At 32.6% G+C, this 144,179-nt stretch overlaps 11 protein-coding genes and 1 long non-coding RNA gene across 59 annotated transcripts; 6 read left to right on the top strand and 6 right to left on the bottom strand.

The window, feature by feature from the left end:
* Positions 1 to 1,608: 1,608 nt before the first annotated feature.
* Positions 1,609 to 2,396, bottom strand: LOC140175035 (uncharacterized). Its single transcript, XM_072201933.1, has 2 exons — positions 2,185 to 2,396; positions 1,609 to 1,987 (listed from the first exon to the last, which is right to left on the bottom strand). The coding sequence occupies exons 1-2, from the start codon at positions 2,394 to 2,396 to the stop codon at positions 1,609 to 1,611; spliced, it is 591 nt and encodes a 196-aa protein (XP_072058034.1).
* Positions 2,397 to 14,423: 12,027 nt separating this feature from the next.
* On the top strand, positions 14,424 to 15,640 carry LOC112710147 (uncharacterized). The gene has a single exon (XM_025762262.3). It carries the CDS (start codon positions 14,497 to 14,499, stop codon positions 15,289 to 15,291), a length of 795 nt encoding a protein of 264 aa, XP_025618047.1. The 5' UTR covers positions 14,424 to 14,496; the 3' UTR covers positions 15,292 to 15,640.
* A 684-nt stretch (positions 15,641 to 16,324) lies between these two features.
* Positions 16,325 to 17,768, bottom strand: LOC112710146 (probable serine/threonine protein phosphatase 2A regulatory subunit B''delta). Its single transcript, XM_025762261.3, has one exon. It carries the CDS (start codon positions 17,753 to 17,755, stop codon positions 16,325 to 16,327), a length of 1,431 nt encoding a protein of 476 aa, XP_025618046.1. The 5' UTR covers positions 17,756 to 17,768.
* A 6,168-nt stretch (positions 17,769 to 23,936) lies between these two features.
* On the top strand, positions 23,937 to 30,293 carry LOC112710145 (putative hydrolase C777.06c). 2 transcript variants are annotated; one of them, XM_025762260.3, is made up of 12 exons: positions 23,937 to 24,225; positions 24,421 to 24,548; positions 24,659 to 24,771; positions 26,744 to 26,785; positions 27,456 to 27,511; positions 27,637 to 27,713; positions 28,679 to 28,798; positions 29,008 to 29,084; positions 29,180 to 29,243; positions 29,364 to 29,414; positions 29,846 to 29,894; positions 30,027 to 30,293. In XM_025762260.3, the coding sequence occupies exons 1-12, from the start codon at positions 24,084 to 24,086 to the stop codon at positions 30,143 to 30,145; spliced, it is 1,038 nt and encodes a 345-aa protein (XP_025618045.1). In that variant the 5' UTR covers positions 23,937 to 24,083; the 3' UTR covers positions 30,146 to 30,293. The 2 variants fall into 2 exon arrangements, with proteins under 2 accessions (XP_025618045.1, XP_072058528.1); XM_072202427.1 differs by lacking the exon at positions 29,364 to 29,414 and having other exon boundaries at positions 23,964 to 24,225; positions 29,180 to 29,270; positions 29,823 to 29,894.
* Positions 30,294 to 41,582: 11,289 nt separating this feature from the next.
* On the top strand, positions 41,583 to 45,276 carry LOC112710143 (protein indeterminate-domain 7). The gene is made up of 3 exons (XM_025762258.3): positions 41,583 to 42,424; positions 42,509 to 42,905; positions 44,114 to 45,276. Exons 1-3 carry the CDS (start codon positions 42,190 to 42,192, stop codon positions 45,075 to 45,077), a joined length of 1,596 nt encoding a protein of 531 aa, XP_025618043.1. The 5' UTR covers positions 41,583 to 42,189; the 3' UTR covers positions 45,078 to 45,276.
* An 8,108-nt stretch (positions 45,277 to 53,384) lies between these two features.
* LOC112710144 (uncharacterized) lies at positions 53,385 to 56,810 on the bottom strand. Its single transcript, XR_003156719.3, has 2 exons — positions 56,561 to 56,810; positions 53,385 to 53,937 (listed from the first exon to the last, which is right to left on the bottom strand). It is a non-coding gene; the product is annotated as an uncharacterized lncRNA (long non-coding RNA).
* Positions 56,811 to 57,171: 361 nt separating this feature from the next.
* Positions 57,172 to 63,066, top strand: LOC112710142 (uncharacterized). 3 transcript variants are annotated; one of them, XM_025762257.3, is made up of 7 exons: positions 57,253 to 57,760; positions 60,650 to 60,797; positions 61,203 to 61,680; positions 61,771 to 61,833; positions 62,015 to 62,095; positions 62,547 to 62,605; positions 62,687 to 63,066. In XM_025762257.3, exons 3-7 carry the CDS (start codon positions 61,273 to 61,275, stop codon positions 62,742 to 62,744), a joined length of 669 nt encoding a protein of 222 aa, XP_025618042.1. In that variant the 5' UTR covers positions 57,253 to 57,760; positions 60,650 to 60,797; positions 61,203 to 61,272; the 3' UTR covers positions 62,745 to 63,066. The 3 variants fall into 3 exon arrangements, with proteins under 3 accessions (XP_025618041.1, XP_025618042.1, XP_072058527.1); XM_072202426.1 differs by having other exon boundaries at positions 57,359 to 57,760; positions 61,282 to 61,680; XM_025762256.3 differs by lacking the exon at positions 60,650 to 60,797 and having other exon boundaries at positions 57,172 to 57,760.
* Positions 63,067 to 66,341: 3,275 nt separating this feature from the next.
* On the top strand, positions 66,342 to 68,926 carry LOC112712872 (uncharacterized). Its single transcript, XM_025765752.3, has 2 exons — positions 66,342 to 67,317; positions 68,619 to 68,926. Exons 1-2 carry the CDS (start codon positions 66,521 to 66,523, stop codon positions 68,746 to 68,748), a joined length of 927 nt encoding a protein of 308 aa, XP_025621537.1. The 5' UTR covers positions 66,342 to 66,520; the 3' UTR covers positions 68,749 to 68,926.
* Positions 68,927 to 87,227: 18,301 nt separating this feature from the next.
* LOC112708792 (uncharacterized) lies at positions 87,228 to 88,424 on the bottom strand. The gene has a single exon (XM_025760721.1). It carries the CDS (start codon positions 88,422 to 88,424, stop codon positions 87,228 to 87,230), a length of 1,197 nt encoding a protein of 398 aa, XP_025616506.1.
* Positions 88,425 to 96,566: 8,142 nt separating this feature from the next.
* Positions 96,567 to 101,801, bottom strand: LOC112710141 (chaperonin CPN60-like 2, mitochondrial). The gene is made up of 17 exons (XM_025762254.3): positions 101,641 to 101,801; positions 101,418 to 101,549; positions 101,144 to 101,303; positions 100,708 to 100,883; positions 100,381 to 100,476; positions 100,197 to 100,301; positions 99,661 to 99,747; positions 99,484 to 99,573; positions 99,132 to 99,212; positions 98,941 to 99,009; positions 98,789 to 98,866; positions 98,191 to 98,286; positions 98,007 to 98,106; positions 97,783 to 97,886; positions 97,553 to 97,658; positions 97,277 to 97,355; positions 96,567 to 96,952 (listed from the first exon to the last, which is right to left on the bottom strand). The coding sequence occupies exons 1-17, from the start codon at positions 101,698 to 101,700 to the stop codon at positions 96,847 to 96,849; spliced, it is 1,725 nt and encodes a 574-aa protein (XP_025618039.1). The 5' UTR covers positions 101,701 to 101,801; the 3' UTR covers positions 96,567 to 96,846.
* Positions 101,802 to 103,776: 1,975 nt separating this feature from the next.
* On the bottom strand, positions 103,777 to 114,919 carry LOC112708791 (disease resistance protein RPV1-like). The gene is made up of 6 exons (XM_072201932.1): positions 114,423 to 114,919; positions 108,326 to 109,424; positions 107,671 to 107,985; positions 105,329 to 106,178; positions 104,549 to 105,184; positions 103,777 to 103,919 (listed from the first exon to the last, which is right to left on the bottom strand). Exons 1-6 carry the CDS (start codon positions 114,917 to 114,919, stop codon positions 103,777 to 103,779), a joined length of 3,540 nt encoding a protein of 1,179 aa, XP_072058033.1.
* Positions 114,920 to 125,900: 10,981 nt separating this feature from the next.
* On the top strand, positions 125,901 to 130,109 carry LOC112710139 (uncharacterized). Of its 45 annotated transcripts, none has more exons than XM_072202393.1 (14): positions 125,906 to 126,222; positions 126,339 to 126,400; positions 126,467 to 126,626; positions 126,712 to 126,819; positions 126,933 to 127,280; positions 127,955 to 128,092; positions 128,323 to 128,403; positions 128,514 to 128,592; positions 128,772 to 128,891; positions 128,986 to 129,104; positions 129,192 to 129,264; positions 129,362 to 129,481; positions 129,629 to 129,697; positions 129,794 to 130,109. In XM_072202393.1, the coding sequence occupies exons 5-7, from the start codon at positions 127,216 to 127,218 to the stop codon at positions 128,351 to 128,353; spliced, it is 234 nt and encodes a 77-aa protein (XP_072058494.1). In that variant the 5' UTR covers positions 125,906 to 126,222; positions 126,339 to 126,400; positions 126,467 to 126,626; positions 126,712 to 126,819; positions 126,933 to 127,215; the 3' UTR covers positions 128,354 to 128,403; positions 128,514 to 128,592; positions 128,772 to 128,891; positions 128,986 to 129,104; positions 129,192 to 129,264; positions 129,362 to 129,481; positions 129,629 to 129,697; positions 129,794 to 130,109. The 45 variants fall into 45 exon arrangements, 44 of the variants coding, with proteins under 44 accessions (XP_072058498.1, XP_072058494.1, XP_072058496.1 ...); XM_072202402.1 differs by lacking the exon at positions 126,339 to 126,400 and having other exon boundaries at positions 125,928 to 126,222; positions 126,933 to 126,979; positions 127,060 to 127,280; XM_072202401.1 differs by lacking the exon at positions 126,339 to 126,400 and having other exon boundaries at positions 125,928 to 126,222; positions 126,708 to 126,819; positions 126,933 to 126,979; positions 127,060 to 127,280.
* Positions 130,110 to 144,179: the final 14,070 nt, after the last annotated feature.

The raw sequence follows: 144,179 nt of genomic DNA, 5'->3' as shown, positions 1-144,179 counted from the left end.
GAAGAACAAGTGATATCTTAGAACAAGAACAAGCGGAATTGAATAGAAGAACAATAGTAATTGCATTAATACTCGAGGTACAGCAGAGCTCCACACCTTAATCTATGGTGTGTAGAAACTCCACCGTTGAAAATACATAAGAACAAGGTCTAGGCATGGCCGTGAGGCCAGCCTCCCAATGATCTAAGAACTAGATGTCCGAAGATCCCAAGATGATCAAAGGATCTAAAAATAATCCAAAGATGATCATACAATAGTAAAAGGTCCTATATATAGAAAACTAGTAATCTAAGGTGTACAGAAATGAGTAAATGACATAAAAATCCACTTCCGGGCCCACTTGGTGTGTGCTTGGGCTGAGCATTGAAGCATTTTCGTGTAGAGACTCTTCTTGGAGTTAAACGCCAGCTTTGGTGCCAGTTTGGGCGTTTAACTCCCATTTTGGTGCCAATTCCGGCGTTTAACGCTGGGAATTCTGAGGGTGACTTTGAGCGCCGGTTTGGGCCATCAAATCTTGGGCAAAGTATGGACTATCATATATTGCTGAAAAGCCCAGGATGTCTACTTTCCAACGTCATTGAGAGCGCGCCAATTGGGCTTCTGTAGCTCCAGAAAATCCACTTCGAGTGCAGGGAGGTCAGAATCCAACAGCATCTGCAGTCCTTTTTAGTCTCTGAATCAGATTTTTGCTCAGGTCCCTCAATTTCAGCCAGAAAATACCTGAAATCACAGAAAAACACACAAACTCATAGTAAAGTCCAGAAAAGTAAATTTTAACTAAAAACTAATAAAAATATACTAAAAACTAACTAGATCATACTAAAAACATACTAAAAACAATGCCAAAAAGCGTACAAATTATCCGCTCATCAGAGAGGCTGGCCCTTCAAGAGGTAAGGCTTGTTGTGAGGTGGCTGTGGTTGGAGCCACTGCACCGGTGGATGTGGTTTGAGCCTGAGAAGCTGAAGTTGCAAGTATGGGAGGTGGTTGAGTGGAGGCAGCAACAGCAGGTGTGGTGGGTAGCTGTTGGAAAGATGCAGGTGTGGTGGGGAGTGGTTGTGAAGATGCAGCTATATCCCTTCCTCTACTCCTTCCTCTGCCCCTTCCTCTGCCCCTTCCTCTTCCCCTACCTACTCCTGTTTGCCTTATTCGCTCAGATCTGTGGATATTCACACCGGATCTGTCGTCGGTAGCAGGATCAGTGTCAACAGCAGCTGCAGGATCAGCAGCAACAGCTGCAGGATCAGCAGCAGCAGGCACAGTGTCAGCAGCATTCGGATCTTCTCCGTTGGCGACAGTAGCAAGACCAGGTTCAGAAATCAGGTAAACAGCAGATTGCAACATGAATATTAAGCTCTTTTTTCAATGAATTTATAATCCATTTACAAGAGAGATTTATAACACAGTATAATCAACTGATAATCATCTTATAGTCTATTTATAAGGCAACATAATCTGTTTGCAATCCAAATCAATTCACAACAATTTACAACACAACATAATAAATTTTCATACACCATATGTTATACTAATCACAACCTAATCCACTAGACACCTCAAATACCCTATAATTTCGAATTTAAAACAGTAAAACAACAGTTTGTAGGTTCAGATTTGCATGATACCTGACACTATTGGATTGGAACAATGCCTTCTATTATGTCCATATTGGCCGCAGTTGCTACATGTAACAGATGAACCCATCTTCCTAAGGTTTGTCTGAGAGCGGTTCTCATCAGGTTCTCTGATCCTCACCATCCGTGGTCTTCCTGGCTTCACCCTAAAGATGGGAGGTATGATGGTGTCACATTCAACCTTCGACCACATATTTTCTCCATTGATTGGAGAAACTAAGTTACCATAAGTTGCAACATAGGCTGCTGGGCTATAGAAGTTGCTACAATAATCTTCTGGATTGTCCCCTTTCTCGAATATAGCACAACAAGCATGCGGGCAGGGCATTCCACATAACCCCCAAAATCTGCAGCTACACGTTCCAGCCAACAAGTCAACCACAAACCTCTCAACAATCATCCGGTTCTTATGAGAAACTTCGTATTTCAGTCCTCCAGCCCATCTTGCTTGTCACTCCATAGCTCGCGTAGCAATGACATCAAGCCTCTTTTTAGGTTTAGACATGATTGTACCCTCATATTTTTTGGCCTTCTTTTTTTTTTAGCAAACCGAGACATCCAATAACACCGAATCCACTCGAACATAGTAATTATGGGCTTGTCTCTTGCCTCCAAGATCCTACCATTGAAAGCTTCAGATATGTTATTCATCAACATGTCGCTCTTAGCAAGAAACGTGAAGTGGCTCTTGCACCAGAGCTTTGGATCCAATGATGCTAACTTTTCATAGCATTGACGGTTGATGTTCATTAGCTGAGTCATCCTCCTCTCCCATTTCTCCACATATGTAGCTTTAGCTATTGATAGAATTAGGTCCCGCAAAACAGTCTCACCTCCATATGCTTTCTTGCAATTGGCATACAGATGTCTCAAGCATAGTCAATGCTCTAACGCCGGTATCATGTCTTGAAAAACTTGCATCAAACCTTGCAGCATAGCATATATAATTCACATTCATATAGCTGCATCATATCATATATAATTCACTTATAAAAGGCAGCAACATATGATAAATATTTCAGTTTTCAGCAGCTGCAACATATCATATATAATTCATACTTAAAACAGAACAACATATCTAACAAAGTTGTAAATTGAAGTTGAGTTATAGCTCACTTCTGCAATTCATTTGTGGTTCAATATACTTCCTAGTTACAGAGGGCAGAGGCAAGTGATTCAATTTTGTTAGCATTCATTCTATAACAAATAATGTGCATGGGAACACACACCTAATGCCTACAAGAATAAGACTAGTAATTCCTTAAACTTGTGGAAAGTATATGTGGACAAAAGGTCTTATATATCACGTAATTAAAAATAATAATATGAAAAGAAATCAATTCTCTAGCAATATACTATAGCATTATGCATAGTTTAGTTTTTATGACAGTAAATTATTTGATTCAATTAAAACACTAATTCTCATTTGATTGAACATAACAAAGAAGTAATGAGACATCTTTCTTAGTTCATCACAATCAGTTAGTGGAACAACAATGCTAAAATATAAACATGGGGAGGGGGCAAATAAGATAAAAGATTCAAGATATGATCAACATCAACAGATTTTAAGAACATAAAACCATTATGAGAAATGCAAAAGTGTGTAATGAGAAAAAGAATTAAGAGCAAACTAGATAAGACAACTACTAAATCATACACATGCTACATTGCAGCTTTTATAAGACTATTAAAAACTGTAGCTACATTTTCACTAAGATGATAAAACAAGAGACAATTTTATAAGAGAGATTGCCATAGTAAAAGTTCAATTTTACAAGATAAGTGCTACATATTCACTAAATTACTTGGTTTATGAGCTTCTGAAGTTCTAATGGATTGCTTAACCATTTACACAGCAGGTTCATACAGATTTAAATAGCAAATGCTAATCTTTTGTTGGTCGGACATGAATACCCACTTTCTTCTACTGACATCTCCAATATCATCCAATAACAGGTTTATAAACCAACCTCAACTGTCTCTAGTCTCAGCCTCTACAGCAGCAACAACAATTGGAAAATAGTTATCGTTTGGATCTTTTCCAACAGCCACCAACAGTTGTTGACCATGATCACCCTTCAAGTGGCAGCCATCTACTCCTATGATAGGCCTGCAACTATTCAAAAAGCCTTGCTTGACAGAATTTAGACACATGTACATCCTCATAAACCTTGGCTGGTGTGTAATTGAAGGCCTGTCAACTAAAATCTGAGTAGGAGACCCGATATTTGTCCTCATAATCTCTGCACAGTAATCTCTGAGCTTGCCATATTGTAGAATAGCCCTGCCATGTACTTCTTCCCTCGCCTTTCTCCTCGCCTAATAAGCCTTTGTGACTGAAATATTAGCTATGTATTTATCCTGAATGGTCTGAATTACTGTTGCAATCTTCATCTCCTCCCCCTACTAATATTGGTAACAATCTTCTGAGACACCCAACTACTTGATGCAAGCCTGCCGCTGTAATCTTGTCCACAAGTGTGCTTTCCGTTAAGTGTCTTCAGCCGAAAGCAATCAGAACCACCAACTTTGGATGCAAACGCCATCCACCTACACTTCCCTTTCTTTTCTCTACAGCCCACTCTACATCTAACCTTATCATTCTTGATATACCTAATATCCCTTCCATTCTACAGAGCATGCTCCCTAATAGCATCCTTAAACTGACCAAGTGACTTGAACTCCAATTCCACCTTAAACACATATTCCCTACTCATCTCAGCCTCATTGTATTTAGGATATCTTCTCTTCTTAATCATATCATCCGAATCTCCCTCATAGCTATCAATATCTTCAATTTTATAACCCTCAGAAATCTCTCCAACCTCAACATCATCCCTAACGGTGGCGTCATTCACAGCAGCATCAACACCACCAGTTTGAGCATTGTCATGTTCATTTAAAGGGCCATCAAATCCCTCAAAAGCATTTCTAACTCCACCATCATTTTCATCTTCAACGTCAAATCCAAAATGATCCTCGTGGTCTCCATCGTCTGCACTGTCATCAAATCTATCATCCTCACTAGACGCTTCTAATTCACATTCAACCTCTACTTCTACGAAACCACTCTCATTGTACTCAGCTTCAGTTGGCACATAGTCCTTATCATTCGAACATATCTCAACACCGTTACCTTTCCTACAGCCATCAACAACATACACCGAGCAATGCTTAACAGTTTGCGACACTAATAACCTACCCATTCTCATGGCATCTCCATCATTCATCAACTCTCTGAGACCCGAGCTCAATTGACAGCCTGGTTCAAAGTACCAGATCTTGACATTCCCTTTGTACCCTAACTTTTGTAACTCACTAACTATTTCTTGCAAACTCCATTCATCGAGTTCAAAATGCATATCTTCCAACACCTTTCCCCCCAAATATTCTAGCCCGTTCCCTAAATCATGAAACTTGCCACATGGTGTATGTCTATGGTAAAATCCGAGTCCCACATCCTTACAGGTATTAAAAATAGAAATATAATCCATTTAAAGCAACATCAGCACAGCCACAACAATCAACATTCAAGAATAAATAAAATTCATCATTTAATGCCATATTATCTCCATTCAATCACATAATTTAAAAAAAAGGTTCAGACTTTCATAAGTTGAAACCATCAGCATACATTACACTTTCACAAATCTCCCATTAAAAGCAAAATCTATTTGATAAAAATAGAAGTAGAATCCATTTAAAGTACCACCATCACAACAACAACAGTCAAACAATGCCATATTTTTTTTTGAAAAAAATAACATAAATATCAACTTTTAATACTGAAAACATTAGGTTTTTTCTTTGTCACTTACTTGCAGAAACTTTGAATGCAGGGAGATGGAGCAGAGGCGTGGTCGGAGGCTCAGCAACGTGCGGCACGGTGACTCCAGGCGAGGGCCTTCACCGCGACGGAACGAAGACGCCTTGGCCGGACAAACCGTGGAGAAGACCTCTGACAACAACAACGCACAAGGGCCCAGCGCAGAGAGAAGGCGACGGAGGGGACACCGGCAACCGTCTGTTGCAGTCGATGGCAGACACACACGCCGTCGACGGAGGCAGGAAACGGAGAAGACAAGAGAAACTTAGGGTTTCTTTTTTCTTAGGAATGAAATGCGAGGGGTTATTTGGGTATTAGGGAAAAATTCAGATTACTTCACCAAGCCTCTACAGCTAATTGCCAAGAATATTCCTTTTTTATGAAGAATATTCTGTTATCTCAAACGGTACACTGACAGCAGGGACTTAATTAAAAAAATAAGGTACAGGGACCTAATTGAAAAGAAAAAAAGTATAGGGACCTAATTGAAAATTCGGTAAAACTATAGAGACCTGCAGAGTAATTAAACCTTTGATGTCTCTGTGAGTATATCATTTTAAAAATGTACAAGACATAGAGAGGTGAAAAACATTAGAGACTTAAATTTATAAATAATAATTAAAATAATAAAAAAATTTAGACAAATTTAAGTGAAGAACTCATCCTAATTTTTATTTATAATTTATTTATTATAAAAAATACCGATACATCAATTTTTGTATCATAAATAATAAATATAAACTCATAAAAATTTTCTCTTCACATATATAAAAACTTCTGTGTATTGGAGTGGAGGGTTAAGAGAGTCCCTTCCTTTTTATCAAAGAAGAGAATTCTTCTAAAGAAAAACTTTTAACATTTAATAAAATTTTGTCACGTGACAAATTAATAAAAAAAATTAAAATACTTAAATACATATTACATATGTATTAGTATATTATATATATATATATATATATATATATATATATATAACATATATTATATATATAGTATATTAATTTTTTATAATAAAAAAGTATTTTTTTTAATTTATAAATTTTAATAATATTATTATAAAAATTTAATAATTATATTAATTTTAATTATTTTAATTAATTAAATAAAATCATAATAGAGATTAAATTTAGTTTCTCTTAATAAAAAAATTAGTTCTTATTTATGACATAAAAATTAATATAAAATTATTTTTTATGACAAATAATGAATCAAATAAAAATTAGAATGAGTTTTTACTGAAAATAATCTTATTTTAAAACACTCACATTAGTCATCATAAAATGTTTTTTTATGTTCAAATTACTACAATAATGTACTACTTGGTGTTATTTTTCAACACGAAATGCCTTCCAAGATCTTTTAATTGAAGTTTTAATTTTGATTTGTGTGCTACTTTTAAGTTTCTTGATCAGTCTGCGAAACCTCTACATAATTAAAAAATAAAATAAACTTGGATATCAAATTGTAGTAATTTAAAGCCACTAAGAGGGATATAGTGAACTCATATGTTCAAATCTTATTATCATCGATATATCGAAAATGGGCTATCGTAGAGAAATTTCAATTATCGGAGAGACATCAAGTAAAAGATCGAATACAAGATGAAAAAAATATCATATTCAACTCAAAATTTTAAAATATTAAGATAACGAATTTTTTATCTGATAAAATTTTTACTCTTTTTTATTTCATACACTCTTTCACGCTTGCAATATTAACTCTTACATCTACATGTATCAAAAACCTCAAAGATTACTTCTGCATGTTCATCAGAGTCTAAATTAAAGTTGAAGGGGAATTAGCTCAACAAAAAAATAATCACAGTAGTCGGCTCAAGTTTGGTACTTTAGTTACACCTAGCAAAGAAATAATTGCAACATGTAACTTATATGAGAGAAACAAAATCAAGTTAACGTAACTTTATAGTCAGCGTGTCAAAATTTTGCAAATACATAATGAAGTGATGACGAGATGCATGCCACCTTGATTTTTATCAATATAAAGTAAACTTTTTTGTCATGTGTATTTTACCCTTTAACATTAAAAAATATGAGAAATTGGCCACCATTATAAACTTTTTCGAAATGTGATAATATATGGATATTTTTTATTAAATGTAGGGGGGGAACACATCTATCAAAGTATGTATAGCTACTAATATCGTCTTCTAGTTAGATAAGTGGTAAAAAATTAAAATTGTCACCTTATTAATGGGCACGCATTCGAATTTTGTAGGAAAAAAATGCGCTAAAACAAAAAATCCATAATCATGGGTCTCCGAACCAAATTTGTAAGAATAGTTAGCGAGTTAAACCTCAAAGTGATCTTTGAGATTTACGGTTTGTACCAATTTAATTTTTGATTTACCAATTATATTATTTATGTCTTCGATTTTTTTAAAATTGCACCAAGATCGTCCCTAGCCACATCTCCGGGCAAATTAACTGTTGCCGGCAGTGATCTGACACTGAGAAGCTATGCTGAGTACCACGCTGGAGTGTCAATGTTGGTGCTAAAACTATTGATGGATGGAACGGCGTCGTTTCATGTAAGTTTAGAAACAAAACCCAAATAACCCAAGTTCCATGATCACTTCATCTTCCTCTTCGTCTTCTGAAAACCAAAACAATACACCATGAAAACCTGAGTTCTAGCCACTGTATAGGGTTTGAAGGTTGAAAACGTTTGGCTCTGTGGAGTTCGCTGCCACTGTGAGAGTGTTGTGCGATCGTTGTTGGTGAAGGAAGGAGAAGTAGTTAATCACGAGCACACGAAGGTACGTCTGAACAGTAAAAAAATAATGCTTTTCAACAAAAAGAATAGCACCAATGTCTGTGTTTGGTGAAATTTTGATTTTTGTTGATGAAAGTTGAAAGTTTTTTATTATCTGTTAGGATTTTGTGGGTAGTGGAGAAATTTTCTCCATGCTCTATTTTGAATGCAATCTTAGTTGGGTTGATTGATGGGTATTTCTGGTGTTTTATAAGTGATTGAATGCCAATGTTTGTTTTTGCATGTGTGAATCTGATTGTTTGGTTCCTCAATTTGGTTTTTTGCATAATGCAGATGGAGACTTTGATGGATATCATGTTCCATCATGGGGGAACATTTAAAAAAAATGATGATGGAATACTAGTGTACTCACCAGATAACAGAACTTGCTTAGAAGATTTAGATGTGTTCTTTGTAAGAAACTATTACAAGGAGCTTGGGTATAACAACATACATCAGTGTTGGTGGCTGCCTCCTGGGAGGAGCTTAGATGGTGGACTGAGGGCTGTTACATCTGATGGTGAATTAAGAGAGATGTGTTTTGCTGCACAGAATAATGATGGAGTTGTTGATGTGTACTTTGAGCATGTGGTGTCTACAGCAGAGGTGATTACAGGGAATGAGGTTGTAGTATGGCTTGATGATACTTGTGAGGGAGACTTGGTGAGCAAGAAGAACACAAGTGAGGGTCCCAAAGCTGATGGTAACACCTCGAACCCAACTACAGAACCGAATTCTATCCCAAATGCAAACCCAAGCCCCATAAATAATCCTATTCCAATTCCCCCTGAAACCAACCCTGCCACTATTCTAAAACCCATTGATGATAACATAACCCCAAATCCAATGCCTGCTAGGGCTCATGAGAAACCCAATCTGAAGCCCAATTCTAATGCAAAGCCTAATCAAAAACCCAACCCAAGCCTGAAAACCAAGCTGAGAGAGACTACCAAGGCATGCTCCACAACCAAAGATAAAGGCAACTCAAAAATGAAGTCCAAACCTCAATTTTTACCAAGGAGAATTACAAGATCTCAGGCTGCTGGATCATATAGAAGGTCTGCTAATAAGGGCAAGGGAGCTCTTCATGTTGACTTAACTATAAATGATGATTCCAGTGATGATGATAGTTCAGAGGATAGTTCCTTTAAGCCAATACAAGAAGATAGCTCTAGCAGTGAAGATAATTCAAGTATGTCCAAACCAATAAATAAGAAAGTAAAGGACACCAAGAGAGCTAAATATGCTACTGCTAAGACAAAAGAGAACATAATGCAACCAGATGATGCATTAGTTGAAGATGTGTCAGATGGAGAGGTGGACTTGGAATTTGTGGGAACTCCAGAGATTGTTGATGTGTATGAAGCACTTGACCTAGGTGCAGAGTCTGATGGTGCTAATTCTTGGCACTCAGAGGAGATGAAGACTCCTCCTAATTTTGAGGATGAGCTTCAATCTGATGAGGAGTCAGATGAGTTTCCAATATTTAGAAATGATACAAGATTCAGTGAGCTACATCTACAAGTAGGTATGAAATTCAACACCAAATATGAGTTTAGAGAAGCTGTAAGAGAGTATACTATCCAAGAGGGGAGGAGAATTAAGTTAAAAAAATGACAAAATTCGATGCAGGGCTGTGTGCAAAGTGAAAGAGTGTGCCTGGATTGTGTATGCCTCAAGGGACTGTGATGACTCATGTTGGCAAATCAAGACTTTCAACGACGACCATACTTGTGCAAGGGAGAACACCAACAGGACTGCTAATAGGGCTTGGGTTGCTAGTAAATTAGTGAAAAAGGTAAGGAAATACCCCAATTTCAAGCAATGCGAGGCTGTTGTGTACTTCAGAACAAAGTGTGACCTTATTCTGATAGAAATTCTATTGCAAGGGCACTGGCAGATGCAAGGAATGTAGTATACGGGGATGAGAAGGCACAATATGTGAAACTAAGGGACTATGCTGAAACTTTACTCAAGACAAATTTTGGATCTACGGTGCAGTTATGTGTCGAACCTCAACCAAATGGAGACGTCATATTTGATAAGATGTACGTCTGTTTGTATGGTTGCAAGATGGGATTCAAGGCAGGTTGTCGCCCCTTGATTGGGCTTGATGGGGCATTTCTGAAGACACAATTTGGAGGTCAGATCTTAGCTGCTGTTGCACAAGATGCCAATCATCACATTTACGTGATTGCCTGGGCTATAGTTGAAATAGAGAATACAGAGACTTGGAGATGGTTCCTGGAGCTGCTTCATGCTGATCTTGGAGACTAAAAAACTAATGGATGGTGATTTATTTCTGATATGCAGAAGGTAATGTTAACTTTCATGTACTTTTAACAATCTTTGATTCTCTGGATGTAAGTGAATTTGATGGAATAATGTACTTTTAAATTTCATGTACTTTTAAATTTGATGAGGTGAGAATGTTTGTGATGAGAACTATTGCGAAGAATAAGGTAAAACCGGTAAATCATGTTGGCATACTCCCCCTGTAATTCAAAGTCGCTTAGATAAAATCAGAAAAGAATCAAAGAACTGGATGCCTATTTGGACCGGTGATGAAGACTATGAAAAATTTAAGGTTCATGGCCATCCAACAAACATGGTGGTGGATCTTGGAAAAAGGCTATGCACTTGCCAATTCTGGATGCTGACCGGTGACACACCTCAAACTCTTTAATTTCATCATTAACATTTTGTGTATACTAAAAACTGTGATTGTCTAACACTGAATGTTTGTGTTACTAACTGTAGGCATTCCATGTGTTCATGCCTGTGCTGCCCTTGCAAGGGTAAACAAGAGGCCGGAAGACTTTTGTCACTAACTGTGTACTATAGAGGCATACAACAAGACTTATGTCCATCACATTAACCCTCTTCTTGGCCAATCATTGTGGGAGAAATCCTTATACACTCAACCACAGGCCCCTAACATTAGGAGGAGGCCTGGAGCTTTGACAAAAAAAAGGAGAAAAGATGCTGATGAGGGCAACAGTGGTAATAAGAAAGCTAAACCTAGTGGAAGTTTGAAAAGGCATTTGAAGCCATTCATATGTAGGTATTGTGGGGTAAAATGGCATACTAGGAGAGGGTACTCAAAGAAGAGACTGGATGAAGTAGCTGCTGCTGTTGCAGCTACAAAGGCTGCTGCAGATAAAGCCAAAACAAATGCTGCTCCTTCTGCTTCTGAGGCTGGCCTTCAACCTCAAACTGCTGCTGCACCAGCTGATGAACCTCCTGCTGTGGAGATTGACATATCACAACCAAACTACGAAGGATCACAGTTAACATACTTCTCCACGTTACAACATAACAAAAGTATAATTTTGTTGTTATCTTGACTCATGTGTTGAACTGTTTATCTGTTGTAGGACATAGCAGGACCTGCTGCACCTCCACCATCAAGGCCACAGAAGTTGCCCACCAAAAGGAGGAGCTCACCACCACCTCAATCCATTGGTGTGGATCCAATGCAAGGAGCTAGTGTGGCTACATCTTTCAGATTGCACAATTTTATGAAGTTTGTTCCAACTCCCGGTTTCAAAGCACCAAGGAAAAAGAACAATTCATGACTTTGACATTAGGATGTTTAGGACAGTACTTTGTTATTTTGTTAAAGGCAGTTACTAGATAGTTGTTTTGTTTAGGATAATTGTCATAACTTTTGTATTGTCAGTCTTGATAACTATGCTGTGGCACTTCTTCTATTCCTTTAATGTTTTGCAACTCAAACAGGTTTATCTTTGCTACTTTTGTAATTATGCATTATGCTATTATGATGTCAGATGATATGTAATTATTTCTCTTTATAATAACCACTCAATCAAAAACAGGGCATATATCTGAAGATAAAAAACCACTTCTTACTTTCATTCATCCATGAACACATTACATACAACATTGTTAGAACTTCAGAATTTCAAAGTCATAATTAATACAGCAACTACAGTGAAAAATACCACTATGCCTAAGAATTGTATCATAGATTTTTGGGTCCTCACTTCAGCTTCTAATTTTTCAATCCTCCAGGCTAAATTAACTCTGAATTGCTCATTGTCAACTGCAGTTGCATCCACTCTTCCTTCATGTTCCTCTTCTTCTTCTACATCATCAGCCCAGAGAAAAAATCCACACCATGTTTTGCCCCTAGTCTGAATATGAGATATCATAAGAAGGAAAGAACAGAAAATCAGTAATCAATTTTTCACCCCAAAAACTCACATTGTAATTTGGACAACCAAAGAAGGGCTTATCTGGGTTGGTAGTTGTTCCGGACCAACGAAGCACCGGCCGGCAGCCGCACCCACACCGCTCTGGTACCCGTGACGGTCTGGTCCGACTCCGCATTCTCGTCGTCGATCGTGTAGAGCTACTTCCTTGACCCTAGCTCGCACACCCAATCATGGTTTTTGTTTCAGTTCAACGAGTAACAACAACTGAGACAATGAAGAATGTTGCTGGGCAGACAAAAGAAGATGAAGAGGGGTAACGATGCCATGGTAGAAATTGGGATTAAAACTAGGTATAGGGACCACATTGGGTCAAACAGTTTCAATTGCCACCTCAGCTTCCCGTTATCTATGCCAGTGTGGCTTCTCAGTGCCATGTCACTGCCGACGGCAGTTAATTTGTCTGGAGATGTGGTTAGGAACGATTTTGGTGCAATTTTAAGAAAGTCGAGGACATAAATGGTACAATTGGTAAGTCAGGGACTAAATTGATGCAAACCGTAAATTTCAGGAACTACTTTGGAGTTTAACTCATAGTTAGCATATAATTACTAAGATTTTTGTGAAGCACTAACATACTAATCCAGGGGTGTTGTAAGTATTGGCATATAAATGGCAACTTAAGGATTCCTAATCCCGTTGAAAAGTATGTTTACATGATATAGACTATACAAAGTGAAAAATATTAAGGAGATCCATAAAAATATTATTGTACATTAATTATTAATTAGGAGAATAGATAGGATGACTACTCACAAAAAAATATTTAGAATAATTTTTAATCATTTAAAAATATTAATTAATGATAATTTAATAATTTAATATGTTTGACTTTATATAATAAATATTGATATTTCAATTATTATCAACATATAGAAACGGCTCTAAAGTCCAATTTGAATAAACAACTTAATTAAGTTACTTTTGAAAAAATAGCTTAAACAATAAATAGTTATATTAAAAATAATTTATAAATAAATTATTTTGTATTTAAATTTTTAGTTCTAAAAATACTTATTTTATAGAAATGTGATAAAAAGTAGTAATATTATGAAAAAAAGTCATTTTTTTAACTTCTCCATAAGTTCATAAATAACTTTTTAAAAAATTGTAATTTAATTTTAAAAATTACATCAAACATTAATATTTAATACTACTATTTTTTATAAGTCAAAAATTTAAAAAAATTACTTTTAAAACTTCTAACAAACGGTCCTTATCTTAACGAAAGAATCACTGATAGGTCATATTGATTGATAGGTCATAATGCATCAATCAATAATCCAATACCATCTCACCGGAATTTCTTTGTTTCTAACAAGAACCAAATTGGCCCAAAATAAAATAGAACTACTGCAATGAATTTTCTCTTTTAATAATGTATGATGATATATATGTGAATATATATACTAAATAATATCTTTTTAAAATAATAATTAGTAAATAGTACTATTAAATAAATAAAAGTGATGCGGCGGCTAAAATTTGGTGATGTTGGTTACACCTTGCAGAGAAACTTTGAAACAAATAGCAATAAGATATTCAAAATCTAAGTCACCTAATTTTTCTAAGGTGGGTACTCCCATGAAGATATTATAATTGTCTTCATGTGATGATTTTTCTTTTTGACCCTTAGATAATGGAATGTAGGGTTAGATTTTGATATGTTATAAAAGTGTTGTTTTTATTTGAAGTGTGGCCAAATCAATAAATCACACTTTTATACAAAGCATCTTCATAAAAAGATGTTTTTTGCATCTTCATTTGAGTAGCTCCCTTTTTCTAATTATCAAAGTTGCATTGGAAGTGCATGCACGAATCGTACTCTTTTCAATAATATTATTAATTAAGACTTTAAGAGGCAGGAAGTTGAACTACCCTGTACTCTAGTCATCACTAGTGTCACAGAACCCATATCTATAAAAGGCCAAAATCACACGCACATATATCATCATAACCATAACTACCAAAAGGCTTTGAAATCCTTTAGATCTTGAAGCTATATCATCATCTGCTAGATCGAACCATGGCTTCTTTCAAATTTTCATTGGCAATTTTACCACTTTTGCTCTTAACTTTTTCTTCAATTACATGCCATATAATGATTGCAGAGGCACGCAATCTCATGGACTCTATGCCGCAGCCAGAAGTGCCAAAAATTCCGAAGCCAGAGTTGCCACCATTTCCTAAGATTCCAGACATACCAAAGCCTGAGCTCCCCAAGCCTGAACCTCTACCAAAACCAGAATTGCCTTCACTGCCTAAGGTTGAGTTACCACCACCAATGTCCAAGCCTGAGATACCCAAAGTTCCTGAAATTCCTAAGTCAGTGTTGCCTAAAGTTCCCAAGATTTTCAAGCCTGAAATTCCTAAACCAGAATTGTCAAAAGTATCTAATATTCCAGAGCCAGCATTGTCTAAAATTCCTAAGCCAGAACTACCTCAGACTTCTGAAACTCCAAAGCCAGAATTGCCTAATGAAGTCCCTGAAATTTCAAAATCAGAATTTCCTAAATTTCCTGAAATTCCGAAACCGGAATTGCCTAAAGTCCCTGAAATTCCAAAACCAGAATTGCCTAAAGTCCCTGAAATTCCAAAACCAGAATTACCAGAAGTCCCTGAAATTCCAAAACCAGAATTGCCTAAAGTCCCTGAAATTCCAAAACCAGAATTACCAGAAGTCCCTGAAATTCCGAAACCAGAATTGCCTAAAGTCCCTGAAATTCCTAAACCAGAACTACCAAAAGTTCCTGAAATTCCTAAGCCAGAATTGCCTAAAATTCCCGAAATTCCAAAATCAGAATCACCTAAATTTCCTTAATTTTCAAGTCAGAATTGCCAAAATTCTCAAAGTTCCAAAACCAGAGTTTGCCATTTATGCTAGAGCAAATGGAACTCAAAGTCCCTGGAATTTTAATCCATAGATTTATACTATAGTCACTTCTATCATATTATATGTCATGAAGTACCACTATATAGTTCCTATCATATTACCATTTGATGTGTGCTTCACTTCATAGTGCCTAGGTTATACCATGGTGTGTTTATTTCTTTTGATTGTGTATTTTTTTTTACAGTATTTGTTGCCAATTGAGATATAGTGGATCCAATAAAACTTGTTTGTAATTTTTACTTTGTCTGTATGATTAATACATATTGTTATTCGTTCATTTGAGTATTATTCGTTCATTTGAGTATATTAACTGTAGAACAATTTACCTACCAAATCGATTGGAATCCATGTGAATCAATCTTCGCTAAGTGCCATTACAGATATAGATGAACTTGAGAAATAAGAAATACAACGTTCAGAGATAGTAGCCCAAGAAAACATGAATACATCAGTTTCGAAACTCTGCCTTTTTAATTGATGAAAATGGTTCAATCACAATGCAAGCAAGATGTGTTTAAAAAAAAATATTTTAGCCCCGTAAAATATCTATTTATTTTAAAATTTTGGTCTGGTAAAATTTAAAAATTCTTTTTTTTAGCCCATAAAACTTTGTTCTTGTTAGAAGATCAAAAGATGTTACAATTTGCTTTTAATTTCAGTGATAATAGCGCAAGGATAACATTAGAAAAAATCATTATATATGTTTTTTTTTAGTATTCTCAAATATTATGTTATTGAGTTTCAAATATCGAACAAAACATTAACACGATATAAAAAAAAAAATTGTGCAATTGGATTGTAGGTGTTTTATTTTTGTACACCTAATTTATCATCATTAATTTAAATGTGGTTCTTATACACTTTAACATCTTCTATCTTCTCCGTCCTTAAATTTAATAGCTATAGAAATCAAACAACAATGAACTAAAATAATAATAAAAACTACATATATATGGTGACCCTAAAACACCTTAACCTTGAGAAATTTAGTTAGATTGAACAGGGTATTGAAAAAATGTCCAGAGCTTTTACTACCTTTGAGGTCACGCAGAGTGATATAACCCTCATTCTTAGGGTTAATCATGTCAAACATCATGCACAATATATCCTCAAAATATATAGGCTCAAGTCCCAAACACTCCATTCGATGCAATTGCTCTTCATAGAAAAATTGCAGTTCATGCCTTGTTAGAACTTCATCTCCATCTAGATCGATGCACTTTAACCAATACTCAAGGCTTGGTTCAGCTAATTTATCCTCTTCAGCAGTCACGAAGTAAACAAAATCTTCATAACTCATCCTTCCTTCAACCTTACTGGTAAATTTTCTTGGAATCTCGGTGAATATTCTGTCCACGATTCGATAGGTAAGAGCATGGTTACCGTATCTGATAAGGCTTTCTTTTTCTATCAAGAAATTGTTGTCCGAATCCAGCTCCCAAAACTGGCAGTATGTAGAGTAGAATTGTTCATAAGAGAAGAATCTCAAAACCCTATTAATGTCATCTTCTTCGTCAACTTGATCCATTGCATCAATCAAGGTTTTGCCATAACGCTTCAGCTCTCGCAGTGTAATTCGACCGTTACCCGATCTATTCACGTAGTAAAATATTTTGTATATTACGGTTTCTGCGTATCTTTCTTGGAAATCAGGTGTGTTCTTCAAGAACTCTAGCCCCGGATGAGTTTCTAGAAGCTCGTATAGCACCGGATTAAAATCGTCATGAGTAAGGTAATCGAGCTCTGGCTTCTTTAAAATTCTGTATATTTTAGTTGCTTTGTCACACGTCAGCAAGTTTTTATTGATCCAATAATCATAGAAAGCATCCTTCGTGAGGTAGTCGTGATTTTCATTATTGTTGATTTTTCTGAACAGAACCTTCGAGAAGAAGGACGGCAGGTCGCAAACTTCCTTCGTAACGAACTTGAATTCTTTCATATGCATAAGGTGTCCCGCTTCTTCCCCGTAATCATTGAATAATTCGTAGATCTTAAACCTGCATTCTTCAATCATCTCTTGTGGTGCTGGACGCCCATGTTCAAAGTAGAACTGCCGTATATTGTCATCGCTAGCAGCCTTCATATTATTACAGAGGTCGATTCTCGGCGTCGCGGGGCGATTCAAGGAAGTAGGGGATGGCGTGCATTTTGGCGAGAGAGGTGGAAGACCTTTTGATGATAAATTAGACAAATTATTGAGTGTTTCATTCTTCAATTTTGCTTCGTTTAATAAAGTCGTTATGAGTCGATTGCTCTCCGGAAGAGAGAGCCATTGGTCGAAGAGAGACTCCAGAAGAGCGGCGTTACTCTTGAGAGCCGAAGCAGGCACCTCCGGCAGCTCCAACAAGTCCAGGTCTAACACCGCCTCATTGCCATCGACCTCCATCTTCATCTGAATGTCAAAAGCGTCGCGGTGATTAGCAAGAAGCTCAAATTCAGTGCCTTTGGGATCGGAAATCTAGAAAAATGAAGTGAGATTTTTGACGGAAGAAAGAGGATGCAAGCTGTTAAAATTCTGCATGTCCCCGTTATTTTTTATATTGGTAAGGTACAGTTGTTGTTACATGCAGTTTTGAAGTTTTTTTTGGCTGGCGTTGTTATCTGAATTCTGAAGGATGCGTTGTGTAGCGTTTTTTTGTTGCAGCAAACAATTAGCAAGGTCATCTTGTCGTGTGTTAATGCTGGCTTAATACTGATTTTCATTCTAAGCGGAAATAATAACTAGCTAGTTCATTTTTAGAGAATAAAGATAAATAAGGTTATTTAGGATAATTACGTTTTTAACTATTTTTCTCTGAATGTACACAAGGTTTTAAGTAAATTAATTATTTATAGATTTTTTTATTATTGAAAATGAGTAATAGGTCACTCGGATGAAACACTTAAATTGATCTCTTTGTTATCTATGGATCGATGTTTTTACATTTTTAATGGCTAATAAGTAATAATGCAACTATGTTAATGAATTTTGACACTAGATTCGGTTTTGGAAACTAATTCATTTATCAACCATAAGTCAAGCAAATCTATTAAATATTATTAAAATCAGGTTTTTTTCAATTAATAATATAGCTGATGTAGCATATTTTTAAAGGTATTTTTATTTATTTTATTTTATTTATTTAAACACATTAATAAATTAATTTTTTATTTACTTTAATTGATATAAATATTAAATTATTTAATATTTTATTTGCTCACATTAATTATAATTACTCAACTATATTAATTATTTGATTTGAATGAAATAAATAAATTATTTTATTTGCATTAATTTTTTATTTTATGTATTTTAATTATTGATTTTTAAGTGTTATAATTAATTATTTATTTGATTTAATAAAGATAAATATCAAATTATATAATATTTTATTTGACTATATTAATTATAACTAATTAATTATATTAATTATTTGATTTGACTATAATAAATAGGTTTATATTATTTTAATTTGTATCTTTTTGTATTATGTATTTTGATTAATAATTTTTAAAAATGGTATAATTTTTGCATAATATATTTATAAGATATTTTTATTTATTTAAAATATTTTATTCAGCGCAGTCCAAACAATTATAATTAATTCACTACATTAATTATTTAATTTAATTAATTTAAATATATATTACTTGATTTAATTTATTGTCACGTTATTGTTTGAGTCATTATTTATCAAATTATATTTTTTTATTTTTTTATCTTAAATATTTTTATTTTAAATTTTAGAATCTTATTCATTATTTTATTTTTTAATATCAAATCTAATATTTATATTAATATTTTTTTACAATTTATTGTTTAATAATTATATGGTCACCATCAATTATATGATCATAAATATTTTTTTAATTTATTAAAAAAATACAATCGCATTCCTTCTTTTTTTTTTACCTATTTCTTTATTTTATAACTTATTCATGTAAAAAATTTATATATACTAGAAGAGAATCTCGTTTTTTTATTAATTGTTCTTCCATTCGATAATACTTTTTTTCTCCTATGATGCATTATTTTTACTCTTTGTTTTTTTATAAATTATAAAATACTTAGTATTTTTTACCGTGCTCCATCTCTTAAATTTCTTTTATTTTGTTCCTATTTATTTAAATTTTTATAATTTTTTATTTATAAATTTTATCATTTTTATCTCATACAAGTTAATTTATCACAACTCTTCTACATATTGAATCTTCTCAATATTTAAATTATATTCTTTACATATTTAATTTCATTTTTAATTTAGAAAAATGCATGAGTGATGTTGTGCGTCTTCTTCTTTATCATTTTGTCTTACCACCCTTTTTTTAGGGATGATGAGTAATTTATATACAATGGTGCATATGCATAAAGGATAGGTATAAATTGTATCATATATTTTGTTAGTAAATTTTAAATACTTTGATGTAATGAAAGCAGAGGTTGGAGTATTACCTTTTTGGGGATGGAGAAGTGTCATCGAAGACAGAAAAGTGGTGGAAAAAGGGCTGCAATAGAGATCTTCGATCGATCATTTTCTGCTTCTTAGAGGAAGGGGTTCCCAGCTAACAAGAAAGCAGGATTTAGAATAAAGGTCAATTCTAAACTAGACCAAGATGGCATATACACCAATTTACCGACACCATGACCCCCTGTACCTTAAGGGGGATTGGGATCCTGTTGTGATAGACCTACATTCTCCCTGCTCTGGCAACGTTTGCCAAATCCACTCGCTACCTTACCGAGGAAGGCCCTATGTCTTCCCTGGGATCAGTGTCTCTAAAGTGCTTTTCGTAAGCCAGTCAACAGTTGGCTAAGATCCTTTTGATGACTTCGAAAGAAAGCTTTCACTCTAGTTCCGAGCAACTTCCTTTGTAAGATCTCTTTAGACCCTCCGTCCACCATCGATGGTACTCTGTAAAGTCAAGTGTTTCGCTTATCTCCATCTCTCGAGCGACTTCCAAAGCTTTTGCCTTTTGTGCAATTTGCTATCAGTGTCACTACTCTTTTCCTTTCTCTAGAATTTAGATTCAATATCAATTCTAATGAGCAAGAAAGAAAAGATAGGTCAGCCTTGCCATTGCTTATTTGGTGTTCTACAAGCTCCCTACTGCATATCGAGAGAATCGGCCTATCTTAGAGTTTTACACAATAATGAGGGATTATTTGCACCAGCCCTCCTCCATGGAGAAGGAGTTATGCTCTACATATTCCACTAGTGGCTGTGCCAAAAAGCTGCAGAAGGCCCGAGATCCGCAACCTCTTAGTTCCTCATGCACCTTTGCCTTGAATTTGAGTCCATCAGAGGCCAGCTCCCATACCTATTGGTACAGTAAAGGAGAAGAGTAAGCTTTTGAAGTTGCCTTGTTTTTTTGGCTTTCGAGCTAATGAATGCGGAGTTACAATGAGTAGCAAGCAAGCGAATGGAGCGTAGCATAGTTCACGATAAGCTAGTCAGCAGGAATAGCGGCCTTTCTGCTGCTAGGTCTAGTCAGCAATTCAGCAACTACATTCAGATTGTACATTACCTCCGGCAGTGTACCTACAAAACACAACATTACCAGTTTTCAGAGTGAAGGATTTAATAAACCAAGAACAGAGAAGCTAGAATCAACAACTCATCCAAGAGATTTTTCCTGTGGACATTAGTAATCGAATATTAACAATTCAATTGGTGGAAGATGAAGACAAATTACATTGGACTCTGAGTAATACGCACCAATATTCTGTTGTATCAGGGTATAAAGTTGCCAATAATTTCTTCCACACCCAATCGAAAGCTACTCAGACTACTTCAGACAAAGTTCCTTGTGGAAGGGAATGTGGAAACTCTTAATCCATCATAAGATAAAGATTTTCTTCTGGAAATCGCTGCATGACCGCCTTCCAGTTTTACAAAATATTCACCGCAAGTTTTCAGAAATATTGGGGGAGTGCCCCGTCTGCCACAGGGAAGAGGAATCAATCTCCCATTGCCTAATCTATTGTACCGAGGCTCAAGAAGTGTGAAAGAGAACATCTATTAACTACTCATTACATCCGCAAAGAATGACAACCTTTTGGGAGTGGTGGACACAAATGAAAGAAAAGATAGCACAATAGCACTATGGCAATTTTGAGCTTAATATTTTTGCTATCACAAAATTTGAGAGTCTTCAAACAAACCAACAGAAGAGTAAAGCTATGCAACGAACTTCAACGCCACCCACAGAGAAGTTTGAACCCTAATCTTTGAAAGATCTTCTTTAATTTCTTATTACCCTTTCAATTATTCCGAAGCTACGCTATTGTTGCTTTTCACTATTGCATCGTAAGTCTAAATTTGGGCAATTTCAATTATTTTAGTAATATAATAATACATGTCACTGCCTTTGGGAAAAAAAACTTTTTATTATCTATAAGAAACTTATAAATTACTTTAGACCAATAAATCTGTAATCGTTGTGGCCTTGTGGGCAACTGTAGGAATTCATATGGATTTTTTTGAATTACATTTAAACACAGAGACTACACTCAAATGTTTAAAATGCTGACGTTTTAGGCAATAAGAATCTATTTGTCAACTTTTTTTTTTACAATGAACATACAAAGCTTCCTCAACGACATTGTATTGACACATAGGCACATAACACGCCAAATAAGTGCCATATAAGTGGTCTCTGCTAAATTTGAGGGAGCACTTTACACAAATTAAAAACTTAGAGACTAATTTGTCCACTACCCATTTATATTTTACTTAAGAATAAAAGATAAATAGGTCCCTGACCTTTTTTTCTGCAGACATTTTCGTCCCAAACCATTGAAAAATACTTTTAACTCCCTGACGTCTTTAAAAGCTAGACGGATCAGTCCCTCCGTCCAAATGCTTTCGTCAGACCCAACGAAAATGTCTGACATGGCTCCCGTAATACTTGTCACGCATACGTGTCACCTGGCAGACTTCCTCTCACGCGTACGCGTCACCATGAATTCAGCAAATCCTCATTTCTTCATGAATTCTTTACTTTGCATTTTTTTCCCATTTCTTTCAAGCCATTCTTACCTTTAAAACTTTAAATCACTCAAACAAACATATCAAGATATTGAATGGGAGAAAAGTAAATTAAATTTAACAATTTAATAGCCTAGAAAGCATGTTTTCAATCATTAAGCACATTTAGGAGAAATTCAATCTCCAAGAACATATATGAACAAGTAGGGCTAAGATAGTATGATGATTTATGAATTTTACTAATTCAAATCTCAAAATGAAGTATAAATATACTTGCAAGAAGAAAGCTCGTAAAAGCAAGGAACAAGAGATTGAGCATCGAACCTCACCGGAAATGTTTGCACTCTAATCTCTCTAGTATTTGAGGGTCGATTCTCTCAATTCTCTACTAATCTTGCATTTTAAGGCTTGCTCTTCTTCTACCAATCAACATTGATACCAATCAACATATATCAATGTATGGATACAAATATCAAAAGGTATTTTCAAGGGTAATGGGTTAGGGCTAAATTTAATTTACTTTTTTTTTTCCATTCGATACCTTGATATGTTTGTTTGAGTGATTTAAAGTTTTGAAGGCAAGAATGGCTTGAAAGAAATGAAAAAAAAGCATACAAAGTGGATAATTTACGAAGAAATGTGGATATGCTGAATTCACGCGTACGCGTGACAAGCATTACGGGAGCCACGTCAGACTTTTCCGTTTGATGTGATGGAGACATTTGAACGGAGGGACTGATCTGTCCAACTTTTAGGTAACGTTTGAAAGAGAGACAGAGACTAAAAGAGACTGAGATTGAGAGACAGAGATAGAAATAAGTTTCAGTATTGTGTTTGGTGTAAAATGGGAGACAAAGACTAAAATAAGGATGAAATTCTAATTTAATTTGTACAAAGTTGAAATTAATTACTTGAAGTGAGGATATTTTAGGTATAAAATATTTTTAAAAGTTTCAGTTTCCGTTTCCAAAAATTTCAGTCTCCTATGTTCCCACTTTTTTGAGGTATCGATATATTGAAATTTTAGAGGCAGAGATTGAAATTTTAGTACAAGTCTCTAGACCAACAAACATGATACTGAGCTCCAATCTCTCAATTTTTGTCCTAATACTTCAAAACAAACGCTACCTTAAAGATAAAGTATTTTTCAATGATTAAAAACGAAAGGAAAAGTATAGGGAGCCAATAGTCTAAGCGTACAATGTGTACAATGAAGGTTTAGGAAGTATTAGAGATATGACCATTAGTGTTACATTGTCATGTCAGGTTACGCTTTTGGGATGAGTGGATTCATGACATGGTATTAGAGTTCTAGATCCGAAAGGTCAAGAGTTCGATCTTTGGTGAACTCCAAAATTAACTTAAGTGTTTAGGATGAGTGATTTTATGACATGAGATGTTTATTATTCTTGGTATTCGGATGGTTATTTTGGATAGTGTGGGTGATGTTTTTATTCATGAACCAAAGGTTTAACCCATTGTACACATTGTACACTTAGGCCATTGGCTCCCTAGCGGGTTTAGCCCATTGTATACATTGTACACTTGGGCCATTGGGTCCACCCAAAAAAAAACTCAAAGGACTTGTTTGTCATTTATTCTTTAGTTAATTATTTTGGAAAAAAAAGATTCGGAAGAATCAGGTTGGAGAAAAGGAATACTTTTGCAGTGTCTCTGACACACACAACAGAAAGAAAGTAAGATCCAGTATTCAGTGTGCGCGTCCGACGAAGCCGATTGGTCTGCTTAGCAATGGTGGTTGCTCCCTCCATTCGGCTTTTCCCACCTTCCTTCGCCTCCATTCCCTTTCCTCATCGCTTTCCCTTTTCTTCCCGTTGGCGCTCTCCTTCTTCCGTCTCTCTTCTCCTTCCCATTCACTCTCGCCTCCAATCCAGTAACTATCTAACTAACTACTCTCCAATTTTGTTCCACTTATTTATTTATTATCATAATTTGATTGCATGATTGTACTCTGATATTATTTAATTGAAGCTAGAACTATGCTTTTGGATTGTTCGGATTCTTAATTTGATATGGAATTAGGTGAAATTTGTGTTGATTTTTGCCTTTATTCTATTTGCTGCTGCAGCTTCTGCAAATGGAGATATTGGGGTTGAATTACCTGGTGATCAGGCAGAGATTATATTCATGGGGACTGGAACCAGTGAAGGGATACCTAGAGTTAGCTGCTTGACTAATCCTCTGAAAAAATGTCCGGTACAATGAAGAAAAAAAAAACTTTTTGGTAAAAATAATTAAGATTTTGCTGCAATGGAAGTGAATGTTTAGGGTTTTGTTAAGATTTCTATTTTTCATGATTGTTGTAGGTATGTTCAAAGGCTGCTCAGCCGGGCAATAAGAATAGGAGACTTAACACGAGCATCCTCGTTCGTCACCCGGGCTCCTCAGGAACTCACAACATTCTTATAGATGCTGGAAAGTAAGTTTTTAGTCTGTGCGTGATCTGCAATTATGTTAGATTAGGGATTAGGATGAGCTTTATACTTATTTTGTTTTGATGTTAGTCCAAGTATACGATTTCATGATGGCGTTACATTTGTCCCATCACCAAAATTTAGAATGTTTTTGAACATATAAAGACTTGCTGGAACACGTACTGGATTACAGTAAGCAGACAATAGATGATTTAGTTAAATTTTTTGGGATATTTTGATGCAGCAATGAATCATAATAAAACTTTAGACCTATGCAGGTATTTATTAGAACAAGTGAGGTAACTGTTGAGAACTTAGGCTGCGAATATAAGGTGCTCCCAATGGCCTTCAGGGATGTGTAATTACAACTTTGATGGACACTTGAGAATTGAGATATTGTGGCATGCCGCTTGCAGTTGCTGGAAATAAGTGCGTGATTTTAGGCAGCGTTTGGTTTGAGAGACATAGACACTGAGACATAGACACAGTGGTACACGGTGACACATGTCTGCTGTTTGGTTTGGTGAGACATAGATTTTCGAAGGACATGGGAGGACACGGATGGACACGGAGACATTAAATTTGTGTACCTCCAATTTGGTGAGACACTAAGACACAACTTGTGAGACACTAATTTTTTACTCTTTTATCTTTATTGAAATTTAAAAATTTATCCTCTTATCTCCCCAAATCTTTCTTTTTTCTCTTCCTCTTTTAGATTCTATAACTAAATTTATCTTTCTATTTTCTTCAAAAAAAAATTGTACATTTAATTTTTTATTTATTTAAATTTTGATTAACCTTTGATAAATTCTGAGCTTTTGTTTTTTATTTTTTTCAAAAAAATATATATATTTAATATTTGAATGATAATTTAAGATGATATTAGAAGAAATAAAAAATATTAAAAGAAATAAAAATTCAATGGTGATGACATGTAGTGTTTGGGATAATGGATGTACAGTAATAATAGTAAAACTTGTGGTAGAATGAAGGGTAATTCAGTTTTTTTAAAATATGTGTGTCTTGTTCTTTATTTTTACCAAACACAATACATAGACACAAATATTTTATGTCAATGTCTTTAATGTCTATGTCTTTGTGTCTATGTCTCATCATATACATCAACCAAACGGAGCCTTAGGTCCATAATGGAGAGAATTGTTGGGGTAATGATGAAGAAGTATAGATTTTCATGAGAGGGGAAGTGGAAAGAAGCAGGGACGAACTAGAAAGTTGGAAAGCGGGGAAGGAGCCAAGAGTGTACATAATATAGAAATAAAGATCAATACCCGGGAAGGCGGGAAAGAGGATTGGATGAACCTGATGCACTTCTGTCCTTAATGTTCGTGGCTGGAGTGATGGCTGATATTTGGTTTGGTCTTCTTGGTAAAGCAAACAAACAAATGATTGGAGAACAAGAGATATTGTTCCATGGTGTAGGGTTTTCTTCATGTATATTGTGTTAGACTAGATGAAAAAAAGTGTATTTGTAAAGGGTGGCTTTACTACTCCTGCATGGTCAAATTTGTAGCTTTCCTTCAAACTGCTTCCAGTATATATTTTATTATATGCCAAAGAAGCTGAAAATTGATCTATGAATAATTGAAGAAAGTTTAATGTTTCTGGCTTTCTGCGATAGAAAAGCCTTCAATGAATTGAAACATTGAATTGCTAGATCTACTTTGATATCTACAATATGCATGTTCCTTATAGAATTGTGAGTTAATGAATTTTCCTTGTGTTATAGTCTTTGATATATGGATATTAGTTAGGTTTGAGCTGTCTAGTCATTATATATACATTCTGTGTGTTAGGAAATAGTGTGATGTCTGAACAGGTACATTTAAGTTTCTGAAACTGTAATTCTGATTTTAGGGCATTTATAAAATCTGTTTCAAGGAAAAGCCCGACAACATTGTATCATGTGCGGTTCATTTGGGTGTTGATTACAATTTATTATTATTGTTATTGCAGATTTTTCTATCACAGTGCTCTGCAATGGTTTCCTGCATTTGGGTTAGTTCACTTGTTAAATTCTTAAGCTGTTTCTATGTAGTTATTTGAGATGGATTCTCTTTTTGTCTGCTTTATTTCTTTTTCTTTGAAGAAAGGGTGTTTGAGAGCAACGGTTGAGTTGTCTCCATGTGACTTCAAAGTCACTGGTTCAAGCTTTAGAATTAGCCACTCGTGCTTGTATCAAATTAGGCTGCCTACATTACCATTTAGATGTGACTCTTCTCCATACCCTATGTAAGACGGGATGCTTTTCAATAGACTGCCCTTTTTTTTTATTTTTCTTAGTAAAATTAAGGGAAATTTGAAAATATTATATAATATTAATAACAAGGGTAAATAAACTGGTTGGTCGGTAAAGTATTTGAATAAGACATACGAATAGTGGCATTTGGTAAGGTTATTATTCATTGTCAAGCATGGGAGCATGAGTAGTGGTTTGTGTTATTACCAAATACCCATGCAAAATAAAGAGGGATAATCAAATAGCTAGATTGTATTTTGATACTAAGCAGTTTAAGAGAGAATACATTAAAATACGAGTACAAATTTTCTGTCATAGCAGCAGCGGCATTTCTTCTTGTATTAATGCAGTTTTTCTTTCTGTTCTTCTTGTTGTTCAATTGTTTTACTTCACTTTTTATCTCTCTTTAACTAGTGTTTTTTCTTTCAGGATAAGAACACTTGATGCAGTAATTATCACTCATTCACATGCAGATGCAATTGGAGGTCTCTGACAGTACTTTCTAGTTCTCTCTGGATAAGTAATATCAGCATGAAAAGTCTAATGTTTGCTTCAAATAATAAGTCTGCTTGGTCATTTAGATCTGACCCTGCTTCTATCTTCTTCGAAGGTCTTGATGATCTTAGAGATTGGACAAACAATGTTCAGCCACACATTCCAATATATGTGGCCAAGCGTGATTTTGAGGTCCACTTTCCTATGCTTCCCTTCTAAAATTAAAATTTCTATTTTACTTTCTGCGTGTTATTTTTTGTGTGTGTGACTTTTGGAATAAAGAAGATGGAATAGCCTCTTACATCTTTGCAATATATTAAAGAAATCATCATTTCATTTCATGAGAATTTTGTGATGTATTGACACTTGAAATTGCTGCATTTGAATCAGCTTGCTTTCAACCTTAGCTTGTTGACTATTCAAGTATATATATCTAGTCTTAATGCTTTCTCTGGATATTCTTGTGGAAGTTATGCAACTAATTATATTGAAGGTAAAAAAGATTTATACAGCAACTGAGTGAGTCTTTTTCAAAGTTTAGGAGGATTCAAATTTTGTACTATACTGTATCTAGCTTTCTTATCCTACCTGAAAGGGATTTGTTCTGAAACCTCAAATACAGCAGTCTTCTGACAAAATGAAATTTTCCTTTTCTATAGTCTGAAGGTCAGAGTTGTGTCAGAAAATTCTGTCAAATCTCTTACAAATGTTATCTTTTTAAATCCAAGTGTTCAAATATTATTTCACTGTGAGCATTTGAAATCAGACATGGTTGGGATTTGGGAAGTTTCACATCACATGTGATGACTTCAAAAATACCCTGCACTTTTAAGATTATTGCATTACTTTAATTAGTGTAGCAGCACAAGAAATGCTTTAGGGTAGAGTTTTAAACCTTTTTCCTTCTCAAATATTTTAATTTCAGGACGGAGCATAATAAGCTTGACTTGTCCTTTTTGCATATTTACTTTCCCTTATGCTGTGGATTTGGAGTTCCTCTTCTGTTATCCTTGAGAGGAAAAAGAATGAAAGCTTATGGCTCATTTTTAATGAGTAATGACCACCTGACTCATTCACCATGTGTTACTTGAATGAACAACTATTGAGATATGTCTTGAGGATTTTCTTTTAAGAATTCATTACACTGAAATATGCAGGTGATGAAGAGTACCCATTATTATTTAGTAGATACTAGTGTCATCACGACTGGTGCTGCTGTCTCAGACTTGCAATTCAATATTATATCTGAAGAACCATTTTCTGTACATGGACTGAAGGTCAATCTTACTAAAAATTGTAATAGTTCTAAGTTTGTTTCTTAGTCCTTTATAAAGAAATCAAGTTGTAAAATCACTTTTTTGAAAATCTGGCACAAACAGATCCTTTATCTTCTCACTTATCGCTCAATTAATTAATTGATTTCTGGCCATGTTTGTGTCTTGTGCATGGTGTGTGGTCTGATTTTCTTTGATTGTTGTAATTACAGATTACTCCATTACCAGTGTGGCATGGCAAAGGTTACCGGTCCCTTGGATTTCGTTTCGGTAATATTTGTTACATAAGGTAATGCTTGTGTATTGACTATAAGCAGAAAAGTTCTTGCAATTCGGTCTAGTCCATCAATATATATGAGCTGATTCTTATGTCTAAATATGCAGTGATGTCAGTGATATTCCTGAAGAAACTTATCCGCTTTTGAAGGATTGTGAAATTCTAATATTGGTGACTCACACTACCATCCTATCTATCGTGTCATAAACATTGCTTCATTTTTACATTAACTAACAAAAACATATGATCTACAAATTTCTCCGTTGCTCATCTGGTGTACGATTTATACAGGACGCTCTACGGCCTGATCGCTCCTCTGCCACACATTTTGGACTTCCAAGGGTAACCTCTTTTACATTTGTTAAATTTTTCTTGGAGAAATGAAGTAACGTTAATGTATATATGTAGGAATATAAACAAAGGATGAGAAGGGGATTAGTTACAGAATCTTGAAATATGGGAAACTAGTGTTTGGTTATTGTCCTGAAACAAAGGAGACAAGATGTTAGGAACAAAAACATTTCTGGCCAAAGGGATGGAAACAAATATTTTGTACTTCCAAAACAAAGGGACATTACATGTTAAGTTAATTTATGTACTTCGAAAATAGGAGGGACGTGAAAAAAGTATCTCTGCCATCCTACTGTCTTTGTCCTCGTCGACGGATAATCCTTCCAGGGTTCTTGGCAAATGCCACCAATGAATTATACAATGTAAAAATTCTTCTCTTTCTAAGTCCAGTTCTAACAGTATTCTGATCTTCCGGATTTCAGGCGCTAGATGAAGTCCGAAAAGTTCAACCCAAAAGGACACTCTTTACAGGTAACATTGATTAGCCTGAGCATCCTTGTTAGGAGAAATAACTTTAAAAATGCTGGAAGTCAGCATTCCATTTTCCATGTAATTCTTTTTAGCACAATTATGTTCAGTTTCTCCTTGTTTGGCAATTTGAAGGTATGATGCATCTGATGGATCATGAAGAAGTGAATGACTATCTTACAAAATTATTGGAATCTGAGGGCCTTGATGTACAATTGAGCTATGATGGGCTTCGTATTCCAATCACACTTTAGCTTGCAACCATATTCTCATTCATAAGACGATTAATCTTTTCTGTTTTCTTTTTCCTTCATAGAAAAAGATCAATGTTGACATGAAGATCATTACAATTTTTTTGACAATATGAATAAATCAACCCTGCAGGCCCTTGCAGCTATTTAACTTTTTTTTTTCCCTCTCTTTTTATTTCCTCTCCCTTTTTGAATGTGTGCAAGTGTGTGTCAAATAACATTAAGGATGAAGGCACACATAAAATTTAATGGGAAATGTTAGGAAATTAATACTTTTGGTAGAAAAAAAAATATGAGTTAGTTATTGTTAGCTCAAATGTAAGGCAAATACAAGGAGAAAATGTTAGTCATCTAACATTTTTCAAAATAAATTAAATGAAAGATTTAACAAATATTTTAGTAAAGTGGGGTGACATAAATGGCAGATCATGTAAAATTCAATAACCTCACAATTTAAAGACATGAGATTATTAAATTTGAAAACCTTACGGCTGCGCTTGTTTTCTGGAACTGAGATTGAGGATTGAAACTGAGTATTGTATTTGATGATTAAAGGCTGAAACTAAAATTTTATTTTTGAAATTTTTAAGGATGAAGACTGAAATTTTTATAATATTCTTTTATAGAAATACTCTCATTTAACTTTTTAAATTTCAAATCCACCCCTCAATCTCCGTATTTAGTCCGTCTCTCAGCAGTCTAGATGTTGAAGTTGCCTTCTACACACAGTGTTTACAGCAAGCAACAGCCATGGACTATGCTCCAAAAGGTAGTAAAACGAAACTCATTTTAGATCAATGTTAATAAAAATTCGGGGAAGAACAGTTTTTGCAAATTGGATTTATTGCATTGTGTCAACAATGATCGCATTATCATCATTGAATTTTAATGTGCATTGAACTCTAATAGATAAATTATTCTAATTTCCTCAGCTTGAAATCTTTGTAATGTAAAAAATCGATATTTACTTTGTGATGTTTAAATAACATGGGGCATAACATTCCTAGACGACGGAAAGGTCGTGTCTGGTTACATTTGATTTGGACAGCAAAACTTTCACTATGTTGGAATTAGTGCTTTGACAGTGACAATAATATTATTGCGGTCGTAGATTTGGTTGCCACATTTGCTATATTGTAAATGGAACCGTAGAACATTGCCATAATGGTATCTACTTTGTTAGGTATCACCTTACACTTTCCACATCATAAAATTCATGTTGCGGTTCCAAGTCCACAATGTTTTCTATCCACCGGTCAATCAAACTAATTCAAGATATTTTTAGTTTTGCTTTCATCAAATTTTCTCATGTGCCTTTATCCAATGAAAAGATTATCGTTCTCGTTAATATAAAAGGATTTCCTTCTTTAGTCTTATTTTGATTAGAATATTTGTATTTTTATGGAATGTATACTACCATTGATTTCTATATAATTATGTTAAGCAATTATATAACAATGTCTCTAATAAGAACTGATATTTAGATAATATTTACTTTTTGTTATTAAAAATTAAATATATTTTATTTTATTTTATTTTATTTAAATTAATAATAATATTATATGAATTTAAATTTAATATATTATTAATATAAAATAATTTTATACATATATTTAATTACGTAATTCTATATTAAATAAAAATAATTTTATTATATGAATTTAATGCATCAGAATTAAAATGTTTTTGTACTAGAGATAGAGATATTAGGTACCTTTTAATTTGTAAATCTTATTACTATATTAGCCAGATATAAATCATTAAAGGTGGAAATTCAGGTGCAGTCAACTTTACGTAAAATTAATAATCGAAAGTCGTTAGATGATTTAACTGATTTGATTAAATTTTCATCTAACGACTGTCAGTTATTAACTTCATACTGAGTTTTCACCATCATTAAATTGCCACATATAGGAGAGAAAGAACGGGGCATTTGCAACGGAACTCCATGGATAGATGATAGAGCATGTGACTTGTGAAAATAAGTGTTGATAAGGAACAATGGAAAATTAATAAATCAAATCAGCACTCAAAAGTATGGCATGAAAATTATAAAAGGATTATTGCCACCCATTTGAAAGGATGCGACGTCCTCCTTCTGCCAGAGAAGCATATCCTTATCTTTCTTTTTTTTTTTAAATTATTATTAGCAAAATCAAATTTTTTTAAGTAATAATTAATCAATATTTATTTTTTTTAATTTTAACATTTATTCGTTCAATATTTTATTGGCTTATTATTAGACAAAAATTTAGTTCCTTAACAAAATTAAAAAACTAGTTATTAATAATTAGTCAACTGCATAAAAATAGTTATTAATTAGTCTATGTTCACGAAAAAAATAAATAAATAAATTATAAAATAATAATGTAATAATTTAATCACCATTAAATTCATAATTTTTATTTTATGTGAATTTTATTATTTTAATTTAAAAATAATTAGACTCTTATTTTTTTTATCAACTTTTTTTGCTTTAAAAGAGTTTGATCTCGTATTCACATTATAATAGACCTTCATAATTAATATAATCTAATTAAATTCATCTTTATAATCAATTTTTATAATTAATATAATAAGGGATAATGCTAGGTAACCAATAACTTTTTTGAACAACATAAACAATCATCAATCAAATTAAAACACACTATATTTTTAAATTAATAACTTAAATCTTAATATTAGAATAATCATTCGCACATCTAGTGAAATGAAATATCTGATAATTTTTTATATATCCATTGTTCACATTGTTTAGTAATTTCATTGTCTACCTATACTTTTCCTATAATAAAAATTTACATTTTTAATTAAGTTTTGTAAATAATTTAACTAAATTGGAATTATATTTATAATCAAATATGAATAAAAATATAAAAAGTAGTGGTAATTTAAGTTTGATGTTCATAAAACTGTTTGAGTTTTTGCTGCAAAAGACTCGATTGTTACACCCTAAAAAATTTGATTATTTTTATGGTTGATTAAACATACGTGATAGTTAAAAACTTATAATTTTTAGTGTTGGAGCATTTTTTTTTGTCTTTTCATAGCAAATCTGAAAAGCTATAAAAATTGCTAAATTGAAATTTCAAAAATTTAAAAGTTTGATTAAGATTAAGCTAGATTATTTTTTTTTCCAAAATTAGAAGTGAGACTCGAATCCACGATTTTAAATGAGTATAAAAAAATTATGCCACTTAAACTATAATTTGTTAGCGCTTTAAGTAAATTAATCAAATAAGATATAATGAGATAATATATTTTTGTATAAAAAATTTTTTCCTAAAAACATAAATACTTAACCATTTTTCAAACCCATTTTTTACAATTGAATTTTTGTTGAACCGAATTGACTAAGTTTTCAATTAATCTAATTGAACCAGCTGGTTCAATTCAATTCCTAAAATCATAAAATAAAAAATTTCAAACTTAAATAAAATAATGTACCGAAAGTTAAGTATAATAAATTGCGAGCTCAACTTTAAAATAAGTATATCCTAACTTAATACATTCATAATTATTAATACAATAACATCAATTAGGGGATCATAATTTATCTATGAACCTGATTTTATGGAGGCTTTTAGAGCTTGCTTACGTTTCCTTGAGCTTGACGTTTTATGGATGATTAATTTTTTGTAAATCGAAATTTTATTTATGAATTTGTTCTTGGCTAATGAGTTTTACTGTATGTACAAAATAAAATCCGTGCAAATAAGAATATTACTTCACCATTTCAAATTAGCTGTGTTTTTCGTTTTGTTTTAATTTGCTTCTTAAAAATAAATAAACAAATAAATAGAAGGATTTTAAATTTACAATATAGTGAATACACTATTCTTCGATCATTATATTATAAAATAATAATTCAGGCGAAGGAGATAGGGACGCGATCGTTCTCTCCATAAGTCGTTTTCACTTTTCAATTTTTCATGTCTCTGGGATGCAATTCGTCAAAGGCTATGCCAGCAATAATAATTTAATGTAATCACCTTGTGATTATGCTAATATATAATGACATATCAATTTGTAGAAAGAAACTCTAGTATATGATTAATCAAAATGCAGTACAATAAAAAATCAAATACTATATATCTATTTATATAAATACATATATTTAATATATATTTTATACAAATTTTTATGTTAGTGACTATTTTTATGTGTACATATACAGTGGCGGAACGTGAAATAAAATTTTGGGACCAAATAGAGAATAATTGTTAAAATATTTTTGATATGGACTGCATTTAAGATAAGTTTGTCTAACTTCATCTCTCTGGTTTGGATGATATTGCCAATTTAAAGCCGTTTTTTAGGATCTCGTTCCAAAAAATTAAGGTCAAACTCATTATATATAACTTTTTAAACTTTTAAAGGTTGTATCTCATTTTCTTCGTGATTCATTAAAGTAGAAGAACTATCTACAGGTGTTGATATCATAAAAGTTATATGTTCTCCTTCTTAAATATTAGCCTTCCTCTTAAAAAATGCATCACTTCTTTGATTTTTTATTATTATTTTATATAAAAATTTGAATATATCCTATAGAAAATGTAAAAAAGAAATTAGAAGGACAAATATTAAAATTTATAATATTTACTGAATTTTTTTATCAATTTATACAAATACAATAATATTAATACTTATTGAATATTCTATTATTTTTTATCATATAAAAAATTAAATTAAATAAATAGTAAAATATAAAATAATAATAAATTAAATAAATAAAAAATATTTAATTTTTTATATTTAAACTTAAAGATAAAGAGAGTGTTACTTATTGAATTTATTGAGTATTTTAAGTCATAATAAAGTATTTAAGCTAATTGAACTAACTATTAATTTTTTTTATAAAAAGTCTGGGACCATCGCCCCCTTATCTAAACTAAACTCCGCCACTGTATACAATATAGTTAATTCTCAATTTATTATGACTAATATGTAATTTTTTAAACAGGACAACTTTTTCAATAAGAATACTAAAAATATCTTTTTATAAAAATATAACTTATTTATTTAACTTCATTTTAAATAAAAATAATATTTTTATAATATATTAAAATCAAATATAATATATTATCCAATGACTAAAATAAAATATGTTTGCATAAAAATAATTAGAGAATTTTCAGCGAATATCTACCATTAAACAATACTAATCAATTAATACTATTTACGGAGAAATTAAGTGAGAGAATATAAGATAAGACAACACATATTTAACTCAAAATTTTAAAATTTTAAATTAATGAATCTCTTATTTTATAAACTTCTTATTTTTTTATTTTTTTATATAAAATTAACTTTATACACTTCTCACACTTATCACGTTAACAAAAAAACACATTCATGCATTTGAATTGCCTCTTCTCATATGATAATTGGTATATTGTTGATGCAAAAGGTCATCAGTACTACATGTGTAGTGTAGGAGGCTACACTTGAAAGTGGAAGGAAAATACTTGTTTTAGAAAATAGACAAATGAGTGTGGAACCCACATGAATGGCATCATCATTTTAAAAGTAGGGGCCACTTCTATGATCTGCAGCTCTCATGTCCTCCACACTTGGGTCTTGTGTACTGTCGCATGACTTTCATCTTCAAATACAAATGAAGAAATAAAAACATGGTAAAAAAAATTAAAGGCACACACAAATGTTAAAAATGTGTGTATTAATAGTTAACATTTAAAAACGCGTTAAAAAATGTGAAAAAAGATTGCTTTTTACAGTCACCAATAAAAAAATTTTCAAAATAAATTTTAAAAATTTATTCGTATACTAAAATCTGTCATTAAAATCATCTATCAATATATTTGTATATAAATACATATGTAGTTTAATTTATTTTAAATATATATTTAATTATTTATATTCTAATACGTATTTTATATTAGTAGTTAACTTTAATAACTGATTTTAGTGTATACATAATATACTCAAATAAATTCAATATTTAAAATATATATCCAAATAGGTCCCAAATTTTTTGTGTTAGATATTTCCAAAAAAAATGATTACGTTGAGGTCTTTAAACTTTACAAAATAATCTATAAATCTTTTCGTTATATTTTTAAAGGGAGAAATATTAAGGGTCAATAATTTTAGTGTTTTATAACCATTAATTAGTCATTAATAGTATTTTTAATGGTATGAGATTACATCTAATAGTGAAAGATCACTCATTTTTGTTTTGATAGTTAAGTATTGGCTAAAAAACACAAAAATTGCTAACCCCCTAAACTTTTCTTTTTAAAAATTTATTTGTCCAAATAAAAATAACGAATCTAACTAAGATAAGGATTTATATACTTACTTATACAAAGTTTAAAAAACCCAATATAATAAAATTTTTTAGAAATTTATTTGGATATATCCTACAATATATATATACTTTATTAATGTTCATATTTGATTGTCACTACTAACGACATACACAATAAAATTGATTACTCGTATTTGATTTAACATTGTCCGGTAATGTGTGGTCACAAAGCCTGTTATCAGCTATTGAGAAACACCGGGAATCAATGTCTAAGATGCGCATTACATATCGTCATTGTAATCGTATTCTGTTGAGTGTGGAGAAATAAATTGAAACCGATACATACATCGAGTCAAAGGTCATACCCTGTTTATCTTTTATGAGTTTAATGATCAATTCAATTTTTGAAAATTTTGATATTTTATAAGGTATATAATAAAATATTATCTAAAAATTTATATTGCTCACGACAGAAATAATTTTAAAACATAAAAATTACAAATAAACTTTTAATATATATATATATATATATAATTTTTTTTACGGTATTCTTAAATTTAATAAAATAATATTTAATTTATTATAAATAAAAATTGAAAAAATATATAGAATCAATTCCAAATCAATCAAAAATAGAATAACTTAACTAATTATAAATATAGTAATTAGCTTTATTTATTTATGATTTAAAATATTGGTTATTAAATGTTTACCACATTTAAATTTGCAACATGAACCACGAAAATTAATTCAATTAGCTTCCGTCTCTTCGCCATTCTTTCCTCTTCAAATGCCTAAAACATAATAAATCAGAAAAGATTCAAAACCATCTAATTTACAAAGAAAAGAAATATCCTAATACCTAATATAAACACCATCCATATAAAAGTTTTGGATTCATCCAGAGACATTTTTTTTGCTGGAACCATCTTGATTCCCTAGCATCATTGATAAAAATTTTATTGAGGAGTTTGTTATGAATCAATCGGTTGATAAATACACAAAGGCGAAATTCAAATTATCTTAATATATTTATGTATAAACACATAATGGTTAATTTTAGTGTATAAATAATATTTTTGAAGAATTAAATATAAACTCTTCGTTTGCTGCTTATTAAAAGATTTTTTTATTATTTCTGTAATTATTTAAATTTTTTTGAGGTTTATCCATTTTTGATATATTTCAACATTAATTTTGTGATGAATTTTTGGATATATTTGGGTAGTCTCTGCCAATTTGATATTATTCCAAAGACTACTTTATATCTCCACCAAAATGTGGTGATGATATATATCATACTAGGTAGATATGAGAAATCTACGGATAAACCAGTTGGAAGTTTGAAACCACATTCATGATTCATGGATGGGAGTAAGTGGGAACCGATTATGCAATACCCTCTTAACAAAGATATATCTTTTCTGGCTCTCTAGAAGGAACTAATAACAAACAATTTTTTTACACCCTTTTATGTATTCGGTTAGTGGCTTCAATTCATGGAATGCTTAATTGAGTAGATATTCCGATTCTCTCCATCATCATCATCATCTAAATCTTCTCTCCCTGTTGTGGATCTTTCGGTCTAAATGGTTATCCGTTTTAGGGTAAATCTGGAAAAAGAAATAAAAATTAATCAGCAATATAATTTTTAAGAGTTTAATTTTCATGTACTTATTATTATGTAGTATTAAAACGTTGTACAATCCTGTAATTATAATAATTTTTTAAGACTATTCATTCGAGCAGTTAAAATAAAAAATATTTTTTTAATGATATGATCATAATTAGATGTACCTATAAAACAATTTTATATTTATAATGCATTAAAATTAAGTGTAATTTTTTTATTTGTAACCCCCCCCCCCCAAAAAAAAAAAAACTAATTTACCGTAACCCTTAAATATAAACCACGCATTAAGATAGGAACCACTACTCTAAATTCTATTACATGAATAATTAAGCTAAGAAAATAATGAATTATTAGAAAACAAACACTTCCACTTCTGGCAAAATAGTTTTACTAATATATTCTTGACTCCGGAGTCAACATATTTGAGTGCGTGTTTATTTTAAATTTCTCTGAATTTTGAATTTTTATTTTAGAAAATAAAGTATAATTTTTTATTCTTAAATAATTTTTTTATATTTTTTTTATCTTACATATAAAATAAATAATAAAAAATCACACTTTATTTTCTAAAGTAAAATTCAAAATTTAGAATATCCAGATTCGTTTATTTCAATGTTATAAATTGCATTCTCAAAAATTATCCTCTCAAAAATATTATATACATGACATGACGAGAATATTTTCTTTTTTGAAAAAATTTTAGTATATTCGTCTGTTTAATATTACGAATTTCTTGGAATATTTTTAAGTTTACAAGAGTAATTAAAAATAAAGTCTTGTTGTTTACAATAATTCATATCATAGAAATATATTTATACATTTGATGATAATTATTAAAATAAATTTAATTATGATACAATTAAAGTATAAACTATTTTATACAATTATTTAATGATATCTATTTATTTAAATGATTATTTAAATATTAATTATTTAATTATTAAAAATATATATTTTGATGTGCGTATAAAAATTGTTTAGCCTATTAATACATTAAAACTAGCTTTATTAAAATATCTTCAACCTGTTTAACTATAAATTTTTTTTATCACTATTTTGAAGAGTTTTTTTAGTAATTTTATATTTAAAATCTTTCTCAATCTCTTTGATGAGAATCAAAATATTCGAAATATATATAATCCCTAGAAATATCAAATAGCGTGAGAATTATGTTTTATGTCTTGAAACATATATAATTTATAAAAATATATTATTTTTAAGTCATTATAGTCGAAAATAAGTCCGCAAAAATTTGAAACTAAGGTCCACTATTGAGTATATCATCAAACCAATGTAGTCCACGTAAGACTATTCCAATTTGATTCTTCCAAGTTGAAACTTGAAATTAATAATCTTATATAATTATATTATTCGTAATGCATGCTTTTCATACTGATAATGACTTATAATAAATGAAAATGACATGAGCGACAAATATTGTGGCTGTTAAGATATGGCGGTAATATAAAAGACAATAATGCAACTTCACAACTTTATACTATTTTCCTATTCAATTTAAATACTCATTACTTAATTACTTAATTATTACAACTAATTTATCTTGCTTCTTCTATTTAATAATAATAAACTTATATATAATATTTAAATTTATTTTTTTATTATAAGATTAGAAATGTCTCTTGAGTTCATTTTTTTTGGATATTAGATAAAAATTAGTGTAATTTTTTAATATTAAAAGTTATAGTTTTTTACAAAAGTCCAAAACTATAGAATTTATAGAATGCAAATTATCAGAATAATTTTTTTTAATTTATAAAAATAATACACAAATTACATATTGTATTATTTTAATATTAAATTATAATACACAGTCAGTGTATTATAAATACACAGACTATATATTATCAGTATAATACATAATTTACATATTATACTTGTACAAAATAACACCTCTAAAATATTATAAAATTTTATTTTTTTATAACATTAATATAAAATTCTATTCACTCTTTTATATTAAAATAAAAAATCGGTGTCTCTGAACAGTAATATTATTATTGTTAGGCAGCTTTAGTAGATCTATATCAATATATGTATATTTAAATAAGCCATCAAGTTCTTTGTTTATGATATAATTGAAAGAACCATGCAGAAATTGTCAGAAATTCAGCTTTTTATATAGTCAATAGCTACAATGATATAGAATGAAACAACAAATTGTATAAAAAAGAATTAAGGTAGCTAGAGATACCTTTTAGCCATGCTTGTTAGAATTTAATCAATGAATCAATCATATCACTGTAAATATAGAAAGCCGATCGATAGAAATAAGAAACTAGAAGATAGAAGGGTCTAATAGTAATAATTTAAAATAATAGTAGAACTGAACTTGACACATACAAAACACTTTCCCCTTCTCATATTTTTCTCTTTCTCCCACTCATCACTACTATTTGTCTATCTATACCTCCATATATTCAAATCATACTACTTTCTCTTTTATCTTTTTATGATGCTTTTTTCAACCCTTTTTTGTGCTTACTTTATGGTCCAAAGGAGAATTACAAGGAGCGAGGATGTGTATAAAATAAGAACAAAAGTTTATTTCAACAACACTGATTCATCACTGCTACATAGTACATACATCACTATTTGTTTAGTGAAATTCTAATATATATATTATTTGAAAGAATGAATTTAATTTGATATCAGTGTAAATTGATGTATCAAAATTAAATTTATAATTATATTAACTAGATATATATAGAGTAATTTAATTGATATCATTATTAACTATCTAAGAAAAATAAAAAATTACATTTTAAAAACTAGTTAATAAAGAAAAAGAATTCTCTTTATATATAACATTAAGTATTATATAATACCCGATGAAAAATTTTGAACACCCTGTAATATCTAAGTCCTTAACAGTATTATTAAAATAATTTTTTTACAATCATTTAGTCATATGTTATTAAAACAAATTATGCATATAAAATGCATTAGAATTTTGCTAATAATTATCCTTAAAATGACTAAAATTTGAACATTTTATTTTATAATAATTACTCATATATCAATATTATTATGTGAAAATATTAGTTAAAATATTAAAATATTATATTAAATAATTTAATTAAATATATTAAATAATTTTATAATTATTTTTAAGTATCATATTTAGTAGAGATATTTTTATATAAAAATTTAGATATAGTTAATTTTATATGAAATTGATAGTTGAGACCGTTAGATATTAGATGACAATTTAATTAAATTTATTAAATTATTTAACAGCTTTTAACTATCAATACTAGATAAAGTTAATTACACATGAGTTTTCATTTTATTTAATATAACGATTATGTTAGGTATACTATCAAAATCAACTACCAAATCGAACTAAGAATAGTCGAGTATAAATACATATTAAAATATAAATATATATTAAAAATAAATTAAATTATATATATATATATATACACAAATTAATATTAATTACTGATTTGAATGTACGAATAATATTGTTGTTAATATAAGGTATTAAGATAGAGAGAGTTAGCAGTAGGGTTCCCTCCTCCTCCTTGTGGTTTTCTAATTTCTACTGCAAACAAAACCCTTCTCATCCACACCTTTTTTTTTTCCTCTCTCTCTTTCTCTCTGTCTATATTTTTTGTTCATATTTGTGTGGCCATAATTGGATTTTCTCTCATCTTAGCTTTATAAAACTAAACATAATATTTCACTCTCCTCCTCCTTCTCTTCCTAAGCTTCTTCCACTTCTCTTCTCTTCTCATCTCTTCATTTCAATAAAAACCAAAACTACTACTTGTCTCTTTGCCTCACTGCCAAAACCACCACTACCTTAAGCTTAATGTGAAACCAAATCACTTTCATTCATTCAAGAGAGAGAAGAATACTATATATTCATCAAACTTTTCCCTTTCCTTTTTCCCTTTCTTTTCACCGGGATTTTAGATACCATTTTCCTCACTATCAACTATCAAGTATCAACTCTATTACTGCACTTCACTTCTTTTTTCTACTTTTTCTGTTTTCGGCAACCTTTCTTCTCTAGATCCCAGAAACCAAAAACAAAAAGATCTATGGCTCATACGTAGACATATATATATACATAGCTACCATTCTTAGAGGCTTATTTGAAATCAAGTAATTAATCATATGAGCATGATGAAGAGTTTGATGTTCCAACAACAACAAAATCAGCAGCAGCAACAAGTGGTGGTAGTGGAAGAAAACATGTCTAATTTGACTTCAGCTTCAAACGAAGGTAATAACAGTGTTTCCTCAGGTACAAGAACTGAAATTGGAACCTTCATGACTCCACCACCAACATCATCTGACACTTCTACACAACCACCATCAAAGAAAAAGAGAAATCTTCCCGGCAACCCAGGTTCCCTTCTTCTTCCTTAGCTTCTTTTTCTTGAGAGAGTTATGTAATTAAAGATGTTTTTCTTTTTTCTTCTAATTGGTTCAGACCCAGATGCTGAGGTAATAGCTTTATCTCCCAAATCTCTCTTAGCAACAAACAGATTCATGTGTGAGATCTGCAACAAAGGATTTCAGAGAGACCAGAACCTACAACTCCACAGAAGAGGCCACAACCTACCATGGAAGCTGAAGCAGAGAACAAGCAAAGAGATAAGGAAGAAAGTGTACGTGTGTCCTGAACCCAGTTGCGTCCACCACAACCCGTCACGGGCTCTGGGGGACTTGACTGGGATCAAGAAACACTTCTGTAGGAAGCATGGTGAGAAGAAGTGGAAGTGTGAGAAGTGTTCAAAGAAGTATGCAGTTCAATCTGATTGGAAAGCGCATTCCAAGACCTGTGGCACTAGAGAGTACAGATGTGACTGTGGAACTCTCTTCTCAAGGTAACTAACTCCTGTTCTTGTATCATTCAAATTATATAAAATGCAAACATTGAAATCAACGATTAAAAATTACTGAATCAGCTGCTTTTTGTGAGATAAGATATGTGGTGTTAAGTGGTAAAGATTTGAAGTATGTTTTAACAGCGATGAAAATTCAGATGCAGTTGTTTTCGATTATTTTGTTTTGATAATTAATTTGTCAATGATATTGTTAGTGAGTTTGAAATTTGTGTATTTGTTTTGATTTTGGTGGGCTGCTAGGTGAATATTAAAGTTTAAGTAAATTTTTATGGCAAAAATGCAGAAGAGGATGACATAAATGCTTAAGAAAATTAAGTAATAAGAAAAAAAAAAGAAATGATAAATTAGGAAAATAATGAATGACATGTGAAATTTACTACTACTACTATGAGTTCTAGTTAATTTTTATTCACCACAAGTGTCAGACCAACATCTATACTCTCATTTATGAAGGATGTGATTTTTGAAATCCGAGGTTGACTGAGATATGGTGTTTGAATTATTATTTGAAATCATTTAGTATTTATTTATTTTGTTCATTTCTTTCGGTTTTTATGGTAAATTGGTCTTTGAACATATGCTAGAGATATTAGAAGTGAAAATTTATTCCAATAGAGAAAAGTTTTGAGGTCTGTAATATATACAATAGTGTATTAGAATTACCAATACTTGTTAGCAGTTTTGTTAATCTAAATTCTAAAATGATTGGTGTTTTAAAATAGAAAGAGTGTTAACATTTTTTTCTTGGATATATAGGAGGAGAGATGAGACATGATACACTATTGAATGGACCTTTTATTTCATTAATATAGAAGTCTCCCATAAAGTATAAACACCTCATGAGACTGCAGATTCTTAGTTTGTTTTTTTTTTTTTTAATTAAATGTACCACCTAACATGCACTATCCACTCTTTAAGTACTCCCAGATAATTTCCTTTGTTTAATTTTTTTGTTTTTGTTTTTAAATTGGAAAGAAAGACAGAGAGAGAGAGAGAGAGAAAGAAAGATAAATATAATGGTGTTTGAATAATTTCTGGAGTAGTGTAGTGTGTGAGTGTCATACACAACACAATAGTACTAACACTTTAAGTAACATCTTTCATTAGTTTTTGTTTTCTTGTGTGTGTTTGTTTGTGATTCTCTTTTCTGATATGATCTCTCTCTCTCTCTCTTTCTTCAATTACAGGAGGGACAGTTTCATAACCCACAGAGCCTTCTGTGATGCACTTGCACAAGAGACAGCAAGAACCACCACCACCACTTCAACAACAACAATACCCCAACTTCATCATCAATTCAATAATCCCCAAATTTTCCCATTGAAGAAAGAGCCATTACAGTTACACCACCAAAGTTTCAACCTTGTTAGGACAGAACTACCCCCATGGCTTGGAAGTAGCAGTAGTAGTAGTAATACTCCAACCCCATCACAAAATAATCATCAAGGTCAAGACTTTTTGAATCTCCATGAAAATAATGAGAACCCAAATCCAAATCCAAACCCTAACCCTAGGCTTGTAGGTGTTGGTGGTCCCACAATTGAAGGGTACCCTTCAGCTCACATGTCAGCAACAGCTTTGCTGCAAAAAGCAGCTCAGATGGGTGCAACCATGAGCAGCAGCATTGGGCCCCACCATCAAAGTCACGTGTCTGTTAATCCTTCTGCCACTCTTAATCACTTTCCTTTGAATTTGTCCTCACGTGATCACCACCACCATAACCATAACCATATCACCACAACCACCACCACTACCACTACCACCACAACTGCTGCTCCTTCTTCTTCTTCTTCTCTTCTTCATGATGTCATGATGATGAACTCTTTCTCTTCTGGATTTGAAGCGGCACAGTTTGATGATCCCTTTGGTGGAATTCTTGTTAGTAATAATAATATCACAAAGAAAGATGGTGATGATAATGGTAATGGTAATGATGGCAATAATAATAATAACTTCTTGTTGCATGATACTCTTCCAAAGACAACAACCACCACCGCCAATGACCGTGGTGGCCGTGGCGGCGGTGCAAAAGAAGAGCTGACGAGGGATTTCTTGGGTCTAAGGCCACTTTCCCATAGTGACATTCTCAGCATTGCTGCTATGGGAAACTGTATGAATGATCACCAAAACCAACCTCAAAAGCATTGGTAATTAATTAATTAAGGTTAATTATTAGCTCAATCTTAATGTGTATATGGATTTTCTTTTCTTTTTTCTTAATCATTAATATATAATTTTGTTTTATTTTGTTACTTTTTAGTTTTTGTTGATGATATTGTTGTGTAAATCTTCCCAAAGGGAAGGACGTTCTACAATCTTAGTTCCTTAAGTACTTATTTTGGATACTCAATTATGTCCATGGATAGATAGATTAAGAATCATTATTGGATCATCATCAATAGATAGCAAAATAACATAAATTACACTATTTTCTTATCATTATTGAAAGTTAAGAGTTTTTTATAGGCCTAATGGAACGAACATAAAGAGATTTTAATATACATCCACTATGTAATTTTATATTTTTATTCAATTAAATTATTCATTTGGGCTTTTTCATTTTATTTTTATTTTTTGTAGCAAGTGTGTGAGAGATTTATTTTACAAATATATAATTAAATATCTGTATAATTTCAAATATTAAGCTTGTTTATGCTTCATTCAATTATTGAGAGTTAAAAATGACAATTTTGCATTGTCTATGAACATAAATTTATAATTCCACCGAACCTTCTATATATGTAGTTATGGGATTTAATTTTTTTTATTCAACTAAAAGATGCATGTCTATTTAAAAATTACACATAATTTTCTTATATATATATATATAACTCTTTGGTTAAGTATTGGAACAATATTAGGTACTGGGGAAAGTCCCTACATTTACTATATTCCAAAATAAGATATTAGACAACAATGATTAGTTTAATTTAGGTGATAGTGATTAAATGGGATATAAAAATAAATATAATTGTTGCTTTAATTTGAATCTTATATTCACAATCACAACAAAAACATGAATACAAAACAACAAAACTGTATGGCCACACATGTTTTTGTTAGCAAGAGGCAACAAAATATTATATAGATATAGGTATGGAGAGAAAATATGTCCGAATAAAGTTTGTTAATTATATATTATATGGTAGGGGAGCACATATTATTAAGCATTGGATTCTTCAGAAGAGGGAGCATTCGCTAATATGACAGATGTGCATGCATGTTAGCTTGTAAACTAATGTTTTTTTGTTTTGTGGTTTAATTATAGAAATTAAATGTGATAAGTTAGTTTTAGTTTAATTTATTTCTACTCAGATCATTATCTTAAATTATCTTGTTCATAAGTCTACTAATATATTTTTAATAGCAGCATTTGAAAATTAAAATATTAAAAAAGAGACCTAAGTAAGTATGTCATCTTCTCCTCACTTATACAAGATTATATCTATTATTTAATTAATCAATTTATTTTCAGAATTAAAAAATAGAACAAGTGAATTGATATGGATGGAATTATATACCTATCAATTCACTAGTAATAATAATAAATTTAAATAAATAAATGTAGTAACAAGATTTTGACAAAAAAATTAATAAATATTCAATTATAAATAAATTAAAGAATATATATGACCTACTTGTTTTTAGATTCAATAGTTTAATATTTCCTACCAAATAATATTTAGTAAAATCTAAGGAAAATATAATTTATAATATTTTATTTAATTTCTACTAAAACACATAGTTATAATTACATTATATATATGAGACTAATTATTATGATTATATATTCTTAAGGTATACATACATATCATTAGGGTAATAATGACATGTGTGTTTAAGTAGGAACTTTACAAGAAGGGAAATGCGAGACAGATATGCTTATCCCTAAACCCCTAGCTTAGACTATATATATATATATATATATATATATATATATATATATATATATATATATATATATATATATATATATATATGCTTTTTCACATTATTAGGTCAATGTAAGTAATATATTGATAAATTGAGAATTGATATAGTAATAATAAGCAAGCTAAGCATGCATTGAAAGTGGCGTTACCACCTCAACTTTCATTGGTTTTGTAAAGGCAAAACATCTCTGCAGCGAAAGATTCCTCTGAATCCCAATGCTCTTGTGTACTGAGCCTCCATCATACACACATGAAAAGGAAAGGATTAAAAAAAAGGGGACAAATATACATAGTACGTACCAATAATCTATGATCCTACCCATATTATTATATTCTCCTACCTTTACATGAGAAGGGAAATTAATAAATTTTGTTTAAAAATGTCTTTGGTTAATTGATAAAGAACGAAGCTAGGCTAAAGATATAGAAATGATATGGTATAATTGCATGTTTGTCATTTTCATGTAAGTAGTGAGTTATCTTTGTGTGAGATAGGGAAGGTGCAGACACACCTAAACAATGTAAAGGGAAAGCTAAGCTGGTAGCTAGAGAATATAGATACAGCAAAAAGCACACTCTTTCTTAGCCATACATTCTTGTTAGATTTTGTAACTAGTGTCTTCAATTTTTTTTTTTTGTATGATTAAAAATAAAAATGTAAAGTTTTCATTTTTAATTTTTTAATTAAGTATTAGTTTTATTTTTTATATATATTAAAATGTTCAAAAATTTTATTTGTCTAAAAGAAAAATATATTAGGTTAGGTTTTTTTATTATATTTAGATTGAATTTAATTTTTATGCACTGTCAGTGTAAATTTATTTTATACGTACATTTAATCACATAACACTACTTTAACAAAAATAATTATCTTTTAAATTAATCGTGTAAATAGTCATCTTACATGATTGTATGGCTGTAAAAAATATTCTTAACTTATAAATAAATATTTTTTATTGCTTATTCATATAATAGTATCTAAATATCAAATTCTCTCTTGAGTTAATATCTTGAATTTTTTAACATACATAATATAAGAAAAATTTTAAGTGTACCAAGAATACCGGTGTTTCAGTTATTTTAACCGTTGATTTCAATATATATTATATATATTTGTTATAATTTAAATCAACAGTTAAAACAACTTAAATATCGGTATTTTCGGTATACTTAAAACTCTTCTCGTAATATAATATATACATGTGTAATCAAAATATAAAAATGTTTGTTTGGAGGTGAAGATAATCGTAACATTATAAATTCGTTGTATTTTTGTTCTTTTAAAAATAAAAATAATAAATAATTACAATAATATACAATTTTTGTCTTGTCTTTATCTCTACACTTATATGATGTCATAATAACTACATACTAATAATAAACTTAGTTAAATATATATAAAATTCTTTATAATAATAATTAACAAAAACATTATGTACTATATTATACTGTTTATATTGGGTGTAGATGTGATTTGTTGGGAGTGCTTTTTGGAAAAAAATCTGAATTAAAAGTCACAAGGTAATAAGAATGCAAACACAACAATAATAATTAATAAGTGGATATTGGTAGCTCTAAAAGCTGAAAGAGTTGGCAGAATGATTGAAGGGTATTTGTTTGTTGTATGTGTTTTTTCTCTTTATTGATGGGCATGTATATATATTGAGCCATAATCCTAGTTGACTTGTCGTTGTAAAAAGATTATAAAGATGCCTTTTTCTTTTCTTCCATCTCCTTTGGCCAAAATCAATGTCACCTTTTGTGTTTGACTATATAAGCCTCCATCACTTTCTTCTCCAACTCATCTATATATGTAGTGTAATTATGTATGTGTGTTTATCTTCACCTATATATGATTGGACCAGTTTCTACACCCTGTGTGGCCTTATTCTTCTTTTAATTTCCATGTATTCAATATATTAATAAAATTATAATTTAAAAAGATTTTCAAAATGTTGCATTAGTATATAACAATTTATTAGAGATTATAGCCAAATAATGCTATTTTTTTAGATATGAGAAGCATGTGTGTTGTGCGTTGTTGTGGAGAATGTGAGTGTTACATATGGATGTAGGACAATTTTTTTAAAATACAGGATGAATAAATTTGACTATCTGACTTTTCTTTTTTAAATTAAGCCTCCTAATAGAACAGTCTGAGTCTGACTAGTGTAAGAGAAAAAATTTAAATTTAAATTGGACTATCCGATGTATCTCAAATATTTTTAAATTTTTAAACACAAATTGAACGGTACGATTTTTATTTTTAACACCACAGTTGCATAAAATACTTATACATTTCATAATTGCATCCTATATTATTTTTCCTTCCATATTTAAATTAAAAAGTGGCCAAATGGATAGAATTTTGAAAATTTATATAATAAAAAGACTACTTTATTAAGTTACTGAGACAATACTATATTTTATAGGAGAGAAAAAAAACAAAGTATTAGTTAGTGTCTTAGTGAGATAATATTGCATTATAGACACTATTTGATTTTATATTCATACGAGCATTATTACCCACCATATACTATACTACTCATTTTTGCTTTGATATGAGTGTTACATAATTATCAAAATCAAGTTGGCAATCAATAATCTATCAAGGAATTGTATTGTTAAAGTATTTTTTATTAAAAACACACATATTTATTTATATATAAAATTATATGTGTATTAAAATCAATCACTAAAGTCCAGTTTGGATAAATAATTTAATTAAGCTATTTTTGAAAAAATAGCCTAAACAATAAATAATTATGTTAAAAGTAGTTTATAAATAAATTATTTTGTATTTGGATTTTTAGTTCTAAAAGTATTTATTTTATAAAAATATGATAAAAAATAATAGTATTATGAGAGAAGTCATTCTTTTTAACTTCTCTATAAGTTCTTAAATAACTTTTTAGAAAGTTACAATCTGGTTTTGAAAATTGCACCAGACATTAATACTATTACTTTTCATAAGTTAAAAGCTAAAAAAAATTACTTTTAAAACTTTTCAAACGACCCTAAATCAATTTATACATTTTTATTACATTCTTTTAAGGGCAAGTTACTTAAATAAATAGAATAGAGAAAACGTTTACCCAAATGTGCAAAATTGATTCTTGTTACCTGCATGTGCAAAAAGCCATTTCTATGTAATCCGTGGCAACCCACCACGGTTTCAAAACGTGCATAAACCGTGGCAGGTCCTAGCGGATTATGGCCAAAAGATATAGAGTGTAAACCGTGGTAGGTCACCACGGTTTACTAAGGAGAGATGGCGTGCATAAACCGTGGAGAGTCACCACGGTTTATGAAGAAACTTGTTTGCACATAAAACTTTGTGGGTCACCACGGTTTATGTGTGGTAAATAATGGCCAGAAAACCTTGTTAATTTTATGTCCAATAGAAAATGAATTTATTAGCACAATAAATTTATTAGCAGAATCTTAAATTATGTCTTATCAACAACAGCTTTTTATAATAGAAAGAGTACAATAAAAAAAATCAGATAATACTAAGAAAATGATTTTTATAGTGCTTAAAAAATTGATGTCTATTTACTAAAAAATAAAAAATTAATATTTAATTTAAAATGATGAAATTTAATAAATTTAAAATATTTAAAATTTGTTATGTAAAATAAATTAGAAAAAAATTAGACTCCAATAATAAACACCATGAAATTTTTGGATTTTTTTCTATTATAAAATAAAAAAATATTTTTAAAAATAAATTACACTAACATTAATGTTTGGAATCTGTGTTTTTATTTTTTATTTTGAGTTTTTATGAAGTTTTCAAAATCTTAGGCGAACTTATAAAAACTACTCAAAAATTCGTTTAAGTTTAAGGTGACCTCTCTCATTATATTCATCTTTATTTTTTCATTTATAAAATAAAGATTTATTACACTATAACATATTAATGAGTACAATAAAATAATTACTTGTTAATATTGGTATATTAATATTCATTAACATGCTTATTGATTAAATCTTTTATATAGATTTAATAAATTCACATATAAGCATATATTGATTCATTAGTATTTGTTAAATTTAAAATAAAAAATATTTATTATATTATAAGAATATTAATGAGTACTCTAAAAAATATTAATAAGTAATTATTTTATTATGTTCATTAATATTTTTTATAGTATAATAAATATTTAAATATAGTGTAAAATGAAAAATAGGGATAAACATAATGAAAAACTAATTGATAATACATGTAAAAATTTTATAGTATATATTAGTCAATAATACATAAAGACAACGAAAAAATTTTATTATAAATATTCAATAGAAATAGATGATTTTTTTTCTTTATAAAATGTACTATATAGTGTGTATTTATTAGGCTGCCTTTGTTTTCCACAACAAAATAGGATAAGACACTGAAAATAGGACAGGACAAGACACTGATGGATAGAGACACAAAATTTTGTGTTCTTGTAATTCTGCTTGGTGATAAACTAGAACAAATTATGAAAATCTAATTTATTCTCATTTTTTTCATTAAAAAAATTTGAGATGAAAAATATAATAATAAAAAATATAATTATAAAAAATTAACAAGAATAATAAAAAAAAATAAAAAATAAGTTGTGTCTCTTGGACATAAAATTAACAAGATTTTCTGGCCATTATTTACCACACATAAACCGTGGTGACCCACAAGGTTTTATGTGCAAACAAGTTTCTTCATAAACCGTGGTGACTCTCCACGGTTTATGCACGCCATCTCTCCTTAGTAAACCGTGGTGACCTACCACGGTTTACACTCTATATCTTTTGGCCATAATCCACTAGGACCTACTACGGTTTATGCACGTTTTGAAACCGTGGTGGGTTGCCACGGATTACATAGAAATAACTTTTTGTACATGCAGGTAACAAGAATCAGTTTTGCACATTTGGGTAAACGTTTTCTCTATTCTATTTATTTAAGTAACTTGTCCTTCTTTTAACTAAATAGTCAATCAATAGAATAACTAAATTTAGAATAGATCAATAATAAAACTTGTTTGCATTTGTATAATAATTTTTTTTATTTTTTATATGCTTAAAATCTCAACTTCTTTTGGTTCAAAATAGAGTAAAAAAAGGAGAGGTGTGTGTGAGGGGATGAATAAAGAGAAAGAAATAGAGGGAAATGGTATTCTGATTTTGATTCACATGGGTTGCTGTTAACATTTTCAGTCATCAATCCTATTCGTATTCCTCGTGCTCTTGTCCGACACCAACCTCAAATTTTTTGGTGCTGATCTTCTCAATCTTTTTTAATAATTAAAAGGATAAAATATAATTTTTTATTATTAATTTTATAAGTAAGATTTAAAAAATATAAAAAAATATTAAAAAATAAAAAATTACACTTTATTTCTTTGATTATTAAAAAACTTAAAAGGATCCATTTTTTCCAAACAGCTCCACTCTCGCACTCAAAGTACTGCTACAGTGCTACAAACTACGCACTACTAAATTCTAATTGAGATACATGGATAGTCAATGTTATAAATCCTTTAATTTTAGTTAGCTAATATTAATTAATTTTAGTAGTTAGGTTTATAATTTATAATTTAAAATAAATAAAATATTATTTAAAAAATTAACTAGTATTAACTATAAAAAGTTAATTACTATTTAAACAAAAGAATAAAATATCTTAAAATTTTTAAAATTATTTTTAACGTTTATTTTATTTTAAATTTTATTTCTGATGTTTTAATTATATCTTTAGAGTTTAATTATTGAGTTACCAAGACAGCATCTCAAAAAGTATATTTAACGCTACATCTAAAAAACTAACTAATCAACTAGTATTTATAGGCAGCAACTAGGACTAAGACTATTGCCCTTATGGTTGTTACTGCAGCTCAAAGAGATCAAACAGATAGTAAATTAATAGCAATCAAGAACTAAAACAACTAAAACTAGTAATCAGACTACTTACTTCTCCTCTTATAAACTAAACCAAACCTGTTTCTATTGTAAATAGATGATCTCAATTTTTCTTTTTTAATTGAAAGAGTAAAATGTAATTTATAATCTTTTAATGTTTTCTCTTGGTCCACCTATAAAATATATGGTGAGAGATAATATTTTACTTTCTCAAGTGAAACAAAAAATTAAGAAGATCCATTCTGTTTCTCTCATATTCTCTAGCAAATTTTGCTAAAGCTATCAACACGTTGTTTCAATGTGTAGGAATCAATTACATTTGAAGTGCCTAAAATTCAAGCTATATGGCATAATGTTCCGAACACTGTTCTGTTGTCCTTCTATGCACTTCTAGCATCAGTTTCCAACTCCACATTCTAACTCAATTGCAAGCACAACCCACATTTTGCAACTTTTGGGTTCTCCCCCAAAGGGTTCAACTACCATTTTTTTGTTACATTTATAGCAATGAAGTTTAAAACTATAACTTCATACATACTACATCAACCCTTCACCACTAGACCACTCCATACTACTTTTAACATTGTGGAAGCCAGCATAATCAACATTAAATAACTAATCATTATGCAAAAATGAAATCGTGTTATTAAGTATTAAAATAAACTTTATATAAAAATACAAACATAAACTGGCAGGAAAGTTGAAAAAAAAGAAAAAAGAAAATAAATTCACTGCAAAGTCATCATTTTGCAAAATAAAATTTACAACATCTAAAACACACTACTCAGCTGAGTGTACAGCTTCATCTAAGACTTCATGATTCCATATCTAACAGAACATTTGAAGTGGTTATTATATTCACCATCTGTCAATATCACAATCCGCAAATGGCTCTCTTTGTTCCCATAAAACTTGGGGAAGATTCAACTAATCTACATAAAGAAATCCAGAAACAAATAAAGATACATTATTTTGGAGACTGTTGAGGAGCATCTTTTTGTTCTTGTTTTGATCCTGCCACAGCTGCGGTTGCTGCTGCTGTCATTGCAGCCGCAGCTGCGCCCATTTTTACACCACCTGCGGCCTTCATTGCGCTGGCTATTTTAGCGAATGCTGCAACCCCTCCAACAAGTATAGCCCTCAATGCAACTGTTGGTTTTATTGCCATATTCTACCTGCAAAAGAGCAAATCAGATTGACACCAACTTGAATACTGAGCAAGTTTATTACATATTAGCATAGGAATGCCATTTCCAAACACAAAGAAAACCCCGGTTTCCGTCAATCAGCAACATCAATGTAAATGCATGCCAGCAATAAACTACGAACTTTCAAGGATTACTATTTAACCCTCTAAAAATGAAAGGCCTTTCTCATACAGAAAATGTGTAAAATAGCAATTCTGAAAACCATTTTCAAGTGCAATACAAGTATTCACAAAACTAAGTAACTCGCTTAATAGAGTGCGTGAAAGAAAGGGTGAAATTAGAAAATAGACACAGAATTAAGGAAGAGTACGGGTGCACATTTGTAATCAAGTGTGCTGAGTTGGCAATGGCACGGGAGCAAGGTTGTTAGAACTTAGAACTATACAGGGTGTGGGAGAGACGAAGAGTGCTGTTAGAAAGCTGAAATAGAATCAGATTTAGGAGAGAGACTCAACATCTAACAGGCTACCACTATTGTACACATTTTCTGTTTTTGCAGTAAATAATACATACCAGGAAGAGGATGAAACTGCCTCTTTTGCTCAAGTCCTAGAGGTTTACTCATCTAATATTTGTTGATTCTCCTATAATTGGCACCTGTTCTTACAGAACAAGTCCAACTAGAGAATTATGGAACATTACTTTTGATTGTATGTATTCTATCCAAAAATTTTAAATTATGATCAAATTTGGTTTACAGAATCATCTGACAAATGGTAGGTCTAAACAATATAAGACGTCATAAAAGACTTATCCCTTTCAGAAGTTGATGGTCTTTAAAACATTACTAGAATTGGGCCATTGACATCAGTTTAAAACCATATTTCATCTTCCTTCGAATGTTGGCCTTTTTAAGGATCTCTCAATAGCATTGAATGGTACACAGAGCCAATTTCACCTGGTAGGACCAGGTATGCTTGAAATTAGAGAAAGAGAGTAAAAGGAGTGACTAACTTAATTATGTGAGTCATCTTGTCTATTTATACTGAGGAATAAAACACATTTTAAGACTAACATAAGCCCAAGGCCACTAACACTATATTATATTACTTATTCCCTAGCACTTGCTATTGCCATTCTAATCATGAATATCATAATCTTCAATCAAAAGCAGGGTCTAACTTGAGGGCACAGATGTTGATAAGGTTTCTTCTCTGTTCCTAAATTTTGTATCTTGCTGCAGTTAGAGCACTGAATAATTACTTTTCATTTTAATCCTATCAGACACTAATTCTTGTTGGTCCTGTGTGTAGAGCTTTATATTTTCATTGTAACTTCGAGACATTTCTATTCACCAATAATCAATAATCATTACAAGAAAAGGGAATCAAGGTGCCATCAAAAACTCATCAGCTAGTGTGAATTTAATTTTGTCAAAGTTAGCCAGTACTAAAATGGTTTACTTAATGCACCCAGAATCAAAGCTATTCGGTGTTGAAGTTTAGATCAGATCACCAAAGTCAGTTTCAAATCACAACTATAGTTCTTAGCAACTATGACTCTTTTGCAAATAGATAACCAGTATTCCTCCATTTTGGCACCAGGATGGCTTGCCACAAGCTAAAACAGATTCAACACAAGAAACATAAACTTTACCCAATTCCATCGATCTATTGAGCTTTATCCTTGCTATATTGACTTGAGGAAAAAATCTCTACAACACCACCAGAGCAGATACATTTTTTCAGTTACCTACTTCTGCACTAAGCATTGCAACCAATGCATCTCCCTAGATCACAATTTCAGATACGATTGTCTTGCAAGATTTGGACACAACTGTATCGCCCCAAGATATGCATGAAGAGAAAGATAAAATGGGTAAGTCTGGCATAGAAGTCGCATAGGTGCCCGAATCAAAATTAATGTAAATTCTGTTGGGAAAGTAAGATAGCATTAGAACTTTTACATATCCCCTCATAAAACTATGTGAAAGGCATTTTCTAGTCATGAATATAAAATTTTGTAAATAAGGTTTCTTCTTCCTCTTCTACTTTGAAGCATAGGCATTTCTAAATGGCTATTTTACTTGTACCGGATACTAGTAGTTGTTGGGCACTTACTATTCAAAGTATTATAATGAAAAAAAAATGTTATATATACCCTCTCGTACCGTACTTTTTGGCAAAAATTTCATAATCCTACTCTTATATGTACAGGGTATGGGTACGGGTATTGGTATGGATACTGAATCCATACCTATGTAACGGTTTTTCTTCTCCCCTCTCTTTTTCATTTCCTAATATCTGATTAGACATCAAGATAGTTGAAGTATGAAGCTTAAAAGCCCCCTACTTTTGATCATACTTAATTCACGGAACTCTAATTAGGTATTTTGTTTTGAATTTACAGATGATAAACTATCATAAACAATCCTAACTAAAGAACCTCACCAAATTAATAATCCCCCTCCCCCCCCCCCCCCCCTCTCTTTTAATTCACATAATAAATCAAGAGTTAATTAATCCTCTACTTGTATTAATATTCTGAGCCTAAACAAGAGTTAATTATTACAAAGGATAGCTGAATTGAGAATAACGGCATTTGCAGCTGATACAGCAAGTTCAAGTACCCAAAAAAAAAAAAATCAAACCTGAAAGTGAAATGGAGGTGGATCCACGTGAAAGATTTCACCTTTGAGGGAAATGTGAAGAGGAAAGAGGACAGTGCAACGACGAATCTAATGCTCGCCCCGCTGTGTTCCTTGCCTTGTACCTCGGACCTAGATATAAGGTCTGTAATGTTCAAGGTTGCGGTGAGGGCGCAATGCGGCTGCTCCAAACGACAACGTCGTTTCATGTATTGAACAGTATATTTTTTAGAGATAAACAACAAATTTGTCCTAAGAGATTTATAACTACAATAAAAATAATTAAATATATATTTATAAAAGATTTGTAAATTAAATGTTGATGTATTTTTTTATAAATAAAATTAAAAAATAAAATTATTATATTTAAAATTCTTTTATTGTGATCGAAAATTTTTTAAAAAATAAAATTATTTAAAAATCAAATTTTATTTTACAAAATTTCTAATTAGAAGTACAATTTATTTATCAGGTATAACCAATGTTCTGAAAACCGGCCAATGAGTTATATCTCAAATAACATAGTCTTTCTATGTTCAATTAAAATGTTGCGGGTTCGAGTCTCTTGGAAAAAGAAAAATTCTAAAAACCGAGTCGGACCGGCTGATCGAACCGAAAATCGGCAAAGAAAACGATCCGATCCAATACGCAAAACCGCAAAATCAAAAACCACTGAACTGGCAGGTTATCGGCAGGTCGGATCGGACCGGAACCCGGCCGGTTTACAAAAAACGACCTGTTTCCTTCCTTGAAAGGAAAAAAGTTGCAGGCGTTATCCCCCATTCCCCCCCCTTCTCCAATTCCTTCCTTCAGCAAACCCTAGCCTCCACCAATAGTTGTCGCCGTCTGTTGGATGAGAGATTGCTGCCGCCGTCCATCGCACTCAAGAACTTCCGTCTTCGTGCTCTCGGGCCTCTCGCCAGATCCTCCACGTCGGGTGCTCGCATCTCGCCGTTCTCCTCTGTGCTCGGCTGCTCACGCCTCCCTCCGCCAGTGAGTGCTCGAGCTGTGCGTGTTGGTTGCTGCTCGTCGTCCGTGGTTGTCTCTGCTCGATTCTGCCTCCCAGTCTCACTCGAGTCTCGTCTCAGTCACTGGCATCTCGTGGTTCGTCTTTCTCGTCGCCGGCGGCAGAAGCAACTCGTGGGGTTGTCTCTTGCTTCGTCGCCTTCCGTGGGGTGGACGCCGACTCGCCGTCGACCGTTGGTGAGTCCCTGCACCATCACTTCCCTGTTCTCTCTTTTCAGATTTCCCTTCTCCCTGTATTTTTGCATGTTGCTGAATTGCTAATCAAATTTGCCTTGTTGCTAATCTAAATGTTGCTGTAAATCGGGACTTTACTTGGATTTTTTAAATTTGTTGCTGTAACTTGAATTTGTTGCTGAATTTGTTGCTTCCCAGTCACAGAATCAGAATAGAATACTCAGTCAGTGCTTGGTAGATTGGTTTTGCTCACTGATTGTATTTGATGATAAATTTTAAATTGATAACTTTTAAATTTTAAATTTGGACTGCGTGTTACTGATTCACTGTTCCTTCAGTCCTTTTTGTTGTTGTTAATCATTGTGATGAGCTTTATTAAAATTGGGTTGAAAACTGTTGAATCTTTTTTCATTTTTCATTGTTCTTAACTTCTGTTCTTATTAAAAAATTTGCATTAAAATTGGGTTGAAAACTGTTGAATCTTTTTTCATTTTTCATTGTTCTTAACTTCTGTTCTTATTAAAAAATTTGCAATTGGTGATCTTTTGATTTATTATATGCTTCATGTTTTTAATTTCACTCTGCTTCTAGGCTTTGAAATCTGTTTATGATAACTGTGATGCAATTATTTAGTTGGATAACTGATGTAATTATTGAGTTCAAGAGATTGAGTTTTTGATTTGCAAGGTGATTTTTGGTTGATTTTTTATTTAATTTGGTAATGGTGTTTATGATTGGGGTTATCTGGTTTTCATTCTTTTTGAATTTGGTAATAGTGTGATTACTTGTTGCTGTTTGTAATGTTTGTTGCTGAATGATGATTGTTCTTTCTTGCCTCTGTTTAGTACTGTTTATTGAAATTTTGTACTTTTTCAATGCATATTTTTATGTGTTACTAGTCAAAGTCATGTCAAGGCCATGCAAATTTATTAAATTCCTCCTACTTCAAACTGCTTATGCTGCTTCTCACTATTTCTGGTGTGTAACTTGTATACTTCTGCATGATTCTCTTTTGATTCCACACAAAGTTGATGAAAAAAACTGATTTTGTTATCTGGGGTAATCTTATTCTGTTTCTGTCTATGTTTTCTTGCTAATGGAACATTCTAGTCTAGTTGTTTAGTGATCAGAATGTCATTCCTTCTTAGCTTCATGGAATGAAAGAGAAACTACATTGCATCCTCAGAGGAATCAAAAACCATTAATTAATTTATATATTATTCATTTTAGTTTTATGATTCTATCAATTTGGTTGTGTACTTATTCTTCTTATTCAGCATAGGAATTTAAGCATTTTATTTTTCTGATATTTCAAAACTGTGTTTTTCTCAAGAGACATTTATAGTTTTATACAGACAAGTGGTTCTGATTTTGGAATCAACTATGGACAAATAGCCAACAATCTTCCCTCTCCATCACGCATTGCTGTTCTAAAACGGTTTTTCCGGTTGAACCACCGGTTGGACTGGTTGGACCAGTAAACCAGTGAACCAGTGATTAAAATGGTTTGATGACCGGTCCAGTTTTTAGAACCTTGCCACTGAACTCTGATTCAAGTCATTCAACTGTGAACTGATATGGTGATATAGTGATTGAATAATTGTTTTTTTGTGAACTGTAAAGTGTGAACTGATATAGTGATTGAATAATTGATTGAATAATTGTTTGCCTGTTTCAACTGAACTAAGTTACTGATTCAGAACTGTGAACTTTGTATTGTTATTGGATTGGATTGTATTGTTATTGGAATGGATTGTTATTGCCTGTTTGCCTGTTTCAATTGAATAATTGGATTGGATTGTATTGTTATTGGATTGCTGGTAATGTTTAGGTATGTATTGTTATTGTATTCTTATTGGATTGCTGGTAATGTGTAGGTATGAATGAATAATTATTGTTAGTTAATTATTGCTGTTCCCCCTCTTCCTCAGGATCTGCTCTGCTCTGTTCTAGACTTCTAGATTTCTTTGTTATTGGAATTTGATTTTATTTCTGGTTAGGATTGGTGATCTGAATCTTTTATTTGAAAATTATTTTTTGGTTCTTTGATTTTCAAGTTGCTTGCTGCTTCAATTTGAGGGGATTCTGAATTTTGGTTTAAACTGTGATTGAAGGTTCTTTGGTTTGGGTATTCTTCACTTTCCTGGAAGCCTAGCTTTTAATTCGTTGACATCAAATTATTGTTTTCAACCTTGGTGATTTTTAGATATTCTTTTTGGTTGCTTTCTTTTTAAATGTTTCAATTGGTGTTATTGTGTTGTTGCTGTGATTTAAATGTTCTTTTTGATTCTTTTTTTTTCTCGAATGCCCAGTCAATGCTTGATTGATTGGCTTTGCTCACTGATTATATTTGATGATAAATTTTAGATTTATAACTCTATTACTGCTTTATTGTCTGTTTGTATAGCTAAATTTTATTAAAATTTCTTGAATTTGCACTATGTTACTGATTCAAAGTTTTTTGAGTTTTGTTCATTGTTTGGTTGCACCGTCCCTGCTCTCGATCTCTGCCGACTTGCTGCCCCTCCTCTGTGCTGGATTCTTTTTTTGTTTCAGCTGTTGTGTTTTTGTTTCAGGTCCTGTTGTGTTTGTTGTGCAATACTATCAATTTGTTTTACTTTTTGACTCAGCTACATTAAGACAATATTTTCTATCTTTAACTTGTGCATTGTATATTTATATTAGACTATAATTATGTTTTAATGTGTTTATTTATATTTTATTTTTTATTTTATTATAAAACGGTTTTTTCGGTTCAACCACGGTCAAACCGGTTGAACTTATGAACCAGTGAACCAGTAACTAAAGCGGTTCGATGACCGGTTCAGTTTTCAGAACCTTATAACTATAAATACAGTTCACCATTTATTAAAGAGATGAATTTTTTGTTAGTTATCCATTGAAAAAAAAGGTTGAAAAGGAACCCAGCCTTCGCCGTATCCTCTGCCCCTGATTTCTCTTCTCACTCTGCTGCTGTGATTCCCTCCCTTCCTCTGGCTGCAGCGTTTCTTCGTTTCTTCGTTTCTTCGTCCTCTCACTGGTATATTTGTTGTTCTTGCTGTTATCTTAAGAATGTTGTATGAATGGAATTAAGAATCAGGGTGAATATTTGGATGAGTGTGTAATAAGGGAGAAGAAGAATTATTATAATTTAGAAGAGGAATTAGAGAAGAACATAGTCAATGAGAAGGAAATTTCATTTCATCACTGTTGCATACAATTATTCCACTAGTTTTACTCTTATTTATACTATTTTCACTTAGACCTAGTCCTATTCTTGTAATTGTTGAGCTGGAAGGGCTTTTGCATAGTTCATAGTTCATACATATACCGTGATTATTCATTCATGTCATCATGTGTCAATTTTGCTTTTGTGTATTTTTCAAGTAATACTAGGGGCTTTTGCATCCTCTAAACTTCTAATGGTATTTGGTGGTTAATGTAGAAACAATAGTGGTATTGTTGGTGCTCGAACCCTAATCTGTGTTTGCAAAGGGCAGAATTGAATTGAATCGATGGATCAGTTTTCTTCAGGAGGAAACTGGACAATGATCCCAACCCACAACACTAACACCCCAACCCATTCTCAATCTCAAGATCCCCTCTATCTCCACCAGCAGCAACAGCAGCAACAGCAGCAGCAACAACAACAGTTTCTCCATCAAACGTTTCAGCAACCTCAACAGCCTCAATTCCAACAACAGCAGCAGCTTTATCAGCAGCAACAACAACAACAACAACAACAACAACAACAACAACAGCAGCAGCAACTTCTTCTGCAGCAGCAGCAGCAGCAGCAGCAGCAGCAGCAGCAACAACAACAACAACAACAGCAGCAGCAGCAGCTGCAACAGCAACAGCAGCAGCAGCAGCAGCAGCAGAACCTTCACCAATCACTGGCCTCACACTACCACCTCTTACATGTAACCTTAACCCAGTTTCCCCTTAACTTCATTGTTATTGTTGCTTTGTTATGATTTATATTTTATTTTTAGTTTTATTTTTGGGTATAGCTGGTTGAGAATTTGGCTGAGGTTATCGAGCATGGGACTCCAGATCAACAGTCAGATGCATTGGTATGATATATTTTAAATTTCATTCATTTTTTCTTTTTGGGCCTTGTTTTCAATGTTTTGTTCAATATCAATCACCTTTTTTTTTTCTTTTTTCGTTTTGGCAATTGAACTTCCCAATTGAGGGTTGTTTGAAAGTTTGAATAGTCACTTGTGTCATATTTGGTTGGTTTTGTTGTTATAGATCACTGAATTGAGCACCCATTTTGAGAAGTGCCAGCAACTGTTGAACTCAATCTCCGACTCCATTAGCACCAAGGCGATGGTATTTAGCAACTCTCCAATTTCTGTTGTAAAATATGTTTCTTATTTATGCTTTTGCTTTTACATACATTGGTTGCTACATAGAGGATAGGCATATTTAATTAAACACTTGAACTTCTAAATATTTAGCTTCAAAAGTGCGCTGAAACTGAATAATTTTATTATGGTTTAGGTACTAGGTGCACTCATGTGTGCACTTGTGTATTTATGTGTGTCTTGAGCTGGGTTTGAGATTTTAGCATTTATACTTATGTGTCCAACCTATGCATGATAATTAAAAAAACACCTGCATCGACCAACACAGAAAAGAAGAATGATACATATTCTATTCTGCATCTTGATATGATTGTTTTTTAAACAGTAGAAAAGTTGAGTCTTTAACTTGCTGTTTTATACCGGTATTATTCTTGGTCTAATATGAGTTTGTACATTCTGGATGATGCTAAATGCAGACAGTTGAGGGACAGAACAAGAAGCTAGAAGAAAGTGAGCAATTGCTAAATCAACGAAGGTTAGTGCTATGTTTTCTGATATCTATGTTTGATTGAGTTGCTTGATGCTAAACACATCTTCATTTTTCTCCTTGTTACAGAGACTTGATTGCTAATTACCGAAATTCTGTCGAGGAGCTTGTTAAGTCTGAGCCATAGGAGCATGTCAATTTTCAGGTTGGCTAAGAACCACAAATATTGTATTATTTATCGAGAGATTGTAGCTTCCTTGTTTTACTAGGTGTGTATCTCCAGTTTCTAACCAAAAATTAACAAAATTACTAAGATTTACGCTTGATACGTTGTTCAAGAGCATGTCTCAGAATTAGATTTATGTTCTACTGTCTCAATGTAGTCAAGGATTAATAGGTGTAGCTTAAAGTTATTTCTTGATGGAAAGAAAGCTGATAGCACATGTATATCTGATTATCATCAAAGTACAGAACACAAGAAGTGCATAGCTGAACAGCATTCTCATTGATGTTGAGTGCCACTGTCCTGTTGTCGATAGAAAATATAAAAAGTAATTCTAAAATTCACACTACAAATATAAAAATGGATTGAGAGAAACTTATCTGTCTATCTGGAATTCTCAATCTGGTGTTCAATCCACTGAAAAATATTTCTGTAAAAATATAGGATAAAACTCGTTATTACTAATTTTATGGCTAGTTTTCACTATTTAGGATGAGAACGAACAAATATCATTCAAGTGAGGGTTGGTTTGTTGCAATATATCTTATAGTTTGACTATTCAAATTGAAGCATGTTATTATTTTCACAAAAGATGAAAAAAAAAAAACCTAAAGCAATACTCAATTATGATTTATGATTATTATCATTCAGCTCAAAGAACTCATTCATTGCCAATGTGCAATACCACATCAATATCGATTCCATAAGTTTGTAACCATATAATAAAACTTGTGCATTCTTTAATTATCACTGAATAACTTGTTTTGTATTTTTTAATTACTATTAAAATAATTGGATACTATTAAATATAATAAATATGTTATTATAAATGTCACATATATAAAATCATGAACGTTGAGTTAAATAAAATAATTTTTAGTTATTATTTTGCTAATATAATCTATAATCAAAATAAAATGACAAGCTTCGAATCATGCATAATTTGCATTGCATGCAAAAATATATGATGTAGGTGTTAATTAATGGAGTGAAATATCAACCACGTTAACATAATGCACATAATTAAACTGCTATTGACTCTTATCTCTTATAATGAACCATCTCCAAATGAATCGCTCTTCGTAGTTAAGAAAAATATATAATATATAATCAATAATATATCCTGAGGTAAAATGAGATTTTGACTTGACTTTTTAACTGCATTATTCCTTGGAATATGGATATTACACCACCTGTGGATACCGAAAAATGTATCCATAATTTCATATCATGCCTTGTCATGCCATACATGCCCATTCATTTTCTCCCTCAACATTACGCACACAAATTACATATATAATGCCTTCAAAAAGCAAAATGAGATGAAATCAATACCAATAAACACAATGGTAACATGATAGGAGAAAAATCGGTATACAAGAACGTACAAATTTGAACACTTTATCTTATGTATATTAAAAATAAAAAGGTATTATTATTATTTTTTCAAAACTTCAATTAAAAATCTAATTATTTTCCGTTAATATTAACTAACTTTTTTCATATTACATAAGATTCTTCATTCTTATACTATATACCTATTTATTTATTTTTGGTTAATAACTTAATATACTATAACGCAAATGTGAAATAATAACACTTGGTAATTAACCTAACGAACTCTAAATTAAATGACATAGTCTTTTTATACTCATTTAAAAATTATATGTTTAAATCTCATCCTTAACTTTAGAAAAAAAGAAAAAAAAACTTGGTAATTAAGCATTATATGCACTACCATGTTGACGAAGGATTATCATGTTGTTCATAACACGCAGTGAAAGAAAAGAAAGTAATTCTAAAGATCTATTTTGTGCTTAAATTTTATTCCAAAAATTTAATATATATCAGATTTAAATATCTGGGTACGCTAGTAAAAATCACTTTCTCCTTCGATGGTATGAAGGCGCTATGCGTATCACACGGAGACCAACATTTGCTTTCAACTCTTTAACCAATGGACATCTGATCTAACTTGAGAAACCTCTTGCAACTCTTTGCACTTCTTCTCTAAGAATCAGGCTCACATACGTTTATGTGTGTAGAGGTGAAGGAATAAAACCTGTGTTTTATTCTCACCTTCCTAGGTTTTATTCTCACCTTCCTCTACTCTTGGAATACATATATATATATATATATATATATATATATATATATATATATATATATATATATATATAATATGATATTTGTTACTGATTTTAAATTTGAATCTCAATTCAAATTTAAATCATATCTTGAAAATTCTAAATCTAAATCCTTCAAATTTATAAATCATATCCTAACTCAATTTGAAAACAAAATCAGTTAGGATCTCTTCCAAATTTAGAAATAGAATAACTAATTATTCTCAAATCTCATTTAATATTCTCAATTATCATATTATTATTATATTCTTGGTGCTAGCAAAGAATATAATAATATTCCATTTGAATTAATATAATTATTTATTTGATCAAATCAAAATAATAATTAAATAATTCTATAGCAAATATTAGAACACTCGTTAGTGTGTGATCCCATAGGTTCAATACTAAGTGGGTAGTAAATTAGTCATACTAAATTTACTAATCAATGTTAGCGTCTAGCAACACTTCTCAATGACCCGATAGTATGAAGTATTTTTACTAAGAATCTCAGAAGAACAAAATATAATTCTTTCCATCTTTCCATCTCTTAGTTAACCCTTAGAGTATGGTTTAATTGTCAAACTCTAACTTGTTACCATTATTCTAATTAATTGTGAATGACCTAAAAAACTCATTTCTTCATTCATTCAATTCCCTTGGCGGCTAAGGTTTTTATTTATCTCAATCATTATAATCATAGAGTTCAAACATTTTACAAGAGTTGACGGATTTCTTATTGACTAATCATTAATTCTACAAGTATTTAAATCATACTCAATATCTTTCCAACTAGCACCCTAGGGTATTAGGTATCCAGAATCAAAGTATAATAAATACATTGTTAATTAATGTGACCGCAGATCAAAGAAAACTCTATTATTATGTTCATCTTGAGAATATCCTATTGACAAATATGCGATAATTATAACCATTAGAAATTCTCAAAGTGAGTCAGTTCAATGACCATATCTCTATATACACCATCTATATATATAATTTAATAAATGAGATCTATTAATGTTCATCCAAGATCATTATATATATTGATCTTTTTGGATTATTAATGTCCTTTTAATAATTTTATGACCAAGAACAATTTAGATTAAATTATAAAAAATTTATTTCTCAATATTATGATCACTATCACAATAATAAATCTCTAAATTTAATAAAAGATGTTATTATATTAACATTTTAATATAATAACAATAACAAATTATTTAAATTAGATTGTGGTCATACTACTTATTCCAAACCATTATATATATGATGATTGGATGGAGAACCCAAAAATATCGATTGACACAATTGAATCCGTTATGATCTCTCTCTTTCTCTGATACACACATGCATGCATGCATGCATGCATATATACATGTCATGCCTCCCCTAACATTTCTCTGGATCAACCATGATTTTCAGCATTCTTCGAAATTAAGGGAAGAGAAACTCTGATATTGGAGAAAAAGTCCGAAGCCTTGTAACATCCCTACCCTTCCATTCCCATCCCCTAACCTTCTTTCATCCCCTCCCCGCCGGAGACGCAGTTGATATCTCAAACTCCCCTCCTTCTTTTTCTGTCTCTCCTCCTTTTCTCTCTCACAAAAAGCCATGAGCTCCTCAAACTTCACCATTACAACACGCACTGGCAACAGCACCACCCAGGCCTGTGCTGCCTGCAAATACCAACGCCGCAAATGCGCTCCCGATTGCATTCTCGCCCCCTATTTCCCCCATGACCGCCAACGCCAGTTCCTCAACGCTCACAAGCTTTTCGGCGTAAGCAACATCACTAAGATCATCAAGGTCCTTAATCCTCACGAAAAGGACGAAGCTATGAAAACCATCATCTTTCAATCCGATATGCGAGCCAAGGACCCCGTTGGCGGTTGCTATCGCATGGTACAAGATCTTCAGGCTCAGATCGAGTTTCACCTCTCCGAGTTGGAGCTCGTGCTTCAACAATTGGCTATACTTAGAGCCCAGGCCCAACATCAACAGGCCCAACATCTTTATAACCAAACCGCCACCAGTAATATTAATGTCAGCGTCAACGGAGATGACAGCATCAATTCAGATCCCTTGACGCTGTACAGTTCTGGTGGCAGCGGCGGCCTTGTTGTTGGTGGAAATGGCGTTAACCATTACCATTACCTTCAACAAATGCCGCATCACGATCAGTATATGATGGTGCAAGAGGTGAATGATAGCAGTAGCAACAACGGTACCCCTTTGCAAGAACATGCTAACATGTGGTCCATGCAAAATTCGCTTTCGTCGTTGTCGTTGCAGGGGCAGAATAGTAACTGTAGTGTTGGTGATGAGTATGATCATAAGCCAATGCTTGACATGGCTTCCGATGACAGAAATGAACTTGGATTTGAGCCTCAAGATTTAGTTCAGCGCAGGTTTGTTATATATATATCATTATCTTTTCTTTTGATCTGGATGTTCTTTCATTTGAAGAAAAAATGTTATATGATCATAATTTTGTCTCGATTTGATTACAAAAATTATGTGATGAGTAAATATGATACGTACTTAGCAGATCTAGTTGATTAATTAGGTTACACAAATAAAGATCCAAGCTAAAAAGGTGAATTCTTTATATGTAATATAATAATTGCAATGGTTTGGATTCACAAAATTTAGTTCAATGTATATAGAATTCATGATATCATTGATTTAGTTAATTATTATAGTGTTTGTATGTTCTTTTGTTTGTGCCGGTGTTATATTGGAATTGGGTGAATTTGAACGAAGTTTTGAGAAATGAAATTGAAAAAAGAAAAGATTCTTTAAGAAAATTGAAAATAGGTACAGAAAGGATGGATTTTATGCTTGAATATAGAAACAATAACGGGAGTTATTCGAATTGGTGATGATGACGATCTCCTCAAAAACAAACTAGATTTGGTGGTTGTGATTTTTTTGTTGCTTACGAGGATGATAATGTTGCCGTTAAAGTGGTTAGTTTACAGGGATGAGCTAGAAATTTTTTTAGGAGGGTCAATATGAAAAATATAAATTAAAGAAAAAAAATTAAAATAAAAAAATAAAAATTTACTGTATATAAAAAGGAAATATAAAAAACCAATGGAAAAATTTTGTTTAACGGCAATAATGGACAATAATTGAGATGTTAGGATGGATTTAGATATTTACTCTATCTAAAAAAACTTTTGAATAGTGTTAATAGGAGAAATATTAGAAAATAAATATTTTTTAATAATGTTGTTCAATATTTTAGGTTAATATTTTATTTTAACATTATTAAAATTTAATATTTAGTATTTATAATTTACTATTTAAATTAACTAATTATTAATACAATGTATAATTCTATATTTATTATATTTAAAATTATTTATTTATTTTAATAATAATTAATGAATATAAAATAAAAAAATAGATTATTTTAGACTAATTTTTATTAACTCTCAAATATTTTAAAATTTTCCATGTACAATGTTGAAATTTAAAAGTGACTGAAATTATACTAGAGAAAGAATTGCACGCATCCAATGCATGTGATTAGGAATAATTGTTTACTGGATATATGTAAATGGCAATATTAATTCCAACGATAAATTAAAGAAATAACCAAATATCTACTATGATTGAATGTATTACTATTATTTTTCATGTTCAATCTTTTTCTAGTTGATACATATAAAAACATCATCTAATCATGTTAATTATTTTGCAGTGATGAAGCAGTTTTGTTTAAGATAGATGATGCTGTAATAAAAGCAGAAACTGATTGCTTCCAACAAGTTCAAGACCATGATCTGAAAGGTGCAGCAACTTTGTTTACACTCACAAATTGTACTAGCTGAGATATATTATAATTAGAGAGCAATATAGATTATTATTGTAGAAGATACATTTTTTCTCTTTTATCTTCACATCATTTGTTGTCATTAGAAGAATGTTTATTTTAGCACATTTTATTTTTGAGCTTATTAAAAGTTTTGGAACTATAAATGCGGCTGTAGCAATACTATTTCTATCACAGAAGACTATCTCATTTTTTTTCTCTTTTAATTTTATTCTCTCTTCTAATAAAGGATAATACTTTCTTTTCATTGAGGTTCTATTATTATTGCAAATACACAATTAGTACTTTGATTAGAAGATAGACTACAAGCTAAGAAGGACCTTTTGTATATGGGAAAGTGGCAAGAAAGTGGCAAGTGGCAACTAACATATGGTAATGTCTTAGAATGTGAGGTTTATCTTTGAAGTAGTGCATATGTAGAAGAAGGAAAAAGTAAAAGGAAGAAGAGGAGACAATAGAAAAAGGGGACGCGATTCCATACTCCTTGAAGTTTTGGAGTACTAAAACTCTTTTTAAGAAGTTAAAAAAAATGTTAGTATTTATGATTATTTTATATTTTTTATTTAAAATTTATTTTGGCTAGCATTAAATTTTATATTAGATCCGTTTAGATTTATGGTTTGGTTAGACTTATTATACTTTTTTATTATTTTTTTAGTGACTATTATACTTTTTTATTAATATTACTCATATTAAATTATTATAACATTTAAAAAAATTATTATAATATTATAATTGAAAAAAATAAAAAATTTAAAAAATTTAAAAATCAAAACATATTTTTAGTATTAATTTTAAAAGACTAAAAAAATATCCTTTAAAATTAAAATGATTTAATTTTAATTTAAAATTTATTTAATTAAAAAGATAAAATATTCTTTTAGTATTAATATTATTTAAATATATTTAAAAAAAGACCAAAATAATATTTATTTTGTGTAAGCATATTAAAAGGGAAAAAAAATTCTCTGCCATTAATTACTTAAAAATATTTATGAATTTAACTTTAATTTTAAAAATTTAAATTTATATGTATATTATATAACGTAAAATAAATACTTCGTATAAGAGAATGAATTTAATTATTTTTCTTCTTTCTAATTTTAAAAACTAATTATCTTAAGTATTTTGTATTTTAATTTTAATTATTTATATTTAGTTCATTCCATTACACTCAAAAAATATTCTTAAACTTATTATTGAAATTAAAAAAAATTAATATAATTTAAATAATTTATATACATAATTTAATTAAATAAATTTAACTCTCTAATATTTTTTAAAGAGGATAAGATACAAGATTGAGACAAAAATATATTTTGAAAAAGAAATCTAGAAATTATTATTAACTTTATTGAAAAAATAAAAAACTTTAAATTTTACAAAATATTTTTTTAGAGTTTGGGATTCGACCTAAACTAATTATCCTATATATTAAAAATATAAATATAAATTTATATAATTTTCACCTAACTTTGATCAAACTTTAACTATCATTCACATTTTTTTATTCTTATTTTTTTCTTTGTAAATTTTTTTCCCTTTTTTTAAAGAAATCTAATTCTAATTCGATATTAAAATCAATACAAACTGATATGATCGGTTCAAGTTTAATTACAAAAACATATTTACACCCTAATTTTATAAATTAAATATCAGAAGCAATAACTCTAGTTACAAATCTGACGATAATTTAATACTATTCTGCTCTTTGATTTGTGACTACTTATTTAAAATTATTTTTAAATTTAATTTTAATTATAAAAATCTAAAATTAAATTTAAATAATAACTTAAAATTGATTTAAAATAACACTTTAAAAAAATATTAATTCTGTTCCTAATATATATCCTAATTAAATGGTATGTTATAATATAGTTAATTTTTAAAATCATGATGTTATAGATAAAAAAAAGTAGTATACGTGATAACTTTTATGAAATGAATTATAATATTAAATAAATAATTAAAATAAATAAATTTAAAATTATTAATTAATTAAAACATAAAAATAAATCTTAAAAGATAAAAATATACCAGTATGACAGTACGAATTAGATTGTACTCTAATGAGTTTATGAAATTCTAAAACAAAATAAATTTTAAAGATAAAAATAAAAAAATTATTATGGAAAACAATAATTTTTTTATTTTATTTCAATAAAAAAATTAACACTAATAAAACACTAATTAAAAAAAATGTTGCTTAATAGGTAAAGATATATTTTATGATTATTTTATGGTTTTTATTTAAAAGTATAATTTTATGTTAGTGTTAATTTTTTAAATATTAATTTTTAAAAAAATATAATTTATTGGCATTAATTGTTTGATGATGTTATCAATATATAATAAAAGTTCTATTAATAGAATACCTATTAGAAAATTGTGCCAACACACATTACAATATTGATAATTTAAAGGAGTTTCAAAACTCCAAACATAAGGAGAGTATTGTAACATCCACCTAGAAAAAGATAGAGACTAAAGCCCACTTTCGCTAAATTTTTTAAATAAGTTATTTTGAATAAAAAGCTTAAAATATAAGGACTTTTATTAATAACAATTTTTAAATAAGTTATTTTGTGTTTGAAAAGTTATTATAGAAGTCATTGTTTTAAAGTTGTGCATTAAATAGGAGTGATAAAATAGCTTTTGAAAATAGGAGAAGTCACATTTTTTAACTTCTTTAAAAGCTCTTAAATAACTTTTTGAAAAATTAAAAGTTTATCTAAAAAATTGTACCAAATACTATTAATGTAACTTTTTATAAATCAAAAGTTAAAAAAAGGGTAACTTTTGAAGTTTTCCAAACGAACCCTAAATTCAGTATCTATAAATTAAATGTGAAAAAGAAGAAAAGGAAATTAAAGCGTGGTATAACAAAAAAAAATAGATATTTTTAAATAAAATTTCTTTTTAAATTTTTTAATATAAGTATGTTTTATAGAGTTATTATTTTATAAAAAATATTTTAATCTCATCCATTGATTTAAATTTTTCACACACTCATACGAGTATAAAGTCATAAACATTATGTGTATCTCATATTTTTTAAACTTGTTTTAATTTGTTTGTTGGAAAAACGAATTCTTCTTTAATTTGCTACATTCTTAAGCTTTGCTTGTTCACACTGATGCATATGTAGAAACTTAAGGAGCTGAATCAGATGTAAAATTGTCCATCTTTCTCCAATAATAATATACAAAGGATAGCTCATAAAATAAATACATAATTGAATTTTTCAGTGTCACCTAAAGTAGTCACATACACCTCTAGAAGCAACAGCTGGAAGGAGCAAAATGGGCTAAACTCATTGAAATAAACCTATTTATTTGCTAATATGGGAACTTAATTTGAGAATATAAAGTATTAATTAAGCATATAACAAAGTTACCAACTCATCAGTTAGTAAAGATGTATTTTGACTTAATCATACCTCTTAAATTTAAAGTGAGTATGCAACTATGTCAAAATTTTACTAGACAAACAAAGTAATGTTAGAAAATTATTTTTTTTTTCAGTTAATATTTATCAATTTTTTAAAAATTATTTTATCTTTTTAAATTTTAAATCCTACATTATAAATCTTGCTCCCATCCTTAATTCTGTATCCTAAATTATAAACACAAAATCTTAAAATTAATTAATGTTGGATAACTAAAAAAATTTTTTTTATACTTTTTCATGCAAATAATTTTACTGCAATCAAACACGATTACATCCAATAATAAGAAGATATACATGGTTTCATGGTTTCAAGTTACTTTCAATCAAAATAAGAGGAATTACTTATATAGCACCACTATTCAATTCTTTATACATTGCGGGTTAAATTATTCTAATACATAATCTTTATAGTTTTATTAAATTTGTACTTATTGAATTATTATATTTTAAAATTTTTTAATTATATTTGAGTTTATGTGTATATATTTAAATTAGTTATATTTTTTTTAAAAAAAATTTTAAAAGTTTAATTCTCCTATTTTTATTACGGCATATTGCTGATACAACAAAGACGTTTTGTCTTTTAAAATAATTTTTTGACATATTATCGGTTAACGTAATATATATACAAAATTTGTTAATTTTAGACAAAAATATTAATAAAAAAGATAAAATGTGTCTGATAAAATTAATCGTTAAGAACTGAAATATTATTTTTCAATTGATAATGGACAAAATAAAAGTTAATAAAATAATTAAGGGTTGAAGTGAAATTTTACTCTTAAAAAAGATTCTGTTTCTGTATCATATGTGTCACAATCTATTTATGCAATATTATATATGTACGATACATGTGAATGATATTATTACGTATATAATTTCGTTTGTTAATTTCGTTGATGATTTTTCACATCAATTTTACTATGTTTATTTCGATCACACAATAGTATTTATATGAGAGAAATATTAATGTACCGTATTAAATATTTATATCCTTGATCATATTTAATCTGAATAATCACTAGATAAAAGAAAAATAATAAAATTAAAGATAATTTATCTTTATTATTATATAAATATTCTCTTTTATCTTGTATTTTTTAACTCTAATTTATATAAATTTAATTTAAAATTTTTATTAATTTAAGTATCAGAATTTTTTATAGATACCACCTCAATTTTTTTAAAAAATTCAGATGACATCATATTACTAGAGAAGATATTGAAATACCCGTCAACAAAAAGTTTAGATCTTATTTTCAAACCCAAATCACATCAATTAAAAGTAACCTTCAAAACACTATCCATAATATTTCTCATGCATGAGAATATCAGAGTGAAGAGGTAGTGAAAAAAATATTCCTTTAGAATTAAGGTGCATACATTATGCTTACTCGAGATAAATTGGTATACTTTAGTATTTTAGAAAATAGTAGAAACTGGAATTGAATTTGATTTGAAATGAAAGACAAAACAATTAATTTCTTTTAAATCGGTGGGATTAGAAACCTTAACGAACATTATTGAATTTTCAACATGAGTCATGATCATTTCAAAATGTGTAATACTATATGAACATTTTTCTTCTTTTTTCTATAACTAAGAGTTATAAAAATTTATATGCAAATATAAAAGTTTTTTAACACTGTATATAATAATTGTACAAAAAAATTGTTCTTGAAGAATTATTGATGATAAAAACTAAAAAAAAAAAGCAAGAAAGTGGCAAGTGGCATAACTAACATAGAAGTTTGTGAACACGAGTGATCTCATCATGGTGACCTCGTCTATTATATCATTCAAAGAAAAGCAAAACGTGATTCTTTTAGAAGATTCTTCATGCAATTGATATTTGTTCACACACTCATACGACCATAAACATTATGTATATAAAAATTGAAGATTCTTTTGATTGTTAGAAAAACGAATTCTTTAATTTGCTACATTCTGAAGCTTTCCTTGTTCACATGCATATATAGAAATTTCCAACAACTAACCTTGAATATTCAAAAGAAGCCTTTTACGTAATTAATATCCTAATGGTAATCAACAATAATACTTTATATATATATATATATATATATATATATATATATATATATATATATATATATATATATATATATATATATCAAATTTCATATAATTTTTTTTAATTTATTTTATTTATTAATCAGATGCAAAATGGCCACTCCTTCTCCAATGATATACAAAGGATAGCTCATATAATAAATAATTAATTGATGGGATAAATATTGTTTTAGTATCGAACGTTGGGGGTTAAAATCGAAACTATCTCTAACGTAATTTTTTATTTAGATTCATTCTTAACGTTGAGTACGATTTCGATTCTGACCCTCAACGTTAGGATCAAAATAATACTTATTCTTTAATTGATTTTTTCAGTGTATATGTCACGTAAAAGTAGTCACATCTTTAATTGTTTCCCTAAAAACAACAACTGCAACGAGAAAAATGGGTTAAAACCATTGAAATAAACCTATTTATTTGTTAATATGTGGAACTAATTTGAGAACATAAAGTATTAATTAAGCATATAACAAAGTTACCAACTCAGTTAGTGAAGATGTATTTTGATTTAATCGATCATAACTCTTAAATTTAAGATGAGTATGCAAACTATATGTCAAAATTTCACTAAGCAAATAATTCAACTCCAATCAAACATGATTACATCCAATAGAAAGATACACGTGGTTTCAAGTTTCAACAAAAATAAGAGGAATTATTTACACCAGTATTTAATTTTTTATAAAAAATATTACTTGTACACTCAAATTAGTCACTAAAATTAATTATTAATATATTTATGTATAAATAAATATATTATTTAATTTATTTTTAATATTTATTTATATTTTAATATATATTTTATACTAGTAATTAATTTTAATGTATACTTAATATAGTTGATTCTTTATATATTTTAAAAAAAGCCTTAATATAAAAAAAGGCAACTATAATTTATAGTGGGTGATTTATTTTATACGGAGTTAGTTGAAAATTTACTAATATTATAAAAAAATTTCTAAGAACCAAAAAAATCACCAGATATACATGCATTTGTTTATATAAATTATTTTCTATGTTTTCAATAAAATAACTAGTCATCAAAATAAATAAAATATTTGTATATATGTGTCTATATTATTTTATATTTTTTTTAAAGGAAAAGAGCTCAATATACTATAGTGAAGCAAATAGGATCAAATCAACTAGAAGACAAACAACTTCCAAAGACTCCTACCCTAACGATCCAACATTCTCACGTCATTTCTGGCATAACCATCAACAACCCTAGGGATGCATGCCTCTTTACTCATCACAACTCATGGCAGTCATTGAGATGATCTCGTCAACGCCTTTACCTGCATTCTGAAAAATCCTCCTATTTCGCTCCATCCAAATGTACCAGATAATCGCGTAGAAGCATCTCAGGCGCTGCTTCCGGTCTTCCTTTCTTCTCGGCTCATCTGTCCAACTCAGAAAGTGGTCCTTCACTCGCTCCGGGAATACCCAGGGCTGGCAAAACACAGATATCCATGCACTCCACACCTGCCAAGCAAAATCACAGCAAAAAAATAGGTGATGGACTTGCTCATCATCCTTATTACACAAGACACACTGCGTATCATCCTGACTAATAATCCCCAGGCGGCTTAGCCGTTCCTTTGTATTCACCCTGCCTACCAGGACAAACTAGACAAACAGCTCCACTCTTGGCGGAGCCAACCCTTTCCAGATGGTCTTCGTAAAGCTGTAACTGGCGACATCCTCTGATAGCATTCCTTCTTGTAGCACATGCACAAAGGAGTTAGTCGAAAAAATACCAAGTCTATCATATTTCCACACGACTCTATCCTCCCTATTATTCACTAGTCTCACAGGTCTCAACACATCATGTAGCTGACTCAGTAATTCTACCTCCCACTGAAAGAGCTCACGCCTCCACTGGAAGTTCCAAATCCACTCTAACCCATCCCAAAACCCACAATCCCCAATAACCGACCCACATTGGTTTGAAAACAGAGAAGAGCCTGCGAAATCGATCTTTCAATGAACCACAATGCAACCAAACATCCTCCCAAAATCGAGTCTTTCGTCCGTCACCAACCTCCATAGCCAGACCTGTAATCATCTTATCCCTCAGATATTGCTCCTTGAAATCTATATGGCAGATATCCCTCCAAGGGCCTCCTCTAGTAGGGAGCACTTGCGTGGATAGTAACTCATTAGGCCTCAAGTTATTACATGAACAGACCACCTTCTTTCACAAAGGGCACTCTTCCTTTGTAAAACCCCAACCACTTGAACAATAGTGCGGTGTTCCGAACCATAGCATCTCCAACTCCCAGCCCACCGACTTTTTTAGGGCCTGCACCAACTCCCATTTTACCAACGCCATTCCCTGTTCCCCGTCCTCCTTACTCCACAGAAATCTTCTTTGTAGGGAAATTAACTTCTCCGCAACCGCTTTCAGCATCTTATATAGACTCAAATAATACACTTGTAAGCTATTCAAGATCGATTTTATAAGTACCAGCTTCCCCGCTTTGTTTAGCACCTTAGCTTTCCATAAGCTTAGTTTCTCCTCCACCTTATCAATGATAGGCTTCCAGGTCTTAACCAATCTTGGATTAGCTCCTAAGGGAACTCCAAGGTATTTAACAGGGAGGGTACCTTCCTTGCAACCCCATAGTCTACACATCCGCTGTACCCACTGCATTTCACAATTGAGTGGAATCAAGCTGAACTTGTCGAAGTTGATATTGATCCCTGACTTTAGCTCGAACCAGCACAGTAGCCGCTTGTAATTCTGCATGGTCTCATCATGTGGTGGGCAAAACAAGATAGTGTCGTCAGCAAACTGGAGGTGTGAGAGCTCCACACTGTCTCGACCAACCACCAAAGGGGAGATACCTGCCATTCCTAACTGCCTCACCAATCATTCTATGTAGGACATCCACAACTAGCACAAACAGGAATGGAGAAAGTGGATCCCCTTGTCTCAAGCCCCTTTCCATCTTAAACGGTTTAGTTGGTGATCCATTAATCAAAACTGACATCGAAGCTGTAGTCACACACTCCATAACCCAAGCCCTCCACCTGCGACCAAACCCCATCTTCTCCAGCACAATATCCACAAAGCTCCACTTGACTCGGTCATAAGCCTTTTGGAAATCTAACTTGATTATGGCTGCCTTCCCCTTTCTCCTTTTAAGCCAGTGCACTGTTTCACAGGCTATGAGAGCCCCATAATGATTTTTTCTACCTTGCACAAAAGCACTCTGAGTCTCCCCTACTAGCCTAGGCATCACTGCTCTCATCCTCCTAACAAGTACCTTTGAAATAACCTTATGCATACACCCAGCCATACTAATAGGCCTGAGGTCTTTCATCTCCTTTGCACCAGTGAACTTAGGGGCCAGCGCCACCCACGTAATATTGGAATCTGCGAGTAGCCTGGCTGTCTGAAAAAACCCCATAACCGCTCTTGTGAATTCCGCTCCAATCTCATCCCAGCATCGCTTAATGAAATTCATGTTGAACCCATCACATCCTGGCGCCTTCGAGGACTCACAATCCCACACTGCCTGCCTAATTTCCTCAGCTGAAGGCATCACCTCAAAGGACTTTGATTCTTCCGCATCTATCCTTCCCACTAGCCCATCTCGGAACCCCAGTAAAGGAGAGCTCTCCTAATGATACAGATCTTTATAAAACTCTCTAATAGCTACTTTAATTCTACCTTGGTTCCTTATCAGTCTTCCATTGGCTACCAAATTATCAATTCGATTATTCCTCCTTCTTGATAACGCTATATTATGGAAGTACCTTGTGTTTCTGTCCATTTCCTTGGCTTGCTGAGATCGAGACATTTGCTTCCAGTGGATTTCTTTTCTCACATACTATCGCTCACAGCAAGTAACTAGCGCCTTCCTTCTAGCCTCCATAGTAGCATCATACACTCCAGCACTTATTATATCATCAACATTTTTGATATCTTCCTCAAACTTCAAGATCTTATTGTTCATCTCGCCAAAGTTGTTCTTGTGCCAACTTCTCAACGGGCCCGTTAGCGCCTTCAATTTATCCGTAAATTGCAACTCCCCTAGACCCTCTCATTCCTCCTTAACCATACGAAGGAAGCCGTCATGTGTGAACCACGCGTCAAGACTCCAAAAAGGCTTAGGACCTCCCTTCATCCTCCGCTCCTCCACAATAATAGGGCAGTGGTCTGACAAGCCTCTTGGTCCTCCTCGTAGCCAAGTCTCAGGGAACTCCTCTAACTATTCCACACTTACCAAAACTCTATCAAGTCGACTGCACGAACGACCTCGAAACCAAGTAAACTTGCGGTCTGTAAGTGGCAGGTCCACTTAGTGCATGTCTTGAATCCAATTCTTAAACTCTTCTGCGGATACAGGCAGACTAACAGTACCTTTTCGTTCCTCTGCATACACTATTTCATTAAAATCCCCCATAAAGCAGCAGAGGATCTGGCACAACCCAGCAATGTAGCTCAACTCCTCCCACACCTGGCGCTTCTCTTCTCTACTATGTGCACCATAGATCAAGAAAAAAGCACAGTTGAAGCTATTCTTTAGCACAACACCTTCAACACATAACCATCTTTTCCCCTTATAACAGTTGTTCATCTGAAAAAATGTGTCATCCCAAATCATCAACAGTCCCGCCGATGCACCGTCCGACTCTACATATTCCCACCCTGTCCCGGTACATCCCCAAATCCTATTGACGTCAAACCTTGTCACCACCTGTCTCTTAGTCTCAATCAATCCTAACATGCTCAGGTTAAATTTATTTTTCAAATCCTTCACCATTCTCATCTTCCCATCACCCCGCAACCCCCTAACATTCCAATAACAGAAAGTCATTTTGAACTATTTTTACACACCTGGTTTTTAGTTTTTGGTCTGCACCGCCGCAACTTTACCTTTTGCTTTGCCAATTTTTTTTTGTGCTATTTCTTCATTTTGAGCCTGAAGAATTGCCATTATGTCCTCTTCCTCATTGCATAATATAGCCCCTGATTCCAAAGCCAGCTCCAATGTTTTTTTATTTTCCAATAGTTGCTCCTCCAAGCGCTGGTCATCTGTCTACACCCCATCAACCTGCTTACTGTTCAAGGCTAGCGTATTACTGGTCAGCCTCTGCTCCGTACCCCCCTGTTCAGCCTGAATCCTACATGTACCCCCTAGTCCAGGATCCCCATCCGCCATGCTTACCTCTTTCTCTTCCACCACACCATGACTGTCTCCACCCTCTTCGCTGCTCCCCGTTCCCGACGCCGCTGCTGCGCACTCCAGGTTCTCCGCCACTACGCCTGGAGGACTGTCTTCCTCCTTGTCAATACCTGCACACCCAGCATGACTCACCCTAGATCTTCTGCCGGTGCGGGTTCGGTCAACACCGTCGCGGACCAGCCGGCTCCCCTGATCTGACCTTCCCGGGCTCCCTTCGTTCCCAACCCCACAGTAGGTGTCGCACTCCCCAGTAAGGCAGTGCACCTCGTTCTCGAGGGAACCCTGCTGCGCCTTCAGGAGTGGATTGGCGGGTTGCAGAGCGCTCTTCTCCTAACCCGGTTCAGGTCCAGCAGCTGATGGAATAAGGCCCAGCCCAATATAGCAACCTTCCAGCCTCCTGTCATTGTTCCTGGCCCATTCCTTAGAGCATCCTCCATTTTTTCTTTTTTGTTTTTCAAAGTTTTTTGTCCGTTGCAGCCCATTAAGCAAGGAAGGGAATTCACAAGTAATCGTACGATCGGATTATAACTGGAAGTGTTTTCACGCTCAAAATATGAGATTTCTTGATTGACGCCATCAATGATTTGATTCGTTACTATTTTTGCGCAATTTTGATTTATACTGCCTTTAACCCAATCATTTAAAAAATCAGCAGGAATTACCATCTTACCCTCGTCATCTTCCCCTCCTTGGTTCACCACCATCAGCGACGCTTCATCTTGCTCAGCTCCCTTTGATGAAAATAGTCGCTTTTCCTGCCTATAAACTCCTTCCGTACTCATAATTGCTATGTTCTGATGCAATATCTCATCAGTTATGACTCCACTGTCCATAAAACAATCCCTGGCCTGTATGCCACCTATTCCATGCCCAACCTCCTTGACCAGAACGTCGTACCTCTCAGAGCCAACAGCGACACAAATCCGCTCCTGGATCACTTCCATAGCGTCCGTATCAACTAAGACACGGTCTACAGTGAAAGCACTGCATAATTCTGTCTCTTTCGCACACCCAACTACTGTTCCCTAAAGACCGCCTATCAAGTTAAAATTGTCAACTGACCATGCATGCAACGGGAGGCCGTAGCATTCGAGCCACACCCTTCTGGTATCACTGTGCTCCAATTCATTCCACTTCCTTACTTTATGAAAAGTTTGCAAGAGATCATTCAACTTAAACGTGTAAGTTTCGTCCGCATTTAGGACAGTATCAAAGGTCAAAAGAGTTTTATGATCTCCCAGATCCCGAACTTGGACGACAGAAGGCAGCTGCCTAGCTATTGTACCCCTCAAGGAATTAAAATCAATCGGCTTCGTTGTAATCCCTACAAGGCTTCGCTGTAGCCATTCAATATTATCTGGCGCCACTGCAGCTTCCAGTACCTTAGTCTCGCCAATCTCATGCCCAGTCTTTATAGTTTCCTTCGTCCTTCCCTCTGTCCCAGTGAGCAAGGATTCATCGTGTCTAATCCCTTGTGATTGCTTAACCGATGGGTCTGGTGCATGATCTTCCCGTCGTTGCTTCTCCACGTTCGTTGGTCCCGAGGTTCTTCTGTACCTAGCCTCTCCTACAAAGAGGATCTTGCTTCTCAGCCTCAGACGATTCATTTTCGCTATAGCTTTCGATACCCCTCCTTTCGTCGTGTATCGGATGAAGGCAAATATGTAGATCTCTCCGTTTTTCCATTTTTTGGACAGATATATATCGTTGATGCGCCCAGTCCAGTTGAATAACTAAAACAATTCTCTTTTTGATATATCTTTCGGGAGATTATCCACAAAAATGGAGAAAAACTCAGATTCTAGCCGTCGATACTCTTCTCTGTTCCAAATCCTGGGTTCCTTGCCCTGTTCCTTAGACCTACCCCTTGACTATGTTTCCCACCCATACTCTCGCTTTCTCTCGCTCTCGCTCTCTCTCTCTCTCTCATCATGCCTCGGTTAATTTCGCTCTCATCATGCCTATATTATTTTATATCTATATAGCACGTTAATAATCCATAATAAAATATTATTTTTCTTGCGATTCCTGGGTGCCTGGAAACTTAAATCTGGAATCAGATGCAATGGAAGACCCAAAGTAAAAAAAACTAATTAAAAATTTGAATAAGATATTCAAATGAACCACATCGCTAATTCTTGACCGGTGTATATATATACACACAGCACTATAGCATAAGGAGGATCACAAAGCTCTAAAACATTAAATACATCATTAAATTTAATTAATTAAGGTCTTCATCACAATATATCATAATCATACACAACAAAGCAGCAACATGAGTTCTAATAATTTCTCCAGCAACAATAGCGGGGAGCAAACCATGACAGGAGTGTTGAATTCAACTGGGCCCACATCTGGAGAAGGCAACAACTCCATATTTTGCTCCAATTGTATTAAGCTGCGAGGTGGTGGCTTTAAGTCGTGTTTCGCAAAAATTAAAATTCGAAGCTGCTTTATTACCTGCTGTCCTTGTCCCTGTTGTTGTTGTTTTGATAAGTCATAATCATCTCAATTAAAATGTTTTAGAATGATGTTAATTATATAATAGTAACTATCATAATATTTTTCTTAGTAAGATAGATTCTATTACTATATATAGGTGGATTCTAATAAAAAAACACTCTTCCTTGTCTTTGAAATGTAATAACTATCATTATCTTAAATTTTGTCTTATTATCTTTGCATTGTGATCCAATTACTACTATCTAATATTGTGTTTTATAGAAGTTTTCATATATCTGAATGCTAATAATATAATAATGATTGTAGCAATTCTGATCTAATTCTACTCATAATAAAAAGCTCGCATACATGTTAATTGTGTCTTTAGCATCATATTTGTTGTACTAAGTTCGGGTTTTTTCCCTAAAAATACAAGTGGAAAAAAAATAGTTTTATGTGAAAAGGTTTTTAAAAAAATGGATCATTATATAAAAAATGTATACATGAAAAAAAAGGAAGATTCAAAATATTATAAAATGGACACTAAAATCAAATCAATGTATTTGAACCTTAGTTCAGTGTAAAGATTAACACTCTTTCTTTCTCCTTACTCATTTCTTTATTTTTAGTCCTTAATTTTTTTTAAATGACCACTTTAGTTTCTAATATGAGAAATGTTATTTATACACTAAAATCAACCACTAAAATCAGTCACCAATATATTTGTGTATAAATATATGTATGGTTTAATTTATTTTCAATGTGTATTTATATTCCAACATATATTTTATATTAGTAGCTTATTTTAATAGCTGATTTTAGTATACACGTTACATAATCCTTCTAATATTTGTTTATTACTCATTAGTTCCTAAACTTATTAAAAGATATGTATTGCATAACTAATTTGTTCCAAATTTAGTAATTGTTACAATAATTAAAATGTTAGAGAAATAATAATTTAAAATTATTTTATTTAATTTAACATCTATAATCTAATATGACAACATACATTTATAATTATACATTTATTCAAGAAATAATTAATGAAGACAAACAAAGACCAAAAAATAAGTTATGATTACGTATAATGAAAGACAGAATAATGTCTTTCAAATCGTTTGGGAAAAAAACCCCTCAAACTTGTAGATTCAAGTTCAACATGAGTGAACATTGAATTTTCAACACGAGTGGCGATAATTTCAAAATGACTCCCTTAAGATAGGCAACTCAGGCCAAAATGAATTTTTTCGCAAGAATTTGAATAATATATAATTATTGACTATGTTACATGTCCACTAAAATTAATAACCAAAATTAGTTATCTGTATGGTTAGTCGGTTACTGGACGGTTTAGAGATACTTGTCGGGTGCAAAGATGGGGCCTGATATCGGTTCGGGTTTGGGGCGCGAGTTGAGAGAGCATCCGACTTTCCAAGCTCTTCGTGAGTTGAGGGGGGTGCCACCTGCAATGACACTCCAACGCTCAAGTCAGAAGGTGTGCAGGTGGTATGAGAATAGGGGATATGATGACGTATCTCTGGAGAGGGGTAGGGCCCTCCCCTTATATACCCTGTCAGTAGGGCGGGCCCCACAGGGGGAGGCCACCTTCCAGGAAGCTTCGTGCCCCACAACTGTTATGCAGTTGGCCAAAGGGATGCGTGTCCGAGTCGCAGAACCGGACGGGTTGTGGACGCCCTTCCGATCGCACAGATCGGGTTATTTGTGGGCCGGGTCGGCCGCTATGCCAGTTGGACCGGGCCGCAACAGTGCCCCCAACGCGTCAGCTATGGCTATGAATGCCATTGGTGGCGCGTTTTGCTTTCTCTTTCGCGAGTCGTCGCCTAGTCGGTCGTCCGTGGGAAGGACGCGCCTTCTGCGCGCGGGTATGCCTGTTCGTGATTTGGGAGCATCTTTTGTCGCCTCGTTCTTCGCGTTGAGCATTTAATGCTCTTAATGGGTAATTCAAAACCCCATGAAAAAAGACTAATTTGCCCCTGCCTTTCACGCTTTTTAGAGTTGGTTTCTTTTCAGTTTTTCTCTGGTTTCATTATATTATCGCTTCGTTTCTTTTGCTTCCTCCATTTTCTTCCAAAATCTTTGCTACGAGCCCCTGCTTTGTTCAGATCTTTCCCAGCTTTTCGATCCTTCCTGATCATTGCCAATATCCTGGTAAGCTCCCTATTCTTTTCTTTGGTATTATGGAGTTGCTTATTTTCATTTTTCGTCTTCCTGTCGTTGCACTCTTGATTTGAATTGCATGTTTACTGGCGTTTTAGCATTAGGTAGATACTGTAGGGGGTTACCATTCTAGGATTTTTTTTTCTGGCCTTACTATTGGTTGTAGATTTATACCTTGTTTTGTAGTTGTCGAATAGGTGAGTTATAGTTTCTGGTATTATTACCAGCTTCTCGGCCTTTTAGACTGATATTGGGTGGTGCCCCCACTGTAGGTATGGCTCAGCGTCCTGTCGTGAGGGTCATGAGACCGGCACCCTATGACCGATATGCTTGGGTGACTTCGGATGTGAAGGACGCCCCTAATCAAATGTCCCTAGAGGAACTTACGGAGTTCCGACAGGCCGACTATCTTTGTGGAGGAACCGACGAAGAGGCTAATTATGCAGCTTTCGTTCCTGCCGACAATGAACGAATATATCAATTAAATATGCACTCTCCCCAGGTCCCTGATTGGATGTGATTGTATAAGACCATGTTTACTCACTTGGGAGTTCGCCTTCCCTTCTCCCCTTTCCAAATGGTGCTACTTAATCGTTGTGACGTGGCGCCGTCCCAATTGCATCCGAACAGCTGGGCTTCCATCCGCTGTTTTGAGATGGTGTGTGAGCATCTGGAGTTGCCGATCTCCGTCGAAGTGTTTCTTTTTCTTTTTATTTTAACAAATCCTTCCAAAGAGGGGAGAGCTAAAAAGGGCTACATGTCCTTCCGGGTGGCCCAAGGCTGGAGGATCTTCGGCGTCTTCGAAGATTCCTATCACGATTTTAAGGATAAGTATTTCAAGGTCCGTCCCGCAGAAGGTCGGCATCCCTTTTGGCTGACATTAGAAGGGGAACGTCGCATACCGACTTACTAGAGTTTCGGGGCGGGAGCTAACGCCTTTACCAAAATAACATATAAAGGGTTATCTCCTGAGTACAAGAGGGTTGCCAACGTATTGTTGGCTGCTTTTAGGAAGAATCTCGTTGATTTCTATCTCCTCATGGGTGATCGGGACATGGCTAGGAATTATATATGTAAGTAGCCGTATGGCGATTTACCCGTGTTTATAATTGTCCTTTTTGTTGTTTCGGTTTGACGACTAACAGGCTCTTGTGTTTTGTTGCAGTGTCAATGTCTGCCGAGGTAACAAGACTTGATGCTTTGTTCAACATCTTCTTAGCTGATGGCAGTGATGATGACTCCGCTACTCCTGCCCAGGAGGTGCCAGCTGACGATGTCATTGAGCCTGAGCTCCCATCCCAACCTACTCAGGGGGAGGGGCATGGAACCAGCACCACTTCGGGTCCTCAGCAGGAGGCAGGGGCTGGTTCGGGTCCCCGACCAGAGGGGGATCTGGGGGACGAGGAGGAGGGTGACGAATCAAGGAAAAGGAAATCGCCTTCTAGTCCTGAAATTGAAGTGTTGGTTGAGAATCCTAAGAAGAGGAGGTCGTCTTCCAGTCCGGAGGGGGATCTCACCGTTATGGAGAAGAACTTTGATACCAGAAAATTTATCAATTCCCAGCTGCTTCCCGGCACTGAGGAATTCTTTTACGGTGGGGACCTTGCTTCGCAAGCAAGGTGGATGTACCGAACTTTGCATCGAGGAGCAGCTATAGCGAGGAAGGTGGAATCTGCCTTGGCGGAAACACGGTATTTGGGAACAAAACTTGAATCTTCTGTCAAGGCCAATGCCAAGTACAGAGATGAAGTAAAGTTGCTTCGGAAACAACTTGCTGCTGCCGAGGAGAGGGCCAAGGCAGCCGAGGAGAAGGTAAAGGTTGCTGAGGAGGAAGTCAAAACTGCTAAGGAAAAGGTTAAGACTGCTGACGCCTCCGTGGCGCGTCTTATCGAGCGAGAGCTCACCCTGGAAAGTCAACTTAATACTGCTCAGGGTCAGGTGGTCACGCTGGAGAAGGAGCGTGATGAGGCCCTCTCGTCGGCCAAGGCGGCCCAGGGTGAAGCTGCTGAAGCAGGGCAAGAGTACCATCTTGATGACTGAGGAGGCCTTCAAGGCTCAAGTGAAGCTACTGGCTCCCAATTTCGATACCTCGGCTGTTGGCGTTTTCAAAACTATTAGGGATGGCAAGATTGTTGACATGCCGACGAAGTAACTTTTAGCTTTGTATACTGTAAACTTTTGTGGATTTAGAACTTTCGTAATTTTAACAAATATGCTTGCCGTTTGGTCGGCATATACCGAACTACTTCTCTTCTAGCTTTGTTGGTAATCCTTTTATTTTGTATCCTCTTTACCGTTCTGTTAGTAGTCGGCTATTTGTTTATATTTACTTACCGTTTTGCTGGTAATCGGTGAAGCCGGACCGTGGCTTTTATTGTTTTAGTAACCGCGCACGACGACGTTCTTTACTTTGGTGGTTTCCAGGGTGATCAGTCCCGGCATACCGTTTCGTTGTTTAACCGGCGTAGCCATTCAATTAGCGATGCTCAACGTAAAAAAGAAACGACAAATAGTAGATGAATAATATAGGTAAATGGTTCTAAGACAAGGTAATAGTAAATATATGACAAAGGCAAATAAGTCAACAGAAAATAACACAGGTCTTACTAAACTGTTTACAGCGGCAGGTCATCTGCTCGGTTGGCACTTCTTGCTTACTATGAATAGAATCTCCTTAAGTTGCCCGCATTCCAGGTCCTCAAAACTTCCTTGCTGTCCAGCTGCTCTAACTTGTAGGCGCCATCGCCGAGGACCTCCTTCACCTTGTATGGGCCTTCCCAGTTTGCCGCCAACCTTCCTTCACCCGGAGTCGGTAGCCCTATGTCGTTGCGCCGCAAGATCAGGTCGCTCCATTCAAATTCTCTCTTGAGTACCTTGGCATTGTAACGTAGGGCCATTCTTTGCTTTAACGACATTTCTGATAGATGGGCCGTCTCCCTGGCCTCGTCTATCAAATCCTTTTCTACGGCTTCCTCAACTCCTCCTAGGAGCATCCGTGGGCTAGGCTCGCCGATCTCCACAGGTATTATTGCCTCTACCCCATATGTGAGTCGGAAGGGGGTCTCCCTGGTAGATGATTGCTACGTCGTGCGATAGGACCAGAGGACTGAGGCTAACTCGTCCGCCCATGCCCCCTTTTCTGGTCAAGTCTCTTCTTGAGGCCTTGCAGGATAACCTTATTCGCAACCTCAACTTGATCGTTGGTTTGGGGATGCTCTACTGACGAGAATTTTTGCTTTATGCCCAGGCCGACAAGGAACTCTCCGAATTTCTTATCAGCGAACTGGGTCCCGTTATCCAAGATAACGACTTTCGGGATTCCAAACCTGGCTATCACAAGTCTCCACATGAACTTCCGATAGTTTGCCGAGGATATACTAGCTAACGGCTCGGCTTCTATCCACTTGGTATAATAATCGATGGCCACTATTAAGTACTTGACCTGCCCTAGCCCGATCAGAAAGGGTCCTAACAGGTCGATTCCCCATTGCGAGAAAGGTCGGGAAACCGTTAGTAGGCTTAGCTCGGCCACTGGTGCTTTGTGGAAGTTGGCGTTCTCTTGGCATCTTTTGTACCTTCTAACGAATTCTTTAGAATCTGCCATTATAGAGGGCCAGTAATAACTAGCTCTGACAAGCTTTCTGGCTAGGGCCTTTCCTCCGATGTGGTGGCCGCAGCATTTCTCGTGGACTTCTCTATGGACGTAGTTTGTTTGGTCAGGATGCAGACGCTTCAACAGAGGTTGGTTAAGCCCCTTCTTAAACAATTGGCCTTGTATGATTGTATACTTGGATGCTTCTCGCCTTATTGTCTTTGCCGCCTTCTCGTCGCTGGGGAGTTTGGCCTTTTCCAAGAAATCGATGATTGGGCTCATCCAGGAAGGATCTACCTGGGTCAGATGCAACGACACTGTCGGTTCCTTTATCAAACCCTGAATGAGAGATCGGTTCCCCGTCCCTGGTTTTGTGCTCGCCATCTTTGATAGGAGGTCTGCCCGTGCGTTCCTCTCTCTCGGTACGTGCTGAACTGTGACCTCCTCAAATTGCTTACTCCATTCCCTGACTTTCTCCAGAAATTTCTGTAATAGTGAATCTCTGGCGTGGTAGGTCCCATTGATCTGCGAGGTCACGACCTGTGAGTCGCTACATATTTCCAGTTTGGTAGCTCCAACCTCTCTTGATAGAGCTAGGCTGCCTAGTAAGACCTCGTATTCTGCTTGATTGTTTGATACCGGGAATTTGAACTTGACTGACTGCTCGTATACAACTCCACTTGGGTTCTCTAAGATGATTCCTGCTCCTCCGAACATTTGGTTGGATGCTCCGTCCACATGGAGCTTCTACCGTGTGCTCGGAGTCCCGGCAGGGTCCCCTATGACCTCTACCAGGAAGTCAGCCATGGCTTGAGCCTTGATCGCGTGCCTGGGTTTATACTGCAAGTCATATTGGGAGAGTTCAACAGCCCAAGTCATCATTCTACCCGCCAGATCAGGTTTCTGGAGTACTTGGTGGATTGCCTGATCCGTCCTGACGATTACTTAGTGCCCTTGAAAGTACTGTCGCAGCCTGCGGTACGAGGTCAGGAGCGCATATGCCACCTTCTTCAGCTTGCTGTACCTTAGCTCTGCTCCTTGTAGTGCCTTACTCACGAAATATATTGGTTGTTGGATCTTCCCTTCTTCTCGCACCAAGACCGCTGCCAATGCCTCATCGGTTACTGCCAAGTACAAGTACAGTGCTTCTCCATTCTTAGGCTTCCCTAGGACGGGTGGTGCCGAGATTATTTCTTTGAAGTGCTTGAAAGCCTTCTCGCATACCGGGGTCCACTCGAACGCTATCCTCTTTTTCATCAAGTTGAAGAAGGGTAGCGCTTTGGCCGCCGACACACTGAGGAAGCGGGACAGCGCGGTGAGTCTGCCCGCCAACCTTTGGACATCTTTCACGCATCTCAGGCTCTTCATTTGTAGGATTGCTTTGCAATTTTCCGGGTTGGATTCCACTCCTCTCTGGGTTATCATGAACCCCAAGAATTTCCCGGCTTCGACGGTAAAGGCACACTTGAGTGGATTGAGCCTCATGCCGTGTTGTCGAAGAGAGGAGAAGACGTTCTCTAGGTCAATGATGAGGTCCTCAGCCTTGGTGGTCTTGACCAAGATGTCGTCTACGTACACCTCTACCGTCCCGCAGATGAGGTCTTTGAATATCTTATTCATCAGCCTTTGGTACGTAGCCCCTACATTCTTCAGTCCGAACGGCATCACCTTGTAGCAGTATGTCCCTCCTGGCATTATAAATGCCATTTTCTCCTTATTTGGCCGGTGCATCAGTATCTGATTGTACCCGGAATAGGCATCCATGAAACTCAAATATCGATACCTGCTGCCGCGTCAATAAGGGCATCAATGTTGGGAAGGGAGAAAGAATCCTTGGGACATGCTTTGTTGAGATCGGAATAATCCACGCGCATTCTCTATTTTTCACTGGGATTTTTAACTAGGACTACGTTCGACAGCCAAGTCGAGTAGTCGAGTTCCCGGATGAAGCCCACTTCTAGTAGATTGGCCATTTGCCTGGCCACCTCTTCTGCCCTTTCTTGGGACATTTTCCTCCTCCTTTGAACCACCGGCTTTGCTTCTGCTCTTATGGCTAGTTGGTGTGACATGAACTGGGGGTCTATACCCGGCATGTCGGCCAGAGTCCAGGCAAACAAGTCGCCGTTAGCTCTGATCATCTCCATCAGGGGTTCTTTCAAGTCGTGAGGCAGGTTTCTGTTTACAAAGGTGAACTTTTCATCCAAATCGCCGACCCTGAACTTTTCGAGGTCCCTTTCAGGTTCTGGCCTGGGCTTGTCATCAACCCTGACATCTAGGTCGGCGCGGAAGACACCGGATGCTTCCTTAGATTTCTTCCTTAGAGTAAGGCTGGCATTGACGCATGCGACCGCCGTTTCCAAATCTCCCCTGACGGTCCCCACTGATCCGTCATCAGCAACAAACTTCATTAGCAGTAGTTTGGTACAAATAACTGCTCCAAACTCGTTAATGGTTCCTCCCCAAGATGAGGTTGTAGGCCATGGAGTCTCTTAAGACAACAAACTCTACCATTAGCGACCTCTTCCCTCGACCTCCGCCAATAGAGACAGGGAGGGAAACTACTCCGTCAAGCTTGATGAAGTTATCAACCAGGCCGACAACGCCGTGTTGGTGGCCCCTCAAGTCGGCATCCCATAGGCCTAAAGCATCAAATACATTACGGAACATGATGTTGGAATCGTCTCCCGTGTCTACTAGGATCTGTTTTACCAGGGCGGTGCCTACCCTGGCCGTGATCATCATCAGAGGGTTCTCCGTCACATCGTCAAACCATTGGTCTTCGGGGCCGAATGATATCGACGGTACCCTCTGGGAGGGCAGCGTGGAGCCAGAAGACATGGCTAAGACCTTGGCGTCCTTCTTGCTAGCCGATTTCGATCTAGGGGGAACGTCTCTCCCGATCATTACATTTACAACAGTGAGGCCACGTTCATTATCCTCCTCAGGCTCTCATCTTTGTCTCACGGCACAGTTTTTGTCCTTGCTGGACCATTCGTGGTCCCGCCTCCTCGGTTCCCTTATAAGGTGGGAGAAATCGGCCAGCTTTGCCTCCCGAATGGCCTGCTCCAGGGCGTCTTTAAGGTCGAAGAAGTCTTGGGTCTTGTGGCCATAGCCCTTGTGGTAATCGCAATAGAGGTTTTTCTTTCCTCTCGTCCTATCCTTGAGCTGTCGGGGCTGCGACAAGATGCCCTTGTCTACAATCTTCTAGTAGACTTCAACGATTGGAGCTGTCAGGGGGGTATAGTTGGTAAACTTTCCTACCCGGGAAAACGACTTGAAGGTTTTAGCTGATCCTCCGTCTTTGGAGTGCTCCTTTGACCTTTCCCCGCCACTGAGCGGGCGAGCATTGGAGGAAGCGGGCTGCCACGACCTGGCTGATTCTTCATCATTGATATATTCCCTAGCCACGTTCTGAATTTCTTGCATTGTCCAAACGGGTTTGGTGGTAAGGTGTTTCCTGAAATCCTCATTCAATAACCCGTTGGTCAAGCATAGGCTGGCTACCGAATCGGTTAAGCTGTCGATCTCTAAGCACTCGTCATTGAATTTATCCAGGTATTTCCTGGTCGGCTCGCCGGTTTTTTGTGTTACTCCCAGTAGATTGATCGAGTGCTTCGTTTTGGCGATACGTGTAGTGAACTGAGCCAAGAAAGCGCAACTGATGTTGGCAAAGGAGGTTATGGAGCCTTGAGGGAGGGCGTTGAACCAACGAATTGCCGGCCCAGCTACGGTTACAGGGAAAGCGCGACACCTTACTTCATCGCCCACCCCTTCCAGGTTCATCCTGGCCTCAAAGGTCGTTAGGTGCTCCTGGGGGTCTTGGGTCCCATCATACTTCATGTTCGTTGGCTTATCGAAGTGCTTCGGTAGCCAGACTTCCAAGATCGAGTGATGGAAAGGAGTTGCTCCTATGACCACCGGTTGTCGCCTTTTCCTCGTTCTTTCTCTACTGTCTTCCCTGTGTGGTCGGCTTCTCCTTGACCTCTCTCTGTTGTCTTCTTACTGTGGTCGGGTTTTTCTTGGTCTTTCTCTGCTGCCTTCTCGGTCTTCTTCTACAGCTTCTCTCATCGGTGATCGGGAGTAAATCACAGGATCTCGTCGTCTCCTTGGAACTTCCCTACTTTCCTGGCTCTCAGACTCTGTCTGGGGGCTTGGAGTGCGCCTGGAGTGACTTCTTCGGAGGCTTCTTTCTCTCCTTTGAGGAGATCAGGAACGCTCTTGACTGGGAGTCGGTTGATGGCGTTCTCTGTTGGCCACTTCCCGTTCTAGGTTTTGCACTCTGTGGCACAGTTGTTGTATTATTCTTACGCTATCACTGCCTGTTCCTCCAAAGGGTCGTCTCTCGGGTTGTCGCGGGGGGGGGGGGAGATCTGGTGCGCTCGCGAGTGGGAGCGCCTGTGGCTACCCTACCGCTTCTGGGGTCCATTCCCTCCCCGCAGGGCTCGCCTTCGTCGTCCGCCCTTACTATGCCCAAAATAAAGTCCATGTCCCCACAGACGACGCCAATGTACGATTAGTCGATTACCGGACGGTTCAGGGATGCTTGTCAGGTGAAAAGGTGGGGCCTGGTATCGGTTTGGGTCTGGGGCACGAGTGGAAAGAGTAGCCAACTTCCCGAGCTCTTTGTGAGTTGAGGGAGGTGCCACCTGCAATGACACTCCAACCTCAAGTCAGAAGGTGTGCAGGTGGTATGAGAATAGGGGATATGGTGACGTACCTCTGGGGAGGGGTAGGGCCCTCCTCTTATATACTCTGTCAGTAGGGCGGGTCCCACAGGGGAAGGCCACCTTCTAGGAAGCTTCGTGCCCCACAACTGTTATGCAGCTGGCTAAAGGGGCGCGTGTTCGGGTCGCAGAACCGGACGGGTTGTGGACGCCCTTCCGATCGCGCGGATCGGGTTGTTTATGGGCTGGGTTGGCTGCTGTGCCAGCTGGGCTGGGCCGCAACATTATCAATATAAAATATATGTTAAAATATAAATACACATTAAAAGTAAATTAAATCACACATATATTTATACATAAATACATTAGTAGTTAATTTTAGTGATTGATTTTAGTGTACAAATAATATTTTTGTATAATTATATACTATATGTATGAACAATTTCTTTTGCAAGAATATGAATAATACTATGTGAACAAATATGAAAAAAAAAATTAACTCTTAGTTGTATAATAATTGTACAAAAAGATTATTTATATAGCATTATTGATAATAAAAACTAAAAAGAAAAGAAAAGTAAGAATAAGTCAAAAGTGGCAATACTATATATTATACAATAAATGAGTTTAGTGATCTCATCTGTTGTATCATCATAGTGACCTCATCTCTTAGTTGTATCATTCAAAGAATATTTTTTAGTTTAGACATGAAGCAACAAAATGAGTTTCTTTTATATATGAGACAAAAAAATATTTAAAAAAATTAATCTAAAGTAATATAAAATTAATTATTTTATTTTTTGTAATTTTAATTATTGTAAAATAATTAAATAATATTAAATAAAATAAATAACTAATTATAAATATCACATGTATAAAATTATAAATATTAAATTAAATGTGATAACTTTAATTATTAAATTAAATAATTATTAAAAGAAGCCTGCAATATGCAAACGGTAAGCAACAAAGTTTATATCATATTCCATGTCATTTTCTTTTAAATTATTTATTCTTAAGGATGGAATAGGATGCAAAGTTAAGGAGGCGAAGTAAAAAAATTAACAAGCTAAATCAAATGCAAAATGACCCATCCTTTCCAATATACAAAATTTTTAAGTAAAATCACAAATAAGTCTTTGAAGATTTATACTTTAAATAAATTAATTTTTGAAAAAAAAATATTAATAAAGACTTCTATCATAATAGATAAGGACAATTATTAGTCCTTATAATTGGGATAGAAAATTTTAATTTAAATTTCAGTTGTTTATATTCTTATCTTAGAAAATTTTATTAGTCTTTTTTTTTTAAGAATTAATTTGTCCAAAAATATAAACTTTCAGAAGACTTATTTGTCAATTTATTCTTAATGGATTAAAGTTTAACATAGCGCTCAAATATTATTTCATCCAATAAGAAGATATACGTGATTTCAGGCTTCAACCAAAGTAGGAGGAATTGCTTAAGCACTATATATTCAATTCTTTATATATTGCAAGTAATTAAAACCTTATATATTAGAGTAATTCTTCGCATACAAGCGATTAAGGCTTGTAAGCCTTACAAGTTCAATTAAAACTAACGCTCAAAATACGCTTCCAACCATTCTTCTTCCTCTTTGTCTTCTCCTTCTTCTTTTCTTTCGTTTCTTGCCTTCTCTTTCTCCTTTTTCTTCTTCTTCTTGCTGCACATTCTTCTTCTCCTTTTCTTTCGTTTCTGCACTTTCTTCTTCATCGTCTTCCTCTTCTTCTTCATTTACGTTCTTTTCTCTCTGTTTTATCTTTTTTTTTTCGATTTTTCATGATGAAATCGTTTTTGAAGAAGAAGAAGCAGTAGAAGATGAGGAGGAGAAAGAGAAAGAGTTCTGAATTATGCATAAAATGTATTTTAACGAATTTTGGGTGTATTTCTTTAAATCCTTTGGGTGTATTTTCTGTAATCCTTTGGGTGTATTTTCTATAATCGTTTGGGTGAATTCCTGTAACCATTTGGGTGTATTTCTGTAATCCTTTGGGTGTATTTCTGTAATCATTTTGGGTGTACTTCTGTAATCGTTTGGGTGTATTTCTGAAGTTCCATTATCTTCAAAATGATTACAGAAATACACCCAAAATTCGTTGCATAATTCAGAACTCTTTCTCTTTCTCCTCATCTTCTGCTGCTTCTTCTTCTTCAAAACGATTTCAAAGCTTGATTTCAGAAACCATGAAAATAAAAAAAAAACGAAGAAGAAGAAGAGGAAGAGGAAGAGGAAGAGGAAGAAGAAGAACCGTTCTGAGTGTAGCGCTTTGAAAATAGGAAACGTTGAATAACGCATTAAAAGGCCTAGTAACTTGTAAGACTTGTAAGTCAAAAAGACTTGTATATGTAGCACTCCTCTATATATTAATATCAAAAAGGCAACTATAATCCATAAATAATGGTAAAATATTTTTGTTATAATCCCTGCCTGGATATATGGAAATCTAGAATCAGATGCAAATAATTAAAGTTAAGGATCCAAAGTAAAAAAAACTAATTAAAAACCTGAATAAGATATACAAATAAACCATGCCTAATCCTTGTCCAATGGCATAAGGAGGATCACTAAGGTCTAAGACATTACATAATTGAATTGAATTAAGGCCTCCATAATATATCATACACACCAAATTAAAGAAGCAACATGAGTTCTAATAATTATTCCAGCAACAATAGTGGAAAGCAAAACACCAAAGGTGCGGTAAATTCAAGTGGATTCACATTTGGAAAAGGGAACAACTCCATGTTCTGCAACTGTGTTAAGCTGCCGGGTGGTGCTCTTTGTGGTGTTTTATGCCTTTGGCAACAAGTTTCTGGTTGCTTTAAGTCATGTTTGGCCATTGTTAAGATTCCAAGCTGCTTTACCTGTTGCCCCTGCCCTTGTTGTTGTTGTTTTGCTAAGTCATAATAATCATCTCATATGAAATACTTAGCATCATCTTGTTATATTTAAATCTTTGTCGTTAGTTAACTTGTCTTATATGTTATATGGTTCATGTTAGAATCTTTCTTACTAGCTAGTTTGTGTCAAAATTTTATGGTATCATCATAAAATTTACTATTGATTAGTGAGATGGTGAATTCTACAATTGACTATTATTATGATAAATATAAAAGATATATAATTTTAAAAATATATAAAAATATTATTGAATAGTAAAAAATATAATTTTAATTATATTTTTATGTATTGTCAAAATTTTAGAATTATCTTATGTTTTTATAGCCACTAAAATGATAGTCATGATAGTATTCACTTTAGTTAGTAACATAGATTCGCCAATCAGTCTTGGCTCTAATGGCATATCTTTCCCTCCTCACTTTAAAGGTCTAGGGTTCAAAATGCAATTAAGGAAAAAATGTGATAAAAATGTGTGAGAAGTACCTAGGATTGAGGTTGTCCAATTCACCGACAAAAAAAAAAATAAAAAGTTAGTAAGATAGATTCTATTAGAGCTATACATATATAAGAGAATCTAAGTATTCACATGAGATGATTTTAGTCTGATATTTAAAAAAAAAAAAAAATCCTGTGTTAGACCTCCTTGTCTTTGAAGAGTAATAATTATCATTATACTCTTGTCTTATTTTATCTCTGCATTGTGGTCTCATTGTTACTAGTATTGTGTTTTATACTTTTATAAAAGTTCTCATGTATCTGAATACTAATAATAATTGTAGTAGTTCTAATTCTACTGGTATTAAAGAGCTAGCATGTTAATTGTCACTTGAGTTTTATATTTGTCTACTAGTAGGCATATAAAGGTTCAAACCATTTTCCCGTACAAATACAAATAAATAAATAAGAGAGTAGTTTTATATGAAAGTTTCAAAAAAAGGATCTTTAAATCTTATATCAGTATCCAAGATTAGAACATATATAAGAGATGTATAGATTTTTAGGGAAAAAACGATAAAAAGATAAAAAGGAAGGAAAATTTAAAATATTCATTAACATCAAATAATTATATTTGAAACTCAATTCAGAGTAAGCATTATCACTCTTTCTTTCTCCTTACTCATCTCCTTATTTTATGAATAAATTCTTAAATCAGTCCTTATTTAGTAATTGTTCCAATAATTCAATTTACTTCCATTTTATTTCAAACATCCTGATTCCTGAAGCAGCTTGAAATAGCTAACCCATCTTCGTGGATGAAAAGAAAAATCATAGGCAAGAATATAACTCGATTCAATTTATCTAATTTTCAAAAAATTACTTTTGCACTCGTTGCATAAATCCGACGACTCACCGAAAGAATGATGAGTGAACAGTTTCCTTTGTATCCTAAACTTACAGGGGAAAAAATGTGAATAGAAAGTCCTATTTTTTTCAATGTCTCTAAATACATTTTAAGATTTTCAATCTGCAACTATTTTAACAGGAATTTCAGGACTCAAAAAAATAATACACAACAATGCCTTCATAAATAATAATTTAGGATAACAGGTTAGATAACCAAGGCATCCATATCGGGCACCCGGCTGGGAGCTTTATTTTTGTCCTTTGGATTATCCACAATAGCTGCCTCCGTTGTTGTCAGTAGCAATGAGACACTGCAATTAGAAAAAATTAATTTAAGTATGATATTAATTCCCAAAACTTTTCATACTGCCTTGCTTAAATAAGTGCGGATTTCAGTTTCTGAGTATTAAAGAACAAGTTAATTAACAATAAACCACTGCTAATAAGATCAAACGTTTCGATTTAAGCATCCCTAGTCTGCACAACATTAAAAATATTGTTGTTGCGCACCAAGTCCATTCAACATTTACATTATCAAAATTTGTAATTATTTAAATTGTTATCAGCTCATGACAATTTCATAAATTGAACTGTATCTAGGTAAAAATAACTGCAATGCGATCATATGATTTTACCTGGCAGCATCTACCAAAGCCGTTCTAACAACTTTAACAGGATCTATGATTCCAGCCTTTACCATATCAACATAGGCACCTGCATTAGCAAAATAAGCATCATCATAAGCAACAAATAAAGCATTACGAATAACTCATGTATAACATGTATTACTTGATAATAATAATTCATAACTTCTTATAAAAATGTCTAATACACAAGACACACATGGTGTAAACTAAAAACCAGCGATAAAAGTTGTAGTCTGTAAATATATATGTAAACTGGTTACAAACCTTTAGAAGCATCAAAACCCAAATTATGATTGTCTTGTTCTAACAATTTGCTCTGAACCAAAGTGCCATCGAAACCAGCATTTGAAGCTATTGTAAGGGTAGGTGCCTATGACAAAATATGCACTATGAGGAAAGATGTTGGATTAAAAATCACAAAGCAAGTAAGAAGTAAAATAGACAGAAACGTCTTTTGTGTACAGAAGAAAAATAGTAAAGTAGGGTGCAAGAACCTTAAGTGCATTCTGAATAATCTGTACTCCTCTTTTCTCATCCTCGTTCTTTGTTTCGAGGTTCTCCAACACTTTTGTAGCATATAAGAGAGCAACTCCACCACCTGAATAAAACAAGATGATCAATAATACATGTCAAAGGTAGAGGCTGATTTGCTGGGTCACTGTATACTTTCCACCTAGTTAGACTTTCCACCTAGTTAGAAAAAAAATAGCCTGAGTACCTGGAACAATTCCCTCCTCGACTGCTGCTTTAGTGGCATTTAGGGCATCTGTCACCCGATCTTTCCTTTCCCCAACTTCTGCCTCACTAGCCCCTCCAACCTGGAGATATTATTTGATGCCATTTCAAGAAACTTGTACAAAAACTATCACAAACTAAATATTTTCGGGAGGTGAGATACAAACCTTGAAGACAGCTACACCACCGGATAGTTTTGATAGGCGTTCTTGTGCTTTTTCTTTATCGAACGTGGCAGAACTCTTGTTCATTGCTGTCCTAAGCTATAAAACAATATCCATGTACTAAATCATAAGTTACATAAAAGGCAATATAACATGAGTAGTGGTAATTGGTAAACATTCTGATTATTATAAAAAGATTGTTAACTATTTTAATTGAAATGGTAGTGTTCATATCACTTTTAAATGTCTATGCAACAAACATCACTCAATGCACACAGTTGCACAATAAAAAAATTTGCAGAAGGAACAAAATACTAGAGGGAATGAATATGATCACTCTGATTTTGATATTTATAACAAAATAATTCACACGACAAAATGCTAAGCTCATGTCACATTGCATTATTCGGGGAATAGAGTTATGGCAGCAAATAGAAGATACTTGGTGCAAGTATTGAATTAAGCCTAAGCTAAGATCCGATTAATTCCTTTCATATTGATCAAATGGTTCTGCAAGAAATAGATATAAAATCACTAAGCTAAATGACTTTGAACAAAATACCAGAATGAAACACTTCCAAAAATTGGAAAAAAAAAATACCTCCTCACATCTCTCTTCAATGAGTTTCTTATCCCCACCTCCATGTAGAATGATAGTGTCATCAATGGAGATAGTAACCTGTTGTGGATTCATTTGGTTACATATAATAGTATGAAGAACCGAAAAACTCGTATGTTCATTTGAGTGCACACCTTTTTGGCAGTACCAAGCATTTCTGGTAGGACTTTGTCAAGAGTAAAACCACGCTCTTCTGTGATGACCTGTTTCCAAACCCATCATAATCATTTTCCCAGTAAATGACAAGCAGTTTCTAAAAATGACGCACCCTAACAAGAACCAATAAGCAGTATCTAAGAAATAAAGAAGCGGAGGAGATAATCACCTCTCCTCCAGTAAGAATTGCAAGATCATCTAGATTTGCTTTTCTGTTATCACCGAAACCAGGAGCTTTTATAGCACAAACCTAAAATGCAAGAAACATGAAATGAAGTAAGTGGAAAAAAAGTAAAAGAAAATCAAGTTCCAAGCTGTTGCCAATATAAAGGGCAAATACATGGATGACTATATGATATTCAACATCTAACGTAAGTTAACATAACAGAAAATCAGAAATCAGAGAGCAACACAAGAAAGCAGACTCAGGTCACCAACATAGAACATAAATGACTCTAAAATTAGAGGGAAATGAAACACTGAAACAGAATATATAATCAAGAGGAAAGCCGTGTAATCACCTTAAGCCCAGCATGATGCTTGTTTAGTATGAGCATAGCCAATGCATCACTCTCAACATCTTCTGCTACAACCAAGAGCGGTCTTTTTTTCTGATTAACATTAAACAACAATCAAAACAATGAGAAGAATCAAACTGCAAATGGAAACAAGCACATTGTCAATATTAGCTTGCAAACCTCAACTGACAGTTCCAATATTTTCAATAATGAATTCATGTCTGAAATTTTCTTGTCATGGATGAGGATAAGGGGGTGATCCAATTCCTACAAAATCAAAGTTGTTATTGTTAATATCACAAATAAAACCAAAAATAGATAAAACTACCCAAATTGATGAAGCTTTTAATTAACTTGATGTACATCACAAATATCTGAATAAACCAAGTTCATAACATTGATTCCACTGCTTAACATGATGCTATGAACTTATACAATGGAAAATGAAAATAGGGTTCAAAGCAATAAGCTGGAAACTTGCATCTTTGCCACATAATCATAATAATCACGAATAAGGTCATCTTTATAGAAACATTATTTCGCAGAAGATAATCCAAAACATAATAATAATTATAAATGAAACACCATCTAAGCATACCAACATCAGATGCTTATGAAAGGCAAATATACTTGAACATAATATGTCAGTTCAACTTTTCAGAATCTTTGATATAGTCATATAGATGCTAGTGACAAAAGAAGTATTATACACTTACACATTTCTGGGTTTTCTGATCAGTAATAAAATAGGGAGATATATAGCCTCTGCCCAACTTCATTCCTTCAACAACTTCCAACTCATTGTCCAAAGTGTTTCCATCCTGAAAGCTCTGAAAGTTAGCTAACCTGGACTTGAGCATTGTAAACAAGTTCACAGAAAAGCACAAAACATTCACGTACAGCAACAGTAATAACTCCTTCCTTCCCAACTTTTTCCATTGCCTTTGCAATCAATTCACCAATGTCTCTCTCTCCATTTGCAGATATAGTCCCAACCTGCAGGTTATATAAGTGAAATAAATGGGCAACAAACATAGTTCAATAGATAATAGATAATTGTCAGATAAATATATTGTAAAACTTCCCACTGTCAATAGTATTCAGTGTTTACGCTCTTAAAATCAATGATAGAAGGGCATTAGGGAAGTCAACCGAAAGTATACTTCATATTTTTTTTAAACAAAAATTCATTCAGAAAGAGAAATTTTTTCTGAAAGACGCTTGTACCTGGGTTATCTCTTCAGGTGTGCTTATCATTACTGCCCTGCTTTTCAAATCAGTAATTACAGCATCAACTGCCTTATTTATTCCATTGCGCAAATCCATGACATTTACACCAGCTGCAATCGATTTGCAACCTTCTATCAGTATTGCCTGAGTTAACACAGTCGCACAAGTTGTACCTGGAATCACAGAAGAAACGTAGACTTGTTAGATAAATAGATCTAAGTTATGAACAACATGGAAAAATAGCTTAAAATTTTTTGATACTTGAACAATCATGGAAAATACCTTCTTACATTTATTTTAAAAATAAAAAAATAACTTGATTGCCTCATGATTGAAAACAATTCCTTCTGAGTTCAAAATCGCTTCAGCTAGAATTCATACTAAAGCAATATCATCAAAGAAAACACAAATCCTTAATGAAAAGTAAAATCACCATCTCCAGCAGCAGCGTTGGTAGCCTTGGCAACCTGCTTAACAAGATCAGCACCAATGTTCTTAGCCTTATCCTGAAATTTGATACTCTTAGCTACTGTCACACCATCCTTTGTGATCCTTGGGTTCCCATAACTTTTCTCAATAATCACATTACGACCCTAATTCAACCAACCAAAAAACAACAAACATTGAAAAAAATAACTAAATAAAGTAAATTTGCACACTAATCATGTCACTTTCATTTATTCAATCCCAAACAAACTCAAGAATACCTTAGGTCCCATCGTAACCTTGACAGCATCAGCAACCTCAGTGACACCCTGAAGAATTGCAGCACGAGCTCCGACGCCAAAGTTGATGTCTTTGCTCGCATAGTTTCTACTTGAAATAACCCTGCAGCGTATCTGTTCCAGCAACACATAAATAAAAATGAAGATTGCAATTCGTAGAAGTGGAAGAAACAAGAGTGGAAAAGGAGAGTGTAATTGTTCATACAACGTTCTTTGAGGTTGAGGAAGTGATGGAGGAGGCTAGCTTGTAAGCTAATCGATACATTGAAACAAAAATTGGGAATCAGAAATGAAAGAATGAATGAAATGAATGAATGGAACTCAGAAATGATGGAGACAGCTAAGAGTAGTAGGGCTTTACAGAGGGTTTAAGCTTCACTATTTTTTATTTTTTTTTTTATTCTTTGGTTATTAGTTATTACTATTATTATTTTTTCTGCGGATTCTCGAATGTTCTTTCATTTTTTTTTCTTTTGGATTTCCTGTTTAGGAGAAGCGAAAGCCCAAACTTTAAAAGACAATCGGCGAACCGTAATGGGCCTCAACTATCACTTATTTTTATTAGTAAATTATATAAGAAATATAACCAAATTGGTTGGTCTCTTAGTTCACTAGTCCCCTTAATCAAGTGTCAGAAGTTTAAATTTTTATGACGAATGAGTCATTGACCTATTGGATTGACGGATCTCGTGAGTAATCAAAACATAAAGGATCTCGCTAGGGAGACAATGGCTTATTTGTACAATGTGTACAATGGGCTATGAGTTATAAAATAAACATCCCTTATATTATCCAGAATAACCATCCAAGTGTACTAGGGATAATAAACATCTTCCCAAAAGGTTAAACTGATTTTCGGGTTAATACCATGTTATGATACCACTCATCCCAAAAATTTCAGTTGATAGAAAAAGATAACACTAATAGTTATATCTCTAATACTCCGTAAACTTTTATTGTATACATTGTATAAATATTCCATTAGCTCCTCATACTTTTTCAAACATAAAATATGATTAAAGATAATCAGACGAATTAGTCCTTGATCTGTCGAGTTGGAGGATCCTCTGGGTAACAAAAAATAAAATATGGTTAAAGATATTCAAATTATTTTTATAGAATAAAAGTGACATATTTAAAACAATATTTTTATATAATGTACTAATAAATACGCTTTTTATTTTTGATATAGAGGATGGAATTGAGTAATACAACACTATGGAGAAGAGGGATGCTTTCCATATATGTGATGTCAGTAGTGTTTTAGTAAAAATTGGAAGATCCGTTTTGAGTTCAGAAAAAATAAAAAAAAATAAAAACTCTAATCGGAGGTCTGTTTTGATTTAAAACAAAAAAAAGAAAACAAAACTAATCGGACGGTCCGACTTGTGATTTCGAAAATAAAAAAAATTTTAATGTTAAAATCGGATCGTCTGATTTTTATTTTAACAAATAAAAAAAATAAAAAATATAAATGAGATCCTCTGATTTGGGGTTTATTTTTTTTCAAGTGAATCGGATCTTCCGATTTATAGTTTATTTTTTTTCATCAAACAAATCGGATCATCCGATTTGAATAAAACACCATATAAGAAAACACATAATCTTCCAATAACAATGTATTACACATATATTTAATCAATATAAAAAAAATTAGCCTAACAAATATATATGATATTTATCATCATTTTTATTTTTCAAAAAATTTATAGTTTTATTAAAATGAATTTCTTATTCAATAATTTGAAATTCTAATTATCGTAACGGTGAAAACTGAAAAGTAACCATAGTATCTATGTAAAAATTCTTTTAGCAAAGTATAATTAAAAAAAATCGATTGATAAAAAACAAATTCAAAAGTAGAAAATTGATTTATTTCTCTTTATTTTAAATACTTCAAAAAGTAATAATGTTTCACTATTAGTAAAGTTTCACCAGGGGTCTAGGATGACACTTGCCCATACCCCATAGATTGCAGAACCTTTGTGGGACATTTTTCGGTGGCTGTCGATTATTAGAGCAGCAGCACCACCATGTGTGGTTTGGGATGAATTCATTATTATTTATTATTATTTGGGATGAATTATGTCTTCATTTTGTCGATATGATTTTGTTTTTGTTGTTAAGTGTTGTTAAGTCAATCTTCTGGGGATCGGTTTCCGCACATTTAATTTGTAAGTTGATGAACAAAATTTCTGCTATATTACTATAAATTTTAGTTATAGATATTAGAATATCTATCCTTTGCTTGTGAAATTGTGAAATCTTTGTTTGTTCTCAAAGAGATCAGATCGATCGTGTGCACGTGATAATCATTCACATTCATAGATTCGACAAATTCTTACACATAAACCTTCATATCAATCACAAGAAACTGCAATAACATGACAGTACTTCCCGGAGGAGCTACATGTCGTTCCTTTTCCTCATCACATGAATCTCCATATATCAAATCCAATGTGCAAGATTTCTTCAAGTTTTTCCCTGTTCAAATATACCGTTTCCGCAATAAAGAAAATTAAATTTACTAGCCCAGTAAGTCACATCAATAATTCAATTATCACTTATTATTAATCAATTAAGAGTAATTACTTTTTTTTTTATCAAAATAGAAAAATTCAAACCTATAACCTTTCAAGTGAGTATGGAAAAATTATGTCATATGAGTTATAACTCATTAGCTAAAAGTAATTACTTTTAAAATCAAATACTTTAGTCTCTTAAATTTTTAAAATATACACAAAATAATTCTTAATGTTAAATTGTTTTTAAAGAGTTTAGAAAATCTTAAAATAAATTTTTTAAAATATTCAAAAATAAAAACAATAATTTCAATTAAATTAACAGAATTATTTTGTGTATTGTAAACTTTGAATAACTGGCAAATAAATTATAATTCAAATGACATAGTTCTCTATATTCACTTAAGAAGTTACGGATTCGAGTCTCCCTATCTTTGATTTTTTTTTTTTAAATAAAAACTTTGAATAACTGACATTAAAAACTTAAAAAACGACTAATTTTGGGGTAATTATTCATCGATTAATTAAAAGATTACCTCAAGTCCTCTACTACTTCTTCTCCTTCAAGCATCAAGGAAGGTTCTAGCAAACTTTGCTTAAACTTCTTTGTTGGAGGAATTGATGATTCTTCTTGCTCATCATCATCAGAACCTTCTTCTTCATAAGATTCTTCGATGCTTCTCTTGGATTTGCGCCCTCTTGGTCCTTCTTCTTCCTCCACATTTTGATATATCCAGCGAATGCCACACTCTTGTATCACTGCATCCAATTTATTCACCACCCCAGCAAAGAATTCAAGTGTAAGATTTGCATTGTTGCAAGTGGACGTGGATCCCTTCTCATCATTGATGTCTTTTCCTTTTCTCCCTCTAATTGGCTCCATTATCTTCTTACAACATTTCTCGTCATACCATAAAAACGCATGATCTGAAGTAATATTGAGATGATGGTAGAATTGATCCCAGTGCCATTGTAACAAGGAGAAGCTTTCTGTATGAACCTTTTCACCCCAACATGTTTCCAAGGAACATTCACACCCAAAGCCTAGGAGGTCGCTTACATTGTACCATGTGTGTTCTTCTATGCAGCTCCATTGTTCTTCAGAAACAACAATGAAAAAAAGGAAACCAACTAAGTTGGAATCTCGAGGCACTTCAACACTCAACTTATAAGTAGCTTCTTCAGTAGAGTGGACATCAAACAAGTCATGAATATTACTGCCTCTAACTGGCAACAAATAACAAATCTCACCAAAATCTGTATAACAATCGAAGACTCTTTCTTTTTCTTGGTTTTCAAATTCTGTTCCTGATGATGATGGTGGTGTTATCAAAAGTTCTGTCCTTACAATAACATCTTTCAAAATGATACCATACGAGTCTTCATCCAAATTATTGCAGTTCAGGAACAAAAATGTAGCCTCATCTTTCCTGGTTGGTTCGCTTATTGTACTCAACACTGTCTTCAGAAGCTTGCAATCCCAGACCCTAAGGCGTTTCAAGGAAGGTGGAAGCATTGGCAAAAGTTCCAGCATATCAGATTGAAAAATGTTAAGAACTTCAAGGCGTGGAAGGCACTTAAGGCTTTGGGGCAAGGTTCTGACATGAATGCAACGATATAGGTTTAAGTGCGCTAATGATGATAACAAAGAGAAGCTTTCTGGGATTTCAGTTAAGCTGCAACAATTATCAAACACTACACGTACTACAGATTGAAAGACAGGGCTAGGTAGTACTTTATGTAAGGTGATTGCAGTGTCATATTTATGTTCAACAGGATCAGAAAGCGAGATTTGAAAGGCAAAGTTTGTAGGAAGATCCATAAGGCTCTCACTAATTGGAAAGGAGAAGTGTTGAAGATCCTTAAGAAGAAATATTGATGATGGTAGTTTCTTCAAAGCAGTTGACCTCAGATGCAGATGAATTCCGGAATGATCACCAATCATTGGGACTGAGAATTCTTGAAGATTAGGGCAATCATAGGCAACAATTGATTGAAGAGATGGTGAACAATATTCACTTGATAGGGTTGTGAGTGCGTTGCATGCATATACATGCAAACTTTCAAGCTTTTGAAGAGAGAAAACGGAAGCGTGAACATGAGTCAAGCTATTACACCCAGTGAGCCGTACCAGTTTTAGATTTGGGCAACCTGACAAGTCTGGACACTCTTTCATCCTTCTAGAACATTCAAGGTTAATTACCTCCAGACTGGGTAGATTCTGCAACACAAATGAATCAAAAGAAAATTATTTAATATACATTTTATCTTTAGGATTAACTGTTTTTGACCATGTGCACTTTCAAATTCTGAGTTAAATACTTAAATACTTCAACTATTAAAATTAATCATTTTATATTTATATTTAAATATATATAGATTAATTTATTTTAACATATTTTTTTATATTTTAATGTGTATTGTTTAATCTTAGTATGCCCTTGGTATGGTTGCTTAAATATATATCAACTATTAAACTAAATCATATTATGTATTTATACGCAAATATATTAGTAACTTATTTTAGTGTATGAATAGTATTTTTAAATATATATATAGAGAAAGAGAGAGAGAGTTCTATTTTAATGTATAAATAGTATTTTTAAATATATATATATATATATATATAAAAAGAGAAAGAAAAAGCCCTATTTAAAAGTTTGTTAACTAATGAGTTATTACATACAAAAAATAGAATTTAAATTTCTGACATTTATTTAAATAGACTAATAAATTAATTATTAGATCAATTCAATTAAATTTTTTAATAGCTAATTTTATTATATACCAAACAAGATTGAAGAGAATGAAAGCCCAAAAGTCAACGAGTCAAATTGGTTTTTTAAAGTGGCTCCTAAGCCTTTTTGGTGCGCATTTAACAAGCATGGTTGTTTTTACTTTTTCTTTTTATGTTGCATTCTAGTATAAATTATATATTAAGTTTGAATTTGGATTCTCTAGAATAAAAAAATTAATAAAATAATAAAATAAAAGGTTGATCATTATTGATTTTGTAACTTCTATAATTTTATAATTTTTATGAAATATATGTTTTACTATTGTAATTTAAAAATAATTAATTTCTCATTTTATTATTTTATCATATTTTTCACTTTAATTAAAAGATATTGATCCATTAAGTTTCACGTAAAATTTAATAAAATCATTTTATGGTTTCAAGTTGGATTCAACAAAAAAATACAGTTTTGTGATGACACCAACTTGGGTCAATAAGCATGAAGACAAAAAATAATAAATAAAAATTGTTATGAAATTATAAAAAATCAATTATCATATCAATTATTTTATAGTTGTGTATATATATATACATATATTGATTCACACAATTTTTTAAACTAAATAATTAGTTAGTAGAATAATAATAAAATTTATTATGGTAGCTAGATTAATTAAATCTACAATAAATTAAACAGAATAGTTATGTCAAAAATATAATAAAAAAATTTTATGAGATTTTAAACACGTATTTTTATACTTTGTAATTCATTGATAATTGATTGTTTATACATGTTATATATATGATGTGATATGATGGACAAAAAATAGAATAGCAACAAGCATGATACATGTTAGGATAATTTGGAGATTAATTTGATTTAATCCAATTTAAAGAATCAATTTATTTCACTCTTTTTGGAGAAAACAAATTAATATTTTAATCAGTATACATTCCGAAATATATTTGTACATACCTGTTCCCCATCCCAAAGTTTTTCAACGTTGCTGTATGGCATGGAAAGCTGAACAAGCTTACTAGGCCAACTAGTTGTTAGAGATTTCAATGGACAACCATCCCACTGGATATATCTCAAATTATTAGGCAACTCAAGATTTGTTGGAAGGTCTAGTGTCTCATTAGTTCTCTTCTTCTTCCTCTGAAAAGCTTTATTATCTGCAAAAGCAAGTAACCTTAGGTTTGGCATCTTCCTAAATGCCTGGGAACTTATGCACAGCTCATCAGTGTTTTGAGTCATATCCAAGAATATTGTTTCAATTGCATCAGTCCCCTATGGCCAACAAATACAACAAAAAAATGTTAGTACAATTTTTAACAAGCTGCATTTTTTCGATATATGGATACATTATGATAATAAATAAATGACTATTTGTATTCATAAAAGATAAAAACACTGACATATATACACATACTAAATCGAAACTAAACTTATACCTATTTTTGGAGAGTTGGAGTGCCACTTAAGGTACTTTATCACACAAAGAACATCTTACGTAGATACAAATTTAGTTTCTATCTAGTATAAAAATATATATAAGTGTTTTTATCTTTCATGGTATAGATGGTCATTTATTCTTATGATAATTTAGAAACATCAATCTATCTCTTACTTTGTTATTTTTCAATATGTCTCGAACTTCTTCAGATTTCCACAACCTACTACGTCCTCCTGGGTTCTTAATGGATTCTTCATGGACAATTTTGTGACCCATTTCCTGTATCAAATCATGCATTTGTATGCTATCATTGATTGTTATTCTTATCAAAGCCTTGTCTAAAAGGGTTCTTATCCCTATCTCCGCAAAGAAACCACAGGCATTCAATAACCTTGTTACTTTATATCGGTTTTGCCCTTTGAAAAAACAAGCAATGTCAAGAAATATATTTTTTTCTGTATCATCCAATTCATGAAAACTCCATCTCAATACCTTCTGGATATCTCCATTGGGAACTTCTTTCAGTTTTGCCAATGCACTCTCCCATTCATGATAACTTTTTGATCTCAGAAAAGATCCCAAAACTTTCAAAGCTAAAGGGATGCCACTTGCATAAGCAACTGCTATCATTGATAGATCCAAATATTCAGTTTCTGGACAATGCTTGTTGAAGGCATTTAAGCTGAAAAGTTTAAGGGAGTTCTCAAAATTCATTTCTTTTACTCCATGAATGTGATGTATGATCACTCTTCCCTGAAGCACATGCTTATCTCTGGTTGTCACAATCACTTTGCTACCAAATCCTAGATAATCATGGCCAACCCCAAGCAAAGTTTCTAAGAGTTCAGAAGTATGGACATCATCTAGTACAATGAAAACTTTCTTACGCCTTAATCTACTTATGATTGCTGAGGATATTACTTTGGGAGTGCTAATATGAACCTTTTCCTCCAGCAAATCAGAAAGGAGTTTCTTGAATATGTGATTGAGTCCATGATTTGATGATTCTTCTCTTACATTTTCCAAAAAACAACTAGCCTCAAATTTGGAAGAGAACTCTTTGAAAATTGCAGCAGCAAGGGTTGTTTTACCTATACCGCCCATGCCCCAGATTCCAATGATTTGAACTTCCCTTGATTGCATTTTCAGAAGAGCTTCAATGCATGCATAGTTTTGATCTCGAATAAAAGGACTTCTGAGTTCATTTGTATATTTGTGATTCAATTTCTGCACAACCATTCGGATTATCCCTTCAATGATCTCAGCCTCCGTCCTGGTATATGTAAATTTAACCAAAGGAAAATCAATATACAACCAAATTAAAAGAAAGTGTTTATAGTCAGTGACAAAAAATTGTAAAAAAATAAAATCTACCTAAGGTAAAATAACAAATTTTTAAAATATTTTTTAAATTATATTACTTACAGAAAATTATATCAAAATTCAATTTTTAAAATATTTTTTAGAATATATATTTAATTTCATCAAAAATTAAAAATATATGTTTACCAGTGTATTAAAAAATTGGAGACAATTTTAATAAGTTACTCTTATAAAAAAAAAAGTCTTAAAAAGTAATGATACAATTAATATTTAATATTATAAAAATATATTTAAATCTTAAAAATAAAAATATCCAAAATTCAATTAAAAGATATCTAAAATCTACTCAATAAAATGTACTTGATAATAGTACTTAAAACTGAAAATGCATTTTACTCTAAGATAATAAACTTTAAATTAACATAAAACTAATAAGTTTCTTTTACGTACCAACTATTTGTGTTTATTGTGCATCATATCTTTTATAATTTTTTTTTCTTTTACCGAAAAGAAAACGAACAACAGTAAAAAAAAAACAAATAAAAAATTATTTAAAAAATTTTTCGTTAAATACTACTCTTAAGTCTTTTTCAAGACAACGGAAGTTTTAATTGATGAGAAAGAGTCTTCATTGCAGTCTTTGTCATAATATCTACTACTATATTTGCATCTTTTAAAATTAACTGGAGATCAGCATGCCATTTTAATACATGATATCTCATATTTTAATACCAAAAGATCAATAAAATTAGAGTAATCATGTAAATTATTGACAATAATAAAAGTCTGCACACAGTCTGTCTCACATGTAATATCTTTTTGCCCTAAGTTCCAAGCTAAAAGAAAGCCTCTCCAAATAGCAAGTAACTCTCCTTGCAGAATACTATGACTCTCAATTGTTCCCAAACAGTCTTGTTGTCACCTTTTCTTCCAACCTTTACTAACACAGGCAAAACCAACTCGAGCATCATTGTCGAGATAGCTAGCATCACAATTAATCTTAAAGGTACCTATTGAGAGGGGATCCAAGAGCCACTAATGGTGGAGGGGATAGACACTCATTTCAACTCAAAATATTCCGGAGCTCCTTTTCCATGAACAAAGTCATACCAGTCACCTTGTCTGTGGTTCAAGGCTCGTAGGGATGAAATATCTCGTTATTTCTCGAACGCCAAATCCACTAGAGACCAGAAAAGAATCTAAAGGGGCGTTGTTTAAACTACATGGGCTTTTGGACAATCCCGAATGTAATGTAAAACTGATTTCTAACTTGAGAAATATCGTGAACAGCTATCCATGTGCAAAATGTCTCTGCAGCAGTAGGAAGAGCCTCTCAAAGACATAACCAGACCAAGAATTTGTGCTTTTTCGGAAGATGTTGATGCCAAAGCCAAAGTCAATTCTCCCTATCCTTCCAACTAAACATCTTTTTACTGAGCCACAAAAAATCACTATGAGCGTCATAAACCTTTGAAACTGCACCAGTCCAACACCAACCGACCTCTGAACTAGCTTGAACATCCACGTTGTAAGAGTTAATATATAGTTCTGCAGAGACTGATTCAGAGGAGAATAGATATTCTCAAGTTTCCACTATCCAGATGACCGAAGGTCCAAGATTCAAGAATCTAAATCAGAAATGTGAACATAATCCATCTCATAACATAGTCGTCCCTCTCTTCTCCATTTAGAAAACTAAAAGTTCTGTTCCAAATCCCCAATGCACCAAATAAAATCTTCCTGTAAAATATCCCAAACTCGACATATACTCTTCCAAACATAAGATCTCCTGCTTCGAGACCGATTGAAGCAATCATCCTTAGAGAAATGATATTTCTCCGTTAACAATTGAACCTATAACTTGTCAGGCGGATGGTGAAAATGTTGTCAAACTAACTTTTAAGAAGAACAATATTAGCACAAAAAGGATCTCTGATTTTTAGACCCCAAATTTCTTTTGGGAGGGGGGACCAACACCTTCTAATTAATTAGAATCAGGCCTCTACCATCAGTTTGACCCTTCAACAGAAAGTTTCGCATCATGTATTCAATTTAATTAGTTACCCGTTTAGGGAAGAGAGATACCTGCATGTGGTAAGTAACTAGGAATCGCAGTCATTACCGAATTGAGCAAATAAAGTCTGCCTACCTTATTAAGCAATTTGCCTTTTCAGCTGGCTAGCCTTTCCCAAATCTTGTCCAAAACATCATTGAAAGTTGTGCGTGTCATCCAAGAGAGATTAAGGTTCACCCCTAAATACTTGTCCAAGTTCTTGACGAATCTGATGGAAGACACTCCGGTGAATCTCTTTTCTTGTCGCCGAAACATTCCTAGAGCATAGCGCTTTAGATTTCTCCACATTGACCTTCATCCCAGAGGCTCTGCAGAAGGTTTCTAAAGCTTCCATTACAGTTTGAACTTGCTGTTTTTTGGCTTTACAGAAAAGAAATAAATTATCGGCAAACATCAAATGAGAAATTATTGGACCCTCTCTAGAAATTGCAACCGATTTCCATAAGCCCCTATCAACTTGTTGATTAATAGAATATGACAATCTCTCCATACATAACACAAACAGATACAGTGACATAGAGTCCTTTGTCTAAGACGCCTGCTCAGAGTGAAGCTATTTAATCTATTCCCATTCCAGAGGATAGACAACGAGAAAGCAATGATACAACGCATAATCAAATTGACTGCCAGAGGAGAAAAGCCAAAACTCACAAGAATTTGTTTCAAAAACTCCCCAATCCACTCTATCATACGCTTTCTCTAAATCAATTTTAAAGGTCATTGTGCCTTTCTTTGACTTTGTCTTCTTCATCAAATGGAGAATTTCTTGTACTACAATAATATTGTCAGAAGTTTCTCTCCTCGGAATAAACCCTCCTTGAAGGGGTCCAACAATTTCTTTGAGATGGGAACGAAGTTTATTGATCAGGACCTTCGTTATAATTTTGTAAACTACATTACGTACAAAAATTAACAGATTGTAAATCCTTCATAAAAATCGGATTTTCTACTTTTGGAATAAGAATTACAAAAGTTTCTATCGTTCTTGGATCCATATTTAAATTAGAGAACGCATGACGAACCATAATCTAAACGTCAAATCGAACCATCTTTTAGTATTTTTATAAATAAATAAATAAACCTAAAACTCATTAGAGCTCGATACCTTAAAAAAATATGGTGAATGCTATGGTGCCTAAAAGATGTTGCCTATTTATTAAAAAAAGTTAAAAAATAATATTTAATTTAAAAGATATAATAATAAATAATTTTTAAAAAATCAAAACTTACTATAAAAGATAAATTAGACAAAATTTAGACACCAATTCATAAACACCATAGAATTAGCCAAAAAATATATATAAAAACAGCTGACTTTACTTCTTCTAAAATAATTGGTGCTATGAGGCAATAACAACCTTCGTCATGTTTTGTTGGAGGAATTAAAAAGATACAAAATTTTTATAAATAAACTCTAAATAAATATTTTATATCCTACTTTTATCACTATGTGAACACGCTAATATTTTATACCCTAATTATAAAACCAATTCCTCACCCCCCCCCCTCGGTAGTACCTTTTCTTTACGTTTTTTATTAAAAAATGTAAGGTGAATATTAAAATTAGTCATTAATAATAAATTAATTATTATATATTTATATATATTATTTAATTTATTTTTAGTGTAAAGTTTATATTTTAATATATTATACATTAATAACTAATAACTAATTTAATGATTATTTTTTGTATGTATATCAATCATAATTGTTTTTTATTATCTTCGTGTGTGTACGAATATATGTTTATGATTTTTTAGTCTTTTTAATTTATTCCATTCTCTTTGGCTGTGTTAGTTGAAACTCAAGAAGACGGGTCTCCAACTTGAGAGTAAAGAAAGAAACTCGCATTAATTAATTATCTGTATAAGAATCATTATTCATATTTATAATAAACCTTTCTTTATCAATGATATGTCAATAAATTATAATTTAGATGGCATAATCTTTTATTTTTTATCTAAAGTCTTATTTAAAAAAAAAAACTTTATGAATAATATATAATTAATTTTTTTGATATTTATAATTAATTTCATAAATAATGCAACTAAATTAAATTTATATTTTATAATAAAAATACAAATAAAACTATAAAAATATAACAATAAATACTTTTTATACTTAAAAAATTAATTATGCTATTATAAATATATTTGTTTGTTTAATTAAAAAATTTATTAATTATTTTTGTAATAAATCACCTTACTAAAAAAATGCATAATATAATACATACATATATTCACACAAAAATTAACAAATAGTTGATAATTCTTTTGTAGAATGCATATCCAAAAGTGAGACACTGATTTAAGTATACAAATTTTATTTTTCATAAAAAATTAATAATCATATTATTTGTATACTAAAAATAATATTAAATCAATTATTTATATAAAATATATATTAAAAATTGTTAAAAAATAACACATATATTTATATAAAATAAAAATTTAATTATTTTATTTATCCTTATAATTTCACTAAATTTTTAATTAAATTTTTATATTTTTTCAATTAAATTTTTATATTATTTTTAATTTTATAATTAAATTATTTTTATATTAAAAATATTAAATTAACAAAATATTTTTAAAAAATACATGCCATTAAACATTCAATTAGGTTTTTAATTATAAATACTTTTAATTTGTTCAGTTAACTCTTTAGGAAGAACCTAATAATAAAATTAAAAGCAGTATAGAAATTAATTAAAAAAATATAAAAACTTAATTAAAAATTTAATAAAATTATAAAAATTAATAGAATAATTAAATCTAAAATAAAATATAATTGATTTAGTAGTTGATTTTGTAATATTTTTGAAAAATTATATATAATAAATCAAACAAAAGATGCATGGTGGGATTCACTTACCTGCGGCCGTTGCATTCGAAGCCGGAGATATTGGCAGCGTCAAAGAGTACCTTTCTCCACTGGCGAACAAGGCCATGGTCCAAGTTTCTCTCATATTCCGCAAATATGGAGTAGTAGCTGCCCGTTTGCTTCCGAACATGGCTTGGTTCAATCTTGTAGAACACAGGAATGACATGGTAGTCTCCATTCTTGTTCTTGCATTCCATGATCTCAACGAGCTCCCGCAAGCACCACTTTGACTGTGCATAGCGTTCGGAGAAGATGACCAGATACACCATCGACTCTCTGATGGCTTCCACGAGTTCTTGCCAGATCTCCCCACCTTTTTCAATTCTGTAGTCTATGAACGTTTCGATCTGGTTTTTGCATAGAGCGGCATGAAGATGGCTAGTGAAACCGTTACGCGTGTCCCTACCGTTGAAGCTGATGAACACATCGTACTTATTAGTGAGAGGTGGAGCAGCAGCAGCAGGAGAATGAACATTGAAGGATGCCATATGCATATTTTGGGTCTAGCTCAAGGTGTTGATCCATGATACTAAACTAGTATATATAATGGCAACTATTAAAATATGTACGATTAAAATACTTTATTTTTAGTTTATTTGATCAAAATATCATTCAATAATTATTATAAAATAATTATTATAATAGAGAAGCTATTTAGATAAAGACGTTGAAAACGTCTTTTAATAAAAATATTTTTTAATAATTAAAATTTGACACATTTGATCGATTAAATCGTGTTATTTTTATTAAAATTAGGCTAGATAAATTAATTTGACTAAAAAATTGTGAATCAAATCTTGAACTGGTCTAAATTAATATTATTTTTTATAGAAAATGACTACAATACTCTATTATAGAAAATGACTAAAATACTTATATATATATATATATATTCAGAATCCTAAATTTTAGTCCTTTATTTTTCTATCGTAGGGTTATGATTTAAAATTTTTAAAAATAATATATATATATATATATATAATAACAATATTTTAATCATTATCTATAATAGGGTATTGTAGTTATTTTTTATTAAAAAAATAATATTAATTTAGACCAGTTCAAGATTTGATTCACTATTTTTTCGGTTAAATCAATTTGTCTAGCCTAATTTTGACAAAAATAACACGATTTAATCGATTATATATATTAAATTTTAATTTCTAAAAAATATTTTTAAAAAAGACATTTTAAACGTCTTTATCTGTCGTTATAATATATAGATTATTGATAATTAGTTAGTTGATTTAAATAATAATAATATAAAATATTTATTACCGTAATAAATTTGATTTATTTGTTATATTTCATCACATAGTATAAGATATTTTAATTTGTTACAAAAACATTCAATTTAAATTTTCTTAATATATTTTTATTAATGATTGAATATTAAAATAAATATAATTTATTACGATAATATATAATAAATATATATTTTATATTATTATTCGTTTATCATTATTATTATTTGAATAAACTAATTATTATTATTTTATATATTATTATAATAAATATTAAAAATATTTTAATCAAATTAACTAATGAGTAAATTATTTTAATTTTATAAAAGAAATAAACATATATTTATAAATAAAAAGTCGAAAGATTAGTGTTATCTATGCATTTTACAGAAAAGAAACAAAATCTTTTTCTCTTTTGTTACTTAATTATAACTCGGGAATAGCACGGTGGTGGTGTATGTTAATTGTGCGGATTTTTTACTCAACGAATTATACAGCAACAGTTGTATTGTATGGATCCCTAGACGCGGCAAAGATGGAGATAGAATTTTGTCCTCATTTGCCTTCAATAAAATTTTTATATTCGAACGGCAAAAAAATGGGCGTGTTAGTTATCTATTATGCATATTTTTAGTAAAATTTGGGTTGGTTCAATCTAATTATCTAAAAACCAAATTTACTCTTCTTATAAATATCAGTTTTTGAATTGTACACTAAAAAATTCTAATTTTAAATGAATAGAAAAAAAATTTAAAATATAAATAAGAGTAAAGTATATTTTTTGTCCCTAAAGTTTGTTAAAAATTTTAAAAATATCTTTAAATTTTGATTTATTTCAATTTTGTCCATCAAGTTTTCGATTTACATCAATTTTATCCTAATTACTAATTTTTTTATAATTAATATATTTCGTTTCAAATATATCCCCCTTATACCTATCATCATCACAATTCTCTGTCTCTCTTTCTTTTTCTCTTTTCATCCTCACCGTCAACTCCACCACCATTATCATTATTGAGCAACCACCGTCAACCTCCTCCTTCATCGTCGCCGGCCAAACTCCTCATTCTCTTTTTTTCTCTTTTTTTCTCTGACTCTCCATCTCCATCACCACCATCTCCGTTGAGCCCCATTCTCAATGACCACCACCCTTTTTCTTCTTCTTTGCAGAAACCAGCACCGTTGAAATCATCACTCTTTCTCCTTCTCTGTTAGCAAACCCAGCTTAGGGAAAAAATCACAGCACAAGATCAAAGAACCACAACCACTAATAATAATGAGAAGAAGTTTGAATGCTAATACTGTTTGAAGAAATTTGCAAATTTACAAGCACTTGGTAGGCACCAAAATACTGACACAAAAAAAAGAGGATGAAAGAAAAGGTTGAAGCTTCAAGTAAGGAAAGTCACCATAAACTACTATCTTCAACAGCCTAATTTTCCAAACAATAATCATCATGATTTTTCTTACCATAATCATAATCATAATAACAGTAACACACTTTGGTTCTATGATCCTTCTTCTTACAATTTCTATTCTGACTTCACAGTTTGTGAAAAATTCCAAATTAGCTTCAACCCCAATAATCAAGATTCAAACTTTTTGGTCGAAAAAGTATCAAATAGTAATTGGTATTCATCTCTACCATCATCATATCAAGTTGTTGCATATTCAATTTCTTTAATACTAATACAGATCATAATAACAATAATAGGGCTTACAACATCTTCAAGCCTTACAACTTTTTTGATTCTTCAAATCATCAAATACAAAGTCATAGTAGTAATAACAAAATTTTGGATCTTCAATTAGGCTTCAATTTGCAATCAAATACAAAAGGGGCCTAATTTATTAGTATTATTATTGATTAGGGTATACATAATATATACATGCAATGAAAAGATAAGAAGTTGGGTTTGCTAACAGAGAAGGAGGAAGAGCGATGGCTTCAATGGTGCTGGATTTCCACGAAGAAGAAGAAAAATGGTGGTGATCATCGAGAATGGAGCTCAACAGAGATGGTGGTGATGGAGATGGAGGGTCGGAGAAGAAAGGAGAAATAAGGAGAATGAGGGGTTTGGCCGGCGACGATGAAGGAGGAGGTTGACAGTGTTGCTCAATAATGATGATGGTAGTGAAGATGACGGTAAGATGAAAAGAGAGAAAGAAGGAGAGACAGAGGATTGTGATGATGATAATGATGATGATAGTATAAGAAAGGGGTATATTTGGAAAAAATATTAATTATCAGAAAATTAGTAATTAGGGTAAAATTGATGCAAATCGAAAACTTGATGGACAAAATTGAAATAAATCAAAACTTAAGAATATTTTTGAAATTTTTAGCAAAGTTTAAGGACAAAAAATATACTTTACGCTATAAATAAAATTTAAATAACTTAAAATTAAAAATTATAAATAAAATAAATGACTTGAAATTAAATTAAAGTAATAAAATGTCTTAAAAGGACTTTAAAATCGAAAAATAATACGAAAATGTTAAAGAAAAAACAAAGACTTTGTAAAGAAAAGTAAATTTGTAAAAGAGAAAAAATTACAAGAAATTTAAAAAAATTTAAAAGATATGAAAAAAATTTTATATTAAAAAAAGGTTTTTTATCTACTTAAAAAATCGTTAAAAATATGAATGTGCGAGAGTATTTTTTAAAAATAAATTTTAATCTTTACTCCTTTCATGTCATGTCTATTTACAGTCTTTTTAAACCAATCAAAATTTTTTATGTACTTTACCTAAAAAAAATCAAATATAATTGTTTCCGCTATAACAAGTGTGATAATCGATCCTCTTCAATTGTTTTAATTATTAGCCTCTTCATTACTTCTATCATGGACTTTCATTTTCGATTTACACCTTTTTCGATCAACCTAATTTATTTATTGAAGATTTCTTTCTATCACTTTAAATACTTTTTTGATATAGTCTAGACAAATGTATGTCTTCAATTTATTTATCATCACATTTAAATTATTTTTAGCCAATAGAATGTATAACTGATAAGATTGGTATAATGTTGGGTACAATTCTTTTGCAGAATTTGATAATATATTCTGTAATTTGCGGTAAAAAAGTGTGAAATCTCCTTTTTAAAATGATCTGTTTTGATTAATATATTCACATTTTAGAGAAAAAATTGTTATTTAGTTTGAAAACTCAGAAATACGTTTTATAGTATCTTCATAATAAAGTGTATGTCTTTCTTAAATTTTATATCTTTATAGTTTTTAATAAATAACTTCGAAAAAGAATTATCTTAAACAAATTGTCAGATATACATTTAATTAATAAATTTTTTAAATTATATTTTTTGTTAATTAATTAACAAAATTTAATTTTAAAATATATAAAATTTGTACTTTTAAATTAAAAAATTTAATATAATTTTACATATAAGCAAAATATTTAAATTTATTTTTAATTTTATTATATTTCTGTCTATTAAAATTATTTTGGCTTTTAAAAATAACTTTATCAAAACACTACTATTGAAACTTATACTTATTGAAGATTAAATCACTTTTATTTTGTCTTACCAAATATTATTACTATAACTTTTAAAAAGTTTTATTTAAAAAAATAAAAATAAAAAAATAAAAAAAATTTATGAAATAGAAGTTTTATCAAATTTAATAAGATTATAGAAGGAAGTAAGTCCAAAAAAGAATTACAAAGTCTTGAAGGTGTAATAACAAGATAGAAGGCGAAAGATACTCTAAATAATAAACTAATAGCATTTTATTTTGAAACATGTCTAAATATTGAAAAATTAGAAGTCAAGATCGTAAATTACTTAATGCAAACTGAAAGAATAAAAATGTGAGAGATATATCGTTTAGTTAGCATAATTTTTTTTACTACGTCTTAAAAAGCACTGAACATTTTTTTTTTTTGCTTGTTTTTATTAGTTTAACAAATATAGCAAAGGGTCGGGCTCAGTTAATAAATTTACGAGGAGTGTTAGAACCAACAGATTATGTGATTTGTAATTATCAATTAGTCATTAATAATATTTTTAATAGTGTGAGATTACATATAATAATATAAGATTATTCAATTTTCTTTTAATAATTAAGTGCGAGCCAAAATTTAATAAAAGTGCTAACTCCTAAACTTTTTCTAAATTTATTTGGGACTTATTATAAAGCATTTGAGTAGGGATAGGTCTAAACACATTTGAAATGTGTTGCCCATTATAAAAGGCAAATATTTGGAGAACAATTCCCCTAGAATGATTTTGTTAATTGTAACGCATTCATTCATTCACTTATTCTCTCTCATTTTATTTTTTGGTATTTCTAAATTTATTGTTACCTGAATCTATTAATTATAATAGATTGGCATACTTAACTTAATTAGCATTTATAATTAATAGTTAGTTACTAATTAGTATATTCAATTAATCTAAGATATTTATCATGTAAATTGGTATATAAAATAAGATTTGCTAATTGATTTTGTTAATTCGTCATTTTATTCATATTATTTTTTCTCTCTACCAAACAGATTTTAGAACCTTTTCTCTCTACTCCCTATTCCATTCTTTTTTAGCAATCAAACTTCACAACCCTTTTCCAGCTTTCGTTTTTACATGATATTATCTGACCTCAGACATTTTTCATATTCTAATCTTCTTCATCTACGTCCAGATCCAACATCTTTTTCAAACTCACACAGTAGAGACTAATGAGAGCTGTTCATCGAATTTCTAGAGAGTTTCGGTAACAATGTTTCGATCAGCGAGTTAGAGAATCGTGTCTTAAAATTGCTTTCTTCTTCTTTCTTTTCTTCTGATGAAAGTTGTGATTTTTTCATCGACACTCCCTTTTTTTCTTGTGACTGAATCTCAACCACGATCAGTAAGTTTTAGAGAAGAAGATCTGGTTTAAGCTTTTTTGGTAACTTCATTAATCATAGCCTGCTTTGCACCGAATCTCTTCAATGGATCCTACTCACAATAACGTCAGCTCCACTGCAGCTTCTAATGTCGATATCAACACGCTTCTTCTTCAACTCACTCAACTCCAGAACCGCACAAATTCAAAAATGGTGCATCCTCCTATTGATCAAAACAGTCCATACTTTTTGCATCTAGCTGAAAGTCCTGGTAATCCCTTAATTTCTCTTCGCCTTAATTCTCAAAATTACATTAATTGGTCCCGCTCGATTTCGTTAGTACTTGAGTCCAAGAACAAAATTCCCTTCATTGATAGCTCTCTCCTTCGACCGGAGGTTACCGATCCAATGTATGCGGCTTGGGGCCATTGTCTTCTCTTGGCTACATTTATCTCTCTCACACAATATTCTTCAAAGTGTCATATGGAGAAATGTAGCTTCAGATCTGTTGAATGATTTAAAGAAACGCTATTACCAGAGAGATTTGTACCATGTCTTAGAGTTGTATGAAAAGTTGTATAGTGCAAAACAAAGTGATCTTTCAATCATTTCTTATTTTACCAAGATGCAAGGGATTTGGGAAGAAATTGATAACTTCAGGTCGATTCCTATGTGTATTACCTGTACTAGCAAGTGTATCTATGGTTTGGAAGCAATATGATTATACCGCAATGAAGACTACAACAGTCAACCCAATATAATCACAATATCAACCAAATCACTACATCAATTGAGCCAAAAGACTTACAGATCACCAAAGGTACCCTTTTAGCTGCATCTTTATCTGCCAATAAAAAATTTCTTAGATTAGATACCTAGGTAGTGGACACAGGTGCTACTGATCACGTTTGTTTTTCTCTAAATATTTTCAGTCTTTCAAAAATATTGAACCCGGCCTGTTACTGTGCATATGCCTGATGGCTCCATTGCCACTACTACCATTGCTGGCACAATAATTTTTAATACAAATTTTTACTTAGAAAATGTTCTCTGCATTTCTATCTTTAAATTCAATTTGGTGTCAGTTTCACGAGTTATAAAGACATTAAATTATTTTTTTTGTTTTCACATACATGGTGTCAGATTTGGGATCACCATCTATTGAAGATTATTAACAAAGCTAAAAGCAATACTGGTTTATACGTACTGGATCATTCAAATGATCATACTGTAGCTCATTGTATTGTACAACATTCATCACAAACACTACATTACACATCTGAGAACGCTGTCTCGTCCACACAACAGTCACAATTGTGGCACAGCAGACTAGAGCACTTGAATAATTCAGTTTTGCAAACAATGCAAAAAGATTTTTTCTTTCATTAAATGTAACAATAATGTTGTAGCTTGTGAACCTTGTCATTTTGCAAAATAGAAGAAAATTCCTTTTCTTAGTAGTAGTTCAGCAGCTGACTCGACTTTCGATTTAATACATGTTGATATTTGGAGCCCTCTATTAATTGTATCTACATCTGGTTTTAAGTACTTTCTTACTATCATCAATGACAATAGCCATTTTACTTGGATTAAGTTCATGAAAAATAAATATGAGGTTTCATTAATTCTACACAACTTCATCAAAATGGTTGAAACCTAATTTTCAAAAACCATCAAGTATGTCGGATCAGATAATGGTCAGGAATTCAACTTGCATAATTTCTTTACTTCTAAAGGAATTTTATAGCAAAAATCATGTGTGAAAATTCCTCAGCAAAATAGGATAGCTGAGAGAAAGCACTAACGTAACACATTCTCTTACAGTGACTAGGATTCTATTTTTTCAATCAAATGTTCCAAATTTTTTTTGGGATTTAGCAGTGGCACGCGTTATGCATCTCATCAACAGAATCCTTAGTCTCATTTTACAAAATCTACCCCCTTTCAAAAATTACATGGCAAATTACCTGATCTAAACCACATCAAGATTTTTGGTTGTCTTGCCTTTGCATCCATTTTAACTTAAAATAGGAAGAAGTTAGACGCACGAGCTCAAAAATGTTATTTTCTAGGATATAAAGAAGGGATTAAATGATTTTTTTCTTTATGATCTAAAAACAAGACAAGCTTTTCTTTCTAGAAATGTCATATTTTATGAGTTTGAGTTTTCATTCAAAACCAATACTGCCTCTTCAGATGTCAACCCTGCTGCTGTCACAACCACATCACATGTCCCATAGACAGACCCTTTTGCATATCATGATCATCTTTCGTTTTACTAACATGTGAATTCAACTCCAACTTTGCATCAGCATCAACCGATTTCTGTCACTGATTCTATTCTTCATAACACTGCAAGCTCAATTCCTAATGCACAAGCATCATCCTTGTCTCAAGTACATACTCACATAGACACTCATGCATCACCTCACCCTGCACCTCTTAGGAAGTCTTGTAGGACTAGGCGAGCACCAGCATATCTAAATGATTTTTATTGTGCAAATAATATCACTGCTCAACAAGTTTTGCCAATTTTAAAATGCAAATATCCCATTTCAATTCAGTGTCTTACTCTTCTCTGTGCACTAACCAATTGAATGTTTCTCTTGATGTTTCCACACACGATGAGCCAAAAACTTATGAAGAAGCCATCCAAAAAGACTGTTGAAAAGATGCCATTAACGATGAACTTTTGGCACTTGAGCAAACTAAAACTTGGACTCTCACCCCTTTACCACCAGGAAAGAAAACTATTGGCTATCGTTGGGTGTTCAAAGTCAAGTTTTAATCCCAATGGATCAGTGGAGAGACACAAAGCACGCCTAGTTGCAAAGGGCTATACACAATGATATGGTTTAGACTACATGGACACATTCAGTCTAGTTGATAAGATCACTATTGTGCGATTGGTTGTTGCTCTCACTATAAACAAGGGTTGGCACTGCCACCAATTGAACGTAAACACCGCATTCCTTCATGGTGAGTTAAAGGAAACAGTGTATATGAAGACTCCCCCAGGATTACTGCTCTCCTCTCTCAATTTTGTTTGCAAACTTGACAAGACCTTTTATGGAGTTAAGCAAGCTAGTAGACAGTGAAATCATAAGTTTTGCTTTGTTCTCTATGCTCACGGCTACCAACACTCGAAGAATGATTATTCTTTGTTCACAAAACATAAAATCCGAGACTTCCTTCACCATGACCCTTACTTATGTTGACGACCACGCCGATTGGCAAGCTAACAAAATCAGTTAGCAAATTCTACTTTATATATATACCAACTTATATATATAATAAATATCTTAGGTTCATGGAATACACTAACTAGTAACTAACTATTAATCACTACAAATGCTAACTAAGCTAAGTATGTCATTCTGCTATAGCTAATATATTTGGGTAACACTTATCAATGTTTTGATTACGGTAGCTTGATATTTTGTGTTTGTATATTGGGGATCACAATTAATAGTTTTTGATATGAAAAAGTATGAGGAGCCAATGTAATTAGTGTACAATGTGTACAATAGAAATATTTTTGAAATTAACATTAAATGATAATTAAATTAATTAATTACAAAATTATTTTTAATTTTAAATACAAAACAAATAAAGATTCCAAAGAGTTACGAATACCTCCAACCGTTTCCCTCTCCCTCTCTCTCTCTCTCTCTCCATCCTCTCTCATCGGTGCCACTGAAACCGACGGAATCGTCGTCGTGAGAAGCGCCTTGCTGAAGACCAAGTTATACCCTAACCCCAGCGAGGAGCTTCCGAACCATTCAACCCGTGAAAAGAAATGTTATTTGCATGTTATCTGAACATCAAACATGGTAAGAGAGATCCACAAAAGTGTTGACTTAACGCCCTTTCTCTATAAATATCCATCATCACTTAGAATTTTGCATTTCTCCCTTCATGATATCAACATTTTTAGATTCACATAGCATTTCTTGCCTCCCAAATCAGCTAAACTTACCCACTAAAATTCCAAATCAGGTATTGATTGATGAAGCCCCTAAAACCAGTTGAAACTTTCAGGGGAAGAATGTATATAAATTTGATTAATATTAATTGCCATGGGGAAGTCTAGCAACTTTTTTAAATTCCATTTTTATTTTCACCCTTCAATCCTTCCTTAGTTTGATCCAAAGAGAAGAAAGAGAAAAATTTGCATTGGAGCACATGCTGCTAATGGCTCCAAGGTTGAAGAAAATAACGGCCCTCTCTACTTGGATGGCGTTGCTCTGTGAGGAGACCCTATTCTTGTGCTCAAGGTTGAAGGCATCGTACCACAGCCGGACGCATGATGACAGCGACAGCAGCATCACCGGAGAAGCGTATGGATCATCGGAAGATCGATGCTAGATGCACAGACCGATGCTAGAAGACAGTATACAGCGGAAGTTTTATATATGCATGTAGACGTTTATTTTTCATATAAATGAGATGTTTATTTTTAATATAAATGAGATATTTTAATATATTTAATGGTCAATTTATGATGGTCGTTTTAGTAGGTATGCAGACGGTTATTTTAATTTTTATGTAGATGATTATTTTGACTGGATTGAGTTTAGTTATATATAATTAAAATATGTTGGATGTTCAATTCATTAGGTATGCGGACGATTATTTTTATTCTTAGGTGGATGGTTATTTTTACTAAGGGTGAGTGGCGTGTGGGAAGCCAAGCAGCAAAGGTGAAGTGGGATGATTATTGATGAAGGTGGGGGTAGCCGCCGGTCGAAAAAGAAGAGAGTATTGGAGTAAAATATTTTGGTAAATTAGAATTTTGGATGATTATTTTTTTAAATAATTAATTGGATTTTTTAAAAATTTGAAATTTAAAATTTGATGTGAAATAATTGAATTAGAGTTTTTAAATTTAGGATAATCTGTGGAGGGATTTATATTATTTATCTCTATTAGGTTAAATAACTAATCCATTGTACACATTATTAAGATTTTTCATTTTCTCCCTAACAGGATTGTTTTGATATTACTGATCCTTAATCGTCATCTATATCATATCTCTAGATATACCAATTCGATTTATGTGATTTTTTAGCCTAATTTCACTACTAGAAAACTAGTTATTACAAACGGATATTTTCGAGGGATTTTTTCCACGGAAATATAGACGGAATTTCAAAGGGACTTTTTGTCGTAAAACAAAAAAATGAATTAGCATAAATTACAGATGGAAAAGAGAATCCGTCGATAATTTTGTCAGAAAAATTCATTTTTCCGTGAAAAATTGTTACAGGCGGAAAATCTGTCTGTAATTAAATGAACAAAAATGCTATATTTTATTAAATTATTACAGACAAAAAATTCGTCTGTAATTTAAAATTTTCCGTCGAAAATATTGAATTAAACCTAAATGAAACACGAGCTACTTCCAAATGAAACACGAGCTTCTTCTTCTCTCCGTAGCACGAGCTACTTCTTCTCTCCGTGGCTGCTACTTCTGCTTCTTCCGCCGCTGCCGCTGCCACCGTTGCGTCGCACAATCTCTCTCTGTCATCCCTTGCGTCACGAGATCCCTCCGCCGCCGCTCTCGTCGCATCTACTCCCATCATCGCAGAGCTCTCTCTGCCGCCGGTCTCATTGCATCTGCTCCCTCTGACTCTTCTTCCATCTAATCTCAACCCGCTCTCTCAGTTCTTCTCGTAACCATCTCAAATTTCAGGTATATATATCTTAATTTTGTGATTTTGTTCTTCGTGATAAATCTTAGGGCTCAATTTTTCTGTGTCAGTTTTAGGTTTATCATACTCTGCTTTTGTGCTTTGTTTAAATCTGCAGGTTTACTCTGATTTTGATGAATTATTTTTTGCAATCGAAGCTTTTTTGAGCTAAAATTCATGGTAGGCCATTTCTTTCTATAGTTTTTAACTTTCATAGTTTGATATTGATTTTGATGAATTTTGAAGGTTTTCTCTGAAGAAAAGTGGAAGGGATGGTGATGATGGTACTGAAGAAGTGACTGTTTTAACGTTGGTAGAGAAGTCCACGTTGTCCATGCTTCAAAGGGCTTCATTGGTAGAGAAGTCCAGGCAGAAGCCACCGGAGAAGATGAGGGTTTTATCTGATGTACGTTGTTATTCTAAATTTTAAGTGATGTGGTTACACTACTTTTACCTTGGTTAAGGAAGCTTATTAAATATTGTTTAGTTAGGCACTAAAAACCAGTAACTATGGTTCTGAATCTATGCTTCAAAATTGTGGAATTTCTATAAGCACCGGCTTTACTCAAGTGGATGGTCGTATTTTGCCTTCATCAAGGGTATTTAATATTTCTTTTTGTTATTGTGCTCTTGAAACTTGTTTATTGTGTGTTGCCTTGTTGTTCTATTTGAACTTGGTGACCTGAGATTTTCTTAATTATGACTTGGAAAGTCCCTGAAGAATATAGTACTAAATTTGATGGATCTTCTATTTTGAAGGTATCAAATTCTAATTCTTCCTCATATTAATCATCTAAATGTTAGTATTTATTAACACATAAGTTTTCTTGTTGAACTAGTGGCAGAGATGTAGTTCCAATGCGAACTTCTGGAACAGCGAGTGGGAGAGGGGGGGCACGGTTTGGTTCGAGTTGGTTAGAGCGATGGATGAAAGAAAGAGAAAACAGAGATGAAGATGAGGAGAAGATGAGTGACAAAATTCTAGAAGTAGACACATGGAAACCGCCACTAAGCAGGGCACCCCAACTACATGTCCAACACGCACTCTTCTAGAGCTAAGGTTAGATCACAGAGTGCACCAAGATAGAGACTTGATTATGATAGATACGGATACGCTTGTTCCAATAATACTCTTTTTCATTGTCATTCACATTTGAGGAGTAAGGTGTCAAGTAGTCATTTCAATAGAATTGGGGTTACCAATTTAAGGTGACATTGCTTGCATGTATGTCTTTGAATATATCTTTATGCACACTAAATAATAATATTCATTATCAATGTTTTTGTAATTTCTCATCAAGCTAATATAGTAATCGACTAAGCTGTGTTGTCTACAACTATTCATCTTAGCAAAAAGGTACGTTACTAACTACTAAAAAAAGCTACAACTAATAAGTGTTTATCATAAAATGCAAAATTTTAATTTTGATTCCGGGGTTGCCGTAAATTCAATAATCACTTTTAATTGATTTTGAGTTTTTTGTGATCAGCCTTAAGTGATAAGCTTTACATTATTAAAGGTGGTTGTGGTGCTGGAAGGTATTTTTTAGTTAATTATGAGCCAGCAGTTTTTTATCCATTTTTGTCCTTTGGTTAGTACTGCTTTTTATCTGCTTGAGATAAGTAATGCAATGATAAATGTGATTCAAGTTGACAATGAAATTGAGTGGACATAGTAAATTTTATTTCAAATGAATGTCTAATGATATAATTTTGGTGTATTTTGTTCTCTAGTGGTATAAAGATGGTTAATCAATTGCTTGCTGGAGTTCACATAGCATCAGCTGCTGAGGCAATGGCATTTGGAGCAAGACTGGGTCTGAATACAAGACTGTTGTTTGATTTTATTACAATTAGTGGGGTTACATCCTGGTATGTGTCCTCGATGAAGTGATTATTCTCTGTTGTTCCTTCTTTGACTGTAAGAAAAATTTAAAGAACTTGCTTGCTTTATAGTCACATTCATAATCAATCATGTGTGGTTATGGTTGTGTTGCTACTCTTGGTACTCTTCTCATGGCTGTTTCAAAAGAATTTGTCATAGAGTGCTTTCTATTATCATATCTTAATTTTTAAAACAATTTTTCTCTCTACTATTACAGGATGCTTAAAAATCATGTCCACACATGCTAGATAATAATTACACACCATATTCAGCACTTGATATCTTTGTGAAGGACATGGTCAGCATCAATAAATATTTTTTTCATTGTTTGGCAGGAATATTAGTGTAACACTTTTTTCAAATAAGTTGTCATAATATTGTGCTATTGATATATATTCTCATATTCAGGGAATCGTTACTCGTTAATCAGCATCTTTGAAAGTTCCACTTCAACTATCAACTATTGCTCATCAACTGTATCTGTCAGGTGCTCTAATGCAATATATATGGGTTTATGTTTCCTTCACTTCAACTTGATCATCAGTATTCCATTTTATTCAACATAAATAAGAAATAGGAAATTGCAATGAAGTCTTGTTTATGAATTATATCATATAAAATTAAAGGAAGAAAATGGGGAGGAAATTGAGCTTGTCCATTTGACAGGCCAGTGCACCGATAACAGAGATATGCAGAAATCTAGACACTGCAGCAAAAACAGTTGACAATATTGATTATACAATTGTTTTGAGGGGAAACTCAACTTTGCGTGGCCATTTTCCTTAGGCAAGAATGATATTCTTTAGCTTAACAACATGTTCCAGTCAATGATGATACTTATGATTCAATATGCAAAATGACACTCGGTTATTGTGCACAGGAACCAGATGTTGCTGTTTTGGTGTTAGGTGAAATGGATGCATAGATAATTTGTCCGTTTTTCCTTCAAGGAGGCCGCTACACTATCAATGACATACACTATGTTGCTGATTTTGATACGTATGTCTTGCCATTCTTCATTAACTTGGTTGAAAGGAATTAGGAATGGACATTAGAAACCTTGCTTACTTCACTTTTTGTCTGCAGGCTTGTTCTTGCAGGGGACACAGAGTTTGCTAAAAATGCTGTCTTTGGCTACAAATCTTCAAATCTACGTGATGTAAAAGCCTCTTTGTTCCTTTTTTTAATGGATTGTGCTGACTTTTATTTTGATATTGGCATAGAATAAATTTTTTAAAAGATTTTTATCCAATTAGTGGATAGAAGAGAAGACTGGTGGTCGAATACCTGCATCCATTGTTGCATCTGTTTCCATTGAACTTTTGAGAAAAGGAGGACCAGATGCAGTTTGCCAGCATCTATGCAGTCTGAAAAAGGTATACATAAATTGATAATGCACTTTAGTTTCTACATTCTTAAGTTATAAGAAGAAAACCAGTGACTTGACTTTGTCTTGTTAAAATATTATGAATTAGTGTGTGTCTATTACCAGTCCCCTTACTGTGTTTCCATTGTAAAAGTAGGGTTCAACATGTGTAGTTAATACAACTAGTGAAAGAGACATGGCTGTATTTGCACTTGGAATGATCAAGGTAGAATCTCATTCATGTTAATTGTATTTATTTGGCCCTTTTGCATGATTGTTTACAGATGTTAATGCTGCTTTTGTTGTTTTGTCCTGTTAACAGGTAGAATTGATGGGAAAACACTTCTTATGTCGTACTGGTGCTAGTTTTGTTTCTTCCTATGGACCAACTAGAAGCCGCACTTGACATGCTCACAAGATGGATGCAAGGAAAATTAAATTAAGTGAAGCCCTCGTCAGAAAATCAATTCAAATCAAAATAAATTTATAAATGATTATCTCTTGTATGTTAGAAATATATACTAATGATATTGGACTATTTAGAGGAGATTACTAAATGTCTTTGTTCTTGATACATTGTCAAAACCAAACATCATGTTTGATTCTATTGCTAGTACCAAATATTAGTTATTTTGAAATACTATGAATGTTTGGATACAAGTTAGATGAAAATTAGATGAAAATTTGTATTCATTAAATTTATATTTATTTTGTATGAAATTAGGTTTATTTTGTAATAAAAAACATCTAAAAAAATTCTATTTTACCTTACTGACGGATTTACAGACCTATTTTCTGTCTGTAATCAGAGTGTAATATGATTTTTCAAGGTTCAAATTACAGACGAAAAATCCGTTTGTACTTACTGACAGAAAATCCGTCAGAAAGTTCGTCGTCTTAGAGAACTAGATGGAGAATTTACAGAAAAAAATCCGTCAGTAACTGGTAAAAATTCGTCAGTAATTTTCCAACGGAAAAAATTCGTCGGTAAATAATTTTCGACGAAACTTTTATAGAGGGACAAAATCCGTCGGTAATTTCGTCGGTAACCGAAAATCTGTCTGTAATAAAAACTAAATCTGTCTATAAATCTGTTTGTATTAATTCATTTTCTAGTTGTGTTTATGTTTAAGAACATAGCATTTTTCTCGTTGAAAAAGATTGATGGTTTAAAATTGAGAAACTAATTTAATTAATATAAAAAATTTTTCTAATTAAATTCACATAAAAAACTGATAAATCAATTTAATTATTATCTCTTTTAAATTCGTACTTATAAATTTATTAATCGTAATGTTGAGTTGTCGTGGAAAAATGAAAGAAATCATGTTGATGAGAAGAAGACACTAAAGGAGGCAAAATATGAAAAGCATCCGATCCCTACCATGAAGTTATGCAATTAATAAGAGAGGCCAGGGGACAAAAAAACATAAAGAAGCCGAAACATAAATAGAAGAATATTGACATTGAATTGAAATCTGATGTGCTTCAGGTGGCTGTAATTCGTTTCGCTCCCAGCAAAAAGCTTTAACACCCATATCTATGTTAGTTACTTAGTTACCTAGTCAACGTAATTACGTAACCATTTAACTAGAATACACTATTTGCCGTTATATTTTCAGTAATATTAGATAGACAAAAAATAAGAGCCAAAATTTATTTTATTTATTTTATTAAATTTATTTTATTTAATATTTATTTTATTTTATTTAATAAATATTAAATAAAATAAATTTTATTTGATTTCAGCTAAATTTTTTGGTTATTAAACATTTTTGTTATATTTTTATATATATTTGTATTTGTATGTTGGTTTTAAATATAACTCTAGGTGCATTATATTATTTATGTATTTTGATCATAGAGGTAAATGTATAATTATTTTATATTTTAATATATATATAGATAGATAGATAATTGACTAATAATTGATTTCTTGCGAGGTTGGCTTTATTTTGTAATTATTGAGTCTCGTGTAATAAGATTAAATCCTTGTAAAGTAAAGAAATTAATAATATAGTAAAATTAATCACTTTTAAATTAAAATAATAAAATTTATATATAATAAAAAGTATAAATTTAATAATAATTAATATTTTATCTTATCATTTTATTAATCTATTTATTTTATAGTGTTTTTTTACTGAATATAATATGTTAAAAATTAGTAAACAGATGCATTGGGTGAAAGAACCTAACAGCGGAAACGACACAAATGTCCAACACAAGAACAATATGGAAGCACTCACAATACAATATGGCAGCAACTATAACAAGCAAATATAGCAAGTAAAGCAAGAACAAGAACACACCGAGATTTTAACGTGGAAAAATCCCTCAACGTGAGAGGTAAAAACCACGGGTCGTCCAGACCAATAAAATAGTTCCACTATAATCAAATGAGGTACAAGAGAGTCTCAAACAAAGCACAAAAATGTGCAAATAACCAGCCAAAACATCAATGCACCAAAGCTTACAAGTAATAGGCAAGAAGATGAAATATACCCAAAAAACCAGAGCTGATGTCGAAGCCAATTTCTCTTTTTGAAGACCATTAATTAAAATCTCCACCATTCAGAATGAAGAATAAGATGTGAAGAATCTATAGTTTAAATTTCACGTCGATCCAACGGTGAAAGAATGAGAAACTGCTGTTCCAAAATCGCTACTCTTTGTAAAAACGGAAAACCTAATTTCTCTCTTGCGAAACAAATTTCTCCTACTGCAAACCTCCAATCAACATCTCCACCGACCAGAATGAAGAACAAGATGATAGAAACATACAGTTTAAATTTCAAGCCGATCCAACGGTGAACAATTGAGAAACTACCATTTGAAATTTACTGCTTTGGGCAAAAACAGGAATTCTGTTTTTCCCTCTTCTCTCTCACTTGGTGGCTATTCTCTCTCTCTCAAAAAACCTCAAAAAACTGAATTAGGGTTGTGACACTAGGGTGCAAGAATAAACCCCCAAAATGTTGGGCTTGGACCTCACAAAGGAGAGAGAAAAAAACCCAACAATCTCCCCCTTCTCGACTAGGTGGAGGCCCTCGCCATTCCGGCGATCAAACAACATGTTTCAAACTTTTCTCTTGACAATGCTTTTGTCATCATATCAGCACCATTGTCATCAGTGTGAACTTTCTCAAGTTTCAACAACTTGGAATCTAACACATCCCGTATCCAGTGATACCTAACATCGATATGTTTAGATCTTGGATGAAAAGTAGAATTCTTGGCAAGATGAATAGCACTTTGGCTATCACACAACAAGACATAACGGTCTTGCTTAAAACCAAGTGCTGCAAGAAACTTCTTCATCCACAACAACTCTTTACATGCTTCAGTTGCTGCAATAAACTCTGCCTCTGTGGTAGAAAGTGCAACACACTTCTGTAACCTTGACTGCCATGAAATAGCTCCCCCTGCAAACTTGACCAAATAACCTGAAGTAGACTTTCAAGAATCAATATCTCCTGCCATGTCTGCATCAGTAAAGCCAACTAGCAAAGGTTTCTCACCACCAAAACTCAAACTCAAGTTAGTTGTACCTTTGAGATATCTCATAATCTATTTAACAGCATTCCAATGTTCTTTACCTGGATTAGAGAGAAAATGACTCACTGTACCAACCACATGAGCAATGTCTGGTCTAGTACACACCATAGCATACATCAAGCTTCCAACATCTGAAGCATAAGGAATTTCATTCATTGCTTGTTTCTCCTCATCAGTGGTTGGACACTGCTTGGTACTCAACTTAAAATGAGGAGCAAAAGAACTAGCAACACATTTGGCATCATTCATGCCAAACCTTTGAAGCACCTTCTTTATGTACTTCTCCAATGACAAATAAAGCTTCTTGGAATCTCTATAACGAGTAATAGTCATGCCCAAAATCTGTTTGGCAGGACCCAAGTCCTTCATAGCAAAGAACCTGCTCAACTGTTTCTTCAACTCATTAATCCTCAAAGCATTCTTGCCCACAATCAAAATATCATCCACATAAAGCAAAAAAATGATAAAATCATCATCAGAAAATTTTTGCACAAATACACAATGATCTGAAGTTGTCTTACGGTAACCATGCTTCCCCATAACAGATTCAAACTTCTTGTACCACTGTCTTGGAGCTTGCTTCAACCCATAAAGACTCTTCTTAAGCTTGCACACAAAATCTTCTTTTTCTTTAACAACAAAGCCCTCCAGTTGCTCCATATAGATCTCATTATCTAAATCACCATGAAGAAAAGCTGTCTTCACATCCATTTGCTCAATCTCCAAATCAAGAGATGCTGCTAATCCAAGCACAATACGAATGGATGACATCCTCACAACAGGAGAAAAAATCTCCTCATAATCAACACCTTTTCTCTGGCTAAAGCCTCTAACAACCAATCTAGCCTTATACCGAGGCATAGAATTGTGTTCTTCATTCTTGATTCTGAATACCCATTTATTCTTCAAAACTCGCATACCCTTCGGTAGCTTCACCAACTCATAGGTATCATTCTCAAGCAAGGACTTCATTTCTTCTTGCATAGCTTCAAGCCATTGAGCTTTGCTTTCATCTTCAACAGCCTCTCCAAAGCATTCATGTTCTCCCCCATCAGTCAACAAAACAAACTCATGTGGAGAATACCTTGATGAAGGCTTCCTCTCTCTTGTAGACCTTCTGAGAGCATTTGCAGGAATTTCCAAAGTTGGTTCTTCATCTTGATCATCATCACCAACTTCATCAAGTATCGGATCAACTGTTCCATCTTCACCTGCACCTGTATCATGTTCATTATTTTGAGCTTCAACTCTACCATCTTCTACCATAGGCATAGAGGGAGTAATATCCAAGTCAGAAAAATCATCACTAGACTGAACCATTGGCTTCTCCGAATGATCAACATCCTTCAATGTTTGGTCTTTAACAAAGACAACATCTCTACTCCGAATCACCTTCTTGTTAACAGGATCATAAAACCTGTAACCAAACTCATCCATGCCATAGCCAATAAAAATACACTGCCTAGTCTTTACATCAAGTTTAGATCTCTCATCTTTAGGAATATGAACAAAAGCTTTACATCCAAAGACTCTTAAATGATCATAAGAAACATCATTACCTGACCATACCTTCTCTGGCACTTCAAATTGCAAGGGAACACATGGTGTCCGATTCAAGACATGAACAACAGTACTCAAAGCTTCACCCCAAAAGGATTTTGCCAATCCAGATTGTGACAACAAGCACCTAACTCTTTCAACCAGTGTTCTGTTCATCCTTTCAGCCAAGCCATTCAACTGAGGAATCTTTGGAGGAGTCTTCTGATGTCTTATACCATGCTCTTTACAATAAGCATCAAATGGACCTGAGTACTCACCACCATTGTCAGTACGAATGCATTTCAACTTCTTTCCAGTTTCTCTTTCAACAGAAGCTTGAAATTGCTTGAACACATTCAAAACTTGATCTTTGGTCTTCAAAGTGTAAACCCATAATTTTCTAGAATGATCATCAATAAAGGTTACAAAATAGATAGACCCTCCAAGTGTTCTTGTCTTCATCGGCCCACATACATCAGAATGCACCAAGTCAAGTATCTCCGGCTTCCTTGAAGGTGGATGGCTCTTAAAAGAGACCCTGTTTTGTTTTCCAGCAAAACAATGATTGCACTTTTGTAAAGCAACCTTACAACCAGATAAAAGATTCCTCTTGGATAACATATTCATGCCTTTCTCACTCATATGACATAATCTCTTATGCCATAAATCAGTTTCATCAATAAATTCAGCAGCATTAACAACATCTTTCACAATCTTTGCTTGAGTTAAATAAAGAGTAGAGTGTCTTGTACCTCTAGCAACAACCATGGAACCCTTGGTGAGCTTCCAGCTATCACGAGAAAATGAGCTATCCAAGTCTTCATCACACAACTTACCAATAGAAAGTAAGTTCAACCGAATATCTGGAACATGCTTCAAACGCTTCAAAGTCAACTTGGTACCGTTGGAGGTTTCTAAACAAACCTGTCCAACATCAGCACATTTTGCAACACCTTGATGAGCCATTTTCACATCACCAAAATCACCAGGAGTATAGGACGTAAACAAATCCCTCCTAGATGTAACATGAATAGAAGCACCGCTATCAATCACCCAACTAGTGCTATTATCAACAAGGTTAACAGATTCAAACTCCTCAACAACAAGAAAATCATCATGAGTTACATTAACCTTGTCTTCCTTGTTACCATCATCTTTATTTGTGCTCTTGTCTTTACTTGCCTTGGCTTTCTCCTTCTTTAGCTGCCAACAAAATTTTTTCACATGTCCCTTTTGACCACAATGATGACACTCAATATTCTTATACTTTCCTCGAGACTTGCTTCTGCTTTGATCTCTACCTTTAGGACCTCGACTTTTGCTTCTCCCCCTAGACTCAGAAACAAGAACATCTGAATGTGTAGTCGATGTACCTTGTGACTTTCTTCTCATCTCTTCATTCAAAACACTGCTCTTGGCAAGATCCATAGAGATTACACCATCAGGAGCAGAATTGGACAATGACATTCTAAGAATTTCCCACGAGTCTGGTAAGGAGCCAAGAAGTAACAATCCTTGAACCTCTTTATCAAACTTGATGGCCATGGAAGATAACTAATTCATAATTCCTTGGAAATTATTCAAGTGATCTGTCATTGGTGTCCCATCTGTATACTTCAAAGCCAACAACTGCTTGATCAAAAACATCTTGTTATTCCCAGTTTTTCGAGCATACAACTGTTCAAGCTTAATCCAAAGGGTTCGAGCATGTGTCTCTCCAATAATATGGTTCAACACATTATCGTCAACCCACTGCCTAATATATCCACAGACTTGTCTATGCAACAAAGTCCAATCATCATCAGACTTATCATTAGGCTTCTCTGTACCAAAAACTAGTTGATGAGAATTTTTGACATAAAGCAAATCTTCCATCTTTGACTTCCACAAATCATAATTAGGACCATTAAGAGTGATCATCCTACTAATATTAGTATTAGCTTCCATTGTTCACAGAATCACAAGCCCAGAAAAATACCAACAAGCTCTGATACCAGTATGAAAGAGCCTAACAGCGGAAACGACACAAATGTCCAACACAAGAACAATATGGAAGCACTCACAATACAATATGGCAGCAACTATAACAAGCAAATATAGCAAGTAAAGCAATAACAAGAACACACCGAGATTTTAACGTGGAAAAACCCCTCAACGTGAGAGGTAAAAATCACGGGTCGTCCAAACCAATGAAATAGCTCCACTATAATCAAATGAGGTACAAGAGAGTCTCAAACAAAGTACAAAAATATGCAAATAACCAGACAAAACATCAATGCACCAAAGCTTACAAGTAATAGGCAAGAAGATGAAATATACCCAAAAAAATAGAGCTGATGTCGAAGCCAATTTCTCTCTTTGAAGACCTTTAATTAAAATCTCCACCGTTCAGAATGAAGAACAAGATGTGAAGAATCTACAGTTTAAATTTCACGTCGATCCAACGGTGAAAGAATGAGAAACTGCTGTTCCAAAATTGCTACTCTGTGTAAAAATGGGAAACCTAATTTCTCTCTTGCGAAACCAATTTCTCCTACTGCAAACCTCCAATCACATCTCCACCGACCAGAATGAAGAACAAGATGATAGGAACACGCAGTTTAAATTTCAAACCGATCCAACGGTGAACAATTGAGAAACTGCCATTTGAAATTTACTGCTTTGGACAAAAACGGAAATTCTGTTTTTCCCTCTTCTCTCTCACTTGGTGGCTATTCTCTCTCTCTCAAAAAACCTCAAAAAACTGAATTAGGGTTGTGACACTAGGGTGCAAGAATACACCCCCAAAATGTTGGGCTTGGACCTCACAAAAAAAAGAAAAAAAACTCAACATTGAGATACCGATGTTTACACAAATAATAGAATACTAAGGAGTAACGAGGTAGAAAGAACTAGTATATATATACATGTTACATATATATAAAAATCAATTATCAAAGTCAGTACTAGTATAAAATACATATTGAAATAATTAATATAATATACATATTAAAAATAAATTAAACTAGCCATATATTTATACATAAATACATTAATAACTAATTTTAATATACAAATAATATTTTTGTTTAATTATAGCCTCACATAATACCAAACATAAATAAAACATTTTGAATGGCCGACAATCAAAGTCAATCTAAAATATAGTATGGTAAAAAAGAAAAATTAAAACTCCCTTCGATCTAAAATATCTGTTAAATTATAATTACATGTAGAAAAACAAATTGATTAATATTTTCTAACGCACATGGAATTCAGCTGGTGTATATATTATTCGGGAAATTCTATAATTCTTTAGTTTAGTATCGATTTTTTTCTGAATTTATTTTTTATGTAAATTTAAATATTTAAAATTTATTAATTTTTATATTTTTTACGTTTAAGTATTAACGACACCGTAACAAATACCATATTATTCCAAGTTGAAGAAAGTTGGGAGTCCCTATGTTGGTCAACCATTATATCGCCTTGGTCTTTCTTTAATTTATTTTTTAATGGGGTTTTGGTGTTTTGTTAATCAACATTCAACACACGACAACGCCTTTTTTTTTTCTTCTGAGTTTAAAAACTTTCAAGCAAATATATATAATGGCAAGTTGGCAACTTGAGAGTTCTATATAGTATAAACCCGGCCAAATCAAAAGTTTGTTTATCTAACCAAGCTAGCACCTTGAAATTGCTTTCATAACTAAAATTAATTTGATTCCTCACATTTTAACATAACCATTTAATTAAGCCCCTCATTCTTTTTAAAATAAGTTTAATTATTCTGTATAATTTTACTGATTTTTTAATTAAATTCTTACAATTTAAATTTATAATTTAATATTTATACTAGATAAAAAAATTATAATTAAAATTTCAATAGTTATTATTTTAAAAATACAATAATATTAAAATATTTTTTAAAAATATTATATAATTCATTATATATCAAACATAAAAAATAGTATGTAAAAAAGTTGTATTTTAAAAATAAGTTAGAAAGAATCTAATTAAAAGTTTTTATTTAATATAGAGATTTAATTACAAATTTTTAAATTTGAAGAATCTAAGTAAAAATGTGATGAAATTGTAAAAAATTAATAAAATAATTAAATATTACTCTCGATACTATAATAATCACAGTTTAAAACTATCTATATTATTAAATACGGAAAAGCTCTACATCTATGTAATTTTTTTTATCTATAACTTCAATCAGATGCGCCTCCTCAACCCTCTTACGCGCTTGTTATACATGCGCCTCATATAATGTATATAATGTAAACCTTCTCCTGCGTGATAAACCTTTCTTAACATAAATCTTGTTCTCTTCTCGCGTTTTTGTTCTTCTTCTTCTTCTTCTTCTTCTTCTTCTTCTTCTTCTTCTTCTTCTTCTTCTTCTTCTTCAATCTAATAAAATCCGCCGTTCTCCTCTGTTCGTGTTTTTCTTCTCTGTTCGCATTCTTCATTATTGATCTGCATTGAATTCAATGTAATAAGCTTCGTCGTTCTTCTTCTTCTTCTTAGTTTTCTTCTTCGATCTACACTTTTGAATAGAAACAATGAATGATTCAACTTCAAATCAGTTGAATGAGGTTATTACGTTGAGACAGCTAGGAAATGATTGTTGCACGCTATCACAATAATCTTAAACTCTGAACAAAGTAAAAGGAGGTCACCAAACCAAACAACATTCATTTTGTGAATCAAAATCACAAAGGCCACCGAACCGAACAATGTTCATGTGGTGAATAAATGGTGATCAACTTTCAATCAACAAGAATAGTATTTCTCCTCCTCTTCCTCCTCCTCCTCCTTCTTCTTTCAAATTCGCGCACGTAGGTTCTTCTACTGCTTCTTCTTCTTCGCGCACGCAAATTCTTCTTTTTCTTTCGTTATAATCATCACCAACATTTTGCTCGGTTAAGTGAAGTTGCTCATTTTGATTCACTTGATTGTTAATGTGTTCAGTTGAGTCCTTTTGCATACAGAAATATTTTTCTTACTGATTGAATGCTTATCACGTTTTATTCAGCACATGATTGGTGTTCGATTCAGTGGTATTGACCATTTCGATTCACCTGATTGTTACGTGTTCAGTTGACTTCTTTTGCATGGAAAAATGCTATTCTTGATGATTGAATGTTTATGATATTTTATTCAGCACATGAATGTTGCTCGGGTCAATGGAGTTGCTCATTTTGATTTACTTGATTGTTAGTGTGTTCAATTAAGTCCTTGTGCATGTAGAAATATTTTTCTTGATGATTAAATATTTATGACGTTTTATTCAACCCATAAATGATGTTCGGTTAAGTGGAGTTGGCCATTTTCGGTTCATTTCTGTTATGCACAATTCAAAACTCTTCCTCCTCACCTTTTACTGCTTCTTCACCAGGGAGAGAAAGATTAAAAGACAAAAAAAAATACAGCAGCAATAACAACAAAAGAATGAAGATAATGAAAAAACACGTGAAGAAGAAGGAATGCGAAAAAGAAAGAGGATAATGAGGAGGAGGAGGAAGGCGAATCTCTGTTGCTGTTTTCGTTCGTTTCTGGTTGTTCCTTGCCAAATCTTCTCGCGATTCTTCTCCAGTAGTGGTTTTTGCAGATATCGTGACTGAAGTTTGAGTGATTTTGAGAGAGATTCGAAGAGAATGAGCGGTTTCGTGTAGCGGTTTCATATTGAAAAAAAAGTAACGTTTTTTCATAATGAACGAGAAGTAACAAAAGATTTTTGGATGCGTGTTTTCACTCGTCATTATTAATATGCGTGACTCTATTTAGACTTGAGCCAACTTAATTACATGGTTATATGAATGTGTAGCGCGCTCGTATTAAATAGTCATGGTAGCTAGCATCAAGAGTAATATTTAACTACGTTAACATTGCACTATAATAGTATCGTCTAAAAATAGTTTATGAGACTTAATTAATTAATTAGTTAGAATCTATGATGTACGGACACTGACACGGACATGGGACACGATACGATACGGGACACGTCGACACGCGAATTTTAAAATCTTACATGATACGAGGACATGCATATCTATAAAATATAAAGTATTTTTTAGATAAATCGTAATGATATTTTAATATTTTATTGATATTAATATAAATTAATTTTTAACTTAGTTTTAATGTCTTATTTTAATTATTTCAAGTATTTAAAATATTTTTTATTTTAATAAATAATAATTTATACTATATCTAAATTTATTTTAAGAATATATATTAAGAATAAGACCGGACACGCTGACACGTGATGGTATTTAGGTGTATCTAAGTGTGTCTGAAGAAGAATTTTTTATTTTTTATTGAAACACGGTTTAGACACAGCAGATACGCATGTCGGACGAATATCAGTGAGTGCCAGCCATATCTTAAATGTGTCTGACACGCAGACACAACAACTCAACAAAGTGTTCGTACTTCATAAATTACAATTGGTAAAATCATTAAGTTACATGAAGCAATTTCAAATAGGTATTGGCCACAATTAAAAAAAATATTTACGTCAATAACGGTAGAAACGTGCACAGATCAGAAGTGGTGAGCTCTTATCAATCTGTGTTGAATGAGTTTTAGAGAGAATATATGAATAGAGATAAGAGGTTGAAAAATCAGAGAAAGAGAGAGTAGAGTGAAGAACTGAGAAGGAAGAAAGAGAAAAAAAGAAAAAAAAAAGGTTCTGATGTGAATTGGAAAAGATGAATTAAGTAGGAAGAAAAGCCATTGTAATTAGTTATGTTGTGTAAATATATACGTGTCCAATCATTTGATAATTCTCTCAACTAATTTAATTAACTTATTAGAAATGTCTAAAAATTAACTAACTAATTACTTTAGTTACTAACTAATATATGTACAGACTAATCAATTAACTCACTAAATTCTTAATTAACTTGACTGTATGGCGAATGAGTGAATCAAATCACAATAACTATTATAACATCAATAGCATTTAACTAATTACCAAAAAAAAAAAAATCAGATAGCGTCTAACTAAAGATTACATTAACAGTTATGAGACGAAAGTTTATCCAAAAATTAGCGAGTTTTGCTTTTAAAAGTAAATGATCTCATTGATCAATTTTAAAAAGGTCAATACTAATTAATGACTAAGTTTAAAAGAATAAAATAGACATTTCAAAAAATACTTTAAAATAATTTACAGTGTGATACTAGGTAATAAAAAATAAACCATCTAAATTTATCATATTTAGTATTTATTTTATTGGTTGGAGATAGAGAGACTCGAATCCACAATTTCTTAAGTGAGTATGAAAAAATTATACCATTTGAGCTATAATTCAATGATTTATCGTATTTAGTATTTTGGACCATCAATTAGTCATTAATATTTAAAAGTTTAGAATAAAATATGAATTATTAAACTAAAAAATTAGATTAAAAAAATTGAGTTAATATGATGACTAAATAATAACTAAAGACAATAAATTCTTATGTTTCTAGTAATTTTTTATTTTTAACGATAATTAATAAATATTAAATAAAACAAATTTAAACTATTTTTGACTAATTATTTTTTAAAAATAATGCTCCACATCCATGTAAAAAATACATGGATCGATGTTATCCAAGTATTTTTTTGCTATACGCGCCTTTTCAATCTCGAAACCGTTTGTGATTCACGCGTCACGTATAACGTAAATCTTCTATAACTTTTGCTCAACGTAAACCTTTTTCTCTGCTTGCGTTTTTCTTCTCTGCTCGCGTTTTTTTTTCTTCTTCTTATTTACTTGCATTATAGGCTTTGTCGTTCTCCTCTACTCGCATTTTCTTTCTTGTTCTTCTTCTTCTATTCTACTCGCGTTCTTCGTTATGGATCTGGATTGACTTCAATGTAATAAGTTTTGTCGTTCTTCTTCTTCTTCTTTGTTTTCTTCTTCGATATGTACTTTTGAATTGAAACAATGAATGAATCCACTTCAAATCAGTTGAATGAGAGCGATTTTGGATAATTCAATTTTGAATCGAATTCAATGGAATGTAATTGCTAATTTTATTTGAATTGAATTGAATAGATGGAGGTGTTTTGAATTTGAATTGAATTGAATTGAATTGATAATATCTAAATCGTAGAGAGAGGTGTTTTGAATTTGATATTATATAATGGATTATGTTTCGTTCACTGAGTACTACACAATTGTTTCACCGTGAGTATGTGTTTCGGTTCATCATACAGAAAGCTATTTGAATTTGATTTTATATAATGGATTATGTTTTGTTCACTCAGTACTATAGAATTGTTTCACTATAATGACATTTTCGGTTCATTATGCAAAAATCTGTTTGAATTTGAATTTATATAATTGATTGTATTTCGTTCACTCAGTACTATACAATTGTTTCACCATGAGTACTGTGTTCGGTTTATTATGCAAAAAGTTGTTTGAATTTGATTTTATATAATGTATTATGTTTCATTCACTTAATAATATACAATTGTTTCACCATGAGTACGTGGTTCAGTTCATTATGCAGAAGCTGTTTGAATTTGATTTTATATAATGTATTATATTTCGTTCACTCAATACTATACAATTGTTTCTCCATAATGACGTGTTCGGTTTATTTCTATTCTGCACAATTCAAAATCCCTCCTCTTTACCTTCTACTATTTCTTCACCAGAGAGAAGGAGGAAAATGCAAAAAAAAAAAAAATACAGTAGCAACAACAACAAAAGAATGACGATAAGGAGAAAACACGTGAAGAAGAAGCAACACAAAAAAGAAGGAGGAGAATGAGGAGGAGGAGGAGGAACGCGAAGAAGAAGAAGACACTCTGTGCGTAAACGAGCATGAGAAGAAGAAGAAGAAAAAGAAGCACGGAAGAAGAAGAAGAAGAGAAGAAGCGTTGGGCAAGAGTAGTTGTTTCGTGTGTGTTTGACACGTATATTTCACGTTTCATTTAATGGATGGTATTAGCTTTTTTTTTATGTTTAGCCAATTTAAATAAAACTTAGATACAAAATTACATGAATGTGTAGCATGACCCTATCTTTTGTTATCAAACATTTTCATTTAATTTAATATTCAAAATTCAAAATTTTATTCGATAATATTTATAACTAAATGTACTTATTAGTTATTACATCTAAAATTATTCACTTAATGCTGTCGGACAAACTTTGGACATTAATGCATCGATATGGCTTTGAAATTGAAATAATGATAATAACAAATTCATGTTCACTAGGATAGGATCAGATAACGTAAATCCATAAGGCTATCGCCAATTGGAAAAGAGAAGGATTCAAGATGCTTATGATGCAAAGCTGATGTTTCAGAGCAGTTGATCCCAAATGCAAATTAAATGATGACCAGAATCTCCTCGTATCAATGGGACTGAGAACTCTACGATATTAGGGCATTCATATGCGACCAATGTTATGTGGGACGGTGAACAATTTTGGCTGCATATGGCCCTAAGTTCTTTAATTTGCATGCATACACAAATAAACCTTCAATAGTTAAGCTTCTTTAAATCAAATACAGAAGGGTGAATATGAGTCAAGCTGTCACGCCCAACCCCTACAACAAACTCGGCAGATAGTGGCAGAAATTTTGCGGCGATTTGGCAAAACTGCCCAAAAAAC

The sequence above is a fragment of the Arachis hypogaea genome, chromosome 9, assembly GCF_003086295.3.
Source record: "Arachis hypogaea cultivar Tifrunner chromosome 9, arahy.Tifrunner.gnm2.J5K5, whole genome shotgun sequence".
NCBI classification, from domain to species: domain Eukaryota; kingdom Viridiplantae; phylum Streptophyta; class Magnoliopsida; order Fabales; family Fabaceae; genus Arachis; species Arachis hypogaea.
Note: the sequence above shows the minus strand (reverse complement) of the source record. Positions and strands in the feature narration are given on the sequence as shown.

Coding starts and splice junctions, on each gene's coding strand:
- LOC112710141 (XM_025762254.3), bottom strand. CDS start 101,700: ATGTATCGATTAGCTTACAAGCTAGCCTCCTCCATCACTTCCTCAACC. Junction 100,477..100,707: donor CACCTGAAGAGATAACCCAG/GTACAAGCGTCT, acceptor TATAACCTGCAG/GTTGGGACTATATCTGCAAA. Junction 99,213..99,483: donor AGCATCATGCTGGGCTTAAG/GTGATTACACGG, acceptor CTTGCATTTTAG/GTTTGTGCTATAAAAGCTCC.
- LOC112710142 (XM_025762256.3), top strand. CDS start 61,273: ATGGATCAGTTTTCTTCAGGAGGAAACTGGACAATGATCCCAACCCAC. Junction 61,834..62,014: donor ATCAACAGTCAGATGCATTG/GTATGATATATT, acceptor TTGTTGTTATAG/ATCACTGAATTGAGCACCCA. Junction 62,606..62,686: donor CAATTGCTAAATCAACGAAG/GTTAGTGCTATG, acceptor TCCTTGTTACAG/AGACTTGATTGCTAATTACC.
- LOC112712872 (XM_025765752.3), top strand. CDS start 66,521: ATGAGCTCCTCAAACTTCACCATTACAACACGCACTGGCAACAGCACC. Junction 67,318..68,618: donor CAAGATTTAGTTCAGCGCAG/GTTTGTTATATA, acceptor ATTATTTTGCAG/TGATGAAGCAGTTTTGTTTA.
- LOC140175035 (XM_072201933.1), bottom strand. CDS start 2,396: ATGACTCAGCTAATGAACATCAACCGTCAATGCTATGAAAAGTTAGCA. Junction 1,988..2,184: donor CGGTGTTATTGGATGTCTCG/GTTTGCTAAAAA, acceptor TGGAACGTGTAG/CTGCAGATTTTGGGGGTTAT.
- LOC112710145 (XM_025762260.3), top strand. CDS start 24,084: ATGGTGGTTGCTCCCTCCATTCGGCTTTTCCCACCTTCCTTCGCCTCC. Junction 27,512..27,636: donor ACATGCAGATGCAATTGGAG/GTCTCTGACAGT, acceptor TCTTCTTCGAAG/GTCTTGATGATCTTAGAGAT. Junction 29,895..30,026: donor CAAAAGGACACTCTTTACAG/GTAACATTGATT, acceptor GGCAATTTGAAG/GTATGATGCATCTGATGGAT.
- LOC112708791 (XM_072201932.1), bottom strand. CDS start 114,919: ATGGCATCCTTCAATGTTCATTCTCCTGCTGCTGCTGCTCCACCTCTC. Junction 109,425..114,422: donor TTCGAATGCAACGGCCGCAG/GTAAGTGAATCC, acceptor TACATATACCAG/GACGGAGGCTGAGATCATTG. Junction 105,185..105,328: donor TTTGGATGAAGACTCGTATG/GTATCATTTTGA, acceptor ATTTGTTGCCAG/TTAGAGGCAGTAATATTCAT.
- LOC112710139 (XM_072202397.1), top strand. CDS start 127,216: ATGGAAACCGCCACTAAGCAGGGCACCCCAACTACATGTCCAACACGC. Junction 127,281..127,954: donor CGCACTCTTCTAGAGCTAAG/GTTAGATCACAG, acceptor TTTGTTCTCTAG/TGGTATAAAGATGGTTAATC. Junction 128,093..128,513: donor ATTAGTGGGGTTACATCCTG/GTATGTGTCCTC, acceptor TCTCATATTCAG/GGAATCGTTACTCGTTAATC.
- LOC112710143 (XM_025762258.3), top strand. CDS start 42,190: ATGAGCATGATGAAGAGTTTGATGTTCCAACAACAACAAAATCAGCAG. Junction 42,425..42,508: donor AAATCTTCCCGGCAACCCAG/GTTCCCTTCTTC, acceptor TAATTGGTTCAG/ACCCAGATGCTGAGGTAATA. Junction 42,906..44,113: donor TGTGGAACTCTCTTCTCAAG/GTAACTAACTCC, acceptor CTTCAATTACAG/GAGGGACAGTTTCATAACCC.
- LOC112710147 (XM_025762262.3), top strand. CDS start 14,497: ATGGCTTCTTTCAAATTTTCATTGGCAATTTTACCACTTTTGCTCTTA.
- LOC112710146 (XM_025762261.3), bottom strand. CDS start 17,755: ATGAAGATGGAGGTCGATGGCAATGAGGCGGTGTTAGACCTGGACTTG.
- LOC112708792 (XM_025760721.1), bottom strand. CDS start 88,424: ATGTTCGGAGGAGCAGGAATCATCTTAGAGAACCCAAGTGGAGTTGTA.